Here is a 130,041-nt window from a genome sequence, read left to right as displayed (position 1 = left end):
TCATTTTTATAGCATTTTATAGTTACCAAGTGTTACATAAATGATCTCATTTGATATATGCAACAATTTAGTGAGGTAGGTAACACAAATATTGTCACATTCATTTTAAAAATTGGGAAGCTTGAAGTTGCCTGAAGTCATACATCTAGTATGGGGCAGAACTTCAATTTGAATCCAGGCCTTTTGACTTCAAACTGGTGTTCATGAGATAATATCATACTAGGGATAATTAATACTTTTATTACTTGAGTACTTTTATTACTGCTTACTTGACAGGGTTGTTGTGAGGAAAGTGTTCTGCAAACTTTATAGCACTATATGACCATAAGCATTATTATTATTAAACTCCTATGGGTAGGGGCAATGTCCTTTTCTAATTTATCTGTCTACCATAACTCCAGTGACCTTTGTTAACTGACTTGCTCAGGGGATATACATGGACAGCTATTCCTTTTGGACATCAAATTCAACTTGCATACTTTATAAGGGCAGAGGGCAAATAAGTGCCCCTGTGAATCTCACATCCCCTTTCCATAGCCTCAAAGGTTTGTTAGACTCTAGCCTAGCTCTAGATGCATAGGACTATCCGTGGAGGACCTCAGAAGTTCAATCCCCTTATTCGCTTATTTATTTATCTGTTTCCTTTGTTTATTCATTCCTTCATTTCTTCATTTATTTGTTGTTTGTTCATTCACATAGTTACTTATATATTCATCTAGTTATTCATTTTACTATCTATTTATTCATTCATTTATTTTTATTGAGGAAGACACTGAGATCTAAAGGGTTGAAGGGTCCTGCCCTGGGGTCACATGGCTAGTAATGATGGTAGGATTTGATTGTAGATCTTCTGAATTACAAATCTACACAGGTTTTACCTAGGACCTTTGGGCCACACCTCTGCCCCTCCCAACCCACTTCAAAAGTGAAGCAATGTTGAGATGGCAATGTGAGGACTTTGGGACAAAAATTAATCCCTATAGCACATGTGTGGGGCAGCTAGGTGGTGTAATGGATAGAGTTCTAGACTCTTAAGTCACAAAGATTCATCTTTCAGAGTTCAAATCTGACCTCAGACACTTAATAGCTCTGTGACCCTGGGCAAGTCACCTAAACATGTTTGCCCCAGTTTCCTCATTTGTAAAATGAGCTGGGGAAGGAAATGGCAAATCCTTCCAGCATGTCTGCCAAGAAAGTCCCAAATTGGGTCATGAAGAGTTGGACGACTGAACAACAGTGACAACTGTAAGGACTAAAAATAAGAGACTGAGGCAGAGCTCTGAGCCAATGGCACTTTATTAAAGGTCCATGGTCCCCTCTGATGGAATGGACCTCAGACCTTTCTCATGATCTGAGACACCTCCTTCTTCCAGGACCTTGTTTTATAGGATTTGATACCAGATTTGTTACCTAGACATTCTAAAATAGCTATATAGAATACAAAATCCCATTATTTGACAATGAGAGACATAAGCTAAAATAAGCAAAAATTATATGTCAGCAGTTGGATGAAGCAAGGAATATTTCCACTAACTATTTGGTCATAAGATAGATGGGCTCCTCCTTAGGTTAGACAGGAGGAGATGGTTCAAGCTACATATACTCCAAGAACATATTGGGCAGAGAGGGGAGGTGGCAGGTCTTTGCATACCGTGCCACCACCCATGCCTGATTTGGTCATGGAATTTGAGTAACATAGGATGGAAATCTCTTTGTTGGTTGTGCAAGTGAGCTCCATAGCTGGTAAACAAGTAATGAACATTGCATTAAAGTTTGAGGCCTATTATAGCGCCCTTCTATCAGAATCAATATTCCTATGTGATTTATACGAAGTCTGGATTATTACATGGCTTATTCTTATACCTATTATTAGGTGATTGATTAGGTATATATCACTAGATGAATATATTAAAATAATTACTAACAGTCATTACCCCTTATAAAATCATAATGAACTGACTAATCCTGGTTAGAGATCTTCTAAGAGGATTTTACCATGTTTTTCTCCCAATAGTAGGTCATTTTCTTTATTATTATTATTATTTTCTAGGATTTTTAAAACAAAATATATTCCAATAACCATATAACAGATGTATTTGTAATGTAATAGTATTCAAATTGAATAAAAAAGAAAAACTTGCTTGAACAGCCTCTCTTAGCTTTCTTATATTTAAAACATCACCAATCAAGTGATCATAATTTAGTTAAATACCTTTCAAACTTATCAATTTATAGAAAGCCAGTTATCTTATTACCCCTAACGATTTTCATCCTAATCATAGCAGTTTATGTAGCGCCTACCATGTGCCAGGCTTCTTCTATGACTTGAAAGTTGCTTAAGCCTGTTTTTAGTAAAAGTTTAAAATGTTTAGTTTATAATTTCCCAATTTTGTTACATTCCATACCAATTAGAAAAAAGTAGCTATAAATGCAATAGCATTTTTTCAGTTGTATTCCTACAAGGTCTGAACATGACAGTGTTCATCCTTTACACAAGGCAGGCACTGTGTTAAGCACTTCATAACTTTGTGTTTCTCCCAACAACCCTGGGAGATGGCTGTAAATATTTATTATTCCCTTTGTACCCACAAGGACTGATTAGATTCTCTAATTTACTACCATTACAATTATTTTCAGCCTGGTCAATTTTGTTTAGAAAGACTAGTGGCAATAACTGAACTTCACTTTACACAAGGTTCTATTATTTTTAATTGGCTTATATTAAAAGAAATATCCATGGTGACACTCCAACTTCCTATTACTGCTTCTTTGTTTCTTCGAGTTACCCAAAGAGTCAAACCAATTCCTTTAAATTTTCCAAATTACTAATCCTTTAGCACGACTAAAGAGATAATCCTTTATCAAGCACTTAATTAACATGCATTTTATAAAACTGATTTTGTAGTTTTTCTATTGATTGGGGAAGGGAGTCATGCAGCAACTATCAAAGGGCATTGCTTTTAAAAAAAAAATCCTGTACCTTTTTTTGTTATTTCAACGGGATTGAGACCCTCTCTGAAATCTCCTTTTCAAAACTCCAAAACTTTTTTACTTTCAAACCCTGAATTTACGCTGTCAGTGCAAACTCCAACTTTCTTTACCTATCTACTCATCCTTACCTTTTCTCATTTCCTTATGCAACTCTACTTTTTCTTTCTTCTATTCATTCAATTCCTCTAGTAAGCCTCTTTTTGGTTCTTTAGTGGTTACAAATGCACAATTCATACCAATTTCTTTAAGGTCTTTTGGGCAATTAGAATTAGTTACAATTCCATAGTTTTTTGGAATTGAAGGCAAATAAATCCCAAAACAAGTCACTCAGCTCAAGTTCCTCACTGTAGGGTGTGACAGATTTCACTAGGCAGGATGACTTTGGAGAAGAAATCATCTCCTTACAGTTAACTTCTTTTATGCTGGAAAGGCATTCATCCAGTCATTTTGGCAATGCCCAAGGGGATCAGTCAAAACCCAAGTGTGTCACAAGAATGTAACAGGAATCGCACTACTGGAAAATTATCTGATAAGAGATTGTACTTTTCTGAAAGGCTCAGGGTGTAACTTTTTCTCTATTTCCTTTCAAATCATTCAAAATTAAGTCCATTTATTTTTTTTAGTAATTTGAAAGTTCTGCTTTTACCTCTCAAATTTTCAGTATTTTATAACTTTATAAGCCATATGCTGATTTTAATTTGATCTGAGCACCTTCTATTAGGTGGGCATGCACTCAATTTATTTCTATATCTATCTTTTTATACTCTTGTTTAATTCTATTTTTAAAAATTTTTCCCTAACTTACTATCACCTTATTTATACAATTTGAATTTATTTTTACTAACCAATTGATCCCAACACAAGTTTTACTGTATTTTAATTTACCTAAACGATTTACTTAAATTGCAGTAGTTTCATTAGATTTCACTTACCTTCAGTTGCTTTCTGATTTCAAAACAAGTTTTTATTTTCCTCTTTCTGGGAGCACCTTGGGATTCACCTCCAACTGGCTGTCCTAATCAGGACTTGCTTGATGCTCTGAGGCTGCTTGTTTAAAAGCAGTTAACAATACAAGGGTAAATAAATTCCACCTTTGTCTGTTTTTATTATTTTCTGAAGATGGTCTAAAATGTCCTTGCCCTACCTTCTAATAATAAAAATTTCTTCCTGTGATAAACTTATCTCCACTTTAAGTACAATTTTTAAGTATGCCTTTGTGCTACACTAAAATTAAAACCAATTTCACAGATTGAGACCCCAAAACTTCAGACTTAGAGATTCTTCCCCAGGCTTAGCAAATGTGTTTCCTTTTAAAATTCTGAGTTGTGAAATTATTTAAGCTCATAATAGTTTTATTCTAAATTCACCTATATTATTACCTGCATTTTTTCTTAGTTTAATATTTCCCTGAATTCCTATTTCACTGAATCTCTCCTGAACATATCTCATGAATAATAAGACAGTTCTTAAAATTCAAATTTCAGTTTTAAATCAATCCCTAGTCATTATAGAGGTCCCTTTTAAAGAATAACTGACCTGTGAATTTTTGTTGTTGTTATTACTAAACACTACAGAGTTTGGTATTGTACCCCCTAAGTTCATCAAAATACTTTATATAAAGACATAAAAATATAATTTAGAAATGAAAGAAATTTGACTATTCCTTTCTCACAAATTTGGTTTCTAGTCTTTTTTTTGTATCTTAGTTTTCAATTAATTTCTATATCTGTCTTTCATTTTAGCAATCTCCAACATGTTCAGTGTTGGAAACAGAGAAAAAAGAGAGATTTGTGTTCTTTTAAGCCTTTTAAAAAGTTTATTATTATTTTTAACAATTTGTTTCTTTTGGCTGATCACACAAAAAGAAAAGGCATAGGTAAAACACCTGTCAGCTATAAGTTAGCAAAAGCAGGAATAACACAAAAAGCAGACATATTTCCCATTCTCTTAAAGATTTTCCTGATTGTCTAAAGTCCCTTTCTATCTGAAATAAAGAACCCACTATTCCTAAAACTTAGTTTCCAACACACACACACACACACACACAACATATAACAAGACACAACATTAAATCAGGCCTGAACTTCTCCTGAGCTTTTCTCTAGGAGATTTTGAAGTCAAGATCTTACCTGTTTCCTTTAATAAGTATAGAACTTATGATCATCTTGTAGCTGGAATCCTGATGTCAGCCTAAGATAATTCTTTTGTTTCCTAATTATGTTAATACTTTTAGAATCTTATCAATAGAACATGTAATTTAATAACAATACAGATTGTTTTAGTCTAATTTGACAATTGGGTTCACCCATGTAAAGTGGATTTTGTATTTTGAACAAATCCCTGATAGAAGAGCTGATTAAAGATCTGTTCCTCTAGACTTTTTGCCAAAGTATAATCACAGGAAGGACTGAGAATGATGAAGAATTTAGCAATAATCGTAGTTCATTTATTCTAAGCTGCGTTGGGGAAGTTATTCAATAAAATTCCCTAACTTTCTAAGTAATCAAAAGTTTCATGCTTTGGCCAAAACTATTCTCTCAGCTCTTTGTATTCTCAAACCAAACTTTACCCAGCTTAACTGCTCTTCCTGTAGTCATCCCCAACAGGGAGTTCACCCTTGTTCCAATGGGGATCCTGTAGGATGCATTTCTCCTTTCATGTCTGACCTCACCTCTCCTGTGGGTATCCCTCACCAGGAGTGACACCCTTTAGGGAAACTTCTCCTGCAAGAATTGGACTAGATTCATGAGGGACCGACCTTTCAGCTTCTTCCATCTGAGAAGTTCTCCAGCTGAAGACACTCGAGAGGACTTCCTTTCCATTATGATCGAGGAAGATAATCTACCCACCTGAGTTCCACCTGTGTGGATGCCTTTCCTACAGCTAACACTGTAATATTCAGGAATTTGTTTTGGCAAATTTTCCAATACTTCCACTTCTTAATTTCTGAACCTTATCTCTAGGATCCTAAGACAGGTCAACTGGGGCCTAATGGGCCTTTATAAGTAAATATTCAGCAAAAATTATGCCTACTTTCCTTTAAGACTTCCTGAAAATTTATCTCTGATTGTCGATAACTGACTTAATCCTAAAGAAATATAAGTGAAAATTATTTTTTCCTTTCTTCATATCTGTTAAACCAGAATGAGGCTTCTTCTCAGGTCAAAGGAGAGTGGAATTGTTCTCAGGTTGGTCACAGCCTTGACAGTTACTCTTGAGGTCGGGGAATTTCTCTTCTAAGGCTATTGGGTCTGGTCCGAATTATTGCTTCCTCAAGGCGGTTTCAGAGCACTAGAGTAGGGAATTACCTCCCCAAGTCCTACCCATCAAGGGACTGATCATAGGGTCCTCCAGATGGGTTCCTTACTCCCGTTGTGAGCTACCAAAACTTCTCCTTCAAACAATTTGGGAGATTTCTCTACTGATGACAAAAATGATTTAATTACTCCTTGTTAAAAAAAATGTAAAGGCAAAAAAATCCCCATCTATTTTAACCTTGCCAACAGGAAGTTTTAAATTTAACTAGCTGGCTGGAAATGAGGTGGCTAGCTGGCTGAAAATGAAGAACTATCAATTCTACTGCTGAATTTCCCTGGCATTAACAAAATAAAAGTAAAGACAACAGAGGGAGAAAATAAATAACAACACGGTATCCTGTGTATAAAAAGTAAAAATTATGGCCATAGAATTTTATAAAAAATAGAATTAGAATTCTCTGGAGCTTATAAATTTAGACAGATTAGTCACAAAATCAAAGAGTCCCTCTTAGCCTAATTGGGGACCCTTCTTAAAGAATTTAAGGTGAGAAGTAGGTGATCAGGTGGCAAATGCCCCATAATGATCTTTAGTCAAAGGATTTATTTGTATTGCAATTCTAGCTCAAAGTTATTTTGGACAAGTGACTAACTTTCTGGGTCTTATTTATAAAATGAAGGCGTTGGATCCCTAGGGTCCCTTTCCAGATTCAAATTCTGAAATGTATATACATGTACTATTGTTTTGTGAGAGAAGTGATTCACTGAGGACCCTTTCTCAAACTCAAATCAGTTTTACTCAGGTTCACTATGATTTTACAAGGGGTAATGATTACTGGTAATTATTTTAATATATTCACCTAGTAATGCATATCTAGTCAATAATCTAATAATAGGTATAAGAATAAGCAATATACTAATCCATACTTTGTATAAGTCACATAGGAATATAGATTCTAATAGAAGGGTCCTATAATAAGCCTCAAACTTTAATGTAATTTTCATTACCTGTTTACCAGTTACAGAGTTTACTTGCACAATCACAGAATGCTGACAAAGAGATCTTCATCTTGTTTTGCTCAAATTCCATGACCAAACCAGGCATGGGTGGTGGCATGGTATGAAAAGTCCTGCCCCCCCACCCTGATATGTTCTTGGAGTATACGTAGCTTGTACCACCTCCTCCTGCTTAATCTAAGGAAGAGCTTACCCATCCTATGAACATCTACTGGTTGGAGATATTCCCTGCCCACCTGCTTCTCATGGAACAGATGTATTCAGGTTAATAGTCTGGGACATCAGCATGCACAAATACATACATAGACATACACACTTATCTAGCCAGATACCTATATATCTATTCACACACAGAGTTACATAAATTGACAGTTCCTTGGCATACATATATGTGCATGTATATGTGTGTACACATGTGTGTGTTTGAGTACATGGGCATGTATAAACACATAAGCCTGTGGAAGTTTATACACTCATTCCTGTTCACACAGGCCTTTTGGTGTGTGTATATACATATATGTATATGTGTATATATATAACATATATACACATACATACATACATATATTTTTTCTCACACATGGACATATGAAACTTCTTCCTCACCTCAAGTTATATACAAGTCTTGCATAGATTTGATTAGAAAAGTAGGGTAATTGATTTTCAAAAGTAATGTGATTTTAAAAAAATACCAGAACTAATGCATCTCCCTGGAAAAAAAGAGTATTGTCCCTTTCACAGTCATCACCTTGGAAAACTACACTCATTTCAAAGGCTACTATTTCTCAGGGAGCATTTAGGAAACTGTTCTAGGAAATGACATTAAAACTTGTAGCATAGTCCTTTGAAATACCCTCTTTGCTAGCAAATCTTCATCCCATGAAGGTGCATTTCATTTTTGGAAACAGTCAAAAGTCATTTACAAATGAGGCTGGTGAATGAGGTTATAGTCAAGATAGCTAATGACGAGTTCAAAATGAATAAAGTCATTCAGTAAATATGTATTGAATACATACTATATGCCAGGCGCTTTGGTAAGCCAGGGACACAAGGAGGACAAAAACACTCTCCTTGCCCTCAAAGAGCTAATGTACTCAAGGGTGAAACTGATGTGTAAATAATTAGAAACATCCAAGGTAAATACAGAGTAAACGGAAAGAAGGCAAACTCAGAGGGGAAAGCAATATCAGTCTATCAACAAGTATTTATTAAGTGCTTACTATGTTCCAGGCACTGTGCTAGGCTCTGGGTATACAAATAAAGAGAATGAAAAATTCCCTGATGGCAAACAGCTCATATTCTAATAGGGGAAGATAAAGCAGATGATTGCAATGTTTCCAAGGTGGTTAAAAGGTAGTTTGAGAGGAAGGACCAAGAAAGATCTGCAAAAAGTGAGATTTCAGTTGCATCTTGGTGGCAGCCAAAAGGTGGAGCATTCCACGGTAGGGGACAGCCAGTGCACACAGAGAGAGGCCTATAGTCAGGACATGGAGTGTCCAGTTTGAGGAACATTGAGTAGACCAGTAAAGATGGATGGCAGAGTATGTGGAGGGAATTAAAGTATACGAAGACTGCAATGGTAAGAAGAGGCTAGGTTGTGAAGGGCTTTACATATCAGGGGATTTGGGGATTTGAACCTAGAAGTTACAGGGAGCCACTGGTTTGGTGGAAAATACCTAAGGGTCTGACATCAGGACACCTGGACTTCAATGCCTGCTCTTTCACTTAGCATTTCTGAAAAGTCACATCAACCTCCCAGAGCCTCTGTTTCTTTTGGGCAAGTCATAACAGACTTCCGTTTCTACATTTGTAAAATAATGGCATTTGATTAGATAACCCATTCAGGTTTAATTCTGATGTTAAGTTCTAGTACATTTTGTTAGGCAGCTAGGTGGTTCAGAGGATAGAATGCTGGGCTTGTTGTCAGGAAGACTCATCTTCCTATGTTCAAATCTGGCCTCAGACACTTACAACCTCTGTGACCCCAGGCAAGTTACTTAACACCAGTAGCCTCAGTTTTCTTATCTGTAAAGTGAGCTGGAGAAAGAAATGGCGAACCATTTCACAATCTTTGCCAAGAAAACCCCAAATGGGGTCACAGAGTCAGACACATTTGAACAGCCACAACATTTTGTTAAAAAGCATAAAACTTCCCCTGGCCTCACCATGTGTACCCCAGCACCTACATTTGTAAGACTGGATATGAACACATGCATACACATGACTGATACACGCAGGCAAAAATCCATCCTTACGTTATCGGCACACATACAGACCATAGCATTGAATGAGGGCCCAGGGAACGCATGTATTGTCTTGGATCCTATGGGGAATGTAGAGATAACATTCAAAGCGTGGTTAGAGAGCCCGGGCTTATGATCCCAAACCCCACAGTAGAGATGCCAGCACACAATGTGGATGTTGCTGTGGGATGCAGAAAGATCGCAAACTACATTTCTTGCCTGTATTCCTAGGTGGGAATCCCATGCCTGCTTTTTTTAGGGGATAAGTCTGACCCCCTGGGAGAAGGGAGGTAGCTGCTCTGAAGCTAAAGGGTCAGGAGTCAAGGCTCTTAATTTCCCACCCCCTCCCCTTTTCAGGGGGTTCATAAAGGGCAGGACCATTCTCCTTGGAGCAGCCTCCTGTCAATGGCACCTGTTACCCAGCACATCTCCATGGCAACCAGCAGGGGGTCAGCTCCAGGGCAGACAGGAGGGGGAGGGGAGCAAGGATGTATGTGAGATTATTTGGTGGGAGCCAGGCAGGTTGAGGCGATGGAGGAGAGGAATGAGAAAAGGGGTTTTGGTAGAGCTCAGAGCCTTGTCTTGGCTTCGGTCTCTAGGTTTTGGTGCTCTCTGCTGGCACTAGGGAGCATTGCAGGCACAGACCTGGAAGCATCTCATGGATTTAGTGATTCTCAAAGCCAAGAGACCTGGACCAGTAGATCACCTTGTCATTCCTTCTGTCCCTAGCTAGACCATACATCATGAAACTCAGAAAAACATGTTCATGAATGCAACTGTGGTATTGTGTAAAGAATGCTGTCATCCAAAGATCTGGGTTAGAGCTCTGACTTTGACACTTTCAATTCAAAGGGTTTTTATTGAGAGCCTACAATACACAATGAACTATGTTGGATGATGAGAATACAAAGATGAAGATGAAACATTTCTTTGGATTAAAGTTTATATTCTGAAGGAGTAGAGAGTGAGGTGGGAAGGAATATATCTGGTACATGGATATAGATAAATAAATTTAAGATAATTTCAGATGGAGGGGGAAGGGAGTCAAAAGACTTCACAGAGAATGTGGCTTCTGAGTTTAGCTTTTTAAAAAGTTAAGAATTTTAAGGAACAGAGATGTATAAGAAGTGAGTTTGGAGGATAACTTGGACAAATGTCTAAGAATGTGTCAGTTTGGCTTGCCCAATCTCAGAGGAGCAAAGAATCTCCAAAGTCATCTGACTGAACTTGTACCTGAAATAGACTCTCCTTGACTATGTAAATCAGTAATCCAGCCTTTATTTAAAGTCCTCTTGGGAGGGACAACTCACTACCTTCTAAGGCATTTCATTCTACTTTTGGATAACACCATTTATTAGAAAGCTTTTCCTTCCATGAAGCCTAAAACTGCCTCTCTGCATGGAAACAAGGAAAACCAGTTCCATTCCTCTTTCTAATGATAATCCTTCCATTGATTCAAGAAGGCTGTCCTGCTATCACTCACTGTGCCAAAGCTTCTCTCTTTTGGTTCCTTCAGATGATCCTCATATGGCATGACTTGTGTGTATGTTTGCTGACTCCAATTTAGGGATGGGCTTGGAACTAGCTTGTAAGAGAAGGCAATTGAAAGAATTTTATTGTTAAATTGGCTAAGCCTACAAGCCAGGGCTTGGTATATTGTTTTGTTGATTGTCCAGATGTAAGAAAGTGATCGAAAAAATGTCAACAATGTAGATTAAATTTAAAAGTCTGTTATGGGTACATTTTATTTTTTTGGAGAATTGGTTGTTAAACCTTTACCAGCACATTCCTGCTCCAGTTCCTCTCCTTTCAGTCTGTCCTCAATTCCTTGCCATCTGTGTGGCTGACCTCATGTTAAGGCAGGTAGGTGGCACAATGGATAAGTGCCAGGCCTGGAGTCAGGATGACTTATCTTGAGTTCAGATCTGGACTCAGATACTTCCTAGCTGTGTGACCCTAGGTAATTCACTTAACCCTGTTTTCCTCAGTTTTCTCATCTGTAAAATGAACTGGAAAAGGAAATGGTAAGCCATTCCAGGATCTTTGTCAAGAAAATTTCAAATGGGGTCGTGAAAAGTTGAACACAACTAAATGATTGAACAATAACAACGAAAGTATGACCTCATCACCCTACTGAAAGTACTCTTTCCAAAGTTATCAGTGATTTCTTAATCGACAGATCTGATGGTCCTTCCACACCCTCATCCTTCCCCACTCATCCTTCATTACCACTTTGTTTTATTTGACATGGTTGGTCCTTTCCTCCTAAAAACTCTTTCTCTTTGTATTTTTATGGCACTGATATCTCTTATCATAACTATTATCCTCCTGCCCCAACTATGGATATTCCCAAGTCTCTGTGCTGAGTTCTCTTTTCATTTCTTTTAATATTCTATTTCCTGGTAACCTCATCTGCTTCCATGATTCAGAGATCTATATATCAAGCTATAGGCTCTCTCTTGAACTTCCATCCTACAATGCCCACTGCCTATTGGAATTTCAAACTAAATGTCTTCGAGACATCTTGAACTTGACATGTCAAAAACAGAATTCATTTTCTCTATCCTCAAATCCAACCCTCCACCAAACTTCCCTATTTCTGTTGAAGGCAGTATCACTCTTCCATCCTCCCAGGCTTATAAACTCAGCATTATCTTCACCTGCTCACCCCACTTATCCAATTGGTTTTCAAATCTTGATGTTTCTGTCTCCACAATATCTCTCAAATCTGACCCTTTCTCTCTACTTGCATAGCCACCACCTTGACTTAGGTTTGTAAAACTTCTTGTCTAGATGATTCTAATGGCCTTCCCATTGGACCCCTTGCCATAAGACTTTCCGTACTCTAGTCCATACAAGTTTTCAAAGTGATTTTCTTTAAGTGTAGATCTAATCATGTAACACCCCTCCTCCTCCTATTCAATAAATGCTAGTGGTTCTCTATCACCATTTAGATCAAATATAAACTCCTCTAGTTGGCTTTTAAAGCCCTTCACAGCTTGACCTCAATTTATCTTTCCAATATCATTATGCATTACTTAGCTTCTTATACTCTAAAGACTGGGGGTGGGGAACCTGTGGCCTTAAGGCCACGTTCCCTTCTAAATCCTTAAGTTTGGCTTTTTAACTGAATCCAAATAATTCAGTCTAAAGGCCACACTTATGGATTTAAAAGGTCATATGTGGCCTTAAGGTCACAGGTTCCTCACCCCTGTTGTAGACCATCCAAATGAACCTTCCCTCTGTTCTCTAACACACAACACCCCAACTCCCATCCCTCTGACACTGGTTAACTCCTATACCTAGAATGCAGGTTACTGCCCATGAAAGAAGGAAGCAGCTGTAGCAAATTTGATAAATTGTAGAGCATCTGGAGAATGCCAACCAAAAAATGGTGAAGGGACTCAAGATCATCAATCAACCATTCTATTAAGAAGCATTTTTTAAGCCTCTGCCATGTGCCAGGCACTGTGTTGGGCTCTGAGGATTCAAAGACAGGAAAAGAAACAAGTACTACTTTCACACAGCTTATCTTCTATTGGGGAAGACACATATGTGTGTGTGTGTGTGTGCAGAAGGAATATAAACAGAATGAACATGAGATGTAACTATAAGATAGTTACAGCGGGAAAACATTAGCAGTTGGGGGAAATCAGAAAAGGTTTTATATAGAAAGTAGTACCTGAATTGTGTCTTAAGGATATGAAGGATTCTATGAGATGTAATGTCACATGTAAGGAAAAGCATGTAGAACTTCACCATGCCAAGCTCTGTTTTGGTTGTGTTGAATTTGAAATGCCTATAGGACATAAACTTGCAAATGTTATTGTTGTGCTCATGAGAGAAAATGGGGTAGGATCTGGAGATCTAAGAGTCTCTATCATGCATGGAGATGATAATACCATAGGAACTGATGAGTCTATAGGAGAAAAGGGAGCTCAGGACAAGGACTTGGGCATAGTTAGGGGGACAGTATATAAGAGTCAAGAAGAGTCGGAATGATAGTATATATAGGGCATTTAGTTTGGAGAGAGGAAGACCTGCCTCGGACAATTACCACTTGACTCTGTAAGTTTTTTCACATCTCTGTGACTCAGTCTGATCTATACAATTAAGGGGTTGGACTCAGTAGTTTCCAAGGTTCCTACTGACTCTAAATCTATGATCCCATGAGCTTATGAGACTGAACAGGAGTAGCCAGAGAGGAAGGAAGAGAGCTAAGAGAAAGTAGTGTCATCAAATCCATAGAGTAGAGGACATTTAGAGGGGAAAGGATGGTCAATATGAACGAGAGGTCAAGGAGGATGAGGATTAAAAAAAGGCCTTTAAATTTGATAATTAGTAATCACTTCTATCTTTGAGAACAGAAATTTCCTTTGGAAAATGAAATTGAAAGCTAGAAGGTAAGGAGTTGAGAAAGGAGAGGAGAGGAATTGGGAACAAAGAGGGCAGATAACTTTTTGTAGGAGTTATGCTGTGAGAGGGAGGAATGATATTAAATGGCAGCTAGAGGTGATGAAAGGGTCAAAACAGAGTTGTGGGTTTTTGTTTTTTTTTACAGATATGGGAGATTTGGCAATGTTTATTGGCAAGAGGGGAAGAGCCAGTATATGGGAATAGACTGCAGATTTGAAAGATGGGGTATGATTGCAGGTGGCAATCTTCCAAAAGAGACTGGAAATGAGGTTGAAGGAACAGGTAGAGAGGTTGACCTTAGAAAGGAGAGCCATCTCTTCATCAGAGACTGGAGTAAGGGAGAAAAAAAAATGGAGGATGATATTGAGGGATTTTAAGACATAGTAAGGGAGAAACAGAAGCTTATGGAAAATCAGTAAAGTATGAGATGAGGTACTTTATTGAGAGGGAGGGAAATGGGGTTGGTATGGGAGACTGAGAGAAGAGGTTTGGATTAGCTGATTGGGGAATATGATAGTGAGTCAATAATGCTTATAAAATACTTAGTAAACCTTAAAGGACTACATAAATGTCAACTATTATTACTACTGTAAATAATAAATGTTTCAATACTTCAGGGATTAGTAACTTTATTGATGTGGATTTTTTCTCCATTGACATAAATGGAAGCCCCCCCCCCCCCACTTGGGCGTATCTTTGTACCTTTTGTGGATGGTCCTTGAGAGTTGCTGAGGCCAAAATATAAATTGCCCTTTGGCCAACCAGAACATGAGCCTCTCTTAATTTAGCTGGGTGGGTTTTTGGACAATAAATGTCATTTATTATCATCAGGTCTATCAGTTTCATCATTGGAAAATTTTTCCTTAAGTCTCAACAAAGCCACTTGATGCAGTTTAATGCTGTTTCCTCTTGTGCGGCCCTCAGTTGTAATAAAGGAGAGCTATTTATCATCTTCTGTGTAATAATCCTCTAGAGACTTGAAGACTGTCATTAAGTTGCCCCTCAATCTTCTGTTGTTCAGGCAAAACAATCCCAGTTCCTTAACCTTCCTCCAACCTTTTCACCATTTCTGTGACTCTTCTCTGAACCTTTTCTCTTAGGTGGTTGAGCCCAGAATAGCTCACATTTTTATAGCCTTTTACAGCTTATAGAGTACTTTACTCACAACTCTGAGAAATAGTTAGCAGAAGTGTTATCTCCATTTTGTATATGAGGAAACCAAGTCTCAGAGAAGTTATATGGCTCACCAGAGGTCATAATGTGGTGAAGCTAGAGCTCAGACTCAGATCTGTTGACTCCAGAGCTCTTTCAATTATTCTACACTAACTCCAGAACAGACCCCTAGGAACTAGCCACACTAAGGCTCAAAGTAATGGCCTGAAGATTATATTCCCAGTAGGGAACTAAGAAGCAGAGGGAATGGAGTGTTGGGCTTAGAGTCAGGTGAACCTGAGTTGAAATTATACTTCATACACTTAATAGCTGTGTGACCCTGAGCAGGTCATTTAACTTTGGTCAGTTTGCTTATTGATGAAATGGAAATAATACTAAACTTACCTTCCAAGGTTATTGTGAGAATAAAATGAGATGGTATTTGTAAAATGCTTTGCAAATCTTAAAGCAGGTTATAAATATGATCTACTATTATTACTGCATCTCCATATCATTCTTTACACCATAATACCCCTCATATAATTTGCTTTTAGTCTACTGTGATCCCAAGACCTTCTCCCCTCCCCACCCAGGCTTATATTATAGCCTAACACCTTCTTAGAGTTTTCTTCTTTTAAGAGTACCACCTGATGCTTGTCCCAAAAGAGAGTACCATCAGTATGGAAGCCATTAAGCCATGGCTGTGTCTACATCTGAAGACAAGTGTTTGTGGCCCTCCCTTCCCATTCTGGTGTTTGATGTTGCCTTCCCTATGGCCGAGACATAGCTAAGGTTTGATCTTTTTAGGACTTTTGATGATTCTTTTGTGAGCAGCTATATCTAGCTTCAGTGCCTGACTATGAAGCCTTATTGATTATGTACCATGTCCTGAGGTGTACTTCCTGTTTCTATTTATAGCTTCAAAGCAGCCATGCCCAGTTCAGTACCTAGGTGAAGATTCCAACCCTGCTAAGCCTCTGGATGGATTGTGGAGCCTGGCTCTGTGCCCATTTCTGTGATGTCAGGGTCTTCCTTCAGACCAAGATTTCCTGCTCCATTACTCCTTTTCTATATCAATATTAGCATCACTTTATTCGTGTAGGGCTTCTCAGTCCTTTACTACCTGTGCCACCAATAGGGGCAGAAACTGTTCTCTGCTGCCCCCAGGTGGCCACTTTCACCTCATCCTCACTCCTGGTACTCTGCTCCCCCAGTGTGGCCACTATACTATAATGCAATCTACTTACAGACTAAGTTGGTGGCAGTGCCCCTTCTTCATTCTTGGGTTTTATAGATTCGCAGATTGGTAGGGACTGTGAGAACTCAGTAGTCCATCCCTTACATTAGCCCTCACCTGGAGGTAGAAAGACCTATCCTTTCTTTGTTATATTGTCCATTATTCAGTCTCCCATCTGAGGAAGGATCAGATATTACAACTAGGAAAGAGCTTAAAGGTTATATAGTCCAAATCCTTCACTTTACAGATGAAGAAACTGAGGCTCTGAAAGTAAAGAAACCTGCCCAACATCATCCAGGTAGTAAGTGGCAGAGCTGGAATTTAAACCACTCTTTCTAATGTACCACACAATCTTGCATCCAGATGAAATAATTCCAATTCCTTTAACCTTTCTTCAAAGGTCTTGTTTTCTAACATTCATCATCATCTGTCAGGATTGCTATTGAAGTGATTCCTCAACTGAGTGAAAAGTTGTACTATCTAGATGACCTCTAGATTCCCTTCTGCTTCTAAATTCTGTGCTTTCTAGGCCTTTCCCCAAATTCTTCCTGCCTCACTGATGTATACTCAGCACAGAATACTTCCCCTTTTACCTGGACAAAGACAGACCTCCTTCCTGTAATGGAAACCAGGACTCCATCAGTTTACTGGGAACAATTCTACATTGTGCCTTGAATTCTTCCTCCTCCAACGGACTTGGTTACAGAACCACAGGATCTCAGAGTTGGAAGAAACAAACTAGTCAGAAGAGGTCATCTAGCTCAACATATCCCTGAATAAGAAATCCCTTTGCAAAAGCTCTGACAAGTGATCATCCATCCACCCTTTGCCTGAAGACCCCTTGGGAGACAGAACCCATTACTTCCAGTGACAGCCTTTTCCACTTTTGGATAGCCTCCCAAAGGAAGATTGTGTGGTTTTTGCTTATGGAAAAGGAATATTTTTTTCTTCCCTCCTCAAACTCTGGCAGGAGAAGAGGGGGGAACTAGCTTGAACAAAGGTAGGAAAATGTAAAATTTATTTGTGGGTTAGTTTGATTGCAGCTCCCCATCTGATGACAAAGACAAGCATGAAACAGACATTTAAAGGAACAGGTAGATGATAGAAGTGTTAACTATTTATCCTCCATAGACATAAAGGCAATGACATCAGCAGCAGCAGCAGAAGTAGTACTAATTGGGAACTCACTATATACCAGCCACTGTGTTAAGCACCAGAGATACAAAGAAAGGCAAAGACTTTTTGCCTTTTGATTCCCTCCCTTAAGGGCCTCATATTCTAATAGGGGAAACAACATGAAAACAACCATGTAAGTACAAGATGTATTTTAGAGTATAAATGGGAATGAATCTCAAAGTGAAGTCTATAGCTGTGGGAGAAGGCAAAGAGAGCAAGAAATGCTTCTTTTGGAATGTAGGATTTAAACTGATTCTTGAAGCAAGCCAGAAAAGCCAGGAGACAGAAGTGAAGAGGGAGAAAATTCAAAGAATGGGGTGATAGCCAGTGAAAACTCAGGAGTTTGAGTGTCACGTGCAGGAAGTAACCAGCATTCCTGGATTGTAGGCTATGAGTAGGTGAGTGAAGTTAAAAAAAAAAGACTGGAAAGGTAGGAAGGGACCAGTTTCTGGAGGTAATTAAAAGTCAAACAGAGGATTTCATATTTGATAGTAGATGTAATAGAGTCATTGAAGTGGATCAGGTAGGGGTACGACGTGGTCAGACCTGCGTGTTAGGAAGATCACTTTGGTAGCTGAGGGGAGATAGACTAGACAGAGAAGTGACTTGAGGCAGTGAGACCAACTAGCAGGATATTGTAAGAGGCCAGGTGTGCGATGCTGAGGGCCTCCCTCAGAATGGTGGCTGTGCCTATACAGAGAAGGGAGCATATATGAGTAATGTTGTGATGGTAGAGACAAGACTTGGCAACAGATTGGATATTCTGATGAATATGAATGAAGAATTAAGAATGACACCAATGATGCAAGCCTGGGTGACTGAAAGAATGATGGTGTCCTGTGATAGGAAAGATGGGAAGATAGGAGGGTTTGGGGGGGAGGAAAATAAATTCTGTTTTTTACATGTTAAGTTTGAGATATATATGGGACATCCAGTTTGAGGTATCCAATATGCAGTTGGTGATATGAGAATTGAGGTCAAAAGAGAAGTTAGGGTATGTAGGAGTACATGGAATAGCGAAACTTAGGGAATGACAGTCATGATGAAGTTTTGGAAGAAGGAAAGGGATAGAGCTTGGTAGCAAGAAATAGGGAGGCCATTCCTTGTGGTGATTGGACACTTGATTCTCACTAGCTGTGTGACCTTGGACAAGTCACTTAAACCCCAATTGCCTCATCCTGTGTTGTGTTGTGAAAGGAATTAGAAAGTGGCCCAAGGGCAGATTATTAGTAGGAAGGAGAGTTCTAAAGCTGGTAAGGTGATGACTGAGTCATCTCCAGTCATCCAGATGAATATCTGGTCACTGGATTCAGATGACTCTGGGGGAGAGGTGAGGTTGGAGACCTGCACAGTCCTCACTCACTCAAAACAAAATCAAGTGCAAGTCATGTCATTATTTCTCTGATGGCATGGTCTTGTTTGACAACAAAGGACGAACACACACACTCACATGCAAAGGTTTAGAAGTAGGAATGAGCAGGTCTTAAGTAGGAAACAGTGTAGGGTTCAGGAATAGAAAAAAAATCAATGAAAAAATAAGTCACTGAAGTAGAGGCCATAAGAGAGCTCATGCCTCATAGTACCACTACAGTTTTTTTAAGTATTTGCCCTTTTATTGTCCTCCTGATAGACACCATGTCCCACCAGTCATGCTACTGTACACTGACTGGCTCCTCTACTTGTGTTGTGAAAGGAATTAGAGAGTGGCCCAAGGGCAGATTATTAGTAGGAAGGAGAGTTCTAAAGCTGGTAAGGTGATCTCTTCACCTGATGCTCAGCTTTAGCTACCTTCTCTAGACATGTGCCTTCAGCATTTCTGGTTCTTCTTCCTTTCTATTTTTGTCCTTGAATCTGACCCCTCTTCACGGTCTGAGTGATACATCTTTTAGGACAGACAGACTTTTGGGCAGGTGGACTAAATATTTATATGGACAAGTTATAACAGCAACAACAATAATAACTATGTGTGTTGGTTATAATGGTTTTGTTTTTATTGTATTCGTTGGGACAGTGAGAAAGAGAAAAAATGTTTGTTAAACAAAAATAATTAATGAAAATATGAGCAAAAGTTTATGTATTCCTTTAAGGGTTACAAAATACTTTATTTTTAAAAATTTATTTTAATTTATAGAATAAAACAAGCATTTCCATAACACAGTACAATAAAAAGATGATTGCACATGAAACTGCAAATCTACGATGCACAACTTAATATTCCTTTCAAATTTACAACAAAATTATCATGTAATTTTTTTCCCTTTTCTTCTTTTCTATCCATCCTCCCCCAAAATGGCTACCATAAGCTACACATGCATATATATGTATGTGTGTGTATATATGCAGGTACATATGTGTAATGCATTTAGATATATACTTACATATAATTAGGTGTACATATAAAATTATTCTAAAAATACTTCTACTTTTCAGTTCTTTCACTGGATGCAAATAACATCTTTCTTCATATGTCCTTTTATAGTTAATTTGGGTACTTATAATAGTCAAAATAACTCATTCACTTAAAGTTGTTCTTAGAACAATATTACTCTTACTGTATACAAGGTTCTCTTGGTTCTGCTTATTTCACAGCAAGATCAGGTATGAAACTAGGATGCTCACTGTCACCAAAATTATTCAATATTGTATTGGAAATCCTAGCAATAGCAATAAGAGAAGAAAAAGAAATGGAAATAGAAAGATTCAGAATAGAGAATGAGGTAATCTCTCTCTGTCCCTCACTTTCACAAAATACTTGATCTATGTTACTTCTTTGTGTCCTCACAACAGTCCTGTGAGGTAGGAGCTACTATGATCCCTACTTTACAGATGGTAAGACTGAGGCTGGGCAAAGTTAAGTGACTTGCCCTTAGACACACAGTGTCTGAAATCAGATTTGAAATCTAGTCTTCCTGGCTTAGAGGCTAGCCCATTGTACCACCAAACTGCCTCTTCCCTGTGTGAAAGATTGACCCTTCCTTGACTACAGATAGATTGTTCACCTCTAAGATTTATAGACTAATTCTATATAAAGACAGATTGACTCTATTTAAAAACAAAGTGACCCTGGGTAGGGAAAACACAGCCTTTTGTTTGGAGTGACTGACGCTTGTGTAAGGGCAGATTGACCTTGCATAAAGTCAGACAGATCCCCCTCCCTGAGTGCCTTCTGTATTGCCTGCTTTATTTATTCTTTCCAACAATCTCAGGACACCAGATAGAATAGAAACATGGCCTAAGATGGTAAAGATGATAAAAAATCCACATTTGCTATACTGCCCATCTTGAATAAGTTCCTAACTCCCCAGCCCCCTGGTCTCTGGCCCTTTAAGGTCTGAGGAGGTGTGGATGTGAGGGGGGAACCCATGGTGGATCAGTGAAGATTAGAAAGCCTGACTGCCATCCTGTCCCCATGGTAACTTGATGCCATGGGGACTGCTTGGCCATGGGGCCCCAAGTGGGGCCTCTTGTTCTTGCAGCCCTGGGAGCACAAAATACCAGCTGAAAAAAGAGACAAGGAAGTGAGGTGGGGAGTAAAGTTAGAAAGAGTACAAGGTGGCTCAGAGATGAACTGAGAGAAGGATCAGAAAAAACATCCTGGACAGGACCCAGAGGCATGAGACTAAATGAAATAAGGGGAAGAAGATTCTGTGCAAGAGGGGCTACAGGAGCTGGGAGTACAGGGGTGGAGAGGACATGGGAAAATGGTGAGTGAAATGGACAAGGAAATGGAGCCTAGGTGGAGGAAAAGGGGAATCCATGGGCCTGAGGAATTGAGAATGAATGAGAGTATATAAAGGACTGAAGGAGTCTAAGTAAGGGAGGAGGGAACTTTGGGGGTCTAGGTTGCTTAGCTATTCAGGGGGATGATGACTGGAAGTGACAAGGGCAGAGAAGAGTATGAGATAACTTATGCTCTTCATGTCCCCAAGGAATTGGGGACATGTAGATGAGGACAGGTTCTGAGATGACTAGAGACCACGAAGGATAGGAAATGAGAGGAAACCAGGGCTGAAGGGGCTCCAGAATAGTTTGGAGAACACGAAGGAGACAAAAACAAAAGGAGGTGGGAGCAGAAGAGAAAATTCTCTGGGATTAGGACTACCCTGATCAAGGGAGATGATGAAGGAAGAAAGGAAGAGATGAAGAGACTGGAGTGGGGGGTATGAAAAGTAACAAGCCAGAAGTGAAGATCTTTAAGTGAGTGCATCAAAAAGGGTGTGTGATATATTTAGGAGTTGAGGCTTAGGGGGACCCAGACCCCCAGTGTCAGAAATAGAGGGGCTGAGGTGAACAGGAATGAATTAGGAAGTTGGAGATAGGATGTGATTCTGTTGTTGGTGGATCCAGATAATGCAGGGAGCAAGTTTTCTTCCAGATTACTTCAGAGGACTATGCTGATTGACAGTGAACTTCATCTTCTTTCTTCCATCTGGAGTCATCTTTAATTTTCGAAGGTCAGGTTCTCATTCTACAATTGATGTTAATCCAGCCTACTCCTTAAGGAAACTCTTGGAGGACTGAGGTGAGAACTGTTAGCAGTTCATTGTGGGGAACTAGGAGTAGCTTTCAGGTTTGAGATGGAGATTGCATCTTTTCTTTTCCTTCCAAAGCTGGGGGTCATACAAAACTACCCCAAGGGGAACTTGCATTCTGGGTTCCAGTGAGGGTTATACTGGTCCCTGGAGGTTCATTTCCTCAGTCCACAGCTGGTGGATCTGAAGATGCTTACAGGTAGGTTTGAGAAGCTAGAAAGAATCAAGTGGGACTGAGACAAACCTAAAATGACTTCTAGAAGTGAGGGATGGTCAAGGCACCATTTACTATATATCTGTTGTAGGATAAGGTATATCAACTTATTCATTCTTTTCCATCCTGTCAGGTTCTTCTCAGCTTCTGCTCATTAATAAACTAATGTATCTGGTGGAATATGTCCAAAACATTGAGAGGACTCAAAAACATATCATTCAACGAGTAGTCAAAGGAAGACATTTTTTGTTTTCTTTTTGCCTCCAAAAACCTTATTGGGTGTTAAGGTATCTAATTTTATTCTTCAAATATGTGGAGCATTGTTACATGGAAGACAGATTAATCATACTATGCTTGGCACCAGAGGGCAGATGTAAGACCAGTGGATTGGAGTATGACACAGAAGGATTTCATATTTCAGGTAGGCTTTGGACTAGAAGATCTCTAATGTCCCTTTCAAATCTAGAATACTAATGTTTCTCATAATATTCTTGTAGAGAAAATGGAGATATGTGAATTAGATGGTAGGTCAATGAGGTGAATTTGGAACTGATCAAGTTAACTGGACTCAGATTGTTTTCAGCCTGTAATGATGGTACCTGAGGATCTATTCTTGGTCATGTCCTGTTTAACATTTTAGTCAATAACCTGAATGAAGGCACAGATGACATGCTTATTAGTCAGCCAACACACAATTATTAAGCTCTTACTATGTGTTGGGCTTTGTGTTAAGTGCTAGAGATACAAATAAAAGTAAAAATGTGGACCCTTTCCTCAAGGAGCTTGCATTCTAATTAAATCTGCAGGTGATACAAAGCTAGATGGATTATTAATATTAAGGGTATTGTGAGATTCAGATGGGAATGATGAAACTCACCTTGTAAACCTTAAAGTGAAATATAAATGGTTATTATTATTATTGTTATACAATGGTAACAACCTCATTATCTAAACTTTCTACTATACTCTTGCCCAAGAAATGTTTACAGAGTAACAGAGAGGTGTGCTGGTAAATGTTGAACAGTCAGAGTCTTAGAAGAATAATGTACACACACGTACTTTTACATTTAACCTGAATTATTGACACTTCTTAAGTCTATACAATAAACAAAATAATAAATCAAGCCCCAATTTATAGAAGCTTCTGGTTTCTGGGGTGTAAATGCTCATACTCAGTATTTGACAATTGGCTTTCGCAAAAGGGTTAGAGCTGACTCTAGCACACCCCTCACTAACACACTGGATAAATTGAAAAAGACTTTGATAGGCTAGAAGTATGAGTCATAACTACTGCAATAAGATGAAATTTAAAGGGACAAATATAAAGCTATGTTTGGATTTAGGGAAAAAAAAACCAAGAAGCAACTTCACAAGCAGAGGATGAGGGAAGCCTAGCTAAGTAAATAGCTGAAGGTTAAAAAAAAAAAGATCTGGAGATTTCAGTGGATTACAAGACCAATGTTAGCCAATAGCATGACAACTAAAACAGCAAAACTTACAGGAGGGTGCATTAATTAAAAAAAAGGCACAGTGTTCAAAATGAAAGAAGTGATAATCCTGCTAAAACCCTACCTTGACCAAACTCCATCCTGAGTATTGTTTTCATTTTGGGTGCCACACTTTAGGAGGTACATCGACAGACTGAAACAAATCCAATGGACAGGGACAGGATGTTAAGAAGATTGAGAATTGTCCGATACGGATTGGTCATAGAAACCAAGGAAGGTAAGCCAGTAGAAGAATTAATGGGGGAGTAAGGGTACTATGATAGTTATCTTCACGTATTTAAAGGATTATCAGATTTATTTGTCTTGCCTCTAACGAAAAAAAAACCAACCCTTTGTTCTGAGCAAGTTTTATGGCCAAGGGCTTTACTGGAGCCTTGTACCCAACTACAGCCCTGGGATGGAAGGTCTGGGTGTGAAGTGGGAAGAGTAGACCATGGGGGCCCCAACAACTGGGATTGATTATTGACATTCCTGGGATGCTGGGGGAGCTCTCTGTCAGAATATGACTCCTTTCTCAAAACAACAACAAAAACGAAATGGAAACTACTAAAAAGTAATCTTGTGTTTGATATATGGAAAATCTTTCCAACAAACATGGCTCCCCCAAAGTAAAAATGGATTGCCTGAGAATGTTGTGATTTGCCCTTTGCTGGAGATCTTTCCACGGAGGTTGGATGATAACTCATCAGGGATATCATAGAGAATATTTCTTTTCAGTACGGGTTGGACTAGATGACCTTGGAGTGAGAAGCTAATATGCTGTCTCAGACATATGGAACCTAGGTGGTACAATGGAAAGGGCACTGGATTGGTTGCCAATGGAACTGAGTTTAAATTCTGACTTTGATACTCACCACTCCTCTGACATTTGGAAGAAGTAAATAACTTTTAAGATACACTTACTAAGTACCAGACCCTGTGCTAAATATTTTACTAATTTCTTATTTAATCCTTTAAAATACCTTGGAAGGTAGGTATTAATTACTCCCACTTTGGAGTTGAGGAAACTGAAGCAAACAGAGATTAAATGACTTGCCCAGAGCAATAAGGCAGTAAGCGTCTAAGGCTGTATTTGAACTCAGGTCCTCCAGATCCCAAGCCTAGTGCTTAATCTACTTTATCAGTTAGCTATGTGGGATGAGTCACTTCACTTTCATACTCCTAATTTTTTTCAGGTATAAAATGAGGGGGTTGTATTAGATTATCTAAGGTACTTTCCAGATCTAAATATCTGATCCTGTCATTAGGGTTTATCCTCCAAATTATTTCAGAAATACATAGCTGATCTTACTTCTTTGCCTTTAGGGGACAGAAAAGGGAAGGGGGGGAGGTAAGAAATGGGCAACCCAGGGTAATGGACCTTGGACAGAGGATAAAAGGGAATTGAAGGAGAAGTTTGTGTTTAGGTCTGAGGGAACTAGAAAGATCAATCAGTCTATCAACAAGCATTTATTGAATGCCTACTATGTAGCAGATGCTAGGCTAGGTATTGGGAATATAACTACAAAGAATGAACTACTTTCAAGGAATTTACATTCTAATGAGAGATGGCTAGGGAAGGGAATATAAACACGTGTATAAAACAAGATTTGAGGAGGGTGAAGTCTGGAGGAGACCTCTCTTTCATAGGAATGAATATTAGGATGAGGTAGCCTCAAAAACAAATTAACCTATAGAATATCTTACACTTTTTGCTCTTATGCTGGCAAATAAGGAGCTGCAGTGACTTAAGCCACTAGAAATTATTCCTAGTGTCCCATCATCTTGGAGGTGGCACCATTAGGTATGTAGTCCAACAGTTAAGGGGCAGTTAGGTGATACAGGGGATAGATTTCTGGGCCTAGAGTCAGGAAGACCTGAGTCCAAATCTTTTCTCAGGTGTATGACCCTGGACAAGTCACTTAACCTCTGTTTACCTCCACTGTAAAATGGGGATAGTAACAGCACCTACCTCACAAAATTTTTGTAAGGCTCTAATGAGATATATTTATAAAGTACTTAGCAAAGTGCCTGACACATAGTAAGTGTTAGGTATACATACACACATATACATATATACATACATGCATACATACATACATGCATACATACACACATACTTATTTCCTTCATTTCTGTACATGAGGTGAGGAGTTGACAGAAAGGTCTGAGATGGAATGTTGAGGAAAACAGGATATAGCAGAAAGGGCCTTATATGTTAAGGAAGGGAGTTGAGGAGGGAAACAGGTCATGCTATAAGAGGATGGATATCACGATTCCATGTCATGTGACACAGTTACACCCAAGAGGATAGGGAAAGTATTATCAAGTTCATAGTTATTGCTAATCTTGTCACACGTGGTTGTCATTGTCCCATTCCTTTGGTGTTCACTGTACCCAAGACCTCAGGCAGAGGTCTATAGGCACAGGATATCTCTCTAGGGATGTGTGGAACACCTTCATGCTATACAATCCCTCAGTTGCACTGCTTTGCTATAAAGCAATTTACCCTGAGTTATTCCATTCTTCTTTCCAAAACACATGCAGATCTACCACTGCAGTAAAATAAACTGGTTTAATAACCAGAGACCCAGGTTCTCTCTGCTTTTATATACTACCCATAGACAACCTTGGAGTGGGAAAAGATCTATACTTTCTTGATCCTACAGATAAAGTGACCAACTTCCTTCACTGTGTTAACTGTGGGGTATAAGGAGATAGGCTTCTGAGGGCTAGTAGGATTGATTTTGTTTCCTTTAGAGGGACTATACTAGGTATTGGGATTTTGGTTTCCTTCTGCCAACATGGGTTTTGTGAAGTTGTGACACCTGGCAGTTATTAGTGAGTGTGGGAAAGGAAGAGATGGGAGATGAGCACTGGTTCTTCCTTTCCTCTATCCTATTCCTATGATTTATAGGATAGTGTAGTATAGTAATGACTCCCAGGAATCAGGAAATGGTCTCTAACCTTGCTTGTACCACCAACTGTATGTGGCTTTGGGCAAATCATTTTACCTTTTTTGGCCTCATTTCCCTCATACCAAATGATCTTAAATGTTCCTCTGAGTTCTGTGATTCTATTTTTTTCCAATAGAAAAATAAATCCTGCTTTCCATAAGCAACCCTTGCCTCAGATCCTGGGCTTTTGATGATTAGCTTGAAGAGCTTGACCATATGGGCCCTGGGTTGTGAATGAGACTAGAAATAAATATGGATTCTAATTGTATTTGTCTCTGTGACCAAAGGCAGGGTTTACTTTTACTTCTCAGATACACTCTAGTAAAACTCAGTGAAAGAATGAGTGATTGTCATCAGTTTGTTTATAAGTGAAGCATATCATATCATATCATATCACATAATATTATATAATTTTTATCTTATTATATCTTACATATGGAAGATGGTTGTTCAGAGGAGTTCCTGATTAATTTGATTAGTTCCACAGACATTATGATAAGATTATAGGGTGAAACACTGCATGAAGGCTTCAGAAAAACACCTCCTCATGGAATATAGATATGTCCACTGATGTTTTACTAAACATAGAAAACTCAAGGTTATTGGTTGACTGGAATTAGAGGGGTGGACTCTCACTGGACAATCTTCCCCCTCTCTTTGAATATGAATGAACTTTGAGGTCAAGTTCTCTGTGTCTTTGTGTCTGTGTTTCTTTCTGCCTAGCTGTCTATTCCTACCAGGCTGCAGCATAGTAAATGTGTGCCATGATCAGAGGAGAATCTTGTGCCCATGACTTGAAGCAGAAGCCTAAGCTCCTCATTTTGTAAATGAGCAAACTGAAGTGCAGAGAAGTTAGGTTATCTGCCCAGGATCTGATTTCATATAAGTATATTGTAGACATGTATTTGCACATGACTTGAAAAGTAGTTCAAGGAAAGGGTTTTCAAATCCCAACTTCTTTGTAGAAGAGGGAAGATTATAAATTCACTTCATAGTATGATTCCAGAATATAGTTTTTTAGGCAGAGAAATATTTTCTGGGGGCAGCTAGGTGACGCAGTAGATAGAGCACCAGCCCTGGGGGTCAGGAGAACCTGAGTTCATATCCAGTCTTATATGCTTGATACTTACTGACAGTGTGATCTTGGGCAAGTCACTTAAGCCCAATTGCCTCACCAAAAAAAAAAGAAAATCCTGGGAAGCACCAACTTTAAGAGTTGCTTTATAAGTAACCTCAAATGTAATAGTTTCCAGATTTGGGGGCATTTGGGAATCAGACCTTCCTGAAAGAGAAGGGATTTCCTGATTCTGCTTGGTCTTTAGAAAAAGAAGAAGAACTGATATACGATTTCTGCCCAGTATTCTATTTGACAGGCATAGATAGTGAGTTACTTGGATAGGATAGGTGTGATGGGGAAGGAAATGGTTGTTTCTCCAAGTATATTTATGTTCCAGATATAGTGTAAACTCGAGGTGTGAGAAAGGATACTCTCAGAGGCCACTGGAACCAGGTTACAATATAATTGGGAAATATTTAGCAAAATAATAAAAATGCAATAAAACATAGATGACATCACATTTTAAAACTAAGTTAATATGCAGCGTTAAGGATACTTATGTATGGATTAGTGGTCTCTGTTTCTATTTGAGTTTGAAGCCATTGATCTAAACCACAAAGTGATTCTACACACCCTGAGAGATGTGGTGGGCTTTGGCCAGGCTCTGCTTTAATCTCCAATAAGTCCTTATTGTAGAATTAGACCATGGACAAGGCATCTAACTTCTCTGAACTATAACTATCTCATATGTAAAATGAGGAGATTAGGCCCGATAGTCTCTTAAGTCCTTTCCAAGTTTAAATCTATGCTCCTATGAAATCACCTCTTTTGGGCACGTTCATTTTTGACAACTTTGAGATATATCAAGTTTGCTGATTGGCTAATGTAATTAATGACTCAATTGTTGTTGATGATGTGGTTTTCTCAGAAGTCAAAATGAGAAGCATTAAAAGAGGGTTAACCCAATTTGAATTTTTTAAAAAGCAAGGAGGAGGTGTAATTATTTCAGCAAAGATGACTTTCAGTTAACAGTAGCAATGTTACCACAGTAAAATTAGTTATAATGGTATTTGTATGCTAAAGTAAAATATTCCCACAGCAGTTTGGATTGTGAGAGGTAGTATTATAATGGAAAGATTGCTGGATTCTGAATCTAGAAAGAACTGAGTTTGAATCTGGGCTATTATATTTTCTTAGCTCTGTAACTGTGGACAAGTCATTTAATTTTTCTGAGGTATTTTTCTCATTTGCAAAATATGGATAAAATATACCCATCAACAACCTTACTGGACTTTTATGAAGAAAGTATATTGTAAACTTTACATATAAATGTAATCTGTGGCACAGGGCATCCCATTCTCATTCAAGACTCTGGATTCACATAGATCAGGTATTATTCTCGGGGCTAACTCTGAGAGAGTAATTTTTTTTCTCCTCCTCTTCTGCTTTTTGTCCACCTTGGAGTTACTCCAGGAAAATCTCCTGCTACATTCATATAACTCATGTTTAAGTTACCCAAAATGTAGGTAAAAGGAATCCCGCAGCATTCATATAAGCATTCGAGGTACTAAATGCATATCAGGTATAGGGGGAGCTTTTATTTTATTACACAAAAAGCATGAAAGACATAAAGTACTCACAAGATCCCATAAACATAAACATTCAGAAAAACATTCAACTCCTCCTAGAAGGAAATTGAACTTGAGGTTTCTGTCATAGAGACCCAGTGATTCCTTCTTTCATGTAGAATCTTACATGGTCTTTCTGAATTAAGCCTGAGATGAGATTTGAACCAGTCTTCCAGATTCCTCATTCCTGAGTCCAGCAACCTTCTCTAACCTTATTCTCATATAGAGTACTACCTGCCTGAGGTTACCACTCAGAAAGGACACAGACCAGTATGTAAGGAGTTACTATACATTGATATTCTGTTGTTTCAACTATGTCTGACTCTTTGTGATCCCTTTTGGCATTTTCTTGACAAAGATATTGGAGTGGTTTGCCATTTCTATCTCTAGCTCTTTCTACAGATGAGGACCTGAGGCTAATTGACTTGCCTAGTCACACAGCTAGTAATAATGTCTGAGGCCAGATCTGAACCTAGAAGGGTGACTCTTTCTGACTCCAGGCCTGGCCCTTTGTCTACTGTGCCACCTATGTGTAGGCATATATTTAAATCATAAAAAAAAACAGTTATGATGTTATTATAGTCCAAGTGAGAAGAAATGAAGTGCCTGAGAGGAGCTGCATAACATGATGGGATATGCAGAAATGTGGTGTTTAAAAACTTGAGTTTTAATTTCATTTCTATTTATTATTATCTGTGTGACACTGGGTAAAGGAGGAAATAACCATTTTTTATAACATCTGCCATGTGCCAGGCTGTGGCAGCTAGATGGCAAGTTGTGGCAGCAAGGTGGCATGGTAGATAGAGTCTCAGGCAGGGCGTTATGAAGACTTTTCTTCCTTAGTTCAAATCTGGCCTCAGACACTTAGCTGTGTGACCTTGGGAAAGTCACTTAATCCTATTTGCCTCAGTTTCCTCATTTTTGAAATGAGCTCAAAAAGGAAGTGGCAAACCATTCCAGTATCTCTCCCAAGAAAACTCCCAAAAAAGGGGTCACAACTGAAAAACGACTAAACAACAAACAACAAAAATGTGCCAGTCTCTCTGCTAAGCACTTTATAAATATTTTATTTGATCCTCACAACAACCCTTCAAGTTAGGTGCAATCATTATCTCCATTTTACAGCTGAAACCAAGACTAAGAAGTTAAGTGACTTCACCAGCAACATTTAATAAGTAAGTGTCTGAGGTCAAATTTGAACTAGGACCTTCCTGATTCCAGGCCCAGAACTCTATCTACTTTACTATATGGACAAATTATTTCATTCTTTTGGATCTCAGTTTTCTCATTTGAAAGAAAAGGATTAGAGTAGATGATCAATAAAGACATTTTTAGATCAACATTTATGCTCCTATCACTATTTTTAGCCTTGGTTTTCTCATCTTTAAAGTGGTATTAGTAATACTCATATTCCTAATAGTCAATACAAAGCTGTCATGAGGCTCAAAGGAGATGACATACATAAAGTGTTTTGTAAATGATAAGTGCTATGCAAATGTGTTCTCTTATGATTATCTCTATTCCAATAATCAGCTCTCCACTTCAATGAATGAAAAAGTATTGATCAAGCACATTTTGTTGCTATTTAGTCAAGTCTGACTCTTTGGGACCCCATTTGGAGTTTTCTTGACAAAGATGTTGGAGATATTAACCATTTCCTTTTCTTGCTCATTTTACAAATGAGTGAATTCAAGCAAACAGTGTTAAGGGACTCACTCAAGGCCATGTAGCTAGTAAGTATCTAAAGGCAGATTTGAACTCAGAGAAAGAAGACTCTTTCTGATTCTAAGCCAGTTGCTCTATCCACTGAGCCACCTATCTGTCCTACTTATCTTGTGCCAGATGTTGTACTAAACACTAGGCATACTAATGCTAAGGGATATATAGTCTCTGCCCTTTCAGGAACTGACACATAAAGAAGAACAACACGTAAAGAGAAGCAATGAGCAGTGAATAGATAATTAGAGCAAGAGGTAGAAGACTGTAGATGGTATATGAATGGCAGTAGGCAGCTGGCAAGATAGTTTAGATGGAAGCCTGGGATAGGACATGAAGGTGAAGCACAGTCTGAGATCTGGGACCACCTAGTAGGCTAATCAGGCTACTTTGTGCATACCTAGTCAACAGTTGAAATAGCTGGGCCCTAGGACGGAGACTCAAAGATCTGTGAGTTAATATTCCCAGGAACTGGGAGCATGGCTTCTAGAGGTGTCCAGGATGAACAGGTCTAGGTCTGGAGTGGAGATTGAGAGAGATGGAGAGAGAAAGAAAGATATAGTTTACCATTATCTGAAAGCAGGTAGCTTTCTTCTGAGTGTAGCTTGAATCTCTTGATAAGACAGGGCCTGGGGGTTAGGGTAGTCTAAGTCTTGGTGGAATACAAAGGCATTGGGAAACCTCAGTAAAACAGAGAGTCAGACTGGTCTCTGCTCTTTTATTTCATCTAATTTGTGTGTAGTAGGTGTAGAGAAGCTGGAATAAAAGCCTTTGAGTCAAATGCATCATTTTAGCAATTGATTATTTTCTGATTAAGGGGAGATTGCATGGCGTGGTGGAAAGAGCATTATATTGGAAATCAGGAGGTCAGGATTATAGTTCGGTTTTGCTGTTAAGGCAGGACAGTGATTTCATCTCTCTAGGCCTCAGTTTTCTTATCTATAGAGTCAGAGGTATAGACTAACTTATCTCTAAAGGTTCCTTCTGGCACACTCATATTCTGTAATTTTGTAATTCTGTGAAATCAGCTTAAACTGAAGCAGCAGTGATTTAGGTTTCACATAAGGAGGAACTTATTGAACATGAGCGTAACTCAGTATTTGAAATAATAACCAAGGAAAATTGAAAAGTAGTCCACTTTACATGTAGTAGAACTCTGTCTGAACTGGATAAGGGGAGATTTGACCAATTTAAAAGATGCTTCAAGATGATCTTGCAATAGTCTTTCTAGCTCTGAAAATTTCCTCAAAAATAGGAAATGCTCTATTCCATGGGTGCCTGTGTAATTTTACCTTCTGTTAGAAGGGGGCATGGTATAAACTATGAGAGAATCTGTGGCAGACAAGGTAGGTTTTTGCAGGTTATGATTGCCTTGGGAAGCGTAGGGGAGCATAGGCACGAATGTCGGAAATTTCCTATTTTCATCCCTCTTTGTGTTCCTAAGTGAGGGGTATGGTTGTCTTGTCCTCCCAGATCTTTCCCCTTCATAGAGTCTGAGAGGTCTCCCTAGCACCTCCCATCTGCATTTCATTAATCCACCCCCCTCCTTTTCCGCTCCCACTGCTCAGCAAAAGAGGTGACTCCTTTCCTTGCTAGACAAACACAGGGCTTGGAATCAAGTCTAGAGCAGTGACCTCTCTGCTGCTCAGAAGTCAGCTTTCCCTGCTGATCTTTGCTGCCCCTCACTCAGCCTCATGTATTGAGGCAGACCCTTTGTCTCTGGGAGCAGTCCTTCCAAGCTTCCAAGCTTTGCTCAGCTTTTCTCTGAACAGAGCTGGACTGGGCTACAGCGATACAGAGTGAGGATGGAGATAGACATGGCTTCTGTTTTCCCGCTTTCACTGTTAGGGTTGGAGTTGGAATGCTTAATTAGCATAAGAATGGAGAGACCCTCTCTGCATCCTTTCTTGGGTATGGAGAGGAAAAGAGAGGCTCCAGTTCTTTCTCCATTAGGGATGCTGAGTCCAAGGAAAAAGATTACCCTCATATCCTTCCCATCCCCTACAGACCCAGAGACCTGCTGTGTTGAGAGAGGCTTTGATGGAGCCGGCTTGTGGATCCCTGCTCCGGATTTTCCAGCTGTCCCCGTCCCTTGCTCAGAGCGCAGGATGCTGAGATGGCTCGGTGATGCAGAAGGTATGTGCTTTTTCAGTTCTGGTGCTGATGCTGTATGTGTGGTGAGGTCTCTGTGGCGCAATGGACGAGCGCGCTGGACTTCTAATCCAGAGGTTCCGGGTTCGAGTCCCGGCAGAGATGATCGCCTACCGGGTGTCTCTTTTATTTTATATGCTGTCACACCAGGATGATAATTATATTTATCTCTCCCCAGAGGATTTGGAGAGAGAGAAAAAGCCCCCTTCCCCCTTTGTTCTCCCCTCCTTCTCCATCCTTTCTGTGCTCTCCAACCTTCCCCCCCTACCACCATGCATTGTTTGGGGGCTCATTTATAGGCTGCGTGGTCTGCTTGCACTGCCTTTGAATCCTTTGTCTCAGGGTTGAGATCCAGCTGGGACGACCTCCACAAAGTGAGCTTTACCGATCCCCTTGATACCAGACCACCGGGCAGTATTCTAGGGCCTCTGGAGCTATTGCTGCTCATTCTCTTATCTTTGAAAGTGCAAACAAAATGCAGATTGTCTTAGAGATGGAGAGATGTCCGGTGCTCCCAGTCTTACTTTTGTGTCCAATTTTGGTGGATGTGGGGAATCAAAATGGGGAGAGGGCAGTTTAGATTATTTTTTCACCCCTTTTGTTAAGCTGTTCTTTTGTGAATGCTCAGAGCATTCTGCCAAAATTCCACTTCCTTGAAAGAACAAGATGAATAGGAATCACTGCTTTTCGTGTTAGTAGAATACACCAGGGCAAAATAGACAATCACTGACTGCAAATTAGGTGAGTAGATTAGCTGAGCCTGCCTGTCAGTAACTAGAGGTCTTAAAGCAGTGCTTATGTATCTTTCGTCAGGAACAAGTTATGACCCTTCTTATTTATAATATAGGTCACAAGGAGCTAATCTTATATGTGCCTTGCCTAGATTCTCCATTTTTTTAAAGACATGTCCTCACCATTTCACCCATCTTACTTTCATTTTTTTTCCCTTTTTCCTTGTGCTTTCTTCTTCACCTTCACTCGGGCATGTTGGGAGTGTGGTCAGATCAGGATATTTCTTGGGTTTCTATTTTGGGATGATTTGGCCCTCTCCCTGCCGCACTGCCTTGCATATCACTGTTTCCGACCAATTAGGTTGTAAAGGAGTCGATCCCCCCAGGAACTGACCTCCACCTTGGTTGAACCCAGGTAATATGAGAAGATACAAGTGCTCCCTCCGCAACTGGGGGAAAGTCAGCATCTCTCCCACAGACTGCTCTGGATAGGGGAGACTCTGTAAGACAAGGTGTTTACACTGGTGCCATGGACCTGTATCCTGAGAAGCTTCGGGGGTTTCTGTGGGTGCGGATATGGACTAATGAAAATCATGGAGTGCATTCTAGTCTAGTCCCAAAGATTGAGAGATTCCTGAAAGCCCATTATAGGATCCTCATCTTCAGGGGATTCCTAGTCATTCCAGAAAGGAGCATTGAAATGGGATTCTTGAGATTCTTTTGGAATAATACAACCCCTTGAGCTCTCCCAGAGTGCTTTGGAGCCCCCTGTGGGAACTTCACCGTGTTCTCTCTTGAAGTTTCTCTGTTTTTCTTTTCTCTTGAAGTTTTACTAATATTAACTAGTTTTCTTCAGTCCAGTTCCACTGTCTATAAGACTTTGGATGTTCCTTAATTTGTTCCAACAGCAATCTTGGAGCCTGACAACATTGGTTCAGTTCTTTCTTAAGGACACTGCTGCAAGGAAAAACTATTTTTGGGGGTAGGAGGTGAAAAGGGGAAGGGACAGGGAAAGATTCTATTTATCGGTTAAGTTTGTGAATTTTATTCTTCCCCATGTAACTGAGCATTGTGTTCTGTTCCAGCTCTCTCATGAAAGCAACTGAATGAAAATGAGAAGACTGTCTGAACCCCCCTCACCCCCACCCCCACTGCTGAAGGTCAAAGAGATGTGGTCACATTCTAATCAGATCTTGGGTAAGCTCACACGTGCTCCGGTGCTAAAACAGCCTCTGAGGTCTGAGGGGGTGGATTGAGGCAAAACTTGTGCAGGAACTTGCTCAGCTGTTGCATCTAATTAATGTGCTTCAGCCAACTCCCCAGGTAGCTGGGATCCTAGGTCAAAGAGAATTGAAATCCACAGATAATTCTTAAACCTCATTTTATCCAGTCATTGTCATCATCTCCTCACCTTACTTTCCATCAGAAATTCTAAAATCAAAATGACGGACTTAATCTGCCCTAGTCTCCTGTGGCAGTCCATGTGGGCTAGGTCCTAAGGAGCCATAGTATCCTCAAAAATGGGGAGCAGGAAGAAGAGAGGGCCTGGGCAACTGGTTCCCAGATTCTAGAGAACTGGTTCCTGGTTAGGTTTTATGTTGACTTATTCTGCCTAATATGAATAATAGCAACTCACATTTATTTACCTATCACCTTAAGACTTCCCAAAGGTTTTCTCTTCTAGCTATTAGCTGTTTCCACTGTAGATGTCTGCCTAGATATAACCCCCTGCAGGAAAGCAGAAGTTTTTGTGAGCTTTACCAAAAGAATTCCCAAAATCTCCCCATCAAATGTTATTATACTTTGGAGTTCTCCTAGAGGTTTGAGGGAGAATGGGGCAGGAGCCTGAAGCATGGCTATGAGATAGATATATTTTTCCATTTTGTTTAAACTTCTTCATGGATCACAGTTAGGTGTTTCTTTTATGTTCTGGTCATGGGTAGGAAGAAGGGCAGGGGGGAGGGGAGTATGTCTATATTCACTGGCATGGCTGGTTTACTTTCCATGGAAAAAAAGTCCCCAGGAACTGAGATGCCCTATTATCCTTCCATGCCAGTCACTGATTCCAGCATAATCTAACCTTTTCAGTCAGAAAATTCTTGAGGACAATTCTAGATCATTTTCACTTTATTTTGTTTTTTGGACCCAGTTAAATTTTTCCCTCTTTGTAGAAGGAAAAATGTCTTGATGTCTTTTAAAAGTACCCACTATGGACTTCATGGGTGACTAGGAGCATGTTGGGTCCTGGGCAAGTTTGTTGCCCCTGTGTGTTGTAACTTGACAAGATCACCCAACACTCTTCTCTTATCTCAAATGAGATAATATTTATAAAGTGCACAGGGTCTGGCACATAGTAAGTGAATAGTAAATATTTATTTTGTCCCTTTCCCTCCCTCTCTTCCGTCTTCCTTTTCTTCCATTCTCACTTCCCTTTCTCTTCCTTCCTTCCTTCCTTCCTTCTTTCCTTCCTTCCTTCCTTCCTTCCTTCCTTCCTTCCTTCCTTCCTTCCTTCCTTCCTTCCTTCCTTTCTTCCTTCCTTCCTTCCTTCCTAGACAAAGGCTCAGAGAGGGAAAATTATTTGCCCAATCAATATTTACTGCAAAATAAATTCCTGTGGGTCATGAAGAGTGGAGTTTTCTGGCTTAAAAATAGCACCTCACTCTCTTTCCTACATCTTCCCTGAATCCCTCTCTCTATATTCAAATGACCTTATATTTTAATCCTTTGCACAGGCTGTACTGGACATGGGGAATGCATCCCTTCTTTATCTTCACTTCTTGGAATTCCTAGTTTCCTTCAAAACATCATTGGTGCCACGAGATCTTTGCTGATCACCTCAGTTTTTAATGTTCTCTTCCTGAAATTATTTTGTATTGCCCAGTATATACTTTGTACTTAGATGTATTCATGTTGTATTCCTTTCCTCCTCCCTGTTCACCTCTATCCCAATATTATATATGTTCCTGAAAGGCTGTCATTATCTTGTTTTTGTTTTTGTATTCCTAATCTTTAGCACAGTACTTTATACGTTGTAGGCCCTTAAATGATTGCTGAATTAAACTGAATACATCTTTATAAAAAGTAATATTTAAAAGGATCCCTTAGACCCTGGCATGTTATATGTCCTAAGCAGATGCTTATCTTGCCTCTCTTTAGTCCTGTCTCTGGCTACAGGTTCATAGAAAGTAGAGTTAAGGAAGGTACCACATATCTGCCTAGATTCCCTCCTTCAAACCCCAAATTTCCAACCCTTACGTACTGAAACCCCCAAATTTGGAAACATTCAAGAAGTGGAGGTGGCAGCATGCCATCTGTGATCTATACTCAAAAACCACAAGAGACTCACTAGAATTATTGACTCCCAACAACAGTGGGGATACACATTATTTTGACTTCTCCCTTAGAGAGTTCTCTATTTGTCTATTTGTTCCATCATGGTCTGAGCCATTATTGCTGAGGTCATAGAAATTTTTACTTAAGGTCTGGATAACTTCTGTGGGATTTATTTGGGAGTGAAGATGCAGTAACCTGGAGACATGATGATGGTGGCTACATGTCCTTGTGAAAGTGCCTAGAAAGTGCCTGAATGACAATGGATCTCTGAAAGAGAAGTCAAATGCAAAGACAGGTCACAGAGTGGTAATGACCAAGTGTTCTTACTTAACTATGCTTATGATCTTAGGAACCATGAATAGCAAAAGAAGAATGAGGACAGATGGCCACTCTGCTGCTCCTTTGGCTCAGAGCTGTGAACAAGGTTGTTTTTTCAGGCTTTGAGGCAAGGATCACTGAGCAGCCACCTCTCGATAAAGAAAGAGATGCAGACTTCTTAGACAAGGAGACATTCTGATTTAGGAAAGGGAGAGAGGAGTCCTGGGAAGATTGAATTAGATGAAAGACCAAAGTCTTAGGAGGTGAGTGGAGTCAGGAGGCCAAGCCTTGATTTCTGTGGGTTTTTTATTTTTTGGCCAGGACTCTTCTAGAAGTACACCCAACTATGGTCCTAGCTCAGCCCCAAGCCCAAGGTAGGCACTCCTTGGGAAATCACCAACATTAACTAATTAATGCATGCATTCGTGCATATATAACATATATTAACTATCTACAGTGTTCAGAGCACTATGTTACATGATGAGGGAGAGGCAAAGTTTAGTTAAGACAGCCCAAATGATTTTTTTTCCTGCAATCTACAGTTCATGAAAAGGAACAGTGTCAGGAATAAGACAAATAGCAGATAATCCCAAATCAGTTTTATTTGTTTTGAGAGTGTGTTGTATGATTTCTTCCCCTCCCCTCAGAGATTTCTCTCCCTAATTATGTTTTCCTTAGGCTAATATTGAGATGAGTTTGCATTCCCTGAGTACACACCCACGGATAGTGCAGAGAGGTGGCCTAGATACATACTTGGCAGCTGAGGGGGTAAACCAACCTGGGATTACACATTTGCTATGGATAATCCAGATGAACTAGTGAGACTCACTGCAGAAAAGGCAATAGTTTTCATTGTGCTGACTATAGTGAATGGAGTTCTCTTGAGTGACAGTGGGTGTGCTCTCATCATCCTTAGCTCAGAGTTCACTTTACTTCCTATGACAAACAGACATACTCATACACAAACAATACCCTTCTCAGTCTGACTTCATCTTATTTCTTAATAGCCTATATCTCCACCCTCATATCATTTCTTATCATAGCAACTTGCTGCCAGTTTTATAGTCCCTTATTTCTGAGGATTCATCCCCTCTTCATAATCTAGTTGAGGAGTTTCTTAACTTGGGATCAATAAACTTGATTTAAAAAAATATTTTGATAACTGTATTTCCACATGTTTCAACAACTGTGTTTCAATAGGTTTATTTTGTAATCCTATGTATTTGATTTTTTGCATTTAAAAGCACTATCCTGAGAAGGGGTTGATTCACCAGATAGCCAAAGAGGTCTGTGACACAGAATCTAGATCATGATCTAGCCCCTGTCCAAGCTGTACTCCTACATCAGTCATTACTTCTTAGCCCTATCCTAAGCTTTAATCTGTCCCTCCTACCTTTTCTCCTCCACAACTGTCCCCAGCAGTTATGTCCTGGAGGAGAAAGTGAGACTGGTGACCTTACACAGCCCTCCTTCACTTAAATAAAAGTCAACTGCAAGTCATGTCATCACCTCCCTGATGTCATGGTCCTCTTCATAAACAAAGGACAAAGGCAACCTGTGAGTAGACCAAGCTGCTGAATGAGGACCAAGCCAGTTGGATAACTCAGCCTGTGCTCTCCCTCTATTTGTCTCTCCAAAAGAAGGTAAATCTTGATGGCCAGAAGCTGCCCAGTTTTCTTGAGGTTTACTGGCTAGATCTCCTTCCTTCCTTCCTTCCTTCCTTCCTTTCTTTTGTCTGCCTTTCTTTCTTCCTTCCCTCCTTCCTTCCTTTTGTCTTTCTTTCTCTCTTCCTCTCTTCCTCTCTTTCTTTCTTCTTTCTTTCTTTCTTTCTTTCTTTCTTTCTTTCTTTCTTTCTTTCTTTCTTTCTTTCTTTCTTTCTTTCTTCCTTCCTTCCTTCCTTCCTTCCTTCCTTCCTTCCTTCCTTCCTTCCTTCCTTCCTTCCTTCCTTTCTTCCTTCCTTTCTTTCTCCTTCAGTACTTTAAACTCTGTTCTCTCTGAAGCTCATAGATTGGACCACAATTGGTCCTTGCCCAAAGTCCACTTAATTGGGCTCTCCTGGTTTACAGTGAATGTCATTAGTAAGTGGTTCTCTTTGGAGCTACAACTCTGAGGGTCTTCCCCTCTCAGCTTGATATTTTTCTTTTTTTTTTCTAAGCAAAGGGGCCATCCTTTGACTCATTTTTAAAAGAGATTTATTCAATGAATGAGCATTGCCTCACTCAAAGTGAGAACCTGCAAAGGCCTTAGCCTAAAAGGGCCAGGGTGTCCCATTGCATCCTGGGCCATCTTCAGTTGTCCTGATGAATATCTGGCAACTGGAACCAGATAGCTCTGGAGGAGAAAGCCCTCACTCAAAGAAAAGTCAACTGCAAGTCATGTCATCATTTCTCTGATGTCATGGTCCTCTTTGAAAACGAAGGATAAACATAACATGCAACCATCCATTCAGCAACATCTTCCCCCATTCATGAATATCCTTTATGTTTAGTCTTGTTATAGACTCTCAGAATGTCACAGCCAAAAGGGAGTTTATCATCTAGATCACCAAAAGTCCACCATACTCCTTTTAGAGATAAGGACACTGGGCTACAATGAGGAGAAGCGATTTGCCCAAATCGTTATGCTGTCCTCACTTTAGTCCAGAAGTTCTTAATACTGTGTGTGTGTGTGTGTGTGTGTGTGTGTGTGTGTGTGTGAGAGAGAGAGAGAGAGAGAGAGAGAGAGAGAGAGAGAGAGAGAGAGAGAGAGAGAGAGAGAGAGAGAGACGGATTGCTCTGTCATTCAGGTGATGTCTATGGACCCCTTCTCAGAATAATGTTTTTAAATTCATGAAATAAAATACAAAAGATTATTGGTTAAATTATGATTACGAAATATAAATGAAATTTAAAAAAAAAGCAAATTCATGGTTCCCAAATTAAGAACCCCTACTTTAGCCCGTTTCATGTCAGGGTAAATTACCTTTTGGCTTAGAGTTTCTTCTTCCTCTCACCTATAACCTCTATTCAGTCATACTCATTCTCTACCTCCCCCTTTTAGTCTAACCTGGACCATCTCCCAACTCAAAGTGGCATTTTTAGGCTTCTATATCCCCCTTTTCAGGCAGCCAGGTGTAGAAATATATAGAGGTCCAGGCAGGAATCAGAAAGACTTATTTTCCTGAGTTCAAATCCAGCCTCAGACACTTACCATGTGACCCTGAGCAAGTCACTTAAGTCTGTTTGCCTCAGTTTCCTCATCTGTAAAATGGGCTGGAAAAGGAAATGGCAAACCATTCCAGTATCTTCACCAAGGAAACCTCAAGTGGCATCATGAAGAGTCGGATGTAACTGAAACAAGTGAGTGACAAAATGAGACTCCCCTTGTCATTGTCAGTCCTGGGACTCTTCGTCACCCCTTTTAGACCCAACATTGTATTTCTAATGTGACCATAATTTCCTTTTGTGTGTTTAGTCCTGTTTCATGATCATACATTACAGTGTGGTATAATGGCAAGAATGCTGAATTGAAGTTAGGAGACTTGCATCTGAATCCTAGCTTTGATACTTACTACTTGCTGTGTGATTATAGACAAGTCATTTAAGCTCTCTGAGCCTCAATTTCTTTATTTATAAATAGATATAATTACACTTGTATTATGTATATCATAGGATTGTTATGTGATAAGTGTTTTGTAAACCTAAAAGTGTCATATAAATGAGTTATTTTCTTTGGAGAGGCAGCAGACAGAAATAAAAAGAAAAACAAGCAAGCAAAAGAATATATTTTAGCCCCAACACTTTATGCTCTTAGCAAGTCATGCCCCTACTGCTAGGGCCCCTCTGGTTGGAGACCAGAACAGAGAGCTCCTCCCACAACCTTTATTTAACCGTTTCTTCATTCCCAACCTGGATGCAACCCTTTGAATTTCTCCATCATTTACTGGATGCTGGGAATCTTCCCCTCCACCACAGCTTTCCATCTTCATTAGATCATAAGTTTCTTGAACCCAGAGACTGCCTTTCTTTTTGGATTTATATCCCCAGTTATGTAAGGCATAGTGCCTTACACTGTAGGCATACAATGACTGACTTATTGACTAACCTCAGTTTCCTCATCTGTCAAAGGGAGGCACTACTTATGGTATCTTATTTAAAGGGCTCTTGGGATGAAGGTGCTTTTTAAACTCTTAAGTGCTCTGGGAATGTGGGCTGCATATATCTTATCTCCTGCTTTCACATCTGACTAACTTTCAGTGAGTCATTTTTAACTATTTAGTGCTTGCGATGACAATGGATTAAAAGATATATACAGGGTAGGCTCTTTTCTCATTTAGTGACACAATAAACTAATATAGTCCATAGATCTCACATGTAAATATTTATACCGACTCATGTCTCTTTCAAGCTTTACAGTTGCTTCTTGTTTTTCTCATTTTCCTTTTTCCAATATAGTAGAGTGGTGTGGCATGGTATGTCAGAAAGAATCTCTTAGGAGACTTGGGTTCAAATCTTGACTCACATGAACTAGCCTTGTCTGAATCAGGGGGGAGGACAAGGAAGGAAATAAACATTTAAATAGTGCCTACTAAGTGCCAGGCACTGTGCAAAGCCTTTTACAAATATTTCATTTGAATCAAACATGTCTTTAATGCATTTATGCATATGTGTAATATGGGTAAATCATTTAAACTCTCAAACCTTCAGTTTCATTATCTATAAAATGAACATAATATATGCATTTCTTGACTCTGGGTTTTGGGGAAAGCACTTTGCAAATGTTAAAGCACTATGTATGGATTCTATCTATCTATTAGTGTTCTAGGGAAAAGTGATAGCCAAATGGTGATTTCTGAGTGGTAAGAGGTTATATTCCATTCTCCTCCTAGTCCCCTGTGTGGGTTTGAAAGTCTTTCTGAATGAGGAATATTTAAGGAAAGTCTTGGCAGAATGGATAAAGAAATCTCGAGAGGATGGAATTCTTAGCCATCCATCTATCCAAAGCAGACCAAATTCAAATGTCATTGCCTTGATCCTCTGTCTGGTCAGTAATGGTCTCCATCTCCCCTCCTCCCCACCCCAACCCTCCCCCACCCCACCTTGGGCCTTGGATAAGCCTTTATTTTGTACTTCTATGAAGCACTTTTCATGTAATTGTATTTATTATGGTTATTTATATGGGTATTGTACTTATAGTAGGCAGGACAGATGGGAAGAGGCCTTGAAACTCAGAGCACAGAGGATGGCAGCCAAAAATCAAATGTGCTTTTAAGCTGCATTAAGAGGGGCACAGTGCCCAGAACAAGGAAGGTGGTAGTCCTATCATACTGTGTCCTGATCTGACCAAACATTTCATCTTACATTCAGTTCTGGGCAGTACAGTTTCAGGATACTGATAAGTTAGAAAATTGAAAGAAGAGGATGACTAGGGTAATGAGGAGACTGGAGACTGTGCAATAGGAAGACTGGCTTTTAAAACGGCAGAGGGTTAAGACTTAAGAGAGTTATCAGAACTGTCCTCAAGAATGTGAAGGGATACACTGTGAAGGAGGATGAGGCTTAGTCTTCTTGGCCTCAGATGAAGAAGAAGTAATGGGTGGAAACTGCAGAAAGGCAGATTTCAGCTTGATAAAAGGTGGGGGTTAGTTTCCTCCAACTGCTGTCCAAATAATTCTTTCTTTGAAGTCTTCAGGTGGAAAGTGCTGAACTGCTTACCTGGGATGCTGCAGAGGAGATTCCCATTCAAGTACAGATAGGATTAGTTGATATCTTTGCTTCCTTCTCACTCTGAGTTTCTATGAGCTCATGAATCTGGGATGATGGAAGTCCTAAGAGCTGGAGTTTGGGAAGACAAGGACTGAAGAGGTCTAATACATGGCCAAACACTTTGGATTAGTGATTCAAAACTTCTCTGTAGAGCTTAAAGCAATCAGTGGTTCTCAGCGTGGGATCTAAATACCTCTACCAGCTGTCCCTAATTCAGTCTCTAATGTACTTTCAATATTTGTAGTTCTGCTTTTGCTCCTGTTATAAATTTCCTTGTAAAACTGACAAAAATCACTTGTCACTTCATTACATTCCACTAAAAATCAGTGCCAGTCTTCTCATTACCTTGGGTGGTTTATTTTTACTTTTTTTAAATAGTGGTGTCTGAGAGGAGTTGGAGGAACCTTCAGGGGGAGAAGAACCACCTTTGGAATCACTCATTTAATTCATAAAATTGTCACAAGGAAGACACCCTATAAACATTAAAGTACTACGTACACTTGTGAATTTGTGGTTTTTGGATCCAGAAAGAGTCCACTAACTCAAACTACTTTAGTACTTTCTCATTTCAAGTGAGAATCTGTTTCATCTGAAGCCCTGCCCCTAATTCTCAACTCTCTTCTGCCTTCCTTTACAAATTCCATCCACCAAGGTTCCAGCCATTGATTGATACAGTGCAAGGAGTGGCTGGGATGCAAAGCACATACTGGGGTGTGCAGCAGGACCCCAGGGATCTGAATCTTCTAGAGTAAGGTCACTCTAGGAAGCTTGACCCTACTATCTTGCCACTCTGTCCTCACTGACAACGAGGTGGCAAGGTGTCACAGTAGATAGAGCATTGGAGTCAGGATGACATGAGTTCAGATCCAGCCTCGGACACACACTAGATGTGGGACCCTGGGCACAAGTCACTTCATTCCTGTCTGCCTCAGTTTCCTTAACTGTAAAATGGAGATAATAATAGCCTCTACCTCCCAAGGTTGGTACGAGGATCAAGGGAAATATTTATAAAACTCTTAGCCCATGTCTGGCACTTAATAAATAGTAAATTCATTATTGGCTTAGTCCAAGGCTGAAATCCCTGCTTTGCTACTCTATAACTTTGGACAGATCCTTATCTGTAGTGATTAGAGGGCTTCTTAGGTCCTTTTTGTGCTAACTCTGTTTCTAAGACCTCTGCCTGGTGCAGGTTTCCCAAATGGATTGCTGCTGCCCTTCTTGTGCCATCTAGTAAGTGGGATTGCCTGAGGGTACTCTGCTGGACTTCTATACAGAATCTGAAACATGAAAAGTGGAGAATGACCAGAGAGGGTGAAGAATTGTTGAGACTGGGAGAAGAGTCACTGTAGGTAACATATTCCTATGGCATTACAATTTATAAAGTGGTTTCCTCAAAAGAACCTTGTGATATGTGTCTCTGCTTCCTCATCTATAAAATATGGACAGCAATACTGTAAGAATCCCTCCCTCACTGGCTCAAGTGAGTTGTGTGGCTCAAATGAGATAATGTCTGTAAAGTGCTTTGTAAATCTCAAAACACTATGTAAACATCAATTGTTATTGCTATTCTCCTTCTTCTTAATCTTAGAGCAGACAGTCAGTAGCTTGATGAGAGACTGGACACCATGTAGTGTGAGGATTGTTTTACAAAACTGCAGATGTTCAGCCTGCAGAAGATTTTCTCTCTACCCTCTCCATTGCAGATAAGAGAAAAATGATATGTGAAAACTTGAAAACTTTCTGCAATCAAAATTGTTCATTTGATCTTCTGTTATCTTCTTTATCCCTATTTTGCTCACAAATGCTTCCCCTGTTTGTAAATTTGGAAGGTAAATTCTTCCTTGCTCCTCTCATTTGTTTATGATGTGACCTTTTATATTTGTCATTGTATCCATTTGGAACTTATATTGATTGTGCTATAATAAATGACAAAAGGAACAATTTCTAAGAAATCGGGGAAGATTTGCATGAACTGATGCAGAACAAAGTGGAAAGAACTAAGAGGACTATTTATGCAATAATAACATTTGAGAGGAACAATAACTTTGAAAGATTTAATAACTCTGATCAATGCAATGACCAACAAAAATTCTATAATATTCAGGATGGAGGATGCTGCTCACCTCCTGATAGAGAAGTGGTGGACTCTAGATAAACAATGAGACATACTTTTCTTGGACATGACCAAAGGGTAAATTTGTTTTGCTTGACTATGCCTATTTGTGACAAGGCTTTTGTTTTTCTTTTTTTCCTTTCTAAATGCAGAGGTGGAGGAGAGGGGTAGGGAGTTAGAGAAGATAAACGTCAATTAAAAAAATAATTTAAAAATTATCTGACATTAAATGTCATATAATTTGTCCAAGTTCACCCAACTAATTAAGTGCTGGAGACAGAATCAAACCAGAGCCCTGCCCCATGCTTCCCACTCAGATTTTTATTTAAAAAATATTTATTGAATTCTTGTGTTTGCAGAAGTAGCATCTGATACCATCTGAAAGGTCCAGTTGTCATGAAGGAAGCAAGCTGGTCTCTCCTGACCTGTCTTTCTACTTTTTCTTAGCCTTGATGACCTGTAAGGAGAAAAAGAAACCCATCCATCTGGTGAGTGTCAAAAGAATGCCAGATTTTGAACCTGAAGATTGAGTTTCTAATCTAACTCTGCTCCTTTGTACTTGAAAGGCTTTCAGCAAGACCCCTAACCTCTCTGAACCTCCATTTCCTTATGTGTATAATCTGGGAGTTGGACTAGTTGACCTCTAAGGTCCCTTCCAGATCTAAATCCATTGTCTGAGATACGGGTAGTACTAAGACCTTTCTTTCTCTTCTTCAAGCTTTCTTTTTAATGTCATTTCCTTTGCCTGCTTGAATATATTACTCTTTCTTTTGTCACTCTTCCCTGCTTGGAGACCTAGCATGATGTACTCTGCTATTTAGAACTGATACACATGGAGAAAGGTTCCCTTAAAAAGGATAAGGGGACTTAACTGGAGAACAGAGGGAGTTGATACAGCTAATGCTGAGATTTTGAGGGGAGAGTTCTTAATTGAATCACTAAAGGTGAGAGGAAGAGAAGGAGGAACTCATCTTGTCATAAGTATTGGAGTGGATCTAGCCTTCTTAGGCTCACAGATTTACAGCTGGAAAGGATCTTAAATGTCCCATGAAGCAAAGATATAGAAACATCAGATGCCATCTTTTTGAACTCTCCCCCTTTAGGAGGTAAAAAAAAATTGAGGCCTGAGGAACTTTGGTCAGTTAATCAATCAGTGCTTATTAGATGCCTGGTACTGTGCCAATGAAAAAAGGCAAAAGCACATTCTAACAGGGGAGATGACATGCAAAAAAATTGTACATCTAATGTATACAGTGTAAATGGAAGGAAATCTCAGAGGGAGGCCCTAGCAGTGTGTATATGTGTATAGGGGAGGGGAAAGAGTGAGGAAAATGGGAGAAGATTTCTGTGGAAAGTGGGATTTGTGATGAGTTTTGTAAGTAACCAAGGAAGCCAAGAGGGAGAGTATTCCAGGCATGGAGGACAGCCAGTGTAGAGGAACAGAATCAAGAGATGAAATATCTCATGCGGAAAACAGGTCCATGTGGCTGGATTGTAGGTGAAAATGTAAGAAGACTGGAAAGGTAGGATGAGTCCAGGTTGTAAAGAATTAAAAACCAAATGGAAAATTCTGTTAGATCTTGGAGGCAATAGGGAGCCACTGAAATTTATTGAATAGGGAGGGCAACAAATTTACATTTTAGGAAAATTGCTTTGCCCTTGGTGGGACAGATGGATTAGAGCAAGGAGAGACTTAAAAGAGGGAGGCTATTGAAATGGTCCAGGTGCAAGATGAAGAGGACCTACATCAGGAAGTCAGCTATGTGAACGGAGAGGAGACCTATGCTAGAATTGTGGTAAATCTAGATAGAAACAAGACATGGCAAATATTGGAAATGTAAGCTGAGTGCGAAAGAGGAGTCAACTATGACACTGAGGTTGCAAGCCTAGTGCCAGGGAGGATGGTGGTGCCCTCAGTAGTAATAGGGAAGATGGGACGAGGAGAAGGTTTTATGGAAAAGATAATGAGTTCTACTTTGGACATGTTGTTTGAGATATCTAAGGAATATCCAATTTGACTTGCCAAAGAGGCAATTGGTAAGTTAAAACCTGAGTTCAGTAGAGAGGTTAGGGCTGGATATCTATTTCTAGAATTCTCTGAACAGAGACAAGGTCATTAGATGTGGCAATCAAGAGGTCATTTTTAATTAGAGAGTGCAATTTCAGTTGTAGCTTTTATTGAATGAGCTTATGTTAATTTCATGTTTAGAGTATCATAATAATGTCTGAAAGGCAATTATATTAGAAACTTCTGCATTAGAATTATAGGAAGTTTTTATTTATTTTTAGTTATAAACTAGAGAGTCAGACTGCAGAATACTTATTATTGAATGAGAAGAAAAAGAGTGGAAATAGAGAGTATAGATGGCTTCCTCAGGGAGTTTATCTGTGAAGAAGAGAAGAGATGTAGGACAATAACTAGTGGAATTAAGTGCACACTTTTTTTTCTAAAGATTTGCTTATAGGCACCAAGGAATTAGCTAGGCAGATGGAGATTAAAGACTAGGGACAGAGTGGCAGTTATGGAGCTATAGTCTTTTCTAGAAGATGGGATGGAATAGGATCACTTGTGCAAGTAGAGTTGCTTGAGTTTGACAATGAGAAGAGCTACCTCATATAAGACAGGAATGAGAAAGGAGATAGTCAGGGTGGTGGGTTGTTTGAGTGATGTGACATGAAGAGGGGAGAAGAGGGAACTCTCAGTGAATAGTCTCCATCTGTTTGGTAAAGTATGAAGCAGGGTTTTCAGCTGAGAGTGCGGCATAGAGAGAAATGCTATGGAAGGCCCGAGAAAGGTTGAATGTTCTAGCCTAATTGATATTGTGAAAAGTATAGTGAAATGATTGGGAAAGCTTAAAAAGAATTGCTTTGCTGTAGTGAGGGCCCAGTTGAGATTATCTAAAGTAAATTTGTAATATGAGGAATTTGTATGCTTTCATGATTTTCAGCAGCATGAAAAGAGGGCAAAGGAGCAGATAGTGAGACTAATCCAAGGTTTAGGTTTGGTAAGGCATTACCACTAATAAGGCAAAGAACAATTAGTTTACATGTTGAAGATAGTGTAGTATTGGATTGATTCATTAAGGGGTCAAAATAGGAAAAGGAAAAGTGCATAGCCTAGGAAGGGATGATGGCTTGGGAAAGGACTGAAATGTGGAGAGAATGGAGATCGGGGTTAGAAGTCATGAGGCAGAAGGAGATGAAATGAAAAGGATTATGATCAGATCAAGGAATTCTGGAGTTCATGAATATGGAAATAGAACATAGTGAGATGAAGTGTATGACTATCTCTGTGTATAATTGAGGTATAATGGAGAGAAATCATGAAAACTGAGTATACTGAGAAACTGGAAAGTTAGGGTATTGAGTCTATCTATCTATCTATCTATCTATCTATCTCTATCTGTCTATCTGTCTATCTATCTATCTATCTCTATCTGTCTATCTATCTCTATCTGTCTATCTATCATCTATCTATCATCTCTCTATCTCCATCTGTCTATCTATCTCTGTCTATCTTCTATCTATCTATCTATCTCTATCTGTCTATCTATCTATCATCTATCTATCTATCTATCATCTATCTATCTATCTATCTCTATCTATCTATCTATCTATCTGTCTATCTATCTATCTATCTATCTATCTATCTATCTATCTATCTATCATCTATTTATCTATCTGTCCCCTAGTATGAAGGCAGATGATGTAGGGAAATTAACTATGTGCTAGCTAGCTAGCTTGCATTAAGGAAAGAAAGAAAATGTTCTGAGGGTTGGTAGATAACAGTTACATGATCTGATGATAAATTTGGATTGCAGAGATGGAGAGGTTACTAAGTGCTGCTGGTAGGGGGTCTGGAAGTTGCATTGGGAAATAAGGAAATTTATGATTCCTTTCTCATAACCACTGAGTCAGGGGAAATGAGTGAAAGTGTAACCAGTACTGGAAAAGGTAGTAAGGAATTCAGCATCCACATGAGGGAGGCAGGTCTCAGAAAATGGAGGGAGAAAGAAAAGTTTAAGATGAAAACTAGTTTCTAAATTATGAAACGTATTCCAGAAAGTACAGTGGAAGAAATAGATAGCTCTAGATGGGGTCATAGTGGGGCTAGATTGAGTGATATGGGAGTCAGGGAGTGGACAGTAGGGGATAGCGAAAGAGGTTTGTACAATGACAGCCAGGGATTCAAAATGATTGGAATTCGGAAGAATATGAGGGAATGGGAGCATGTTAGCTATTGAGGAATGAGTCCAGGCACTGGAGAGAGTTCTACTGAGGGAAAGAGATAGTTATACTGTTTAATGCCTTCTCAAGGCCCAACTTTGTAGAAGGTGGTGATTTCATGTCCTGTGAGAGGCCTAGGAGGGTGACTTCACAATAGACAGGTGCAGGAGTAGATATGGCCTGGGGAGTCTGGTCAGGGGTCAAGAACTAGTAGCTTAAGGTGGATCTGGTTTTAGAATGTCTTCCTGAGCACTGGAGAAGCCAGAAATCAGGGATGTAGGATGAAGGACAATTTGGAAGAGGAGGAGGTGTGTGTGTGTGTGTGTGTGTGTGTGTGTGTGTGTGTGTGTGTGTGTGTGAGAGAGAGAGACACAGAGACAGAGACAGAGAGAGAGACACAGAGACAGAGAGAGACACAGAGACAGAGATAGAGAGACAGAGAGAGAGAGAGAGACAGAGAGAGAGAGAGAGAGAGAGAGAGGGAGGGAGGGAGGGAGGGAGGGAGGGAGGGAGGGAGGGAGAGAGAGAGAGAGAGAGAGAGAGAGAGAGAGAGAGAGAGAGAGAGAGAGAGAGAGAGAGAGAGAGAGAGAGAGAGAGAGAGAGAGAGAGAGAGAGAGATTGCATCACTGCCCACAACCTCTTGAAAGTGTGGATGGGATTTCACCTACAGTAAATATCTTAGGGATGTGGGACATTCTTAGCATCTAGTGGTGAAGGCATTGCTTGGAACAGGACACCACCTGCTGGATAGATTACCTAATAACACCAATTTATATCTTTTCCAGAGCAAATGCATTTCTTGGCTTGTTGGAAAGTGGATATCCTCCTATATTGTTCCTACCTTGACGAAACTATGAGTTACAGATTTCAGTTGCACCATGTCTTTCCAAGAAGATAGCTCAAAGCAGATGAGCCGAAGTTTGTCTCCTATCTCACAGTTAATTTTGGCCCATTTGCCAAATGTCACCACTTGAATTTCTCCTGTGTTGTCTTTCACTTCAAAGAATGTACATTTTTCCGATGTAGTTTTCTGCAAAACAAAATCAACATTCCCTCCTGCTTAATAGCACCTCTGTGTCATGGCACAGTGGGGTAGGAATGGGAGGGGAAACTTGAAATTGAATGTCAATTTACTTGACAGGGTACAAACTGCACAGAGATTGATCATTTTAGGTACAGAAAGTATGTAGACAATTCAGTTTTGTCTAGCTTAAAATACATTTTAGAGATGCTCAGTTTCAAATTCTTCTGCTTAATCAATCAAGTCCATCCCTCCCCTGCCACCACCATTGCCCTTCTCCCCCACATCCCTTCTCCATCCAGGTTTTTTAACCTGGCTACCTAAGAAGTCAGTCTTCTCAGGATTTCCTCCAGTTCCCTGATATTTTTCCAAGTCTTCTGGTCACCGAGGCAACAGGTACCCCATATGTGATATTGTAAATAAAATCTTATCCTGAGTCAGGCAGAATGTCATTCTAGGCCTAGTTGAAATAAGTCTCTGACTCAGCAACCTATGCTGGTCTTTCTTTCTAACAAGCACTTAGTGATGACTTCATACTATTCTGTTCAATTACAAACATTTAATGCCTTGTATAAGTCACTTAACCTTTCTGAGCCTGTTTCTCCATCTGTAAAATGACCCAGTTGTTATGAGTTGTTCCAAGCATCAAATGAAATAATGGATGTTAGTCAGCTTAATTTAATTAGAGGTTTACCATGTGCCAAGCATTGTGCTAAGCACCAGGGATACAAAGAAAGTCAAATAACAGTCCCTGCTCTAAAAGAGCTCACAGTCTAATAGGGGAGAGAACATGCAAACATTTATGTAGAAACATGATATAGACAAGATTAATGGGAGATAATCAACAGAGGGAGGGCATTAATATTAAGGGGGATTAGGAAAGCCTTCTTCAAGAAGGTGAGATTTTAGTTGGACCTTGAAGGAAGCCAGGGTAGCCAGGAGGTAAAAATGAAGAGGGAGAGAATTCCAGGCACTGATGGGGCAGCCAGTGAAAATACCTTTAATAGGGAAATGTCACATGGTGTTGTGTTTGAGAAATAGCATTGTGTCACCGAATCCCGAAATGGGTGGGTGGGTGATGTAAAATGTTCTAATAAGATGAAAAAGGTAGGAGAGGGCCAGGTTATAAAGACTTTCAATGCCAAACAGGATTTTATGTGCAATCCTGAAGTTGATAGGAAGCTACTGTGTTTTATTGAAAGGGGGGAAAGGGGAGTGACATGGTCGGGGTTGTGTTTTAGGATGCCCAGTCTGACACTAGAGTACAGATAGGCTTGAGACAGGGAGACTAACAGGTAGGCTGTTTTAATACTCCAAGTGAGAGGGGATAAGAACTTTTATGCCACTGGACCAGGCCAGTGGCAGTGGCAGAGGAGAGAAGGGGGGGTTGTGTAAGTGAGAATTTAGTAAAGATAGAATGGACAAGGATTAGCAACAGATTGGATATGGGGAGTGAAGATGATGGTGCCCTCAAAAGTGTTAGGAAAATTAAAAAGAGGGGAACTAATGAGTACAGTTTTAGACACATTGATTTTAAGATGTCTATGGGACATCCATTTTGAGATGTCCAGTAGGCAGTTAAAAGTATGAAACTGGAGATTGAGAGAGAGGCTATGAAGTGTTTTAAAGCAGAGCTGTCATACATGCAGGGCCCACAACAGTCTCTGTGTAGCCTGGACCAGAATAAATGTCATTGGGAAATAGTTAACAAGATAGATAAAAATACAATAAAATATAGATAATGTTAATATGTGGTTTTCCAAGTTGGTATTTGCCTGTAGGGATCATTACGTGTGGTTTAGTGACCCCTGTTTCTATCTGAGTTTGCCACCATTACTTTAAAGCACCACATAAAGGTTAATTAATATTATTTTTAGTAACAGTAGTTGTAGCTAACTGTGTTAAGTGGCAGAAGGAGCTTACAGTCTAGTAGGAGGTTGCAACACATAAATAGGTAACCATAATGCAAAAATACTTCTAGATTATCCATTAACTCACTTCCCCTCCCTCCCCCAATCCTTAATTCTTGTCCCTTCCTTCCTCTTTCTATGTTGGAGTTGATTTGAAGTCTTTTTTGTCTGAGCCATGTGCTCTTCAATACAATAACTCTAGCTGCTTTCTTAACCCATCAAGCATCCGTATTTAACACTAACTACATGAGCACATTAATTTTACACACAGTATACTGTCTCTATATCCCAGAAGACAAATGCAATTGAGTATAGGTAAGTAGATTGGCGGGGTGGTACTTTTCTTTGTTGTCTTCCAGTACTTAAGGACAAATTATAAAATTAAACTACTTCAAAAGTGATATGGGATGCCCCTATAAGTAATGGGTTTAACCTCACTGGAGGTCTTTAAACAGAAGTTCAGTAGTTGAGAAGGAAGTGTTTTAGGTAAGGGTAGACTTATACCCTTTGGGGTCCCTTCTAATTTTAAGACTATTTGTGACAGCTGGAAGTTGTTGGAGATTGTAGCAGTATGTAAGAGGATGGCTCCTTGGGTGTGAAGACCAACTAACCCAGGAATTAACCATCTGAGTTTTGAGAATGTTGCATACTTTTGTGTTTCCATTTCTATACTTACTGTCTGCAGTATGCGTGGCTTGGATTACACTATTTCTAAGGCCCTTTTCAGTTCGAAACTTATCTGGTTCCTAACCAATTAAAAGGTCTTCTACTAACTAAGTCCAAGGAGGTCACAACTTTAAATGGTCTTAGAACCACTGATGACTTACCCAGCTAACTATTGAATCTAGTCTGATTCTGGGAAAGAGGCTTTTATCTGTTTCCTGTCTTAGCTTTTACAGCTAATACACACAAAGAGATTTCACCTTAGAGACCAGTATTCAAAATGAAATAAAAAAAGTCATTTGATATAGATGGGGCTGGGCACACAAATGTAAAAATCATAAAAGAAGTGTGAGCTCAGTGAATGAAAGTTGAGTGTATTCACTTCTTTGTCAGCTAGATCACAATGTGTGGAAATGTTTCTCTTCAGATCACAAAATGATGAGGTTTCTCAATGTATGTTTTTTTATAATAATTTGTACAGAAATTCCTTGGGATAAAAGAGATTCTAAATATCTTGCTCATTTCTCTGTACAATCTAGCCAAATTGACCTTCTCTCTGTTCTCCTCACATATTATGCTCCCTCTCCTATCTTACCTGCCTTTCTGTGACTGAATTCCTTCCTCATTTCTTGTTGTGTTTTATGTTGTGTCTATTCTCTTGTGTCTTATAAGACAACTCAAGTACTACCTTCTACGGGAAACTGTTCTTGGTTCCCTCAACTGCCAGTATCCTCCTCCCTCCCAAACTACCTTGCATTTTATCTACTTTGTAATTTGGGGTGTATTTATTCTTTTTATATTTATTCCATATACATTCATACTTGTCTTCCTCAGTGTAAGCTTCTGGTGAAAAGGGATCGTTTCAGTTGTTACATTTGTATCCCAGCATCCAGCACAGTACCTGGCACCTAGAAGGTATACATTGAATAAATGCTTGCTGATTCATTGATTGATTGATCTAGACCTTTGATCCTAAACCATCTTAAGCAAATCACTAATCTGTCCTTCAAGGTTTCCTGGGGCTGGGACCATACATATACATGGAATATAGGCTGAGTATGTTGGTATACCCAATCCATGCTCTATGTGTGCCTATGTTGGGGGCACCATAACCTTACCCAAAGTTTACTCAGTTGTCAACGCCTTGTTTAAGAGTCATATACTTTGACTGGAAGCTTTTAGAAAAGCAATCCTCCCCTCCCCCCCACTCCCTCTCTATAAAGCAGTGTGAGCTTACCTTATTGATCGCATAGACACCATCCACATAACTTCCTTGCTTTTGTTTTACAAGCATTTGGATCTTTGTGGTTTTACCTGCTCTTCTTTTAATGTTTTGGGGGACTGTGATTTCTTTGTTAGCAGGCACATCTTGCACCCTGGAGAATCTGTTTATTTCCAGGAAACCTTTTTTCCAATAACCATTTGATATCTCAATGATCTTATTTTTGTTGATGTGTTCCTTGACACTCAAGTTGAAAACCTTCACCCGGATAAATTCATGCTCATTTGCCACAGTAGCATGAAACATCTCTTTCTTCTCTCCTTTGATTTCATACTCAAATATCTGGCTGACTTGGAGCACCTTCACTGTCATAGGCATTGTCTGGCAACAATCTTCTCTTTCAGTTTCTGGTTCTGTTTTCTGATCAGGGTGAAAGACATAAGAGTAGAAATATTAGCTATTGAGTAGGGTTAGAGGGAAGGGTCTTAGTCACTTTGTTAAATACCAAGAAACCAACATGAGATAACTGGAATAGGATTCATGTGAAACATGAGAGATTGGGAGACCATAATTCTGTACCTTAGAAACCAACCCTCATAGAATATTGAGTGAGACATGTGCATCACTGAAAGGTAGATGCCACAACCTCTTGAAAATGTGGACAGAACATGCTGCATAGTTTACTACTCTCTTTCATATTTTTATGAGTATGGAGGGCAGAAAAAAGTTTTCCTATACTCATCCTCATTCCAGATACTTCCCTGTTCAATGAGGCTTCCTCCTAATCATGCTTCATGACAGAAATAGAGACAAAGCATCAGCCAGTGACAGAATTGACATGACGGGTTGAGGTTGACTGTTTTTCTCCATCTCATTAGAAATGGTATGATCTTTCAAGTTGGATGGAATTAGTTTAATACTTTTAGTTGCTGTGATTTCCTTAGTAACTATTCCCTTTGCTAACACAGATCACAATTTCTTTTTCTGAGTAGATGGTCTTAGAAAAGTTCTATGGTGGAAAAAAAGTTATCACCTGGTAATGAACCTCTCTGAGCTGAATAGTCTGTTTCTTGGATAATAAACACAGATTCCTTTGCTGGACCCACAGTCTTAAGTTTTCTTTCTTGAAAGAACCTGCTAGATTATAGTTTCCACTGTTATAGCCTATGAGAAGCTCCACACCTCATTGAGCTGCTCTTGAAAGTGGACAGAACAATGGATTTGGTATCAGAAGGACTTATGTTCAAATCCCATTCTTTCCAACTGTGTGTTCATGGGTAATAACCTTCTGAGCCTCAGTTTCCTTATCTGTAAAATGGAGTAATAATATATTTAAAATCTCCCCTATGGGATTAAAGATTCACTGAGATGAAGTACATAAATCACTTGAATTTTAAATTGCTATATAAAATTCCATCATTATTCATGCAGTTCTTTGTGATTTGTAAAGGGCTTTACGTTCATTATATTGTTTGAAGTGTGTGGTACATTGGTGTTGTACATTAATGGATGTTCACTGTGTACCGTGGGCAAAACAACTCCTATTGTGGGGCTGGTCACTGAACACTTAGAGGGGCATAAGATTACCCTATCTACTATGAGGTTCCCATCAAAAACTGAAATAGCTACCTACCTTTAAAGAGCTTACATGAAAATAACAAAGAACAGAAATACCTATATAGAAAATACAATGTACGCAAATCTGCCTTTTCTATTCTTTCTGTAATCAGAGGCTTCCCTAGGATATTGTGCATGGAGACCATGGTCCCAGAAGATTAGGATTAGATCCTCTTCCCTCTTCCGAGATTTGGGCAGTTTTACAAGGGAAGCAACAGGCCAGATAGGAGGATGACTCTAAGTCCACCCTCTTGTGTCAAGAAAGGCTTTAGCTTTCAAAGGTATAACCATTTCACATGCCTACCTAACACAAGCCCTAAGACATCTGTTGCCCTTTCAGAACCAGAGATAAACTTGCACCTTCATCATTCAAAGGCCATCAAATAGAATGGGGAGGTAGTAACAACTCTGGCTCATTTAGACTCTTCTCCTGAACTTTGCCTTTCATCTGGCTTATTTTTCCAGTGCTGACAATCTATTCTGACTTAGACCCAAAATAGATCTCTTGTCCTCCAGATAGTTTTCTGACCTGTTTCCTTCACTTATGGATCATTTTATAAGAACAAGTCCTTTGCCAAGGGCTGGAAGGTGAAGCATTAAACTCCCAACTAATCTTCCTTTATAGAGGACTAGGTCTGGACTCTCCAGAGTCTGGACTTTTCACTCTCTTTCTGCAGCTCAGCTTGCTTTCAACTTCTAAAGACATGAAGGCCAGACTCCCTTGATCCCCTCCCCTCCTTGCCAACTTCCTTTTTGAGGGTGGGATTTGTCTTTCTTTTTTTTAGTTTGTATTCCCAGCACTTAGTATAGCGCCTAGCATTGTGGTCTTGACTTGTAGCCTTTTCAAATTGAAGAACTTTCCATCTGTATGATAGCTGACCTTGATGCTCTGCATTCATCCTCATTGAAAGCATTTGAATTATTATTATAATAGGCACTTAATTATTGTCTATTTAATTGAATTACATTATCTCAAAACTTTCATACTATTTTATTTCTGCTAATTTAATATTAACTTTTTATCATTCCTCTAGTAGGGTAAAACTTTTAAGAAAATCTTTCATGTTGTTTTTATGGAGAAGAGAAAGATGAAGGCAAAAAATTCCTAAGAATAAAAGCTATCCTTATGTTGAACCAGCTGTCCCAGTGATTTCCCTCTCCGTAGGGGGCTTTAAACAAAATTTGTGTATCTACCAGCACAGGATCACAGATTTAGGTCATTTATATCAACCCCCCACTTACAAATAATGAAGTGAGGCACATTTACATGACTTGTCCAAGGTCACACAGGTAACAAATAGCAGCATTTGAACACAGGTCCTAAGACTTGAGGTGTGGATTGGGCTAGATGGCCTATAAGATCTCTTTCAAGTCTGAACATCTTGTAATTCTATGAAGTTAAAATGAACATGGGGGACTGGGCTGGGTGTCAGGCACTATGCTAAGCACTTTACAAATATCTCATTTGTCTCTCACAAAAACCCTGGGAGGTAGGTGAATTATTATCCCCATTTTCAGAGTTGAGGAAACTGAGGCAAACAGGTTAAGTGGCTTGTCCAGGGTCACATAACTGGTAAGTGTCTGAGGCTAAATTTCAACTCAAGTCTTCCTTGACTTTAGGTCCAACATGAAGAGCCAATATAATGGGGCAATATATCTTGAAATAGAGAAGAATGTACAAAAAAATAATGTATAACTTTGACTTGAGGGGGTACTATGCTTAGAGAAATCTATACTCTCAAGTCTAAAAGTCTTGGAAATTTCTTATCTCTCAGTGAATCCTGCCTGCCATGCCCATGTAGAAACAAACAAAAAGCTACCCTGGGGGTTGAAAAGAATATGAAGGTTTGCTTTTCAAGTACTTTGTGAGGTATCTTATGGGGAGGGGGTACCTCTCAGGGATCATTCTGTAGATCATCCTGTAATCTGATCACATCCTAAAGCCCTTTTCCCCTTATCTTGAAATACCACAAAACTACTTCTTAACTTGTACCAAAAGAATTGCTTTTGTCTTCCTAATTATCTGTCCCCCTTGTCCTAATTCTTTAACCTATGTCCGCTATCTGTCATGTCCTTAATCATTAACCCCTATAATAACCTAAAACTACATCATCATCCTGAACATCTACAGGTTGCATAAATTTCTGACTATATAAGCCTAATCTCCCCCAAATATCAGTACCTTTTACTCAGCGCTGTGGCTACAGTAAAGGTTCATGTGCTTTCACGTTAATAAAGCTCCTGATGGCTAAAAGAGAGCGCCTAAGTGAATTCTTTCACACTTGAACCTGAATTTGACCTCAACAATACCAACTGCAGCACAAAGGAAGCAAGACTTCCCTTCTACACACACATATGACCAATGCATTGTTTTGTTTTGCTAGACCATATTTATCTCTTACAAGGTAGGGCTCTATTTTGGTGGAAGGAGGAGGAGTCAGTGAAAGGGAGAGTGGTATTTTAAAAAAAAGCTAAGAAGAGTATCAACAAGACCATTGTTTTAAAAACAGAATCAAAGTCAAGCTCCCTGGCCTCTAGTTTGCAAACTCTAGTGTTTTAAGAACTTGAGGCTTTTCCCTCTTCTGCTCTTGTAGTACCTTTCTGGTTCTGCTGACAGTAGCTTGGTAATCATATCTAGCAGTTCATTCAGTAGCCTGAATACATAGTTCTTCTGAGCCTGGCAAGCTATTTGCTGGCTTATTTTGATTTTCATTTCCATATTAGTCATTTCAGTTCTAAACTTCCCAGTGCCAAGATTGTATCCTTAACTTTAGCAGATCTTCCCTTCAAAGGAGTCCTTTAGCAAAGACTGAATGGATAACTATTTGTCTTGGGTAGGTTGGAGTGGGGATTGTTTTTCAGGTTGAGGTTGGACATGATAGTTGTTAAGGCATTTTCCAACTCTAAAATTCTGTGATTCTGTAATTATTTTCAGAGAAAACAGGGTAAAGTAAGAATTTAATAGCTCTGTCTTCTTTCCTTTGTCAGTTATCATCATCTCATCTACCCCAAGTAGTAGTTTTATCTCTTATGAACCTCCTCTTTTCCCCCAACATATCTAAAAAAACAAAAGCCATTCCTTTTTCTCATCCTTAGGATTCTTCCCAAGTTTTAGTTCATTCTAAATTTTAGTACTCTGGACTCTATTTTCATAGGATTGGATCATACTTTTGCTACTTGCTTCTATTACTTGTTTTTCTCTTTAATACTTTTGAAAAAAAAAATCTGTTGATCAGTGATTTCCCTATATATTTATATTGTTCTCTAGAAAATTTTCCCTTTTCTTCCTCAATTCAATTCAACAGATATTCTTAAGTGGGCAAAGCATTGTGTTACCTTTTAAACCCTGGTCCAAAAACCCAAATAATTTTTTAAATCAAATATCATGACTTTAACCAGTAGTTTACTTCCTAAATTTGCATTTGTCTTCTGAATCCCTTGCTCTTATAGTTGAGTAGGGAGGAATTAATCCAGAGTGCAGTGATCAAATGCCTTCCAACTATACCTTCGCTTGGCAGCATTGACAAAAGCAACGTTTGTGCTGCGAAGGTCTAATGTTTCTTGATCAGATTGAATTTCATCTGGAGATATACAGATTTTTATAGTTTTTAGTCATTTCAGGTATGTTTAACTCTTCATGACACAATTTGGGGCTCTCTTGGCAAAGATGCTAGAGTGGCTTGCCATTTCTTTCTATAGCTTATTTTACAGATGAGGAAATTGAGGAAAGCAGGGTTGACTGACTTGCCCAGGGTCACATAGCTAGTTAATGTCAGGTTAGATTTGAATTCAGGTCTTCTTGATTCCAGGCCTGGTGCTTTATCCACTGTGTCACCTAGCTGCTGCAGATATACGCACACACTTACAAGCACATACATATTTTTGTGTATACACATGTGCATATGTGCATTTATATTGAACACATACATGTATATGCATTTATGTATATGATATTCATGTATATTCATGCATGTCTGTGTATATGTGTGTATGTGTGATTCCTAAGCTTTCCTTAGATTTCACACTGTCTTTAGGGTTGTTCCAACTATATAATATTTATAAAATAGGTAAGTGGAAAGGAAGTATTGGCTTATATATGTTGTAGGTAGATTGAAGAGGTCTTCAAAACAAAAACATGTTTAGAAATACTGCTCTGGCTTATTTAAAATCCTTTAGGCAGGACAATGGATGAGATAATTTCTCGATTTTCAATAGAGTGTTATGAAAGGGAAGAAGATACAAAGTGAAAATAGGAAGATCAAGCCTTGGTTAAGAATGGATAGTATTTGAGATAAGGTGAACGTGACAGGAACTGAAGAGTGATGCAATCCTGTGTGGACTGTTGTGTACCCCTAATAGATTCTGAAATGGACTCTCACTAAGGGGGAAAAGATAATTTCACTTAACTGGAGTGTTTCCTGAGATGTCTTCATTTTCTTACTCTCTGGCCCCTCTTTAGTTGTTGCTTTTCTTTTCTGGAAAAAAAAAAGTTTGTTGTGATTGGAGGGTGATTATCATAAGATCATAGACTTAGATTTTAAAGAGATCTTAGAGGCTGTCAAGTCCAAATACAGTAACTGAGGAAAGGGAGGTCTCCAGGATGCCACAAAATAATTTCTCATCGACCATCAGTTTAAGAGGTCATATCCATCTCTCTGACTTCAGGAGGTTACAGTATAGGAACTATTATCATTAGTGAAGAGAAGGAACTTTGAAACTGATGAGTGATATAGTTGGTCATTACTGTAATACCCCATCATCCCCCCTCCCAACACCCTTGTCTCTCAATCCTCCTATTGCCTTTAATTTTTATACTGAGAGGTAACTGAAGAAAATATCCTAATGTGGACAGTGAGAGGAGAATCATGGCAGAGATAATTGCCTTATCTCTTCAACTGAAGACCTCCTTGTGGTCTGGTTCTTACCTACCTTAGCAACACAGTTCTTCTTTGACTCAGTGGCCGATTTCAGGTTATTTTTCTTGGTCACCTGAGAGTTACCAGTGTTGTTGCCATTAGAAGCTGATCTCATTTGAGCCTCATTGTTTCTTGTCACGGGTTTCTTCTCTTTTTTCTTGTATTTCTTCTCAGCTGGTTTGAGAATAATCATAATGACATGTTAACTGAAAGGAGTCCTTCTAGGACAGGTGAGAAATTTTCAACATCTCATTCTCTCAAAAGTAATTTTCTTCTGTGGTGCTTATAGTTACAGAGTGGTCTATAGGTACTATCTCATTTTATTCTTATGACAGCTCTGTTGGGCAAGAAAGCTATTATTATCTCCATTTTACAGAGTTGCATACCAAGGCTAAAAGAGGTTAACTGACTTACTCAAGGGTATGTGGTAAGTAGCAAAGCTGGGTTCCAGGTATTCTGATGCCCTAGTTCAGTGCTTTTTCCATTACATTGTTCTGTCATATATATACATATATTATATATAAATAGCTAATATTGATAATGCTTCAAGATTTGCAAAGAACTTTACATGCAGAATATCATTTGATCCTAACAATTCAGTGAGATTGATGCCATTAGCTCCATTTTACATATAATGAAACAGGCTGAGAGATATTGAGTGACTTATTCAAGGTCAGAGAGCTAATAAACATCAGAGGTAGATTTGGACTCAGGTCTTTCATGGAAAGTATTTCATCCACTATGCCATTTAGCTACCCCATGTTCACTGACCTTCAAATAAAGACACATCTAAAGCACGTCATGTCATTCTACAGTTGACGTAGTAGATTTGTGATCTAGTCTTCAGAAATTTCTGCCCATGTTTTGGACTACTTATATCCAAGTGCGCTGTAAGTCTTAACACAGGTATCTCCTGTTCAGGAAAATGAAGTGAGCTGGAGCTCACAATAATAATAGCTAGCAATTATATAGATGAGTACTATGTTAAGTGCTTTACAGATATTTTCATTTGATTCTCAGGACAATACTGAGAGTTATCATGCCTATTTTACATTTTGCTTTTCATGGTATTCATCTCCTCATTGGATTTTTGAGCTTTTTTTTTTTAACCATTTGACCTGTTTTTATTCCTATTCTGTTTTTAAAGGTTTGATTTTCTTCAGTATGTTTTTGTGCCTCCTTTACCAAGTTGTTGACTCACTTTCATGATTTTCTTGCATCACTCTCATTTCTCTTCCTAATGTTTTCTTCTATCTCTCTTACTTGATTTTTAAAATCTTTTTTGATCTCTTCAGTGTCCTGAGGACAATTCATATTTTTTCTTTGACGTTTTGAATGTAGGAGATTTGACTTTGTTTTCTCCCGAGTTTGTGCTTTGCTCTTCTCTGTCACAACAGTAAATTTCCATAGTCATGGTCTTTTTTCTTTTTTGCTGTTTGCTCATTTTTTTTCAGTCTATTTATGAACATTTAATTCTATGCTAAAGTACGACTCTGCTTCCAGAGTGGAGGGGTAACTGTCCCATGCTTTAGGTTTTTTTTTTTTTTTGGTTTTGTTTTGGTGTGTGTGTGTGTGTGTGTGTGTGTGTGTGTACAAGCTGTTTTCAGAGATAATTCTGGGGACCTATAAGTTTTCAATTCTTCCAAGGTTGTATAATCTAGGGAGAGGTGTGTTTACTCCTCTCCTGCTCTGTGAGCAACCACAAGCACTCTTTTCCATCCTGGAACTGTGAACAGGGTCCCAGTTTTCTTTAGGCCACAAGCTCTGATGTGCTAATGCTCCTCTTTACCCTGGAACTGAGACCTAGGATGCTGACACAGATCAAAGTAGGAAGATTGCAACAGAGTCTTGTCCCTGGTGCTAGTAAAGAGACTCCTTTAATCTCCTTCTGACCAGTTGTGTAAGCTCCTTATCATATGTGGGCTGAGAGGTCTAGAAACCATCACTGGAGCCACTGATTCAGTTGCTGCCATGGCTACTTTTGGTTTGCTAGGGCACTGAATCATGCTTCACACTCACCCCATTGTTTTGAGCTGGAAAATTGTTTCACCATATACTTTTGTGGGTTCTGGCACTCTAGAATTTGTTTTGAGGCATTAGTTAAAGTTGTTTGCAGAGGATTTGGGGAGAGCTCAGGAAAGTCTTTGCCTTTTCTTCATTATCTTGGCTCACTCCCACTAGATGTGTTTCAGGGGAAAAGGAAGGAGGGATAGGATTCTAGATGAGTAGAATTATCTTTCTAGATCACATCATTGGTCCATTTAACCCAGGATTTGTTTGTGATGGTGCAAATAATGATATTTTGTGGTTTTCCACCATTACAAGATTAGCAGTATACTCCCAGGTGTAGGTGCTAGGTGATGCAGTGAATAGAGTGTTGGACCCAGTCTAAAGGATCTGAGTTCACTTCCTGTCTCAGATATTTACTCACTATATAACCCTGGGAAAGTCTTTTAGCCTCAGTTTTCTTATCTGTAAAATAGTGATAATAGTAGTTCATACCTTTAACGGTTGTTGTGAGGATCAAAGAGATAATATATCTAACGTGATTTACTAAAGCAATATTTAATGCTAGCTATAATTATTTTTATGAAAGAACACTGAATTTGGAGTCAGAGGGCCTGAGTTCTTATCCTGACTCTGCTACTTACAACCTATGGAATTTTGGACAAGTTATGCTTTTTCTCTGGGTTCCTTTTTTTTAAAATTGTTGTTTTCATCTGTAAAAGAAGTGGATTGATTAGATGACTTCCAAGAGTGTCTTCAGCTCTTCATCCCATGGTACAGATAGCCTGTGTTTTCCTTAATAACTTAATAAGGATAGTCATCCACTGATTAACTTAAACCTATTTAGATAATGAGTGTCATAAGTTTATTACTTGTAATAAATAATGAAAATTCATTTGATTTGATATTGAATTAATTCTTTTTGGACCTGACCTCCACTTTAAGCCTGGTCTAGTACCTAGGATTTAGAGAACATGTCTATATTTACCCTCTCTACACACTTATTGTTTCATAGTCTTTGACCATATCCTTCCTCAGGTTTCCTCAATCCAGACTGAGGAATCCTGACTTATTTTAGTCTGTTGTCAAGCACAAGACTCCCTTTTTCATTTCTGTTATACCTAAGATAATAATGCAAAGCAAAAATGGGAAAAAAGTGATAAAGTCAGAGCAGCTGGTGTTACAGTGCGTAGAACACCAGGAATGGAATCGGGAAGACCTGAGTTCAAATGCGACATCAGACACTTACTAGCTGTGTGACTCTGGGCAAATCACTTAACACTGCCTCAGTTTTTCATCTGGTAAAATGAACTGGAGAAGGAAATGGTAAACCACTTTGGTATCTTTGCTGAGAAAACCCCAAATGGGGTTACAAAGAGTCAGACACAACTGAAAACAACTGAATAACAACAAAATGCAAAGAGAATTGCACTGAAACTGAGGACCTGAATCTGGGCTTCAGTTTCTTCATCTAGTAATTGAGGGAATTTGACTCAATCTCTAAGGTCCCTTCTAGAGGTGATTTTGTGACCTCTAGTCCTGTATTTTGTGAGATTTGGTAATCAGAGCCATATGCCATTCTGTGGTTGTTTAAGGAGACTAACTGTTTAGTGATGTCAGGGAAGAATCATGGATTTTGACCAAGACATAGGGAATCATGAACTCCCATTCCCAGAATTTAGTGATAGAGATCTATTTTTTTTAAATTTTGAGATAAGAGATCTCTTCTGAATTTTGTTTTGATGACAAGAAACAGAATGAGACAGTAGCAACTGCATTAATAATGGAACCAATAGAAACTTTAAGTGACTTGCCCAAAGTCACACAGTTAATAAGTATCTGCAGCTAGATTTGAATTTTCTGATTCCAAGTCTGACGCTTTTTTCTACTGCACCACCTCATTGCCAATCACAATAACAGTTAGTTAAGGATGTCCTGTTGGAGGGGCTTTACTTAGTTGATGACCCTTTAGATTAACTATTTCCCACTTGTATCTACATCTTTTATCAGATGCATTCAAAGTAGTAGGGGTTTTACTTCTTGGCCCTTGAATTCTATCCCCTCAGATTCTTTTGCTACCTAGAATGTAAGGAGTAGTAGTTTTCCTACCATCTGTCTAGAATTTTCATCCCTAGGCTGGTTTCTGGTGTAGATAATTTCCCAAATTCATGGATCAGAGATAACACTCCAGAAAAGTCAGCTAGGTGTCACAATGTGTTAGACTTGGAGTCAGAAAGACTTGAATTCAAATCTTGCTCCTTATATTTCTATCTGTCTGACCCTTCACAAGTCACTTAACTTCCCTCAGGCTCTCTTTCCTCATCTGAAAAATGGTAATGATAATAGTAGCACTTCCCTCCTGGAGCTGTGGTGAGGCTCAGATGAGATCACACATGTAAAGCATTTTGCAACTTTAATGTGCTATATAAATGCTGGCCATGATAATATATTATATATTGTGTAATGATATATTATATTAGATTATAGCATTATTTATGATATATCATATAGTATATTATCTTGTTACCTATAATTGTGTACAATGATATAATTAAATAATATAATAAAATATATAATATGATATGACATATATTATAATATATGTTCAGATTAATATTGTCATCATCTTCATCATCATCATAGAACTAAAAGGGACTTAATAGGGGTTATTTCTGAGTTTGATACAAGCCAGGACTATTCTAGGGCTTCATGTAACTTGAGAATAGTAGGAAAAGGAAAGCTGGGGATGGTCTTATTCAGAGTAAAGACTGCACTAGCCTTTTCTTTCATTCCTAAGTGACTTCTGCCTAAGCTTGCCAGTTCTTCCTTTGTCAGCACAATATTGTGGAATGACTCAAAAGATCTGGCTTTGAGTCCAACACTGCCACTAACTTATAGTGTGACCATAAGCAAGTCATTTCCTACATACAGTCCTGTTTGTTCATCTGAAAAAAAGGAGGCTAGACTAAGTAATTTCTCAGATCCAATTTAAATCCTGATTTTCCTATGTTCTGGGAAGAGTGTGCCATACTCTCAGATGCTCCTATCTCCTGGGCTGCTATGTGTGTAGTTACTGCCATCTTGTGGCCATGTGGGAGAACTTGATACCTTTTCTAGTGAGGATTTGGCATCTGAGGAGACTTCAAAAAAGAAGTAAAGAATCATAGAATGCTGGAGTTAAAAGAGACCTTAAAAAGTCATCAAGTAGATGAAGGGGAAGTGACTTGATCAAGGTCATGGTAAGTAGCAGAAATGGGACTCAGAAGCATATCTCATGACAGTCAGTCCAATATTCTTTCCAGAAGTATATGCTGCCTCTCAATTTAAAAAGAAATACAGTCTGAAATGAATCAAGTGCCTACTACCCAATTACCTTTGCTGATTTCATTTTGAATTCTTTGAGCAGTTTCATTAAGGTTCATGTCCTTGAATAGTTTAATGGTCGTCTTCAGAGCAGGCAAAGCACCAAACTTTTCGATCAAATATTTAGATAAGTCAGTTTTATCAGCTTGGTCTTGCTTCCTGGTCATTAGACCTTCATTGTTTAGAAAGAATTTATATTTTTTAAACTCTTCACTACCTAGCTCATCCAATGCTCTTAGCAACATCACTCCATATGCATTCTTCATTGCATCAGTTGGATTTAGTCTCTAGGAGATAACAAAACATATAGGGTCATATCATATCATCCAGCTTTCTTATTTCTACTTAAGCATCATAGGACCCCCTCTTCTACCCTCTCAGCCAAGGATACACCCTCATAATTCAAGACAAAATTAAGACCATTTGCAGAGCTCTCCCTTTTCTCTTCTTATCTCATATCACTCAGATACCTTCCCTCATCTCTTTGCCAGGACCAGTCCCTCTACCTGAACCCAGGATCCCATTTCCTCCTGTCTCCTCTAACTGATTGTCCCTTTTATCCTTTTCTCTTCTTCCCTACTCTAAAATAGGAAAATAATAAAAGTAATCCAAGAAAAGCAAGAAAATTGTGAAAATAACATTATTCAATTGGAAAAAAAGATAAAAAATCTTAAGGAGGAAAATAATTCCTTGAAAACTAGAACTGAGCAAGAAGGAGGGAATGACATTATGAGACACAAAGAAATAATAAAGCAAAATCAAAAGAATAAAAAAAATAGAAGAGAATATGAAACACCCCATTAGAAAAAAATTAGATCTGGAAAACAGATCAAGGAGAAAGAACATAAGAATCACTGGACTATCTGAAGGTTATGTTAAAAAAGAATCTTGATACAATATTGCAAGAAATTAATAAGGGAAATTGCCCTGAAATTTTAGGACAAGAGGGTAAAGTAGAAATAGAAAAAATCCACTGTTAACCACCCGAAAGAGATAACAGGAGGAAAACTTAAAAGAATATCAAAACCAAGTTTCAAAGCTCCCAGGTAAAGGAAAAAATATTATTATCAACAAGGAAAAAAACACTGTGGTTCTACAATTGGGGTTTTACAAGACCTAGAAGCTTCTACACTGAAAAACCATAGAACTTGGAACATCATATTTCAAAGAGCTGAGGTTGTAGCCAAAAAAAACAGCAAAGTTAAGTAAAATCCTGACTGGAAAAAAATGGAAAGTTAATGAAATGAAAGCCTTTTAAGTATTTGTGACAAAAAGACCAGAACTCAATGAAGAATTTAATATATAAAATCCAGGAGAGATGTGAGAAAAACATTAATAAAGGAGTTATTAACATCAAAATGTTTACTGCTTATATGTAAAAATGTTTTCAGTATTCTTAAGATTCTTAACATTACCTGGGTAGTTTGAAAGAAAAATGCTGGGGCTGAGCTGAGTATGATGGGGGTGATTCTAAGAAACAAATCTGGGTAGGAAAAGGTAAAAAGAAGCAATTATTTCATACATGAGTCAAGAAAGGAAGAACTGATACTGAGGAAATAAGTGGGGATGGAGAGTGGCCAATGCTGGAACCTTACTCTCACTGGATCTGGGTTAAAGAAGGAACAATATATACATCGAAAAGATTTTAAAAGCCTTCTAAACTTAGAAATAAGAGAACAAGGGGGCGGAGCCAAGATGGCAGAGTATACAGACGCACATACACTAGCTCTGATCCCACAGCCCACAAAATATCTGTAAAAAAGATTCTGGAGCAACAAATTCTGGAGCAGCAGAAGCCACAGAACAGCGGTGTGGATGAGATTTCTGTTCCAGAGAGCCTGAAAACCTCTCGCAAAAGGTCCTTCACACTGCGGACCAGGAGCCGAGCACAGCCCTGCCTCGGCCCTGTGGCACCAAGAGGAGCAGATCCGAGCAGGCTTCGGGGATGGAATCTCCAGCAGCCACGTGGGTCCCTCCACCCACAGGTGGTGTGGGTTGGTGAGAGGGTCTCTTTGGCGGGTCGAGGGGGGGGTGGGGTGCCCCCATGGCTCTGGCCCCCTTGGGAGGCAGCAGCTGAGGTGGGAGCAGATGGGGGCTCCCTAAGCAGCCAGGAGCCCGGATCCATTGTTGAAGGTTTCTGCATAAACCCCATGAGGGAACTGATCCCAGTGAGGCGGCCCTGCCCCTACCTGAGCAGCTGAACCTAATCTCACACTGAATAGCAGCCCTGTCCCTGCCCCAAGCCCTGAGGCTGGGAAGCAGCATTTGAATCTCAGACCCCAAGCGCTGGCTGGGAGGATCTGGAGGCAAAGTGGGTATGAAGAGAATATTCAGAAGTCAAGTCACTGGCTGGGAAAATGCCCAGAAAAGGGAAAAGAAATAAGACTATAGAAGGTTACATTCTTGGTGAACAGGCATTTCCTCCCTTCCTTTCTGATGAGGAAGAACAATACTTACCATCAGGGAAAGACACAGAAGCCAAGGCTTCTCTATCCCAGCCCACTCAATGGGCTCAGGTCATGGAAGAGCTCAAAAAGGATTTTGAAAATCAAGTTAGAGAGGTGGAGGAAAAACTGGGAAGAACAATGAGAGACATGCAAGCGAAGCATGAAAAACAAGTAAACACCCTGCTAAAGGAGACCCAAAAAAATGCTGAAGAAAATAACACCTTAAAAAATAGGATAACTCAATTGGCAAAAGAGGTTCAAAAAGCCAATGAGGAGAAGAATGCTTTCAAAAACAGAATTAGCCAAATGGAAAAGGAGATTCAAAAGCTCACTGAAAAAAATAGTTCTTTGAAAATTAGAATGGAACAGATGGAGGCTAATGACTTTATGAGAAACCAAGAAATCACAAAACAAAACCAAAAGAATGAAAAAATGGAAGATAATGTGAAATATCTCATTGGAAAAACAACTGACCTGGAAAATAGATCCAGGAGAGACAATTTAAAAATTATGGGCCTACCTGAAAGCCATGATCAAAAAAAGAGCCTAGACATCATCTTTCATGAAATTATCAAGGAAAACTTCCCTGAGATTCTAGAACCAGAGGGCAAAATAAGTATTCAAGGAATCCACAGAACACTGCCTGAAAGAGATCCAAAAAGAGAAACTCCTAGGAACATTGTGGCCAAATTCCAGAATTCCCAGGTCAAGGAGAAAATATTGCAAGCAGCTAGAAAGAAACAATTCAAGTATTGTGGAAATACAATCAGGATAACACAAGATCTAGCAGCTTCTACATTAAGGGATTGAAGGGCGTGGAATAGGATATTCCAGAAGTCAAAGGAACTAGGACTAAAACCAAGAATCACCTACCCAGCAAAACTGAGTATAATACTTCAGGGGAAAAATTGGTCTTTCAATGAAATAGAGGACTTTCAAGCATTCTTGATGAAAAGACCAGAGCTGAAAAGAAAATTTGACTTTCAAACACAAGAATGAAGAGAAGCATGAAAAGGTAAACAGCAAAGAGAAGTCATAAGGGACTTACTAAAGTTGAACTGTTTACATTCCTACATGGAAAGACAATATTTGTAACTCTTGAAACCATTCAGTATCTGGGTACTGGGTGGGATTACACACACACACACACACACGCACATGCGCACACACATAGAGACATAGTGCACAGAGTGAATTGAAGAGGATGGGATCATATCTTAAAAAAGAAATCAAGCAGTGAGAGAGAAATATATGGGAGGAGAAAGGGAGAAATGGAATGGGGCAAATTATCTCTCATAAAAGAGGCAAGCAAAAGACTTATTAGTGGAGGGATAAAGAGGGGAGGTGAGAGAAAAACATGAAATTTACTCTCATCACATTCCACTAAGGGAAGGAATAAAATGCACACTCATTTTGGAATGAAAACCTATCTTACAATACAGGAAATTTGGGGGTAAGGGGATAAGCAGGGTGGGGGGGATGAAGGAAGGGAGGGCATGGGGAGGAGGGAGCAATTTGAGGTTGACACTCACGGGAAGGGACAGGATCAAAAGAGAGAATAGAAGTAATTGGGGGCAGGATAGGATGGAGGGAAATATAGTTAGTCTTATACAACATGACTATTATGGAAGTCATTTGCAAAACTACATAGATTTGGCCTATATTGAATTGCTTGCCTTCCAAAAGGAGGGGGGAAGGAAGGGAGGGAGGAAAAGAAGTTGGAACTCAAAGTTTTAGGAACAGCTGTCGAGTACTACTCTTGCCACTAGGAAATGAGAAATACAGGTAAAGGGGTATAGAAAGTTATTTGGCCCTACAGGATGGAGGAGAGGATGGAGACAAGGGCAGAGAGGGATGATAGAGGAGAGAGCAGATTGGTGATGGGGGCAATTGGAATACTCGGTGTTTTGAGTTGGGGCAAGGGGATAAGGGGGGAGAAAATTTGGAACCCAAAATTTTGTGTAAATGAATGTTAAAAGTTAAATAAATAAATTTAAAAAAAAGAAATAAGAGAACAAGGGAACAGGATAAGGGAGTGACTTTTGGAAGGGTCTATAGATTGAGATTTAGGCGGGTAGAAGGAGATGTTAAGGGAAAAACTCATAGAGGAGTGGGTAGAATAAACAATAGGAAGTTAAAGGGAGAGAATAAGGGAAGAATTCTTTTAAAAGGTGTGATATAGGGAAGTAGTGGTTACAAGTAAACTAGTCAAGTGGGGAGGGACAAGGTTAAATGAGAGGGTAAGAAAGAAAATAGAGAGGAAAAGTTGGATAGAGGGAAATACACAAATAATAATTATAACTCTTACATGAATAGGATGAAATCAACTGTAAAACAAAAAATAGATAATAGAATAGATTAAAAATTAGAATCTAGCAATATGCTGCTTGCAAGAAGCACACTAAAAAACTAAGAGATACACACAGAATTAAAATAAAGGGCTGAAGTAAAATGTATTATGCTTCAACTGATGCAAAAAAAGGAGGGGTAGAAATCATGACCTCAGATAAAATTCAAGCTAAAATAAATTTAACTAAAAGAGATAAACACGTTAAATACATTTGGATAAAAGGTACCATAGACAAGGAAGCAATATTAATACAAAATCTATATGCACCAAATATTATAGCATCTAAATTTTTAAGTGAAATATTAAATGAATTATAGGTAGAATAGATAGTAGTACTAAAATAGTAGGGAACTTTAATGTTTCCCTCTCAGAACTAGATAAATCCAACCAAAAAGAAATAAGAAAGAAATACAGGAAGAGAATGAAATCTTAGATAAACTAGATGTGATAGATATTTGGAGAGAATTGAATGGGAATAGAAAGGAATACACCTTTTTTTCAGTGGTTCCTGGTGCATTTACAAAGATTGACCTTATATTAAGGCACAAAAATTTTGTAATTAAAAGGAGATAAGCAGACATATAAAAAACCCATTCTTTTCAGAACATAATGCAATAAAATTATATTTAATAAGTGATCATGAAAACAGATTAAAAATTAAAGACTAAACAATCTAATCTTAAAGAGTGAGTGGGTTAAAGAACAAATTATAGTATAATAAATAAATTCATTAAAGAGAACAACAATAATGAAACAGCATATCAAAACCTAAGGGATACAGCAAAAGCAGTAATAAGAAGAAAAGTTAAGTCTCTAAATGTTTATATCAATACAATAAAGAGAAAATCAATGAATTAGGTGTTGAATTAAGAAAAAAACTAGAAAAAGAACAAATTAAAATTGTCCAATTAAACACAATTTTAAATCCTAAAAATTAAAGGTGAGATTAATAAAATTGAGTGTAAGAAACCCATTGAATTTATAAATAAAACTTGGAGTTGGTTTTATGGAAAAAAACAGTAAGACAGATAAACAATTGGTTAATATGATTTAAAAAAGAGAAGAGAGAAAAAAGGCAAATCCTAGTATTAAAAATGAAAAGGGTGAATATATCCCTAAAGAAGATGAAATCAAAGCAAATGTCATGAGTTATTTTGCCCAATTATATGCCAATAAATTTAACAATTGAAGTAAAGTAGAAGAATATTTGCAAAAAATAAACTGATTAGATTAGCAGAAGAGTAAATAGAATATGCAAAGAGATCTGTTTTAGAAAAAAGAAATTGAATGGGGCATACAAAAGCTTTTTTTTTAAATTGAATTATTTTATTTGTTTTCAGTGTTCAACAATCATTTCCATATATCTTAGATTTTTTTCCATTCCCTCCTCCTAAATTCCCTGTTCTTCCCCACTCCCTCCCTGAGACAGCATACAGTCTTATATAGGTTCTACACATACATTCCTATTAAATGCATGTTGCATAGAAGAATTAAAATGAATGGGAGAAACCATAAAACAAAACAAAAGATAATACAAAAGAAAATGGTCTATTTCTATCCATGATCCAATTCCATTGTTCTTTCTCTGAATGTGGAAGGTGTTTTGCCTCAAGAGTCCACTGGACATTTTTTAAGTCCATGCATTTCAATGAAATACTAAGTCTACCAGAAAAATTCTTCGCACACTGTAGTTCTTGCTGAGTACAAAGTTCTTCTGGTTCTACTCCTTTCACACAGCTTCAGTTCATATAAGTCTTTTCAGGCTTCTCTGAAGTCTTCCTGTTCACATTTCTCATATTTCTCCATTACATTCATACACCACAACTTGTTCAACCATTTCCCAATTGATGGACATCCCCACGATATCCAGTTTTGGGCCACCACAAAGAGAGCTGCTATAAATATATTTATACATGTGGGACTCTTTCCCATTTCTATGATCTCTTTGGGATAGAGTCCCAGAAGTGATATTGCTGGGTCAAAGGGTGTGCACATTTTTGTAGCCATTTGGGTATAGTTCCAAATTGCTCTCTAGAATGGTTGGATCAGCTCACAGCTCCACCAACAATGAATTAGTGTTCCAACTCTCTCACATCTTCTCCAATACATATCATCTTCCTGTTTTGTCATGTTAGCCAATCTGATAGGTGTGATATAGTACCTCAGAGTTGTTTTGATTTGCATCTCTCCAATCAATAGTGATTTAGAGCATTTTTTCATATGTTTATAGATAGCTTTAATTTCTTCCTCTGCAAATTCTCTGTTCATATCCTTTAACCATTTATCAATTGGGGAATGACTTGTATTCTTGTACATCTGACTCAATTCTCTATTTTAGAAGTGAGACCTTTACCATAGATACTAACTGCAAAAATTCTTTCCCAGTTTTCTGCTTCCCTCCTAATCTTGGTTGCATTGGATTTGTTTGTGCAAAAACTTTTCAATTTAATATAATCAGAATTATTCATTTTGCACTTTATAATGTTCACTATCTGTTGTTGAGTCATAACTTTCTCTGTTCTCCATAAATCTGACAAATACACTATTCCTTGCTCCCTAATTTGTTTACAGTGTCAATCTTTATACCTGGATCATGTATCCATTTGGACTTTATACTTGTGAACAGTGTCAGGCATTTGTCTATGCACAGTTTCCACCACACTGTTATCCAGTTTTCCCAGAAAATTTTGTCATACAGTGAGTTCTTAACCCAGAAGCTGGGGTCCTTGGGTTTTTCAAACAGTAGATTGCTATATTCATTAACTACTGTGTCTTGAGTACGTAACCTATTCCACTGGTCTATCCATCTGTTTCTCAACTAGTACCAAGTGATTGTGACGATTGCTGTGTTATAATACAATTTGAGATCTGGCAGGGCTACCTTCCCTAGCATTTCTTTTCATTATTTCCCTTGATAGTCTGGACCTTTTTTTCTTCCAGATGAACTTTGATATTATTTTTTTAGCTCTAGAAAATAATTATCTGGTAGTTTGATTGGTATGGCACTGAATAAGTTAATTAATTTAGGTAAAATTGTCATTTTTATTATATTAGCTCAGCTTACCCATGAGCAACTTATATTTTTCCACTTACTTAGATCTGACTTTATTAGTGCTAAAAGTGCTTTGTAATTGTGTTCATATAGTCCCTGGGTTTGTTTCGGCAGGTAGACTCCCAGATATTTTATAGTGTTTACCACAGCTTTAAACAGGATTTCTCTTTCTATCTCTTGCTGTTGGGCTTTGTTAGTAATATATAGAAATGCAGATGATTTATGTGGGTTCATTTTGTAACCTGCAACTTTGCCAAAGTTGTTTATTATTTCAAGTAGTTTTTTACTTGATTGTATGGGATTCTCTAACTATGTCATCATACCATCTGCAAAGACTGATAACTTAGTTTTTTTCTTTACCTATTCTAATTCCTTCAATTTATTTTTCTTCTTTTATTGCTACAGCTAGCATTTCTAATACCATATTGAATAACAGTAGTGATAATGGACATCTTTGTTTCACCCCTGATCTTATCAGAAATGCATCTAGCTTGTACCCATTGCATATAATTCTTGTTGATGGCTTTAGGTGGATACTGTTTATAATTTTATGAAAAGCTCCATTTATTCCCATGTTTTCCAGTGTTTGAAATAGGAATGGATGTTGTATTTTGTCAAAAGCTTTTTCTGCATTTGTTCAGATAATCATGTAGTTTCTGTTAGTTTTGTTGTTGGTGTGATCAATAATGCTAATACTTTTTCTAATATTGAATCAGCCCTGAATTCCTGGTATAAATCCTACCTGACTGTAATGTATTATTGTTGTGATAAGTTGCTATATTCTTTTTGATAATATCTTATTTAAAATTTTTGCGTCTATATTCATTAGAGAAATGGTCTATAATTCTCTTTCTCTGTTTTGGCTCTTCTTGGTTTAGGTATCAGAACAATATTTGTATCATAATAAGAATTTGGCAATTTTCTTCTTTGGCAATTTTCCCAAAAAGTGTATATAGTATTGGAAAGAACTGCTCTTCAAATGCATGATAAAATTCACTTGTAAATCCATATGTCCCTGGAGAATTTTCCTAGGTAGTTCATTTTTGGCTTGTTCAATTTTCTTTTCTGGGATGTTGTTATTTAAGTACTCAAATTCCTCTTCTGTTAATCTGGGCAATTTGTATTTTTTAAAATAATCTTCCATCTCATTTAGATTGTTGAATTTATGGGCATACAGTTGAGCAAAGTAATTTCTAATTATTGTTTTAGTTTCTTCCTCATTGGAGGTGAGTTCACCCTTTCCATTTTTGATATTGATAATTTGGTTTTTTATTTCTTTTTTAAAATCAAATTGACCAAAGGTTTATCAGTTGTATTGTTTTTTTTTTTCATAAAACCAACTCAGCTTTATTTATTAGTTTAATGGTTTTCTTAATTTCAATTTTATTAGTGTCTCCTTTGGTTTTCAGTATTTCTAATTTGGTATTTACTTGGAGATTTTCAATTTGTTCTTTTTCTAGCTTTTTCAGCTGCATGTCCAATTCATTGATTTCCTTTTCCCTATGTTATTCATGCAGGCATTCAAAGATATAAAACTTCCCCTATGAACTGCTTTTGCAGTATCTCATGAGATTTGTTAGATTGTCTCATTAATGTCATTCTCTTGAATGAAGTTGGTAATTGTTTCTGTAATTTGTTGTTTAACCCACTCATTCTTTAGAATTAGATTAATTTCCAATTAATTTTTGGTTTACATTTCCATGACTTTTGATTGCATTATGGTCTGAGAAGGATGCATTGCCTTTCTGCACTGGATTGTGAGGTTTTTATGCCTTAGTACATGGTCAGTTTTTGTATATGTGCCATGTACCACTAAGAAAAAGGTATGTTCCTTTCTATCCCCATTCAATTTTCTCCAGAGATCTTTCATATCTACCTTATCCAGAGTTTTATTCATCTCCTTATCTTCTTTCATGTTTATTTTGAGGTTAGATTTATCAAGTTCAGAGATGGGGAGGCTGAGGTCCCCTACTAGTATAGTTTTGCTTTCAGTTTCTTCCAATAATTCCCTTAACTTTTCCTCTAAGAATCTGGATGCTGTACCACTTGGAGTGTATATGTTTAGAAATGAAATTGTTTTGTTTTCTGTGGTGCTTTTTAGTAGGATATAGCTTCTTTCCTTATATCTTTTGATTAGATCTATTTCTGCTTTTGCTTTGGATTGCTACTCCTATTTATTTACATCAGATGATACACAAAATATTCTGTTCCAACCTTTTATTTTTTACCCTATATGTATCCCCCCTTTTCAAATGTGTTTCATGTAAAGAACATATTGTTGGATTAAGATTTTTAATCCATTCTGCTATCAATCTCAGTTTTATAGGAGAGTTCATCCCATTCACATTCACACTTATGATTACTATCTTTGTCTTTCCCTCCATCCTCTTTCTCACCATTTATGCTTTTAGTTCTCCCTTCCCCTCCATAAGTTTCAATTTTTGACCACTGCTTCCCTCAGTCTTCCCTCTCTTCTTTCAGCCTCTTCCTTTTTAATCACCTTTTCCCTTACTATTTCTTCCCTCCCCTTTCTTTCCTCCTTCCTCTCCTAGTGCCTATAGAGCTAGTTGTATTTCTCTACTCAGCTGAGTATATTGTTCCCTCTCTGAATCCAATTAGATGAGACTACCTCTCAAACTATGCTCATCTCCCTCCTTTCTTTCTCTCTACTGTAATATATTTTTGTGCCTCTTCTTGTGATGTAATTTATGTGAAATGGATCCTCCTTTTCAAATATCCCATTACAACCCTTTCGCACCCCTAAATCACATTTTTTTATCATCAGATCATTTAGTTTATGCCCTCTCCCTTTACCTATGTATATCCCATTTATATATATCATAATAAATATGCAATTCTCAAGATTAACAAGTGTCATCTTCTCTTATAGGGATGTAAACAGTTTGCCCATATTGAGTAACAAGTTCTTTTCCCTCCCATTTACCTTTTTATGCCTCTCTTGATACCTGCATTTGAAGATTGAATTTTCTATTGATTTCTGGCCTTTTCATTGAGAAAGTCTGGAAATCCCTTATTTCATTGAATGTCCATCTCCTTGCCTGAAGTGTTATGCTCAACTTTGCTGGGTAATTAATCCTTGGTTGTAGTCCTTTGCCTTATGGAATGTCATATTCCAATTCCTTTGATCTTTTAATGTAGAAGCTGCAAGGTCCTGTGTGATCTTAACTGTTGCTTCTAGATATTTGAATTGTTTCTTTCTGGCTGCCTATAGTATTTTCTCCATCACTTGATAGTTCTGGAATTTGGCAATGATATTCATTGGTGTTTTGAGTTTGGGATCCCTTTCAGGAGGTGAATGGTGAATTCTCTCAATGACTATTTTGCCCTCTGGATCTGGAACTTCTGGGCAATTTTTCTTGATGATTTCTTGAATGTTATTGTCTAGGCTCTTTTTTTTCATCATGGCTTTCTGGTAGACCAATAATCCTTAGATTTTCTCTCCTGGATCTATTTTCCAGGTCAGTTATTTTTCCAATTAGATATTTTACATTTTTTATATCTTTTCATTCTTTTGTTTTTGTTTGACAGATACTTGATTTCTCACAGATTCATTAGCTTCTACTTTCCCTAATCTAATTTTTATCAAATTGTTTTCTTTAATTAACTTTTGCATCTCCTTTTCCATCTGTCCAATTTTTCCTTTTTAAGAGTCATTTTCTCCAGTTAGGTTTTGTACTTCCTTTTCCATTTGTCCAATTGTCCTTTTAAATTCTTCTGTTATTTCTTTTTTTCATATTTTTAAAGTCATTTGTCAGTTTTTCTTCTGTTTCTCTAACTTGGCTTTTAAAGTCCTTCCTGAGCTCTTCCAAGAAGGCTCTTTGTGCTTCAGACCAGTTCATATTGCCTTCTGAAGTTTCAGATGGGAGTACAGTCTTAATGCTGACCTCTTTGGTATTCGTGTTTTGATCCTTGTCCCCGTAGAAAGATTCTAAGGTCTTTTCTGCTTTGCTTCTTATTCATGATAAGAACCCTTTTCCTGGCTTTTAAAGTAGATCTCTATGTCTGGGGCACAGGGGGCTCTGTCCCAGTTTCTTGTGCCTAAAACTTGAGGCTTTGTGTGTTGTGGCCTCTGGTTCTTTCATCTAGAAGCTAAAATGCTGTAGCTTACCTGTTGCTGGAAAGCAGAGACCAGGTGAGGTCTTTTTGGGTTTCCCCACAGTTATCCTGGAGGTAGCACATTAAGTGTGGGGGAGGGGTGGTCTCGCCACAGGATGTTTCCTCTGCTGAGCTAGAGCTCAGTGGTTGGTGATCCCATCTGTGCTAGTGTCTTCTTGATTCCCCTGGGATACTGAGGCATGCCTGGGGACCTGGTGTTGGTGGTTGCAGGATTCACCCCCCTGGAGCTCAGGATCTTCTCCCAGTTTGCTGAAATTGATCTGTGTGGGACATCTCTGGTCCTGCAGTTCTCCATTTCAGCCACAGCAAAAGGGACCCTTCTAAGTGATTTTCCTAGCCTTACAGGTTAAGAGATTGTCTACCCCTTCTGCTGCTCCCCCTGTTCCAGGGTTTTTCCCAGGAGACATTCTCTTTTCTCGTTGAGGTCAACAAGGGGAGGGGGATAGCAATTATCAATCATTCTACCAGCTTGGCTCCCCCATAAATAATTTTTAATAATTTTTTTCAAGAAAAAAGCACCAGGACCAGGTGGATTTACAAGTGAATTTTATCAAACATTTAAAGATCAATTAATTCTAATATTTTAGAATAATAAACAAAGAAACAATTCTATCAAACTCCTTTTATGAAACATATAGGGTACTGATATCTCAACCAGGAAGAGCAAAATCAGAGAAAGAAACTTATAGACCAATTTCATTATTGAGTATGGATACAAAAATTCTAAATAAAGTACTAGCTAAAATATTAGAGTAATATGTTACAAAAATTACACATTATGACTAAGTGGGATATCTCTCAGGAATGCAGGGATGGTTTAACCTAAGGAAACTATTAGCATAAATGATGATATCAATAATAAAAATAAGAAAAATCATATGATTCTATCAACTGATAGATAAAAAGCTTTTAATAAAGTATAATGCTCGTTTCTGTAAAAACACTTGAAAGTATAGGTATAAATAGATTTTTTTTAATTGATGAAAAGCATTTACTTAAAGCCATAAGCAAGCATTATTTGTAATGGGGTTAAACAAGAAGCCTTCACAGTAAGATCAGGTGTAAAGGAAGTCCACTCTCATCAATATTATTCAATATTGTTTTGGAAGTCCTAGCAATAGTGATGAGTTGAAAAAGAAACAGAAGGAATCAGAATAGGACATGAAGCAATTAAACTATTTTTTTCAAATGATATGATGATATATTTGGAAAATCCCAAGGACTCAACTAAAGATTAGTTGAAACATTAATTTTAGCAAAATAGCAGGATATAAAGTAAATCCATATATATCCCTAAAATTCCTATATATCACAAATGAAATTCTGCAAGAAGAGACATTAAGACATAGCCCACTTAAAATTACTCTAGACGGTATTAAAATGCCTAACAAAGCACACCTTGAAACTATGTAAACAAAATTATATTTTAAAATATACAAATAAAATTAGATTTTAATAATTGGAGAAATATTAAATTATTTATGGGTAAGCAAATTGACATATTAAAAATGACAATTTTACCAAAATTAATCTATACATTCAATGTTATCCCAACTAAATCACCAAAAATATTTTAATGAGCAAGGAAAAACACTAATGAATTTATTTGGAAGAACAAAAGGTGAAGAATAACAAAGGAATTAATGAAAAAATGTAAATGAAGGAGGTTTAGCAGTACTAGATCTTAAACTACATTATAAGGTAATAATTATCAAAATGATCTGGTATTGGATAAGAAATAGAAATGTAGATCAGTGGAAGAGTAGACATACAATTTACAGTAGCAAATAAATAGACTAACCTTGTATCTGACAGGTGTAAAGACTTAAGTTTTGGGGATCAGAATTCATTTTTGGGTAAAATTTATTGAGAAAGAGAAAAGCAGTCTGGCAGAAACTGGACATAGACCAATATCTTACACCATTTATCAAAATAAGGTCAAGATAGATAAATGACTTAGATATACAGAGAGCTATTACAAGAAAATTGGAATAACATGACACTTATAAAACTTCTAGATAGGCAAACAATTCATGAACAAATAAGAGAGAGAGCAGTGTGAGGTGTAAGATGAATAATTTTAATCACATTAAATTTAAAAAATTTTTGTACAAATAAAACAAATGTAGCTAAGATTGTAAAGAAAGCAGAAAACTCGGTGGGAATTTTTATAGACAGTTTCTCAGATAAAAAAGTCTCATATCTCAAATATATAAAGAACTCTTAGAATACGAATCATTCCTCAAATGGTAAATGGTCAAAGGATATGAATAGTTAGTTTTCAGGTGAAGAAATGAAAACAATTTATAGTCATATGAAAAAATGCTCTACATCATTATTGTTTAGTGAAATGCAAGTTAAAACAACCTTGAAATATCATCTTATACCCATCCAATTGGCTAAAATGATTGAAGGGGAAAATGACAAATGTTGGAGGGGATGTGAAAAAATTGGGACACTAATTCACTGTTGGTAGAGCTGTGAACTGATCTGACTATTTTGAAAAGTAACCTGGATTTACACCTAAAGAATTATTAAACTGTCTATACTCTCTGATTCAGCAATTCCACTACTAGGTCTATTTCCAAAGATTATTAAAGAATAATGAAAAAAATGTTCTAAAATATTTTTAGTAGCTCTCTTTGTGTTAGCAAAGAGCTGAAAATTGTGGGGATACTGCTTAATTGGGGAATGACTGAAAAAAAATCATTGTATATAATTGTGATGGAATACTATTGTGCTGTAAGAAATTATGAATTTGATCATGTAAGAAAAATATGGAAATACTTGCATGAAACAATGAATAGCAAAATGAGCAGAACCAAGAGAACATTATATACTATAACAGCAATATTGTTTTAAGAACAATTTTCAGTGACTATATCATTCTCATAGTAGCCATCCCTAGGGTATCAGGGGGAGGGAAGAAAAAAGGGGAGAAAAGTTACATGATAACTTTAAAATATATTTAAAAAGGAATAGCAAGTTGCATATAATGGATTTGTAGTTTCATGCACAATCATCCCCCCCTCCCCATTCTACTATCTTCTGTAAATGCTTGTTGGTGCTTCATTCTACATCTTGAATCCATTGCCTCCCTCTCTCTTAGAAAATGGGTAGCATGCTTCATAACAGTCCCCTTGTATTATAGTTGGTAATGAACTGATCAGGGCTCCTAATTCTTGCAAAATTGTCATAATGTTTTTAATTGTATAAAATGTTTTTCTGGTTCTTTTCATTTCACTGTGTGTCAGTTTAGGCAAGTCCTCCCAGACTTCTCTGGAGCCATTCCTTTGGTCATTTCATATTGTATATCAGCATTCAGTTACCATGAACTGGTGAAAAACTTGTTTAACTGGTACAGCCCAAGCCCTACAGGATGTATCTAAGCTAAAGATAATAAAGACAAAGACCATGCATTACCACCCTGTCCTCTCAGCCTCTTTCTGAATGGCACAGTTTAAGTTCTTTATCTTCCTGCCCCTCCTTCCTTACTCCTTATTAGACAATCTGGAGAATGCCATCATTTTACTGGTCCCAGCTAAACTATCTTCCCCTATGTTTGACAGGATAGTCTTTTATTGGTGCCATATTAGTTCTTTGTCTAAAACTCCAAAATGTTTGAAGCTGATGGAAGTGTGAAAATTGTTACATTCATTTGCCACCAGTTGCACTCCTTGGATTTAACTCCATCATCATGCTACTATTCTAGATCCCTTCTCCTCATCTTCCCCCTTTCAGCCTCCTTTTGTGTATTACCTTCTCTCATTAGATTCTAAGTTCCTTGGGGGCAGGGATTGTATTTTTTTATTTTTCTTATTTATATCCCTTGTGCTTAGCACAGTGCCTGGCGCAAGTAGGTAATTAATATTTATTGTATTTAATTGCAGGGTGCTAATTCAGAATTCTACTGTGACCTGTTGTTGACTGGGAGCTATTAGGAACATGCACTATGTTCCCTGTTTGGAGGTATCAAATCTTTCCCTTGTGAATAGCAATAAAGTTTTTTTAATTACTTTCTAGATATGATTATGTTGTTCTTCATCCAAGTTGTCTTGCATCACAGTTACATTCATCTACCATTTGTTTTGTCATTCCTCAATTGATGGACACTTCATTAGTATACAAAACAAGCTGCTATAAATATTTTTATATACATGGGTATTTTTCCTCTTTATTTAATCTCTTTGTGTCATGGCTTGCTCATGTGCTGTAAATATGTAAAATGACCAAGCATGGTGAGATTGCTAAAGTATTTGATATTCACATGGGAACCTGTTCTATTTTGAAAAGCTACACCCACAAATAATGTCTTAAATAATACATATAAAAGTGGTATATTTCAGGGAGACAATTTAAATCCTACTGTGGTCTGGTGTACTCCCAAATACATTATTTTCAGTTCTAAATAGAACTAAGTATGACTTCTAAGTTAAAGGGAGGATCAAAGAAAACCTTCTATGTATTACTTGATGTACATGGATAACATCACCCTGTGTAGCTGCACCAAAACCAACAGCAACAACATAAAATGTCTCCTTCATTTCTTGGGACATTTTTCAAAGGATATTAAAAACCTTTTGATTTGAACTCAATTAATATAGAAATATTTATTTATGTGAAGGAAGACAGAGACCGAAAGCTTTGAACTTTAATCTTGGGGCCGTATTGAACTAATAGAGGAATTTGATACAAACACCTAGGTCTCCTGTAGACAAGGCCCATCAAGTAAAAAACCAACAAGTAAGAGAATATGTTAGGAGACTTATTGGCATACTGATATAAAAATGTATAGGATGTTTAATACCTGTGCTGGCCTGGAGTTCATGGACTTTTTTAAAAAATTTGATAACTATATCTCAATAAAGCTTATTTCATTCATAATATTATGTATTTTATGCATTTAAAATATTATTCTCAGAAGTTAATAGATTTGATTAGACTGCCAAAGAGATGTATGGCAGAAAGAAAAATAATATTAAGAATACTTGACCTAGATATCAAGTATAAAGTCATACTTTATATACATAATTTTATATACTTTATATACATAAAGTATAAATATACCAATTTTTACATGTACTTTTGGAACTGTAAAAATGGACAATAATGCAATTGGAAACATATCATGACAACAACCTCTATAAATATTCATGAGACATTGGGTTATAGAAAGGTTGACTCTTCTCTAAAAAGAAGAAGAAGAAAGAGGCTTGCTAAATAAGAATACATGATTAATAGGTCATAAACTTACAGAAATATTTTGGAATAAGCAGATATCACTTCAATGAGTAATAATAAAGGCTAACAATACACAAACTGGGTTTGCTGAACCTATGAAAATGCAATCATGGAATCAAAATGCCCTTCACAGGCAACATCCACATGAACTCAGTCAATCAAATAACAGTGTGGGGGAGGGAGCTGTGAGAATGAAGATTTATTTGTTGGAATGGAGGGCTTTATGATGGCAATTTGCCTCCAGAAATTATAGAAGGGTTCAGGAGTCTAGAATTAGTGATCAATGTAGAATATCAGGAATCAGTGGGAATTCTAGGAACCAGTAGAAACTGTAACATTTAGCAACTATCTAAATGCAATTAAATGTAAACAAATCAAATATCTAACAGTACATGAACCAGTGACTAGAATTATTTATTAAGAGCTTGATGTCTTTCATGTACTGACATGATAAATACATCATTGTAAATTCAGACTTCAAAATATACCATTAGACTAAATGAATACTGAAACATCATTCCAAACTGAACTATTACCCACAATTGCCCAGACACAACACTTATTCTTAACAATTACAGAAAAGCATTTTATTGTCTTTCTACCAAAATGCAATCAACAAGTCAAATGGAATGAAAGGCTTCAAAATATGCAGACCTAATTGAAGAAACCCAAATCATAAGGGAATAGGTTAAGGTAGATGTCATTCTGTCTGTTACTAGCATTGTCTTAAGAATGTTTTCTGTAGTAGCAAGGAAATTGCAGTTATATATGATAAAGATCATTCACTATGAACAGGTGGGATTTATACTAGGAATGCAGAGTTGGTTCATTATTAGGAAAACTATCAACATAACTGACTATATCAATAATTAATGCAACAAAAATCAGATTTTTTTCAATGAATGTAAAAAAGCCTCTGACAAAATATAGTGTCCATTTCTATTAAAAAATGTAGAAAGCATAGGAATAAATGGAACTTTTGCTAAAATAATAAGTATTTAAAACCCAAAGCAAACATTATTTGTAGTGGGGATAAATTTGAAGCTTTCTCACTAAGATCAGGGGTGAAGCAAAGATGTTCATTATTACCACTATTATTCAACATTGGTCTAGGAATACTTACTATAGCAATAAGACAAGAAAAAGAAATTGAAAGAATAAAAATAGGTAATGAGGAAACAAAACTATCACTCTTTGCAAATGATATAATGATATGTTATAGAGAACCCTAGAGAATCAATTAAAAGAAACTATTTGAAACCATTAACAACTTTAGCAAAGTTTCAGGATATAAAATAAACCCATATAAATCATTAGCACTTCTATATATTGCCATCAAAACACAACAGGAAGAGACAGAGAAATTCCACTTAAAATAACTGAAGACAATATAAAATTCTTGGGAGTCTACCTGTCAAGACAAACCAAGGGACCATAAAGAGCACAAAACACTTCTTTAACACAAATGCAAACTTAAATAATTATTGAAATATCAATTGCTCATGGGTAAGCTGAGTCGATATAATAAAAAGTGACAAATCTACCTAAGTTAATTTACTTATTCAGTGTCATGCCAATCAGACTGCTGAAGCTAGATAAAGTAACAAAATTCATCTGGAAGAACTAAAAGTCAAGAGTGTCAATGGAATTAATGAAAAAAAAAATGTGAAGGAAGGGCAGACTAACAGTACCAGATTTCAAACTACATCACAAAGTGGTAATCCTCAAAACAACCAACTATGGGCTAAGATACAGAGTGATGGATCAGTGGAATTACTTAAGTACATAATATACAGTAGTAAATGATTATAGTAATCTAGTGTTTGATAAATCCAAGGATCCAAGCTTTTGGGATGAGAACACACTATTTTAGAAAAAATTCTGAGAAATGGGAACTTTATCAGTGAAACTTGCTGTTATTCCATCCCCTTTCCCCTCATTTTCAGCTTTCTTATTTTGGAGGCATTGTTTTTATTTGTGCGAAACCTTTTTAATTTCATGAACTCAAAATGATGCAATTTTCCTTCTCATGGTCCTATTATTTGGTCATAAGCTCTTAGCTTATTCATAGCTCTGACAGGTAAAATTCTCCATCCTCACCTGATATGTTTATTATATCACCCTTTATGTCTAAATCGTGTACTCATTTTGACCTTTTATTGGTTTGTGGCATGAAATATTGATCTATCTCTAATTTTTGTCGAACTAGAGGGATAAATGATCACTAATCTGAAAAGGAAATAATAAAAAATATTAGAATGGAGAGGGTCTAGCAGTATCAGGCCTCAAGATATACCCTAAAGCAGTAATCAAAACAATTTGATACTGGATAAAAAATAGAAAAAGAGAAAATGTAACAAGTTTAAAGGAGTAAAACCTAGAAACAAACAAATACAGTAACGTACTGTTTGATAAGCTAAGAACCCTAATTACTGGGGCAAGGACTCCCTAGTTGACAAAAACTTCTGGGGAAACTGCAATATAATAAGATAGAAATTAATTATATACCACTCCCTTATACCATACAGCACAAAAATTTCCAAGTGGTTACATGAAAAATATTAAAAGCATATAAAAATAGAGGACAAAGGAAGGAGATAACTTTTACAACTATGGCTAAAGGGAAAATTCTTCCCTAAATAAGGGAAAGAGATTATCCTAAAAGGCAAAATAATTTTAATTGAATGAAATTGAAAAGCTTCTGAATAAGAAAAATAAAGGCAATTAGAAACAGAAGGGAATAATTTATTTGAGGAAAACATTTTCATAGCAAATTTCTCTGGTATAGATTTAATAGCTAAAATACAGACCATTCTGCTATAATGGAACACATATGTTCCCCCAAAGCATCATTCTATGCAAAATTATGCAATGAAAAATACAGAGCTCAGATATAAAATGGGGTTGGGGGCAAAAGTACTCATTTTTTTCAGTGACATTTTTAAAATGCCTAATAAAACTGATGGTATAATTTTATGCATGTCAAATTTCAAGAAATATAGAAATACTAAAATAAATGGTGGTCATCTACAGTCTCAGACTGTTTCTTGGCCTGTGTCCAAGGCTGTACCAACAAGTTTGGCACGTCTTAATTCTTGGTCTCTGGTTTGAGGCCATGGTTGAAGGAAGTTGGAGGGGTCAGGATGATATGTCCTCTTCTCACAACTCCTACTGTACCAGAAGAGATAAAATCATTATGGCCCTCACCTTGACCAACACTTCACCCTTGCTTGTGGAAGTGATTTTCTAACATAAGCAGCTTGTAAGTTATTATGAAACGGTCAGTGAAATTTCTGTTATGCTCAAAATGTTTCCTTATATATCAATCACAATGGGACAAATTTGAATTTTCAAAACACATATTAGAGTAGAACTAATCATATATAAATAATTTATGCAAATAAATACATATATTTATACAAATATACATTATACATATTTACATATATATGTACGTACATGTATATGTATGTGCATATATACATAGACATACATACTTCTTCCACCTGTTTGTATCTGCCATGTACCTCTTGGTTGTACTTTAGGTCACCTCAGATTCTGATTCTTTAGATATTGTGGTGTTCTGTGATTTTAATTTTATGGCATCAAGGATAATATTGATTTTAAAAAGATGGACTTTTGAAAGATCACTAAGCTTGGCATTACCAAGAGTCACAGATACTTTTCCAAATGGTTTTAGTCCTGGTCTTCCTCATTTTTCCTTTCTGAACTCAGTTAACTATCTATCTGTAGTTCCGTTCTTAGGAAACCTCACACAAACACACATACACACACAAAAACACCTTTTAACTGTAATCAATCAATATACATTTATAACAGCAGGCACTGTGCTAAGTGATGTAACTTCATGTCATAAAGAGGGTAATATGTTTCTTATCCATTTCCTCCAATATATATGACAATACTGATATCTTTGAAGTAACTAAGGAAAGAGTTATAAGCACAGGTTCTCATTTGATGGGCTATGATGTAAAGAAAAAGTGTCAGACATGGTACCCCAATAATCCTGAGTGTGGCCTCGACCAAAATAAGATGTAATTGGGAAGACATGGCACCCCAATAATCCTGAGTGTGGCCTCGACCAAAATAAGACGTAATTGGGAAATATTTAACAAAATAAATAAAAATGCAATCAGCCATAGATAACATGACATTTGAAAACTAAATCAATATACAGCCCTTAGGAATTTTTATACATTTAGCCCCACCCCCACCCCCCACATTTATCAGGATTTGGCATACAGAACCACCCTGAATGTGAAAAATAATGAATAACTATATGATCATAGTTATTTAACACAAAAAACAAGTAAAACAACACAGTACACCCTTATAAAAAAAGTTGCAGTTTCTACGTGAAAGAGATTAGCATCTCCCATGCTATATGAAGTCTTCTCAGCCACCAATGTAGCTACATCAGCTGTTTCATGGATTTCCTTCTCCTGTGAGAAGCAGGAGATACTGAAATCACTTGGGAGAAAATTATGTGACTGAATCTGGATGGTAGAGATACAAAGATGCATCTCCAAAGAGAGTGTAGGTAACCCATAGTTCTTTAACACTCTGAAACTTTTTTAAAAGAATTAATTGTTTATAATAAATGTATGTATGCATACTTATGGCAGTAAACTATAAAACAGATGAATAATATGCAGTATTTATGTATTTACAGCCTACTGTTTTTTTCAAGTTTTCTTTACATATGAACTTGTCTGAGATTTTCCACAGTACATTGCACATCTCCAAAATTTCTCATTTAATTATTGATGGTTGACCCCCAAATAATCAAAATCATGAGTGTGAAACCCATGAGTGTTGAGAAATGACTATAAACTAATTAGTGATCCTCATTTCCATTTGAGATGGACATTATTGATGTAGAAGAACGGTAGATTTGAAATCAGAGGACCTCGGTTAAAATCCTGACTCTGTCACTTTACTCCCTGTGTAAACATGGGAATGTCAATTGACTTCTCTAGGCCTTAATTTCTTGATATGTAAAATGAGGAGTTTGGATCAGATGACATCTAAGGTCGCTTTAATCCTATATCCAGGATCCTTTTCTATAGTTCAGTGGTTTTGATCACTTCTGACTCTTTGTAACCCCATTTGGGGGCTTTCTGGCACTGGAGTGGTTTGCCATTTCCTTCTTCAGATCATTTTACAAATGAGGAAACTGAGTCTAATAGGGTTAGATGACTTGCCCAGGGTCACATAGCTAGTAAGTATCTGAGGCCAGATTTGAACTCAGGACCATGAGTCTTCTTGACTGCAGTCCCAGAACTCTATCCACTGCATCACCTAACTACCCATATTTATTATCCCATAATCTCCCAATTAAAAAGTAATGGAACCAGGATTTAAGCCCAAATCTTCTGCAACCAGTACTCCTTTCATTATGCTATCCTTCCTCTTCTTGTCATACCTAGTTCATCTTATTGTTGTGAAGAAGGTATTTTGTGAATTGTGAAGCACTAAAGAAATAGGTGATACTATTATTATTCTACTTTGTATCTCCTTCATTTGGTGGCATCAAGTCAACAATCATTTATTAAATGTTTACTGCATGCCAGGCACTGTGATGAGTGCTGAAACCATGAAGAAAGGCAAAATAGTCCCTATCCACAAGAAGCTTAGTCTAATGGGGAAGAAAGTATTCAAATAATTATGTTGTTTGATACAGAAAGGATAAATCTGAAATAAATGAACAGAGGAAAGGTACTACCATTAAGGCAGATTAGGAACGTCTTCTTATAGAAGGGATAATTTTAGTTAATGCTCAAAAGAAAGTCTTAGAAGCCAAGAGGTGAAGATGAATAAAGAGAGAGTTCCAGGAATAGCAAACAACAGTGAAAATGCCCAGAGTCAGGAGATGGGAGTGTTGTGTGAAGGAACATCAAGGAAGCCAGGGCTAATGGGTCTCAGAGTACACGTTAGAGGAACAAGGTATAAGCAGACTAGAAAAGTAAGAGGGGGACAGGTTATAAAGAGTTTTAAACTCTAAGCAGAGGCTTTTATATCTCATCCTAGAGGTAATAGGGAGCCACAGGAGTTTATTGAATGGGGGCACGGGTGACATGGTCAGACCTATGCTTCAGGAAGATCAATTTCATAAATGAATGGAAGATAGGCAGGAGTGGGGAAGACTTGTGGCAGAAATACTATTATTTCTGTAATAATTCAAATATAAGGTGATGAGGAACTGGACTACCTTTGTAACTGTCAGAGGAAAGAAAGAGGTATAAATATGAGACATCTACAGTGGATAGCACAGTATGTAGCACATAATAGGTGCTTACTAAATGCTAGTTGACTTACATGAAGAATAGTCCTGACTTGAACAGATTGGAAAAGAAGAGGGAGACACACACACACACACACACACATACACACAGAGAGACAGAGGGAAAGAGAGAGAGAGAGAACGTAACAATGGCATGTAAGTTATATGCCTCGTTGACTGGGAGGATGGTGGTGCTGCCTGGGACAGTAAAAGAAAATGACACACTCTAATATACATAGTCAGTACTTGATAAATGTCTGTTGAATGAATAAATATGTTCAGGTTTTTAAACCCTGAAAATAGTAGTTAAAAGTATGAAATTTCTTTCTCATGAGGTCTTTAAACCAGGACAAATTTACATCTCTTATCCAATCACCTATCTACTGAGTATCTATTATATGCCCTGGTAAGGGGATACCAAAAGGAGTATAAAAATAGTACTTTCCCTCAAGGAGAGGTTCTTTTGGGACGAGGATCCCCCATCCTGAAGAAAAGCTATTTTTTTGGTAGAGAGGAGAGGTAATATGAAATTAGATCCTGAAAATATAAAATTGATTCATCACTGGATGGGTTTTTGAGAAGTTATCATCTTCATCCTTTACCCCAAAGTAAGTCTGTAATGCCTGAGCTAGGCCAGAACAATAAGGATCTTTGTTATTCTTTTAAGCATCTTTCAAAAGGTGATTGTTCAATTTCACACCATGTCCTTTTACTTATGTATAGAATCAACAGGATGTGGTCTGTGGTACCTACTAGAAATGTCACCCTAGGCAAGTAATTTACCTTCTCTGGAAATTGTTTTGTTATTTGTAAAATAGGGTTTATAAAATTTGCACCATCAGCATTACAGGGTTGTTGTAATGAAAATATGTTATTAATAATAGAAATGAAAATTTGTGCTGTCTATCATCTTCATCTAGAAACAGTGACAGGTGGACAGCACAGATGATATGAAGTGGAAGAAAGTGGCAGCAGGGTTTAGTTCACCAGGAATGTAGAAGAGAGGAATTCCTAACCCACAGTTAGGGTACAAACAAAAGCTATTGTAGTGTAGAGTTCTTTAAGCTTCCTAGCCTCAGTTACTGACCCAGTGTCTCCTTTTTCTTAAAGTCATTTAGATAGGGGCTAATTGAGGTGAATTTAGAAATGGAAGAGACATCAGAGATCATCTAGTCCAACCCACCTCATATTATAGCTGGAAAAATGAAAACCCAGGGAGACTAAGAAACCCTAGATGCTCTCTAACATAGAAATCTGTTTATCTTGCAGTTAACATAAGTGAAGGGAGTCCTTTCTGAAATGTGAAATTGGAAGCTATAGAGCAGGGATTTCTTTTTTTACGTATTTTATTTTTAAATTAATGAGCCTTTATTTTCTCTCCCCCATTTAAAAAAAAGAAAATATCAAAATATCTTATATCCAATAACTATGCATAGTCAGGCAAAGCAAATTCTCACATTGTCTATGTCCAAAAAAACGTATATTTTATTCTGCACCTTAAATTTGTTACATCCTTGTGATGAACTGGGTAGCATGCTTCATTATTAGTTTGCTGAAATCATGATTGGCCATTGCATGGATCAGAGATATTAATTATTTGGAAGTTTTTGCCCATTAGATTGGCAAAGATGACAAAAAAGAAAAATGACAAATATTGGAAAGGGAAACCTGGAACACTTAATGCAATTTTTGGTGGAGGAGTGAATTGGTCAAGTCATTCTAGAAAGGAATTTGAAGCTATGCCCAAAATGTCACTGAACTAAACATAACCGTTAACCTACCAATACATTTACTAGAATAATGACTCAAACACATTAAAGAAAGAGAAAAGGGACCTGTTTGTATGAAAATATAACAGCTTTTGTTTGTAATGTCAAAGAAGTAGGAGCCAAGAATTTGCCCATCCATGGGGGAATGGTTGAACAGATTATTGCATATGTGTATAATGAAATACTATTGCCTGAAAGAAATTACAAAAAGGATGGGTTCTGAAAAACCTGGGAAGATATGTATGAACTAACGAGATGAACCAAGAGAAAAATTTATATAATAACTATGACATTGTAAAGACAAATGGGAAAAACTAAGCTGATAATGCTTTTTAAAAATATTTCTTTCATTTTTAAATTATGGAATACAAAAGCATTCCTGTAACATAGTGCAATAACAACAAAAAGATGATTGTCCATGAAACTGCAAGTCCATTATGTACAATTTGCTATTCCTTTCAAAATATATAAGGTTATCATGTGAATTTCTTGTTTTTCTTTCCTTCCACATCCTCCCTCATCCCAGAGATGGCTACCATTAGATACAAATATGTATGTATGTGTAAAAGTCATTCATTAAGTACTTCTATTTATTAGTTCCTTCTCTGGATGCAGATAGTACTTTCCTTCATATGTCCTTTGTGGTTCATTTGGATATTTATAATGATCAAAATTAGTCACTCAAAGCTGTTCTTAAAACAATACTGCTGTTACTGTATAGAATGTTCTCTTGGTTCTCTCATTTTGCTCTTCATTATTTCATGCAGGTCTTTCCATGTTTTTCTAAGATCATTGAACTGATCATTGTGGCACAGTAGTATTCTATCACAATCACAAACCATCACAATCATATACCACAATTATTTCAACCATTTCCCAATTAATGAAATTTCCTTTGCTTTGTCACTGCGGAGAGAGGTACCATAAACATTTTAGAACAAATTGACTCTTTTTTTCTTTTTCCCTAACCATTTTTGGAAATAGACCTAGAAGTGGTATTGCTTGATCAAAGGGTATAGGCAATTTAGTAATTCTTTGAGCATAATTTCAGATTGCTCTCCAAAATGGTTAAATCAGTTCACAATTCCACCAACCATGAATTAATGTCCCAATTTTTCCACATCCCTTCCAACATTTGTCACTTTCCCCTTCAGTCATTTTAGCTAATCTGATAGGTGTAAAATTATCCTCAAGCTTGTTTTAATTGAGCATTTTTATATGACTATAAATTGTTTTAATTTCTTCATCTGAAAACTGCGTGTTCATATACTTTCGTCATTTATTATTTGGGGAATGACTTGCATTCTTACAGAGTTGATAGAATTCTTTATATATTTGAGATATGAGACCTCTATGTGAGAAACTGTCTATAAAATCCCCTCCTGTTCCAATTTTCTGCTTTCCTTGTGATCTTTGCCATTTTTATTTCATTTTTAATTTAATATAATTGAAATTATCCACTTTATAACTTGCACTCCTGTCTATATCTTGTTTATTCATAAATTGTTCACCTTCCCATAAGTCTCATAGGTAATATGTTCCATATTGTTGAAATTTTCTTATAATGTCTCTCTTTATATCTAGATTATGAATCTGTTTTGATCTTACCATGGTAAATGGTGAGATATTAGTCTATGACCAATTTTTGCCATACTGCTTGTCAGCTTTCCCAACAATTTTTACTGAAAAATGAATTCTCATCCTCAAAATGGAAATCTTTGCATTTCTTAAACACAAGGTTACTATAGTCATTTGCTACTGTAAATTGCATGTCTACTCTCCTCCACTGATTTACTTTTCTGTTTCTTAGGCAGTACCAGATAGTTTTGATTATTACTAACATAATGTAGGTTAGGATCTGGTACTGCTAAAAGTCCTTCCTTCGTATATATTCATTAATTCCTTTGCTATTCTTCACTTTTCCTTCTTCCAAATCAATTCATTATTATTTTTTCCTAGATCAATAACCTAATTTTTGGTAATTTAATTGGAACAACATTGAATACGTAGATTAATTTAGGTAAAATTGTCATTTTTATGTATTGGTCTTGCCTACCCATGAAAAATTAATAATTCTCCAATTATTTAAATCTGATTTTTTTTGTATAAATTTTTAAATAATGTGGTTCCTTGGTTTGCTTTGGTAGGTTATTTTAAATGAATATCTCGTACTCTTCTTGGGGGGCTTTGTTTATGATACATAGGAATGCTGGTGATTTATGTAGATTTACTTTAGCCAAATGGAAAAGGAGGTTCAAAAAAGCTCACTGAAGAAAATATTTCTTTAAAAATTAGAATGGAGCAGATGGAAGCTAATGGTTTTATGTGAGAAAACAAGAAATTACAAGCAAAACCAAAGGAATGAAAAAATAGAAGACAATGTGAAATATCTCATTGTAAAAACAACTGACATGAAAAATAGATCTGGGAGACACAATTTAAAAATTATGGGGCTACCTGAAAGTCATGATGAAAAAAGAGCCTAGACATCATCCTTCATGAAATTATCATAGAAAATTGCCCTGATAATCTAGAACCAAGGGCAAAATAAATATTGAAATCAAGGGATGAGAGATGAATATATTGGGAGGAGAAAGAGAGATGGAATGGAGCAAATTATCTCTCATAAAAAAGGCAAGAAAAAGATTTTTCAATGGAGGGGAAAAGGAGGAAGGTGAAGGGGAAAAAGTGAAGCTTATTGTCATCACATTTGACTTAAGAAGGGAATAACATGCACACTCAATTTGATATGAAAACCTATCTTACACTATAGGAAAGTAGGGGAGAAGAGGATAAGTGAGGGGGGTGATAGAAGGAAGAGCAAATGAGATTAGAAACAAATTAGAAGTAAACACTTTTGGGGAGGGACAAGGTCAAAAGAGAGAATAGAACAAAAGGGGGCAAGATAGGATGGAGGGAAATATAGTTAGTCTTTCACAACATGACTATTATGGAAGTTATTTGCAAATCTACACATATATAGCCTATATTGAATTACTTGCCTTCTCAGTGGGGATGGGTGGGGAGGGAGGGAGGAAGAGAAGTTGGAACTCAAAGTTTTAAGAAGGAATGTTGAGAATTGTTTTTGCATGCAACTGGAAAATAAGAAATACAGGTAATGGGGTATAGAAATCTATCTTGCCCTACAAGAAAAGAAAGAAGATGGGGATAAGGGGTGTGATAGAAGGGAGGGCAGATTGGAGGAAGGGGTAATCAAAATTCACAGTGTCTTGGGGAAGGGGGAGGTGAGAAATGGGGAGAAAATTTGGAACTCAAAATCTTGTGGAAATGAATGTTGAAAACTAAAAGCAAACAAACAAATGAATGAATAAATAAATAAAAGAAATGAGTGTTGTACTGCAACCTTTTCTGCATCTATTGATAGAATCATATAATTTTTGTTATTTTTGTTATCGATACAATAAATTGTGTTAATAGTTTTCCTTATGTCAAACTATTCCTACATACTTGGTATAAATTCTACTTTATCATAATGTATAATCTTCTTAATAATGGTATTGCTTATAGGAAAAACCAGGAGAAAGAAAAAGTTCAAATAATGCCAAGTTTAGTGTCAGTGATGAAGGAGAAATTGCCAGAGGGAAAAAGTTAAAACCAAAACAAAGAATAACAAAATTATATACATCCTGTCACATTAAGTCGTTGAGACTAGTCACTTTTGTTGAAACTCTAAGCAATCTGTTTCATCCCCAGATGTTTCTTTTCTGGATAAAACACTTTCTTTGTATCCCACACCTTCCCAGGCTTACACAGACCCTTTCCTGGAGGCTGTATCAGGGATAGAAAAAGTTGCCCTTACCTTTATGATATCCCTGTAGATTCAGACTGTGATAAGAATATATGCCTCTTTTTCTTACTTCAGTTGTAGACAGTGCAACAGCTTGGTGAATAAAACAACTCTAGACACTCAACCCAGGATGAGGAATGATATTGGAGGCTGAGAAAGGAAGGGAAACTTTATTTCAAAGGGCAAGAGACTCCCAGGCAGCAAGTAAAAATGTAGTGGAAGCTGAGAAAGTCTGAAACTAGGGGTCAGGAAGACATCTTGTGAGAAGAAACCTAAAGGGGAGGAAGAGACCAGGATCAAAATGGGAAAAATGTGTGTATGTGTGTTGGGGGAAGAGAAATGGCAGAACAAACCCTGAGAAGAGCAGAAACCTAAACAAATATGTGACCAGGAAGAGAGAGATAGCTAAACTAAAAGAGGAAAGGACTGAGCAAGATGGGGCTGGGAGTGATGAACAAAAGCAGAATAAGAAGGAACTGATACCTGTAAGTGGCTTCCTCTCAGGTCCTCTTTGTTTCAATCAGTTGTGCCCTTTGGTTAGTGTTCTGGTAGGCTCTGTATTTAAGATGGGGGCTGTATTTAAGATTGAGCAAGATGGGGAGTGGCTTCCTCCTCTAAGTGGCTTCCTCTCAGTTTCTCTTTCCTTAGTGTTCTAGTAGGTTCTTTATTTAAGGTGGAGCTAGAAGAAGTTGCAAACAGAGCACTTTCAGTTTCCCATCTTTCTTAACCTTCTGTCCCATTCCTTCCTGTAAAATATCAGGTTACTGCACTATTCTCCACACTGTATTGTCTGAGCTCTCCCTGGAGAGTTCTCCCTTGACTTTGGTTTGAAGTTATAATTAGGAACCACGTTTAAGACTCAGAACTAAGTTGATTGCCTATCCCTCAAAAAAATGTGCAGAGAAGGGCAATGATTTTTGCTCCTTGCTCATTTTGGGAACAAGATTCCTGATCCTGAGTTGACTTGGCTCCCATGTGGGGCACTGGGTCTGGAGAGTGCTTTGGGATAGGAGCTTCTTTTCTGCCAAGCCTAGAGGCCTGTATTGGGCTACCCGAGTCTTTCTTACCTGTCCAGGTCTTCGGCTGGCCACGCCGGATGCACGTATGAGAGAAAGGACGTTCCAGAGTCAAACAGGGGTTGAGCTTTATTACACGGTTTCGGTTACAAGTGCAGGGGCTCTTCTTTCTTAGGACGAAGAAGGGGAGATTTCCTAAGAAGGCTAAGCTTAAGGGATTGGAAGTAGAAGTACAAGCGGGGAGAGAGGGGGAGGGGAGAGAGGAAAGAAAAGAAGCGGAGCCCTACTTTTCTCTTTGGCTCCACACGTGCTAAGAGAGCTTTTAGGCTTCCTCAATCCTACTTAATCTTCAGCCACACAGTTTGCATCTCAATACCGTGCTGTTAGGTAACTAGGTGTGCTCCAATCCGGGACGACCTCGAGGGCAGGGAGACTCCACCCATCAGGTATCTCCGGGGGAGAGGCGGAAATACCCGAGCTAGCCGAGCTAGCTCGGTCTGACCTTCTCGAACCCCCGCTGTTCATGGAGGGCCTCGTAAGACTCTAAGATTTAGAAGTCCCACTTTTACCTGCCCGAGACTGTCCACACGGAATTGAGCTTCCAGTCCCAACACTTTTCTTTTAAAAGTAGGGCAGAAGGTGGATGAGAAGTAGGGACTAACTTGGCTAGGGATAGATCATGGAATCACAGAATGTTAAAAGACTTTAGAAAGCATCAATAAATGTGACTTGCACTAAGTTACATAGTCAATTTGTGGCAGAGCCAGAATTAAGTCAATTTTCCTAACTTCTAGTGCTGTGTTTTATTTTTTTCTTCATCGGAGTTGTGTGCCTGACAGTTTTATATGTAATATTTACATATAAAAGAACTTTAAGTGTTTCTCTCCAATTTCCAAGTTCAAATAGCTTTAACAATCACTCAATATTCGAAAAAAAAATTACAGACTTACGAAGAGCATATAGTAAATATCCACTATAATGTTATACACTTGAAAAATTTAAAGAGGATAAAATAACAATAATAGCACATTCATTTAGCTCTATTTGATTTGTCTTCCAACAAATATGGAAGGTCTGTGCTATTATTATAGCATTCCTCATCTATAAAGATGAGGAAACTGAGGCAAAGAGAAGATAAGGGAATTGGAAAGAATCATACAGTTAAGTGTCTGAGGCCAGATATGAACTTGGTTCTTTCTGAGTCCAGGTCCAGGACAATTTGTAGCAGCTATTTTCTTTTTCCTGAGTAACTGTACAGGAACATACTAGGGGCAACATGTACATGTAGTCAGGCGGGTTGAGCTGATAAGGAAGGAAAAGGGAACAAGTCAAGTTTCAGAGTGAAAAGAATTTAATACCAAAAGAATTTAAGAGGTTGGAACAAAAGTGACCTAGAGTGCTTTAGGAGATGGGCTTGTTTAAGGGTAAAATGGGAATGATGGGTTCTAGCAGAACCTTGTTTCTGTGGTAGGATATGCTCGAGCTCAGCTCTGCCACTTCTGAAATGATGAAGAAACAATAAGGAGTGATCAGCTTCTGCACAGCCCAGATGATGAACTAACCTCTGGGAAGCAGTCAAAAGAGCAGAGCTGGAGACTGTTTGCTGGCTGAGGAATACAACAAGACAGTTTTCCAAATGATGTGGTACTTGCTAAAAATAGATTGCTCAGTGGAAAAGATGAGGTACACAATGGAGCAAAGGAACCTGGTAATCCCAGTATTCAATAAATACAAATACCCCAGCTACTGGGATAAAGATTCATTGTTTGATTAAAAAAAAAAAACAACCAAAAAAAGCTACTTGGGAAATTGGACAATATCGAAGAAATTAAGCCAACATCTCACACCTGATGCCACTATAAGTTTCAATTGGATATGTTACATAGATATAAAAGGTCCTATTATAAATTAGAGAAATTAGAAGAAAATTCTTTCCTTCTGTCTTCCCCTTCCATCACTTTTACACACTGTACCTTATTCAGCCATTAACCAGTTACCTCCTCAGTTTCCACTTCTTTGCTATTGCATAAAGATGTATTATAAATCCTTGTGTACATATAAGTCCTTTCCTTTTTTCCTTTGATCTCTTTGTGATATAGATCTAAGAGTATTTCTGGGGCAAATGGTATGCACAGTTTGTTAGCTTCTTTGGGTGTGGTTCCAGATTGCTTGCTAGAATGGTTGAATTAGTTCACAGCTCCACCAAGAATATGTTAATTTATCTATTTCCCTCTAGCTGCACCAGTTTTTGTTATTTTCCGTTTTTGTCAACTTTGCTAATCTGATCTGTGAGGTTATATCCTAGAATTGTTTTAATTTACAATTCTCTAATTAGTGATTTAGAGCATTTTTTTATATGACTATTGATAGCTTGGATTTCTTCCTCTGAAAACTGCCTGTTCACATCCTTTGTCCATTTATCTACTAGGGAATAGCTCTTATTCTTATAAATTTGACTCAGTTCTCTATATATCTAAGAAATGAGATTTAGCATACAAACTAACTGCAAAGATTCCTCTCTTTCTCCTCCCCTCACTTTTCTGACTATGCATATTTATTATGAGGAATTTGTTTATCTTTTCTCTCTCCTCCCATTCCCCCATTGAGAGTAAGGTAGATGAGGTAAGAAAAAAAAAGAATTTTGTTAATTAAAAAATATTCTAAAAAAACCAAGAGGCTGGGAATTGGCTATTGGTGTGAAAATTTGCAGGCATTTTCAGATAAGGTCACTGTCTTTGTTTACTTTGCTTAATTATTTTACTTTATTACAAGAGAACTCTTCACAAGGTGGGGATAACCTAGAAATGTTTGTAATGTAAAAATAAAATGCCAGTGAAACAAATTTTAAAAAAGAAGAAACCATAGGTTCAGTCCCTATGCTCTATTATATTGTATATGTCACATATTTATGGAGAGATAGGAGTGGATATATAGATTGTGGACCAGGGCTTTAGTGAAGGATGTGAAGAGCCAGAGAGTGTGAGAAAAAGAGCTCCACCTATCTTTTCAGGGCTAGGCTCTCCCAAAACTGGCTGTGTGGGTCCAGCTGGAAGGGAAGAGTGAGAGTTGAGTGCACCCAGACCACCTGAGCTCAGCAGCAGTTCTATGTTGGCCCATTTTTTTGAGAGCTGGCTGTTAATCATTTACCAGTACATAACTGGTGTTCTGTATGAAACTAGCCTCAAAGTTTATTGTAGTTCTATTACACCCTCCATTCACCCTAGATTGCAATTTTAATAAGAAAAATTTAGAAAATTATTTCTCTGTGGTGGACTATGAATGATAGACTACCATGTTACATGAGTAGCAAACTAGGAAGCCTGAACATAGATGAACAGTTTAGTGCTATAGTCAAATTAAATTCCCAACAAAGTTAATCTGGAATATATTTGATGATATGCCTAATTGCTATTGTTCTACGTGGTAATTTGGTATAAATGAGAAGCAGTTCATGTAAATGACTATAATTAGTACGACTTCCATGCAGCCAAAGCAAATGGTTACATTTTTTCTCTTCAGTTTTCCAGCTTCTAAAAATGGCAATGATGTAGATTTTCTTTGATTCCATGTGGTTTATTTCTCATCTGCATTATATGGACACTACATTCCATAAATTATAAAACTATGGGATCCCCCTTTTTCCCCCAACACATATTCTCCTTCCTTTCCTTACAATCAAAGGTATCTTTTAGAGGATTTATTGCATATCTTTGATACCCATCCTTCATATAGAAGGATCAGCCCCTTATGACTTGATGTTGTAGGTGTGGCTCTAACACTAGCACTTAGTTCTGGTCTATTATTAGCATATGATGAGGCACTTTCAAGTCACCGAACATTTAATAAAGAAGGGGGCTCATTTTGCCCTAACAGTAAGAACATACAACAAAGATGCAGTCATACTTAGCTTCTGTGGAGTTCCCTCCCTTCCTTATCTCTATCTTGAAATGTGTCTGGTAAATATCCTGTGGTCTCAAGCACCCACCAAGTCTGAGAGTCCTCCTACTATGGCAGGTCAAGTTGCACAGGGGGAGAAAACTGCATCAGGGATGTCAGTGGATCTGCATTAGGAGAACTGTAAAATCTGTGCTGTGTGGATAGCTCTGCTATTAGTTGTTGCATTGAGGTCCTGAAGAAAGGGAGATGGAATATGGAGGAATGAAAGATGGGGAACCAACCAAGAACATACAGCTATGATATAGGAGGGTAGGCTCCAAGTTCCAGAATTGTGGGTGGGAGAATCTGGTTACTTTCAAACTCCCAACAAAGTCAAAGTGGTGGATTCAGTTCAATGCAACTCAATTTGACAAACTTATAAGTGCACAAAATATTATGGCTATAAACATGAAAAATGGCAATTTTGGGCATTTTCTTTGGCAGTTTCTTCTGGCCACATATAGTTAAGATACCTAATTACTACTTCACCGCCTACTAGATCCTGTTTATTGACCTGGGGAAGTAACTTCATAGATTGAGTCAAGCAACCCTAAAAATGCAGTCTTTCTTAGCTCTCCTGGCCTGGAAGTGGCTCAGTAACTTTAATCTAGGAGCAAATGCTAGATTGGGAAGAAAACTCATGGAGCTATATCCCAAAACATCAATTTTATTCAATTTGTGAGTCTTCCTTTGGAGGAGCATACCATGACAATCTCCCACATCTTAAAACTAGTTCCACAGTTCCAATAGTATAGTCCTATAGTCTAACATGCAAACAGCATGTCCGTAATATGTTCTTCTGAACCTTACCCCTATTCTATTCACATATTCTCCTCCTTCTTATCCCTGTTGGAAAATTTCTCAGCCTGAGTTCTTTGATGGCCCAGGGAGAATCTCACCTACCAACAGGACTACATGAGTGAAGGTCAAATAAAGTGAATGGTCAAAGAGGTGGAACAGGATAGAGTTCCAGCCCTGGAGTCAGGAGAACCTGAGCTCAAATCCTGCCTCAAACGCTTACGAGCTGTGTGACCCTGGACAAGTCACTTAATCCTGTTTGCCTCAATTTCCTCATCTGTAAAATGAGATAGAGAAGAAAGTGGCAAAGCACTCCAGTATCTTTGCCAAGAAAACCATAGAATGGGTTCATGACAAGGTGGACACAACTGAATAACAACAGGTGTTATATATAAACTATAATTTTTCGTCTTTTAGGGCAACTAGGTGGTACATTGGATAGAATGCAAGGCCTAGAGTCAGGAAGACTCATCTTCTTGAGTTCAAATCTGATCTCAGACACTTACTCGCTGTGTGTCCCTGGGCAAGTCACTTAACCCTCTTTGCCTCAGACTACTCTTCTGTAAATTGATCTAGAGAACAAAATGGCAAATGACGCCAGTATCTTTACCAAGAAAACTCCAAATGTGGTCACAAAGAGTAAGATACAGCTGAGACACGGAACAACAATAACAGCAACAAGGAAGACTGGTTGGTGGTAAGAGCTTTAGATTCTTAGGGTACAGACTGGGATTTTATTATTCAGGATCATTTAGAGTACACAGCCAATCAATGACATTTCATAGAAGAAAGAAAATGTGGGTGGGTGGGATTGTTCTAGCCTTAGATTTATAGGAATTTAAAAATTTACATTAAAAATCCAAGTTTGTTCTAGAAAATGTATTGTTCTGTGGTTAATCTTAATACTATCTCCTATACTCACAGCACATCTCGAAGAAGTGGAGACTGGATTTTTTCAGGAAATATTTGTTTTCTCTATGGTTAGGCATATCAGAATATCCTGTTTGGGCAGGAGATCTCTAAGATGGTAGAGGCTTCTTTAAAACATATTTCATCTTGTTTATCCTCCTCTTCCATAGCCCATTCTACTCTCTCCTTTGTCACCCCAACTCTACTGTCAGCAAACTCCTTTACAACCTCAAAACTTTTCAGCTAACATTTTGACAACTTCCTTAACAATGAAGACTTTTTAATGAAAGTCTGGATCTTCTCTGTGGACAAGATATTCCTTTTCAGATTTCTTCATTGGTAGTCTCTTTTCCTACTCCCCTGGGTTGTGAAGAGAGGAGAACATCTTGCTCCTCAACTTCCAAGTCATCTTGTTCTACCACCCCTCCTTTACCTTTCTCCTTTTGAAGTTCATTTATTCCATTTGCACCATTCTCCTCACACCCTTTTACCATCACTACTAATGTCCAAAGTCATTTCCTCATTTTTTTCAATGAAATAGGTCCCTAGTTTGTGGTATTCCCTTCTAACTCACTCCACAATTACCTTCAGAGACATCAGTATTCATGTTGACAAATCTTTTGACAATCTGGCTATACAATTCATCAGTACTTTCAACTCTAATGATCTTATTTTCTACTCCATATCAGTCATGCATTGATATAATTATACTTCAGATCATGTTATTATTTCTCTTCCTCCAAAATCTGGAATTTCAAAATTCTACTGTCAGGTCACAATCATCTATCCTTCTACCTCCCCTTGTCTCTCACTTACACTAAATCTACTCTGTAAGTTTTTTTCAATATGCCTTCACCTTTGGTCTTTTGACCTCCCCATATTTTCCTGATCCATCTCCCTCACATTGGCTTCATTTCCTTTTATATCAAGTCATTCTACCAGCTACTATCCTAGAATCCCTTAGTCCTTTAAATTAACCCACTACAAATTCCTGGTAAATTGCTTTGGCTAGGATTTTACCACTGCTCCATAGTTCTTCTAATTTGCAGTATCTTCTTACATTTTTCTATAGTAGATGCTCCATGCCTTTTCTTTTCTCTTTTCTACCATTGCTGCCCAATCTTCTACCCTTAAGAGTATATTATCTAGCCTCACATCTCACTGAAAAGCCTGAAGTCATATGTCATGAACTGTCTTAACTCCTCTCTTCTATTCCTTAAAATCTTTTCTGTATCACTAACCAACTCCCCTCCCACCCTTCAGTCTAGAAGAGATCTTTATTCATCTTGAAGGTTAATCTCTCAACCTTTACCCTTATCCCTTTCCTTATGGCCTCCTTCAGGATCTTATTTGTGCAATTATTCCTTTTTACTAATGCCATTTTTTCTTATTCAAACTCTGTCACTGCTGGCTTCTGTGCCTACAAAAAAGTTTAATTCTCCCTAGTCTCAAAACAAAAATGAAACAAAGCAAACTTTCCCTTAATTCTTCCAACAAATCTGGCCACTGTCCCATTTCTTTCCTTAATAAGTTTCACTTCAATTTTTAAAAATATTCTAGAATAGATTATTAAAGAAAAGTGAAGTGAATTCCCTAAAAGGGAAATGGTAATCATACAAAACTACCTAGGCTTCATCAAAATTAGGTAAAACAGACTCACATCATTTCCTTTTTTATAAAGATTATTAACCTCATAGATGTGGTGGGACAAATTCAGATTATATCATGTCCCTATTGCAGGAAAGTGTACGTCTCTTAATGCAGCCCAAGATTTAATCAGCATTTTTGGATACCACATTATACTGAGCATGGCCTATCAAAACCCTCTCACCTTTTTTGTTTTCCCCTCAGAACATCTCATACCTGACTACCACATATTATATTGTAGGGTTGATTTTTTTGTGCCCAAGTATAAAACTTTACTTATATTTCTACTGAAATTGATCTAATTATGCTCTAGCCCAGGGGTTCTTTGTGTGCGTATGGTGTGTGGTGTGTTGTGTGTGTGTGTGTGTGTGTGTGTTTTTGTGTGTGTAGTAGCAAGCACCTAGCACACCCAGGATGACTTGCTGGCATAGATTTTTTGATCTGCTTTTCTAAAGGAAAGACAGCTTCAAAGAGGTCAGCAATCATTAATTACAGATAAGTAGAAAGAAGGAAGTATAGAAAATACAAGCAGAGAAATATCAGAGATTCAATAGACAGGACTCCAACTGTTTGAACAAAGTGCTGCAACCACCTACATACATGACCAGACTGGGAGAGCACCAGCATCTGAGTAGTTGGGGTGGGGTATGGTTAACAAATAGTTACTCAGAGTCCTGTCCAGGAGTCAAAAGGTCCTGCTCATGAGTGAGCCTCCAAAGCAAAATGCCAACCTCCAGAAGATGTAACAAAGACTCAACCCCTGAATGGCTCACAGCCAGAAAGAAGGCCCAAACCTATGTGACCCACCACAGCTGTGAATTATCAGGGTTTAAAGGGGATTAATCCTTTAGATGTTTACAATTTATCGTGAGTCTGGGAAACTGAACTCCAAAAAGAAAACAAAATCCCACCTTGTTTGTGCTTGTAGTGTATAATGGATTCCTATAACTGTCTCATGAAGCCTGTGGATCTCTTCTTAGAATAATTATTTTAAATGCATAAAATAAAATGCCTAGGATTACAAAGGAAATCAATTATATTGAAATACATTTGCAAAAAAAAAAAAAAATTCATGAACCTCTGGATAAGAATCCCTAAAAATCTATCAAAGGGTAGCTAGAGGGAACATGGATTGATCACAGAACCAGGAGATCAGAAGATTTGAATTCAGATTTGTGTCTCACATACTAGCTGTGTTGCCCTGGGCAAATCATAATCTGTTTGTCTTAGTTTCTGCATCTGTAAATTGAGAATAATAATAGTACCTATCTCACTGGGATATTTTGAGGATCAAATGAGATAATAATTGTGAAACAGTTTAGCATAGTGCCTGACACAAAGTAGGTGTTACATAAAGTTGTTACAACAGTGATGATGATAATGATAATAACTTCCTCTTCTTCTGATTATTATTCTGCATCCCGACTCCTTCTTCTGTTGTATTAGCTATTACTCCCAGTTTGGTGACAATTGCAAATCTGATGGACTATTATCTCTATCTTTATCCAAGTCATTGATTAAAATGTTAAGCATCACAAAGCTAAGCACAGATTCCTGGGGGCACTCTGCTGGAGACCTCCCACCATACTGAGACTGAACTATTAGGTTCATTTTGAGTCCTGACATCCAACCAGTTCTGAATCTATCTTATTAAATTAGTGACTTATCCATATTGTCCAGCAAGAAGAGTAGAAAATACTTTTATCAAAAGCTTTCTTAAAATCAAGGAAAAATCCTCTTATCTATGAGTCTAATAATCCTGTCAAAAAAGGAAATTAGGTTATTATGCAAGACCTGTTCTTGATTAGTCCATGCCAGTTTCCTGCAATTACCACATCCTTTTCAAAGTGTTCACCACACATCTCTAAATGGCAGCTGAGATATGGTGTTAAAGTTCAGAAAGTCAGAAGTAAAATTGGTGGAGGAGGGGGAGATAATATGGACATATATAAATAAAATATTTAAAATAAAATAGAATAATACAAAATGAGTATCAGGTTGTTTGAGGAGGCTGTGTTATCTCCATCCCTTGGGAACTTTAATTTTTTAACAATATATCTGAGCCAGTAATTGTGTAGTGGAAAGGGGAAAGAGGGGAGTAGGAATAGAAGTTAGAAGACATGGATTCTTGTTCTGACTTTGTCAGTAGTTAGTTAAATAGCTTTGGGCAAGTCATTCAATCCATGTCTTAGAGCCTTGGTTTCCTCCTTTGTAAAATGAAATGGTTAGACTAGATGACTTATAATTCAGTAAGTACTCTAAGGTTCCCTCCATGTCTTAATACCATGTTCTAGCATTTGATGAATCCATGAATTATGCATCTTATCTCTTATCAGACTGGTAGCACTCTGAAATCAAACATCACATTCCCTCAAGATTTCCCTCCAAAATCTTAGACAAACTTTTTTCTATATCCATGAGGACTTCAAGAATCATAAAAATCATAGAGTGAATATAGAATGTTCCAGTTGAATGACCCTGGGAAACCATCTAATCTTCGTTTTACGTGGTTATCAGTAAATACGTGCCCTTTCTTTTGTTCTACTTCCTTTTTTGATGAATTGGTTTATCCCAAAGTACTCAATGTTACTTAGTGAATTTCTGCTCTTCCTCCCTTCCCTGGCAGTGCTTGGCTTGATATTTGGAAGACCTGAATTCAAATGCAGCCTCAAAGACTGATCATAGAGACTGATATGATCCCAGGCAAATCACTTAACATCTTCCTGCATCAATTTCCTCAACTGTAAAATGAGGATAATAATAGCTCCTACCTCCTAAGATTGCTGTGAGGATCAAAGGAGATAATATTTGTACAATGTTTAGTGCAGTACCTAGTACATGTAGGAACTTAATAAATGTTTGTTTTCTTCCTTCTTTTCTTTCCTCCCCACTTCTCCCTGTATGTCAGCTCCCCCACCCCCAATCCCCATAGTAGGCATAACCAAGTTGAATGAGTATCAGAAGAAAGAAGATAAAGAAATTCAAGCTATCCTGAAAATCTGAGCCTGGGTTGACTTCTGAAATAGCTATTCCAAAATGTTCAACCTTCATTTTTTCTTTTCTGTGTCTCAGGTTCTCCATCTATAAGATAAAGAGTTGAACTAGATTGCTGATCTAAAGACCCCTTTTTGTTCTGAGATATGATGGCAAAATCAAAATCTTTGATCCTTGATGCTAAGGTCTGAGGTCAATACATGATTTTTTTTTTTTAAGGTTGGGAGTGAAGATATTTTGTAAACCTTAAACTATAAGAAATAAAATGTTTATGTGTATGTTTACTTTAAAAAGAAACACTCAAACATACCAAAAAAGTGACAAAACATCCTAGCCTTCCTTCCTTCCTTCCTTCCTTCCTTCCTTCCTTCCTTCCTTCCTTCCTTCCTTCCTTCCTTCCTTCCTTCCTTCCTTCTTCCTTCCTTCCTTCCTTCTTCCTTCCTTCCTTCCTTCCCTCTTTTCTTACCTTTTTCCTTTTTCTTTTTTCCTTCTTCTATTCCTTTTTTCTCTATATTATTTTAGTCAATGTTTATAAAATTCTCACAGCTTAATTCACTCACATAAGTTCTCCCTTATTTCTTTGTATACTGAGTATTTATCATTTTTATAGCAACAGAACATTCCATTATATGGATATACCATAATCTATTGAGTCGTTTTCTAACTTGTGGGACACACAGCTTTTTTCTTTTGTGAATAGAATAGCTATGAATATTTTAATACTGATTAGTTTTTCCTCTCTTTATGATGTTTTTTGGGATAGAATTCTACATTGGAATTACTGGGTCAAAAGTCATGAATTTATAAATCCTTTCATATTGCATTATTGCTTTCCAAAACATTTACATCAGTCTACAGACCCCCTGAAATATATCAGGCTGCCTTTTTCCTCATAGACCTAATAATATCATAGCCTATTACTTTGGGGGATATTTGCTATTCCAGTATATTTGTGGTGATATCTTAAGGTTATTTTGATATGCATTTCTCTGATTATTGGAAAGTTTTAGGATATTTTCCTGTATTTAGCAGATAACATTCCTTTCTTTATAAATTATTTATGCCCTTTGACTACTGATCCACTGGGGGTTTTATACTTTTAATTATATATATATATATGTATACATATGCATATATACATATATATATATCACCCCTTTATTCATTCTAATTGTTTGACTTTTATCTGACATATTTATTTCAAATATTTCCCTAATATGTCTCCTTTAGATTTGAAATATATTGATTTTCTTATGCAAAATTCTTTCTTCATTGCATAATGAAACTCATCAATTTGATCTTCCATAATTTCATCTAGTGGGCTAATGTATCCCTTTTCTCCATAGTTGAAATGAATATATTATGTAATTTTCTTCCATTTCATTAATGTTTTTAAAAAATTTGACCCCTGATTCAATTAGAGCTTACTGGGATGCATAACTTGAAATGTGGATCCAAAGTCACTTTTGGCCATATCCAGTTTGGCCAGAAGTTTTTAATTGGATAATGACTATTTCTCAGAGTTTTAAAAAATATGAATTTGTCCAACGTTAATTTCTCTTATTCATTAGATTTTATTTCTGGGTGTCTAGTTTGTTCCATCGATCTATAAACTTATTCTTTTTCAATTGCCACATTTAAAAAAATTTATTATTACATAACCTACTTTGATACTAGTTCCCTTTCACTCATTATCTTCAAAGTGATTCTCAGTATTTTTCTTCTTTTGAATTTTGTCATGATTATTTAATCATATAGAGTAACCTGTTGGCATTGTGTTTACATAAATTAGTTTAGTACATACCGCCATTTTGCTATACTTACTTGTATACACAACAAAAAAGGTCTATCTCTCTTTAAAAAAAGTCCTTCCATGATTTCCATGAAAACTATTTTAAAGCTGCCTTTACATAAGTCTCTTGAATGTCTTGGCAATTTTTAAAAGTTTTATTTGTTTGGTTTTTAGTTTTCAATGTTCAGTTTTGTAAGATTTTCAAGTTCTAAAATTTATCCCCTTCCCTCTGCACCCCCCTTCTCAAAATGGCATGCAATTTAATATAGGCTATACATATACAATCATGTAAAACATAGTTCCATATTAGTCATGTTGTAAAGAATTAGAACCAAAAGGAAAATCATGAGAAACAAGAAAGGAGAGAGAGAAAGAGAGAGACAGAGAGAGAGAGAGAGAGAGAGAGAGAGAGAGAGAGAGAGAGAGAGAGAGAGAAGCATGCTTTAGTCCATTCAGAATCCATAGTTATTTCTCTGGATATGGATACAATTTTCCATCTTGAGTCTTTTGGAACTGTGGAGAAGAGCTAAGTCTATCCAAGTTGGGCATTGCACAATGTTACTGTTACTGTGTACAATGTTCTTCTAGTTCTGCTCACTTCACTTAGCATCAGTTCATGTAAATCTCTCTAGGTTTTTCTGAATTCTGCCTGCTGATATTTTTTTTTAGAGGGGTCAACAATCACTTTAATCAAGCACATGTATCATTCACTTAGTTCAGGGGAAATAATCAGCACCCTGAACTTCAGAGAAAATACCGAGAAAACAAAATCAACAGACATGCTTCCAAATGTCTGGCATAAGCAATACATACATCCAACTGTCTGACCATAGTTACCAGAGAGGAAAGCACCAACATCTGGGTTTTCAAAGCTGGGTGGGGGGTGGCTTAGCAGCTTCCCAGAGTTTCATTTGGCACCTGAAGCTTCTTCGAAAAACTAAGCCCCAAAGTAAAACCTCACTCTCAGAGTATTTGTACATTTTTTAGAGCCAGAGGCATCAGAATCCTTGAGAACCAGTGCCTATTTAACAAAAGGTGTGGGCCTTCCTATAAATCTTCCCAGGCCCTTTAATGGATGGGGAAGATCTTTAACCACATCATTCAATCAGAGGCACTTGATTATACTAAAACAAAAAATGCGTTATCAATAGACTCAGCCCCAACATCTTTCACAATCATTACATGGGCAACTTGTATCTGAACAGGCATTACCATTTCTTAAGTAAATACAATATAATTCACATTTGCAGAATACATAACATAGTCACTCATTACCAGGGTGGCCATATGGCTTTAAATAAACACAAAGGTATATGCTTTACATAACATCATCTTTTGAGGCACGAGCTCCTCCTTCCTCAATCCCCAACAAAAATGTCCAAGAAAAGTCCTCTTAGGGTGTATCCTCCCCACACTGCCCTTATAGGTACTCTCAGATGTAAGCTCTAATGAGCCAAGTCCCAGTCTTAACAATGCTCCAGCTCTCACTTCCAAGTCCTGAGGGGTAGCTGGGCAACAAATCATCAGGGTGGAGTCCTTGGGGGTACAGGGCACATGCCTATCATTTCTCATGGAACAATTGTATTCCATTGCATTCATATACTTCAACTTGTTCAGTATATGGCAACTTGTTCCCAGTTCATGGAAATTCCCTCAATTTCCAATTCTTGGCTACCACAAAAAGAACTGCTTTTAATATTTTTGTACATGTTGATCCTTTGCCCATTTTTTATGATCTCTTTGGGCTACAGAAGTGGTATTTTTGGGCCAAAGGGTATGAGCACTTTTATAATCCTTTGGCCATAGTTTGCAGTTGCTCTCCAGAGTGTTTGGATCAGTTCACAACTGCACCAACAATTCATTAGTATTCCAATTTTCCCACATCTTCTCCAGTATTTATTGTCTTCCTGTTTTGTCATGTCAATCAATCTGATAGGTGTAATGTGGTACCTCAGAGTTGTCTTAGTTTGCGTTTCTCTAGTCAATAGTGATTTTGAGCATTTTTTTTCATGTGACTTGAGATAACTTTGATTTCTTTGTATGGAATCTACCTCTTCATAATGACTTGTATTCTTATAAATTTGACCCAGTTTTCTATATATTTTAGAGATAAGGACTTTATCAGAGATACTGACTGGAAAAAAATATTTCCCAGATTTCTGCTTCCCTTCTAATTTTGTTTGCATTGGCTTTGTGCAAAACTTTTTTAATTTAATGTAATAAAAATTGTCCATTTTGCATTTCATAATGTTCTCAATGTCTTGTTTGGTCATAAATTCTTCCATTCTTCATAGATCTGAGAGGTAAGCTATTCTTTACTCTTCCAATTTGCTTATAGTCTTACCCTTTATGTCTAAATCATGTACCCTTTTTGACCTTATCTTGGTATATGGTATAAAATGTTGTCCATGCCCAGTTTCTGCCATACTATTTTTTAGTTTTCCCAACAGATTTTGTTAAAGAATGAGTTCTTATCTCAGAAATTGGAGCCTTTAGGTTTATCAAACAGTAGATTACTATAGTTATTGACTACTGTGTCTTGTGTACCTAAACTATTCCACTGATCTACCACTCTTTTTCTTAGCCAGTACCAAGTAGTTTTGATGATTGCTGCTTTACACTACACTTTCAAATCTGGTACAGCAAGTCCACCTTCTGTGGCATTTCTTTTCATTATTTCCTTTGATATTCTGGACCTTTTGTTCTTACAGATGGATTTTGTTATTATTTTTCTAGTTCTATAAAATAATTTTTGATGATTTGATTGCCATGACACTAAATAAGTAAATTAATTTAGGTAGAATTGTCATTTTTGTTATATTAGCTCAGCCTATCCATGAGCAATAGATAAGAGAGTCTCCAGTATAATCCCTCAGTCTATACTCTTGAGAAATTAATATCATGAGTTAATATTTTTCATTCATATTCATATCTTCATTCAGCCTAAGGCTTTTCTAAAGACACCCACAAGACTGTCAGGCATTCGTTGCTTAGTTCTGTGGTCCCGAGTCTGCTTTTAATTCCTTAAATCAAAAAGACAAAGTTGCATGTGTAGCAGAGGCCATAATTTTAATGAATCCCCAAATCAGCTTGATGAGATTACAGGGAATGGATCTTTATCAAGAGGATACACCTTCCATGGAGCTAATTCATTATGGAAAGATACATACTCTTACTCCTTTGCTTCAGGGACACTCATCTGATTGAACCCTAGGTCCATGAGTTGTTTCTTAAGGATTAGATCAGAGGGCTAAGAGGACAGATTCTTGTCAAAGAAGCCAGTCCTATAAGAGACATCTATGTACCAACTCATCCTGGAGTGGGGCAGACAAAGGGGATCCATTTCATATGCTTTCTCTCATTTGGACTTCCAGACCAAAGTACAATCTCCTTCCCTGCAACCACAAGAAGGAGCAATGATGATGTAAAAGGAATACATGGCAGTGGGAGATCTGTGGTTTCTCTGAGAGGGAAGTTCAAGGACACTGTTCCAGAACCAAAACTTCATATGGAAAAAGAATCAACTCATGGGTAATCTCAAGTATAAGAATCCCTGAATTTAAGTGCAATACCAGCTAGGGATGTGCTGGAGGGCTGGTTGTTAAATTTTTAGTATGAGCATTTATACCTTAGAAATAAACAAAAACTTTAAAAATCATTGACTGTCTAGACTTAAGAAAGTGGTGGGGACAATGTTTATAATGCATATTAAACTTAAAGGTGTGACCAGCCTATTTCTTTTTCCCTGGAGAGTTGATTGTTATACATTTACTAGCATATCTCTAGCACCAGGTGCCAAAAGGAAATTTTATTTGCACCATATTCCTCAAGGGGACAGACTATGACCCACAGGAGGATCCTTCAGGTAGACCACTAAGGCTATGCCATGAGGGGCCAGCACAGCTGAGCATTGTCAACCCTCCATGACACTGCTGAGTTGCTCAGATGGTACTGGTCCAAGATGAATAGAAAAATGTTTGTGCAGTCTAACCTTCTTGGGAGTCTAGGGAATGGATTCTTAGAGCATGTTATGTTCTCTGGATTTGTTCATATACAACTGTGATGAGCAATTTATGAATCTTCTGTGATAAAGGAAATAGAAAGCTCCCCTTAACTGATAACCATGCTATCTACTTTGTACCTTTTTGAAAGGAGACACTGTTTCCCATATATAGGGGAACCCTAAACATTCTTTGATTTTGTATTATATATTTCACTGAAGTTTTACTCTGGGGGTGGAGGGAGACAAGAGAAAAGTACTGACTATTCTGAGATCAGATACCTAGGATCAAACTCTGTACATGTGATCCAAGGACCTTGCTGTGGACTTGGGGTGGGTAATGAGTTCCTAATGCAGTCTTGAGAGTTCCATTAAGGTCATCATATTTACAGTGGGTCATTATGGATAGCAGAGAGAGTTGAAAGTTAGGTACCTTGACAGGTGGAAGGAGATAAAAGGAATTTTCTGTTAATTTTTTCTAAACTCCCCAAACAGAGACCCACCCTGAGGTAGGAGGGAAAGATAGCAGTGGGTAGATGGCGTTCTTAGAGATCCCAAAAGACCTAAGACATTTCAATTCAACAGACTTTTAACAACAATAATTTAAATTTTTATTGAGAATAATTTTTAATTATGTTTTAAAATCTTTCACTAAAATACCTTTACTGAATTATTATTCAAGGACTATATTCTGTTCCTATACTTTACTTTTGTGAAATTGTGAAAGTCAAGAGTAAGATGAAGTTAAGTGACGATGTGATCCAATTTAATATAATTCAATTTTCACAGTTTTGATTATCTGAACATCTACAAATTAAGTTTTACACAAAATGTCTTTTGACCATTTGCCATTAAAATACTTAATTATTTCACTATTAATATTTGGGGTCATAGAAATATTCCAGAGTGTTCCAAACAAAATGTTTCTAGACACTTTGTAAATTGTATCAAGATGTGATACCTGCTTATTAGGAATAAAAGAGATAAGGAAGAAAACTACATCCTGCTAAAAGGTACCACAAACATTTTAAAAATAAATATTAAAAATGTTGTGTTATATGTTAGGGTGAAAAGCCAAAAAAAGAGCATCCTCACTCTTAAAAAAAAGTTACATTATCCTGGAGAGGGGAGAATATGCACAAATGTAAAGATTAAGCAATTTCATTCATTCATTCATTCATTCATTCATTCGTTCGTTCGTTCGTTCGTTTGTTTGTTTATTTATTTATATTTATTTATTTATTCATTTTTCCTGAATAAATGTACAACAAAAGCTGGAATGTAGAACAAAACAAAAGAACTAGAACAGAGATCAGCTCCTATTGAACCTTTTGGTCTTACCCCAAATTTGATTGACATGGCATTCAGAGTGTAGAAAAGAATCTTATCACTGCAGTTCCACATAGCTCTTCTATAGTTTTATTTTGAACTAATATGGCATCTGTTTGGCTGAGCTTTGGTTCTGCATGAATTTGAATGAACAGCTATAAAATAATTTGCCTCAAATTTGGGATAACAGGGGAGGGGCATTTTGGGGGAGAGGGATGCCATCAGTACTACACAAAGAGAAGGAAAATTCAAGGTAATTTGAGAAAGAGTAGTAACAATTGAGGAAGTCAAAGAAGGCCTTGTGCAGATGCATGGAGGTGAGAGATACAATATCAAGTTTATGGAACAATTGATAGACTAATGTCATAATATGAATTAATGATGGTAATATAAAATAAGGTTAAAAAGAAAATTGGATCTAGATGGTGGAAAACCTTAAAGGACACACTAAAGAGTTTGGTTTTTGTTTGTTTGTTTGTTTTTTCTAGTCACTAAGCCACTTGAGCAGACATGTGCCTGAGGAAGATTCTTTTAGTAATTGATAGGAGAGTGGATTAGAGGAGAAAGACAGAAATAAAATAATAGAATAAGTGTTAGAAGAAAACTCAGTGGTCATTTAGCCTAACTTCTTTTCAGCTGTTTTTCAGTCCTGTTTGACTTTTTGTGACCCTATTTGGGATTTTCTTGGCAAAGATACCAGAGTGGTTTGCCATTTCCTTCTGTGATAGATGATTTATTCTACCCCTATTTTACTCCAATCAGTAATAGTCAGTTTGATATGATTCCATAGAGGTTCAGGGGTGGGGAACCTTTGACTGAATCCAAATTTTACAGAACATGTGGCCCTCTAGATCCTCAAGTGCAGCCCTTTGACTGAATCCAAACTTCACAGAACAAATTGAAGTTTGGATTCAGTCAAAGGGCTGCACTTGAGAACCTAGAGGGCTACATGTGACCTCCAGGCCTCAGGTTCTCCACCCTTGAGGTAGTCTTTGCAAGTTCTGATAGTAGACCTCACAGCTGTGAACTGCAGATTTTAAGTTCACTTGATTAGCCATAGGAAGCTAACTAAAAGACCTCTACCATTGTTTTTCCTTTTTATGGTGACCAATCCCAGAGTGGTGGAGGTGACTCATTTACATGGAAAGCATACCCCCCAGATATTTTTGTTGCTTCTCTGTCCCTTGTCATCCCTCTGTTGTTCAACATGAGAAAATGACCATGATTATGCAGCCAAATAGTGACCTCGGTTGCTGGCCTGTGTCCTGCCTTTCTACCAACTCATGGATGTGCTCATCAGTTTGGTACAACCTCTTGAAAGGTCTGGATAGGTCTGTTAAGGTCTGCTTACTAGCCCATTTGTCAACCAACAAATTCTATATTTTATGTAGACCTTCCTAGAGGGTCAAGGGCAAGGTCTATTAACCAATGAGATTCTATAGTTTTGATCTACTTCACTTGTATTGTCAGAGTATCAAGCATTGTAAAACTAGGGCCCTGGAGGAAGGGAACATCTCAGATTGTGAGGATGCTTTGAGATCCACTTCATTAGAGGAAGTCATGGATCCTTTAATAAAGTGCCATTGACTCAGAGCTCTGTTTCAGTGGTTGTTTTATTCTGGTGTTTTCCTTGCAGACTGAAGAATTTTGAAAATCCCCACTATTCTGAAGTGGATTCATTTTGTCAGGGAATCAGGGGTTAAATGACTAACCCAGGGTCACATAGCTAAGAAGTGTTTGAGGCTGGATTTGAACTCATTTGATGTTCTTGACTGTCTTTCCACTGAGCCACTAGTTGTCTCTATACTCCAGCTTCTATCTGTAGCATAAATTCTCTCTACATCCCCAATAAATGATCATCCCATCTCTGTTTGAGCACCTCCAGTAACAGAGAATGCACTATCACCTAAGTTTGAACCCTCACAACCTACCCAACCCCCATAATTCTAGTAAGAGGAGAATGTTGAGAAGTTGGAAATGGAAGAGGTTATCATAACCATCATCACCACTAAGACTTCACTAAGCATCTATACATGTATTTGAATTTGTACTCTTCGAAGTTAGAATTATGTGTAATATGTTCATTGGTTCTAGCACAATGGGAATATGGAGTATGATTTAGAATGATGCTAACACTTCAGGGGAGTCATTGTTCATCCTAATTAGGCCCTACTCTCCAGAGCTACAGAGACTCTGTCCTTTCCCCTAGGGAAGTTGAAGGTCTCAGTCTGAAACAGATAGACACAGGTGGACAATAGAATGGAAGCAGTACTGTGAGGTAGTCAAAATTTAGAGCCAAGTGATTGTATTATGAACACATCAGGAATGGGCTCATCATAAGGGAGGATAATAAGGGTAACAGATGGCCAGACAGGGCCAGGAACAAGACAGCTAGACTCTCTCCTCAGATCAAAATAGAAGATTTGAGTTGCTGTGTTTTGCTCCAGAAGGTAAAATGATTGGAAATGGATGAAATTTGTAAAGAGACAAATTTTAGCTTAATATAAGGAAAGCTTCCTATCATTACAATTAAACAAACAAACAAAAACATTGTGCTTTGGAAGTAATGAATTCGTCGTTAAGAAAGGTTTTCTATGAGGGGTTGAATGACCAGTTCTTACTCATATTACAGAACAGTGGCTCTCCAACTTTTTGATCTTAGGAATTTTTACATGCTTAAAAATTACTGAGGACCCCAAAGAGCATTTGTATATGTTGGTTATATTTATTGATATTTAACATGTTAGGAATTAAAGCATCTTAGTATTAATATGAAAACAATTTTCAACTCATAAATCCTCTGGAAAAAGTCCAACGAATCTCCAAGGATCCCTGGAACTTATTTTTGATGTTGTAGAGTGATATGTTCAGGTACAAGTTGGACCAGATGGCTTCAGTGGATCCTTTTGTCTCTGAAATTCTGTAATTCATTATGTAATGTACTGAGCATAGTATGGGGCAGCTAGGCCTGGAGTCAGGAAGACTTCTCATCCTGCATTAAAATTGGCCTCAGACACTGACTAGCTATGTGACCCTGACACTTTTTGCTTCATTTTCCTCATCTGTAAAATGAACTGGGGAAGGAAATGGCAAAACTATTCCAGAAAATTCCAAATGGGGTTATGAAGAGTCAGGCTGACAGAACAACAAGAAAAGGAAGGGATATAAATTTAGTGTGTTGTCCTCTAGTAAGAAATGGACCAAAAACTTATGGTACATTGCAGCTACTCAGTGCTGATGGAGCCACATTGATTAGTGAAAAGGACATGATCCTAGAGAGACGGGCTGAACACTTCCATAGTGTTCTCAACAGACCATCATCAGTCAATGCTGAGGCCATTGACTGTTTATCTCAGGTTGAAGTCAGTCCCTCCTTAGCTGAACTTTAAACTGAAGAAGAGGTTTTGAGGGCCACTAGGCTCCTTTCATGGGACAAAGCACCTGGTGCTAATTCTATTCCAGCTGAGATTTACAAGGTAGGGGGACCACTGCTCATACAAAAGCTGACTGAAATTTTCCAGATTATATGGCAAGAGGAGGTTATCCCCCAGGAGTTCAAGGATGCCTCCATTGTCCATCTCTATAAGGGTAAAGGGAATAGATTTTCCTGCAACAATCACAGGGGGATCTCTCTTAGTCACTGCTGGCAAAATTCTTACTAGAATCCTCCTTAATAGGCTGATACTTCACCTGGAAGATGGGTATATACCAGAGAGACAGTGTGGCTTCAGAAAGGGCCAAAGAACAGTTGATATGGTGCTTGCTGCCCAACAACTCCAAGAGAAATGCCAAGAGCATAACGTTTGTGGATCTAACCACGCCTTTGACACTGTTAGTCATGAGGGCTTATGGAAAATTATGTCAAAATTTGGTTGCCCAGAGAAGTTCATCAATATTATAAATCAATTTCATGATGGCGTGTTTGCCCAGGTTCTGGATAATGGACAAAGCTCTTGTACCTTCCCAGTCACCAGTGGAGTGAAACAGGGCTGTGTACTTGCTTTCATGCTTTTTAGCATGATGTTTTCAACCATGTTGACAAATGCTTTCAATAAGGATGAACACGGCATCAAGGTTAACTACCATACTGATGGTAAGTTCTTCAATTTGAAAAGGGTACAAGACAAGACCAAAGTGGAGGGAGTGTTGGTGCATGATTTTTTGTTTGCAGATGATTGTGCACTCAATGCAGCCTCTGAAGTGGAGATGCAACCAAGTATGGATCAATTCTCTGCTGCCTGTGCTAATTTTGGCCTAATAATTAACACCAAAAAAAGTTGCTCTATCAGCCACCACCACACTATCCATATGTGGAACCATCAGTTACAACAAATGGAGAAGTTTTGAATGCTGTGGATAAGTTCACTTTCCTCGGTAGTGTACTTTCCAGGGATGTACACATTGACAATGAGGTTGATGTATACATTGCCAGAGACTCCATTGGGAGGCTCCAAAGAAACATTTAGGAGAGAAGAGGTATTAGACTGACTACCAAACTGAAGGTCTGCAGAGCCATTGTGCTGACCTCATTGTTATATGCTTGTGAAAAATGAACAGTCTACCAGCACCATGCCAGGAAACTGAATCACTTCCATTTCAACTGTCTTAGGAAGATTCTGAGGACCACCTGGCAGGATAAGGTACCAGACACTGGAGTCCTTGCTTGAGCTGAACTGCCAAGTATTCCAACTATGCTTCAGAGAACCCAACTCTGATGCATTGCCCACATTATTCGAATGCAAAATGCAGACTTGCCAAAAAGACTATTTTATGGAGATATTGGATGGGGCAGGCGATCACATGTGGCCAGAAGATATGATACAAGGACACTCTCAAGGTCTCTCTCAAGAACTTTGGATTTGACTGTGGAGCATGGGAGACACTGGCACAGGACTGCTCAGCATGGAGTGCCCACACAAGAAAAGGTGCTGTGCACTTTGAGCAAAGCAGAACTGAGACAGCACAAAGTAAACGCAGGATGCACAAATTTGGGATATCCACCCCAAATATTCAAATGGACTATCTGTGCCCAGCCTGTGGTAGAGCATTCTGAGCTTGTATTGGGCTGATCAGCCACAGTCAGACACGGTGAAATTTCACTTTACAGTGGTGATGTCATTTTGGTCCTCTTTGAAGATGAAGGACAACAACCAACCAACCAACCAACCAGTAAGAAATGATCAGGGAATGAAGTTTCTCTGATCACATGTGCACAAAGATTTTTTAAAAGACAGTTCCTGAGTTTATACCCTTAGCACATTCCTTGGCACATGGTAAGCACTTAATGAAAGCTTTGTGATGATTCAAAGAGCTTTCATTCTACTACGAGGGAGGGATGAAGAGGTAGGTATAATATAAAGAGATAAATACAGGGTTTCCCAAAAGTGTTAATGCAACTTTAAGCTTTACTAAGATTTTTAAGACATTTAATACAACAAAAGTTAGGGTGTAATGAAGGCAGAACAGAAATCCCAACATAGTGATCAAGCAAAACAGAGCAAGAAGACAGCTAGATAAGCCTGTGACCAGCTTAGCTACAACTGGAATTTGAATTGAATTGCATTGAACTGAACTGAGCTGAAAAGTCCCAGAGGAAGGAGTCTAGTACATTGGTTATGTGTTCTGTGAAAAATTTATATGGACAAATATAAGCAACAGCCACATGGGATGAGAAGACATCAATGGATTATGAGCAATACTCTCTCAAGGGAGAGAGACCCCTTGAGTTGATAAATCAACTCAAGTATTAAAATACTGGTATCAAATAGTGGCTTTAAGCCTATATGGGGAGTAGGGGCAAAGCTGCTGAACTGTGCTCCTGGAGCTATAGATATTCCTCCATGCATACTCTATTTTTATTTGAGAGCAAATTTAGGCTTAAAAAAGTAGCTGAACATAGAGAAGTGGGTGTGGTCTAGAAGAATAAAGCCATATAAGAGAAATGAATGGTACCAGTGCTACACTGGTCACCTAGATGTTATCAATGACTTTGGTTATCGCTTATATAACATGCTTGCTAATTGTGCTTGTGAATTTGTATATTGTCTACTAAAGTCACAGACCTACTATAGAGAAAGTACCATAAAACAGGGCCTTAAATCAACTTTTTAAGACAAATTCACTTGGGGATGAGAAAAATACTCATCACTATAACAGTGATCCATAGGGAATCTTAAGCCTAGCACATGCTGCCTGGTAGGGGGGTGCCACTTTTAACTAATAATTCTTGCAATAGAGGTAACAACTTCAGTTGTTTTTGTTATCAAGAAATTTAAGTGCCCTCTAAACTTTAGAGCCCTGGGCAAAAACCTTGATTTCCCCACCTTGTTTTCAACTCTGTTCAAGATTCAACTGTGATCCTGACACAATAAAAAGTGCATTGTGAACAACGAAAAGGAAGTTTATAGTCCCTTCTGTTTACTCAAATTAAGGTGAATTATTTGTATCTGTATAAGTTGTACATGTCCTCTAAGTCAGTTAGAAGCTCATTGAGCATGGGGTCTGTTTGATTGTATTTCTTTGTATCCCCTAGTACATAGCACCATGCCTTTGTGGAATTGAATGAATTGAGTCAAACTAAGCTGAACTGATTTGGGGCAAACCATTCTGAGATTTCTAGGCTCCCTATCCCACTGAAAGGCAATAATATGACAGCTAGATGGTTCAATGGATAGAGCATTGGGTCTGGAGTTAGGGAGAACTTATTTTAAATCACATCTCAGACATTTAGTACCCATATGACCCTGGGCAAGTCACTTAACCTCTGTTTGCCTTAATCCACTGAAGAAAGAACCCATTACAGAATCTTTGCCAAGAAAATGCCGTAGACAGTATGGTGCACAGGGTCATAAAGAATCAGACACAACTCAAAAGCAATTATATAGCACTTACTATGTGACAGGGACTGTGCCAAGTATTTTGTAATTATTATCTCATTTTAACCTCACAACCATCCAGGGAAGTAGGTGCTATTATTATCCCTATTTTACAGGTCCCAATACTGAGGCAAACAGAGATTAAGTGACTTGGCCAGGGTCACACAGATATTAAATTTCTGTTACTGGTTTTGAACTTAGATACTTCTGACTCCAGGCCTGGAATTCTAACAATACAAGTAAAGTCTTTAATAGTTGGAAGCCATAAAGTTCTATAAATATCAGATCTCTGAGAGGGGGTGAAGGGAGGAGAAGGGAGGGAGAAAAACTAGAATTTATGCTCTTTTAAAACAACAAAATACATTTGAAATAAATAAGTGCAAGACATCACTGTTTATCTGTGTAGATAGACAATGCTCTGTGGAAATATTCTTTTAAGGTCAGAGTATATCATGACTCCCCAAATACCCCCCACCCCTAATTAAGTCGACTCTTTATTTAATCTCAGAGTGCCTAACACAGGACACAAACAGTGCAATGTAAGATAACTAAAAGAGTTAATGAGATAATTGAAAAGTGTTTAACCAGTTCCTAGTACATAAGTGTGATATACATACACATCATCATTATTGTCATATATGTGTATAACTGACACATATATACATGCACACATGTATGCATGCACACATATATACATATATGTGTATGCATATATATACCCATGTATGTGTATGTGTGTGTGTGTGTATGTATGCATGTATGGTTCCAAACCATTGTAACCTCATAAAAATCACTTCTGGGCCTCAGTTTCTTTATCTGCAAAATAAGGAGGTTGAACATAATGGTCTCTAAGGTGCCTTTCATCTCTAAAATCCTAGGGTGTTCTTTCCAGCATGATCCCTCCCAATCCTCCATGGGCTACCCACTAGAGCTAATTCAGGCTTCACAAGGTTGAAGTAATTTCTGCATGAGGCTTCCTGAAGGAGAAAGAGAATGGAACAAGGAGTCTGAAGACTTAGGTTGCAGTCACAGATCTGCCATTCCATAACTATGAGACAATAAACAAGTTACTTCCTGTCTCTGAGTGTAAGTTTCTTCTTCTGTAAAATGACACAATAAAACCTGGACTGCAGGAGCTATTGATGTTGTATCAGGCTTGGATGAGATGATGCATGTGAGAGCACTTTGCAAACCATAAAAAACTTTACAAATGTAGTTTACTGTCATGGTTGCAGTTGTGGTTGTTATATCTGAAGTCTGTTTCTGTCATCAGACTGGGCACTTACCAAGGTCAAGGACCATCTCCAAACACATGATATATAAAGATAGCCTGTGAGTAATGGATTAACATCTTGACTGGCTGATTCTTACACTGGCTATCCAGTCAATCTTATGACAACCCAACTGAATAAATATTCCCACCAATTCCCCTAGGGCTAGGTTAGCAGCTGAAGAACATTCAGCACTCCTTCAGCACTGCCCAAAGCCTATGGGTGACCCTCTTCACAGCCTCCTTCACTTCCTTGTTGCGCAGGGTGTAGATGATAGGATTGAGGAAGGGGGTGAGCAAGGCATATATCAAGGCAATGAGCTTGTCTGAGCCCTCTGCCCAGCCTCCAGGGGACCCTACATAAACAGTAAAGGCTGAGCCATAGAATAAAGCTACCACCGTCATGTGGGAGGAACAGGTGGAGAAAGCCTTAGCCCTGCTGGCAGCTGTAGGCAACTTCAGTACAGCCCTCAGGATGCCCCCATACACCAGTAGGATCAAGATAAAGTTGCACCCATTAGCCACGCCAATCACAGCCCCCTGGACACGGGCATGCCAGTCAGTGACCACACATGCCAGCCGCATGAGCGGTGCAAGGTCACAGAAGTAATGAGCAATCTCCTTCCGGCAGAAGGGCAGGGAGGCAGTGAGACAGGTGGGCACCAGTGCCACAGAGAAACCAGCCACCCAAGAGGCAGCTGCTAACCAGACTCGCACTCGGTCACCCATAATACTGTAGTAGTGGAGAGGGTGACAAATAGCAAAGTAGCGGTCAAGGGCCATGACACCCAGAAGGTAACACTCAGTCAGACCCAAGGAATGGAAGATGTACAATTGGGTGAAGCAGACAGCAGGAGAGATAGGTGAGGGTCCATGAAGCACAGTGTACAGGAGTGTGGGCACTGTAGTGCTGATGTACCAGACTTCCAGGAAGGACAGGATGCTGATAAAGAAATACATGGGAGTGCCCAGCGCAGAGTCAGCCTGGACTAGGATGATGATGAACAGGTTACCAGCCAAGGTGAGGAGGTAGATGGACAGGACACCCAGGAAAACAAGAGGTTGCAGGGAATGGGTAGGAGTGAAGCCAACCAGTACAAAGTTCTGGACCCAGGTTTGGTTAGCCCAATGCATGGTTTCCATGTCTGGGGTTAAGAGTGGGGATAAGTGGAGGTTAGAAAGTTCAATGGTTTAGTGGAAAGAGCACTGGGTTGAAGGTAAAAGACTCTTAGGCCCAGACCTGCTGTTTACAAGTTATGGGACCATGGGCAAGTCATTTCATTTCTTTGAGGCTCATTTTCCCCTTTTCTGTTTCAATACACTAATCAAAAGATCAATTATTTCATCAGGTAACTTTCCCCTGTGCCTTAAGAAATAGTAGGATGAATTTCTGCAGCAAAGCAAACACATAAATAAAAGAGAGCAAATAAATGAATGAATAGATAAAGAAATTTCTGCTAATCTTTTGCTCTGATGATGAAGCAACTAACTTAGGATGTTTTTCAGATAAAAAGAAATAATCTGTCCATACTCAAAGCCTTTATAACTTGTTAAAACTTTCCAGGTTTTGTGCTCTGCTGACGCAGACTTCAGGAGCTCAGAGTAACCTCACCTCCTAAGGAGTAGGACTTTTACAGTACTGAATGAAAATCCTAATCTTAAGTATGCAGATGTTCTTTAAACCACTTGGAAATAACAAGAACTTTCATTTTATTGACAAAGTACTTTCTGGGCAACAGCTTTGAAGACCATGGACCAATTATTCCCATCTTCATTTGATGGAGAAGGAAATTAAGGCTCATGGATTCTGGGAAGTGACTTGTCCAAAATCACATAGCTAGTAAGTATTAAGAGTCAGAACTTGAATCCACACTTTCTGGTACCACGTTCAATGAACTTTCCACTCCATGACAGCTGTATCCCGAGGTCACCCAGGAAGGTTTCCAGGTCCTTGCCCAACATATTCCTTAACACTAAAAGGTATTCAAAACTCATCAACTTTACACACATACACACACACACACACACACAAGCTTGCACACACACATGCACACACATGCAAATACACATTCACTTACACATGCACGCACTCACTACCCCAATCCTTGGATCCCTTAAATTCTTAGAAAAAATATCCTGTTGTTTTCTGAGAGGAGTACATTCCTCACCCCCAGGAGCCCTTGTCTATAAGATATAAAGGGAAGAATTGCTCCATCCCTTTCAGAGACAGGAAAGCTCAATCATGAAGCTGCTCTTTAAGACGTGGTGATTGAATTGAAAGATCCTCAAGAAAAACGAGATTTGAAAGAAGAGGGAGATGGGGACCCTAAGAGTCATGTACCCCCAAACTAAGGTTGAGGAACCAATAGGGGACTAACAGAGAAGAGGACAGAGGGATGGATACTCACCAATTAAGGAGCTACCAAAAGAAAAAGCTTTGGAAGGAAGACTTCTGAGGGCTTGGTAGAGCAACAGCAGGATACAGTGAAATTTGCATTGTCTCCTATCCTAGTCTTGCTTTTGTCATGAGTTAGCTATGTGATCTTGGGCAAATCATTTCCTCGTGGAGGACTTCAGTTTCTTTGCCAGAAAAATGCTATTTGACTATGAAGCTCTTTAAGGACCCTTCCAGAACAAATTGATGATCTCTAAAGTCTCTTCCAGTTCTGACATTCTACATTTTTATGAAGGAGAGTTACTGATGGAGAGGATAATAGGTATATGTGTGTCAGAACTAGCACCCTTACAATTTTAGTTTCATGTCTGTAGACTTGGAATCTGTGAAATAATGATCGCTGACATTTATATCACAATTTGTAAAGCACTTTACTTCAGTTATTTACATAACCTTCTCTCACAATAATTCCACCAGTTATGCAGGACAGGTATTATTAAACCCATTGTACAGATGAGGAAACCAAAGTTCCAATAGCTTAAATAATTTGTGCAGTCACACAGAACTGGTGAGATTCTAACCAGCATTCCTTCCTCTATATTGTTGCTATCTCATCAAACAAGAAATTCCCCACCACTGCTGCCAGTCTTCACTACCATCAGTACCCTTCCCATGTGTCTTCCTGTCTTTATACCTCTCCCACACCTGAATAGCTGAAGATATTATGTAAGAGATGTTTCACTTCTGGGACATTCTACACTCACCGCTAACCTCTTAGTAGCTCCAGCTTCAGCACCACTTCTATGTCTTAGGCTTCCTAAGGATCAGTAAGCTCCTTCCCACTTCCAGGACTTCCCTCCTTTCCAATGATACCAGCCCTACAGGGGCCACTGTGTGTGTTGTTTCTCAAGGGTAGGGATCACATCCCTTGGGAGACAGAAAAACTTTGCTGATCTCTTTCCAGCTGCTTTATCAGCTTTGGGATATTTGATCAATGCCCTTAGGTACCAGTTGCAGACATTCTCCTCTCCTCTGTACCCTAAGGGAGTAGAATCCATTGAATTAATTTAGTCAAGACTCTAGTTCTGGTCCCATGTTCTGAGTGTAAAACTACATTCCAGAGAAGGGAGAATCCAAATGGTTATACCTACAACATCACAAATGGGGGAGGTTTGTCTTATCTCCTTTCCTACTCCTGTATACTCCCTTCACTGTTCAAGACTCCTTTTTTGCATCTAACTTAAATCCAAACTGTACATAAAGCCCTAATTTCTTTTGTGATATCTTCACATGAAGACCTTTTTTTCTCTTATTAATAAAGACAATCGTAGTTTATATTTAGGTATCATTGTAGTTTTAAAGTACTTCATATTCTTTATTTAACTCTACCTGAAATTCCACCTCTCCCTCATACCAGCATATCTTTTACTTCTCTTTATAAAGTCAAATCAAGTTAAGAAGCATTTAAGTAGGTAGTATTTAATGCTGTAGGAACTATGATCCTAGGAATAAAATAAAAAGAAAATACTCCCTACTCTCAAGGGCAGCTATGTGGCAATGATTAGAGTGTTGGGCCTGAAGTCAGGAAGATGTGAGTTCAAATCCAGCCTCAGGTACTTAATAGCTGTGTGACAAATTACTTAACACCATTTGCCTCAGTTTTCTCATCTGTAAAATGAACTTTAGAAGGAAATGGCAAACCATTCCAGTATCTTTGCTAAGACAACCCCAAAAAGGGTCATGAAGAGTCAGACATGACTGAAAATAACTAAACAAAAGCTTTCATGGAACTTGCAATCTAATGGGAGTGACTATATGCAAACAAGAATGTGAAAACAATACCTAGAATACATTGGAGATAATCTCAGAAGAAAGACATTAAGATTGTGGAGGCCTGAAAAGGGCTTCTTGTATTTCCACATTTACTCTTTGTTCCTTTCAGACATCTCTACCTGTAATTACTAAATAGTAACTGTTTCTCTTTTGTCCAGGAACCCTGAAGGTCTTCTCCTCCCAGTTTGATTTTTTGATTATTTTTTTTTTAATTTTATTAAAAGGGGTCATTCCTTGAATAACTACTTGAAGAGGTGTATCTCACTCAAAGTGAGAGTGTGATAAAACCTTAACCTAAAATGGCCAGGTTTCCACATTGCATCCGGGGCCATCTCCATTCATCCTGATGAATATCAGGCCACTGGACCCAGATGGCTCTGGAGGAGAAATGAGGCTGGTGACCTTGCACAGCCCTCCGTCACTCAGATCAAAGTCAACTGCGAGTCATGTCATCATCCTGATGTCATGGTCCTCTTCAAGAACAAAGGACAAACACAACAACAACATGTATTCTTTGCTCCTCTCAGAAATCTCTACTCTGTTTCTAGGTAGTCTATATTAACCAACCAATCATTTATTTACTACCATTCAAAAGATTCCTAGATACCTCTCTTCTCCAAGAAATCTTTGCAGATGTATACAAGGAGAAAAAAAGAAGCATTTTTAACCCTAGCCTGTGGCATCAGTGGTGTCCTGCCTCTCCCTTGCCATCCCACTCTCACTATATATTATACTACATCTGTACTATTTATCTATTGATCATGATTGTCTCTCAGAAACATCTAATATAGATCATTAAATCCTCTTTATTTCAATAAAACTCTATAAACATTGCTTGAAGCATTACGTTTAGAATTGACACACTCCATTTCACATATATCTCATAATCTTTATCATGACTCCTAAGCTTTTTAGACAGTTTTTATTACTGCAAAGAAATTTGTTTGAGGAATATAATTTGATAACCTTTAATATTCTGTTTCTTTGAAGTAAATGTTGGATTTGGTTTTAGTTGTGAAATTAATATGCTTCTTTTTTTGAAGCATATAAAAAGCAATTAAATTCAATTTATCAAAGATTTAAAAATCTATTTCATGTCTATAGAAAGGACTAGATAATTTTATAACTTTAAATTTTCAGCATAATTTACCTCCTTGGTAATCCTATGCATTGAATGATTTTTTGCCAGTTAGTCAACAAGCATTTATTAAGTGCTTTATGTATGCCAGGATTGTGCTAAGTGCTAGAGATACAAAGAGGGACAAAAGACAATCCATACTCTCCAGGAAGTCACAGTCTAATTGGCAAAATGTTGTGCAAACAAGCATTTACAAAAAACATATATACAGAATCTATGCGAAATAATCATCAGAGCAAAGAAGTCAAAATTAGGGATGGTAAGCAAGTGCTTCCTCTAGATAGTGAGATTTTAGCTGAGACTTGAAGGAAGCCAGTGAAACCAGGAGGGGGAGAAGAGAGAGAGTATTTCACACATAGGAGATAGCCAGGAGAAATTTCTCGGACTCAGGAAATAAGAGTGTCTTCTTCAAGTAATGACAAGGAGACCATTTTCACTGGATCACAGAGAACATGTGTGTGGAGGAAGGAGGTGGAATGTAAAGTATATGAAGCCTGGAAAAGTTACTAAATAGACAATTTTCTGTTTGATTCTAGAAATAATACTGTGCCAGTAGAGTTTATTAAGGAGGAGGGGAACATGGTCAGACCTTCACTTTAGGAAGATCAATTTGACAACTGAATAGAAGATGGTTTGGAATGGAGAGAAACTTGAGGCATGGAGATCAACCAAGAGGCTATTACAATAGTTTAGGAATGAGGTGATTAGGGCTTATATCAGACTTGTGGAAAGAAGAGGTGTTACAAAGGTCACAAGAACAGGATTTGACAACTGATTGGATGTGAAGGATGGGAGAAACTGAAGAGTAAAGGGTGATATCTGAATTGGGAGGTTAGATGACTTGGAGGATGGTGATACCCTCAACAGTAATAGGGAAACTGGGAAGAGGGGAGAGTTTGAGTGAAAAGTTAAGTCCTGAACTTATGATTTCTACAAAATATTCCATTTGAGATATCTACTGAGCAATTGAAGAACTGAGTCTGGAAATAAATAGAGAGTTTGGGGCAGTTTAAGTAGGCTTGAGAATCATCAGCACAGAAATGATTATTCAATCCATGGAAGCTGAAGAGGTCACCAAATGAAACGGTATAGAGAGAAAAGAGAAGAGGTCCATTTCAGAGTCCTGTGGGGCACTTATAGATATTGACCCATGATCTTGTGAAAATGGAACAGAGTTTCAAAGGATAATTTATCCCTATGAAAGAAGTATTACCATTGTATTGAAGGACTATGTGCAAACCCGAGAGGGTTTTAGTTGCCATTGGTTTAAATATTATCTCTTTTTGAATTATGCAAAATTCATATGTCCAACCCTACTCTTTCACGTACATTTTATTTTTATCATTGTCTGCTCGACATATCAATATTTGGTCAAAACAGACCTTATTATATTTGCCTCCAAACATATCCCTCCTTTGAACTTCCCCATCTCTACCAAAATAATTACCATTCATCCTGGACTCATCTTTCCTCCAACCTCATAAACACTCAGTTACCAAGTCTTTTCAATCCTATTTACAAGACATCTTTCCCATTCCTCTCCTTCTCTCCATTCACAGTCTCTGCCTTTCTTTAAGCCCTCACCTAAACAATTTGATCATCCTCCTAATTAGTCTTTCTGCAGTTAGTTTCTTCCCTCTTTAAGCCATGTCAAATTGATATTTTTAAAACACAGATCTAACTCTGTCTCTCAAAAATTCCATGGAGTCCTCTTGCATTTAGGATAAAATATGAGCTCCTCAGTTTAACATTTAAAGCTTTCCACAATTTGGTCTCAACTGGCCATTCCTTACTCATTTGTTATTATTCATTGGTTCATAGATTAGGAATTGAAATAGATCACCAAGGCCAACTCTATTATTTTGTATATAAGGAAGCTCAGGCCCAGAAGTTCAATTACTTGTCCAAAGACACAAAGGTAGTAAGTACCAGAGCCAGTATTCTAACCCAGGTCTTCCGTCTCCAAATGTCTTACCATCTCTACTGTACCACATTGTCTTTAACATATTCTCCATTCTAGTCAAACTGGTCTGCTAGCATTTCCCTGTAAACAATATTTTATCTTCCATCCCTGGATCTATGCTTAAATGATGCTTCATACTTGGAATAAATTCTCTCCTCATCAATACCTCTAAAAACTCTAGTTTCCTTCAAAGCTTTGCTCAGACATCAGTTCCTACAGAAAATTTTTCTTTATTCTCTCAATTATTTGCACTTTCTTCTCCCCAATATTATTTTGTATTACTTTGTACGTCTTTATATTGCAAATACAGTGCATATGATAAAGAAACTCCCTACACCCCCATTGGCTCAACCTCATGAATCAGACATATTCCAGAAGTCTAACTAGCAGGTGTCACTTGTGGAGGGCAAGATTTGACTGAAGAGGACTTTCTCTCCTTCCTTCTGGAAAATGAGGCAATTGATTCCTCCCACACTATGTCTATCTCCTTCAATAGAGCTCACCGTTAAGTATTGCCTTTCCTCTGATCATGCTCTTCTCCTCCCTACTACTCTCTCTCTCTCTGGAGACTCTTTTCTCAAGCACTAGTGTTCTTTTCTGCCATCCTCGATTTCTAGGACGAGAT

General features: G+C 37.8%; 2 protein-coding genes and 1 non-coding gene across 3 annotated transcripts; 1 reads left to right on the top strand and 2 right to left on the bottom strand.

The window, feature by feature from the left end:
* Positions 1 to 33,259: 33,259 nt before the first annotated feature.
* Positions 33,260 to 33,333, top strand: TRNAR-UCU (transfer RNA arginine (anticodon UCU)). The gene has a single exon. It is a non-coding gene; the product is annotated as a tRNA-Arg (tRNA).
* Positions 33,334 to 45,767: 12,434 nt separating this feature from the next.
* LOC140523112 (interferon-inducible protein AIM2-like) lies at positions 45,768 to 108,631 on the bottom strand. The gene is made up of 7 exons (XM_072638164.1): positions 108,626 to 108,631; positions 66,424 to 66,700; positions 61,057 to 61,217; positions 60,544 to 60,602; positions 54,526 to 54,943; positions 50,536 to 50,724; positions 45,768 to 45,924 (listed from the first exon to the last, which is right to left on the bottom strand). Exons 1-7 carry the CDS (start codon positions 108,629 to 108,631, stop codon positions 45,901 to 45,903), a joined length of 1,134 nt encoding a protein of 377 aa, XP_072494265.1. The 3' UTR covers positions 45,768 to 45,900.
* Positions 108,632 to 122,276: 13,645 nt separating this feature from the next.
* LOC140523111 (olfactory receptor 6N1-like) lies at positions 122,277 to 123,230 on the bottom strand. Its single transcript, XM_072638163.1, has one exon. It carries the CDS (start codon positions 123,228 to 123,230, stop codon positions 122,277 to 122,279), a length of 954 nt encoding a protein of 317 aa, XP_072494264.1.
* Positions 123,231 to 130,041: the final 6,811 nt, after the last annotated feature.

The sequence above is a fragment of the Notamacropus eugenii genome, chromosome 2 (genome assembly GCF_028372415.1).
Source record: "Notamacropus eugenii isolate mMacEug1 chromosome 2, mMacEug1.pri_v2, whole genome shotgun sequence".
Classification (NCBI taxonomy): domain Eukaryota; kingdom Metazoa; phylum Chordata; class Mammalia; order Diprotodontia; family Macropodidae; genus Notamacropus; species Notamacropus eugenii.
Note: the sequence above shows the minus strand (reverse complement) of the source record. Positions and strands in the feature narration are given on the sequence as shown.

What these genes read in the sequence shown, in the direction of transcription:
- LOC140523112 (XM_072638164.1), bottom strand. An exon ending in AGAAGAACTGTGTTGCTAAG is followed by an intron (nt 60,603 to 61,056) that starts GTAGGTAAGAAC and finishes TTTTTTTTCCAG; the next exon opens with AAAAGAAAAGCAACAACTAA. An exon ending in TAACTCATAGTTTCGTCAAG is followed by an intron (nt 45,925 to 50,535) that starts GTAGGAACAATA and finishes TTCTCCTTACAG; the next exon opens with GTCATCAAGGCTAAGAAAAA.
- LOC140523111 (XM_072638163.1), bottom strand. Translation starts at nt 123,230, where the DNA reads ATGGAAACCATGCATTGGGCTAACCAAACCTGGGTCCAGAACTTTGTA.